The sequence below is a fragment of the Sminthopsis crassicaudata genome, chromosome 4 (assembly GCF_048593235.1).
Source record: "Sminthopsis crassicaudata isolate SCR6 chromosome 4, ASM4859323v1, whole genome shotgun sequence".
In the NCBI taxonomy this organism is placed as follows: domain Eukaryota; kingdom Metazoa; phylum Chordata; class Mammalia; order Dasyuromorphia; family Dasyuridae; genus Sminthopsis; species Sminthopsis crassicaudata.
Window position 1 is genome coordinate 97,107,163 of NC_133620.1, and position 135,097 is coordinate 97,242,259.

Below are 135,097 nucleotides of genomic sequence, written 5' to 3' on the forward strand. Positions count from 1 at the left end.
CTCAGGACAAAGAGAATTAAAAGGATCTTATTATAAGTTCATCAAAGCAGCAACAGATTGGCTGATCGCTGAAGATCAACAATACCTCCAAGGTGGGGCTGGCTTTTATAGGTATTTTAGATCCACTCAGCAAAAGAGGTAGAGCTCTTGAATCTCCGTCTCTCCTCTAGGCTGTAAGAAAGTCATAATTTGAAAGCAAGGATACATGATAAAGAGCAGGCAAAACAAAAAGCTGTCGACACTGCTTCTCCTGCTACATGGGAGCTTTCCTCCCCTCCTCCCCCCTAGTTGATAAGCAAGGCTGGAATCAGGGGATGCTGAGTCAACATAACTTTCAACAGGCGTTTCATGGAATTGTGGGTTAGGGGTAATAGAGTATACTGAAAAGATCACTGAACTTGGAATCAAAAAACCTGGCTTCCATCCCTGCTCCACTGGATGATCATCACTTCTCTGTCAACTCAGCTGTCTCATCTTTGTTGTTGTTCAGTCATTTTCAGTCATGTCTAACTTTTCATGATCCCATTCGGGGTTTTCTTGGCAAAAATATTGGAGTGGTTTTCCATTTCCTTCTCCAGCTCATTTTACAAATAAGAAAACTGAGACAAACAAGAATAAGTAACGTGTCCAGAATCACACAGCTAGTAAATGTCTGAACCTGGATTTGAACTCATAAAGATGATTCTTTCTGACTCTAATCCCCTACACCCTATCCACTGTGCCACCTAGCTGTCCTATCTTTAATATATCAATAATATGGGCACTATCTACCTCTTGGTCTCCAGTTAAATCCAAGCAAAAAATTATTAAACAATTACTCTGCATAAGCACTGTGCTGGATTCTGGAAATTAAAAATGACAAAGAGATTCCCTGCCTTCATGTAGCTTACCATCTAATAGAAAGTAGAAGATACAGTCGTCAGTGTATGTTAACTAAGTATTTTCTATGTTCCAAACACTGTGATAAGTTCAAGAGTTACAAAAAAAAAGGCAAAAACATGGCATCTGTCCTCAATGAACTCACATTCATTCTAACCTGGGAGACAACATACAAACAATAGTGAAAGATAATCTCAGAGGGATGGGCATTAGCCAACTGAGGAGGAAAGATGGTTGAAAAGGCTCCCTCTCCCCTCATCTCTAACAGAATTTGGGGTTGAGTTTTCAAGGAAGCCAAAAGTCAGAGATGAAGGAGAGAATTCTGGGCATAAAAATCATAAACAAGTGTGTGATTCATAGCAGGATCACAGGTCTATAACAAGAAAGCACCTTAGAGACCATCTAACCCAGTCCCAGCCACAAGAAATCAGAGGTCTAGAGGCTTTCACCAAGTGACAAATCATAGCCCCAGCCCAAGCTTTCTTGGCTCATTGTTTAGGTTATCTGTTATCTGTTCAGGCATTCAAAAGTCTTCCCCTCCCAGACTGATATCGTTGTGCTAGTAAATTGGGTCATCAGTTTTCTCAATTCTTACCTAGTTTTTAGGCAATGAATAGAGTGACCTCAGATAAACTGAGACCAGAGAAAGACCAGAATTTGGAAAGGCCAAGGTCATCCACTCCACATTGGGTATCTATCGACAATCTTTTTTATTATTATTTTTGATTAATTTTAAATTTAAATACGAAACCAGAAAAAAAGGACATTTCCCTGCATACAGCAGAACAGAAGAGAGAATTCAATATAAAACCAGGAGTTTCCATTTCACACTATTTACTTCTTTTGAAAAACTTGTGTAACAAATACTTCATTGCTTTCAAAACTATCCAGCTTTTCTGTGCTTCCAAGTTTTCTTTTATTCTTTGCTATGCACTTTGTTTATTCTCTCCCTCCTTACCCTGCCTTAGGTTACAATTAAACATGTGTGTATGTATAAGTACATACAAATATATGCAAATATACACATATATGTGCATATATATGATGCTATATAGTTTTGATTTCTATTTGTTCATATTCTTTGACCATTCATCAATTGGGGAATGAATGGGATAAACTGAGTGAAGACCTCTCATAAGAATGCGACCTCAACCTGTGACTTGAGACTGCAATAACAAGTTGAGTTATAGCTACAAGCTGCAGGTGTTCTATTACTTTAAACTTACATTTCTTTTCTGTCGTTCCTCCTCTCTACATAGCTTTTCATTAGTATTAAATTCCTAACATGGTAAAAAGTTTGTCATTAGATAGTATTTTTTGTATCTGGAATAGAGTTTTAATCTCTGGATAGATTTCTGAATTAGGACTAAGTCTGGACTCTCCCCATCAAGGAGAGAAAAAGTCAGAAGGGTATGGGGCTTCCAGGTTAGGATCTATATAATCTTATGTTTGCAAGCTTGTGCTTTGCATTCCTCTGCTGATAACATCTTGTCTTCTGGGAGTTGCCTTCTCTCAAAGATTATAATAATTTTTACATTGAGATTCTCTGATTTTAATTTGGGTAAGACACTCTATCCCATACAGGAATGACTCATGTTCCTATAAATTTGACAAAGTTTAATTTTTGTATTTGAGAAATGACATCTTTATCTGAGAAACTGTCAATGAAATTTTTCTCCTAATTTTCTGCTTTCCTTTTAATCTTGGCTACATTGGTTTGTTTTGTTTTGTTTTTTTTGCATCTGAACTTTTTAATATAATCAAAATAATCCATTTTATACTTCAGAATGCTCTCTATCTCTTGTTTATTGCAATAGGTACTATATTTCATAATTTTCTGATTTTCCTGTAATATCTTCCTTTATATCTAGGTCATTAAGTCATATATCCATTTTGACCTTATTTTAGTATAAGGTTTACAATATTGTTCTATACCAATTTCTACCAGTTGTCTTTCAGCTTTCCCAATAATTTTTGACAAATAATGAATTCTTACAAAACTTTGTCAAACACAAGATTACTATAATATACTTTATTTTAGCTGGTGTGTATTATCTATCTACTGTTCTATCTTTCCATTTCTTAGCCAGTACCAGATAGTTTTGATATTTACTGCCTTTTAATATAGGTTAGATCTGGTACTACTGAACCTTCTTCCCTCTTTTTTTTTTTTTTTTTTTTTTCATTAAACTTCTTGACCCCTTGTTTTTCCAAATACATTTTTCCCCCCCTGAGGCTGGGGTTAAGTGACTTGCCCAGGGTCACACAGCTAGGAAGAGTTAAGTGTCTGATACCAGATTTGAACTCGGGTCCTCCTGAATTCAAGGCTGGTGCTCTATCCACTGTGCCACCTAGCTGCCCCCCCAAATGCATTTTTTAATGTGGTAAATAATTTTTCAATAATTTAACTGGGATGGCATTGAATAAGTAAATTAGTTAAGTTAAATCATCATTATATTGACATTGCTTACCTATGAACAATTAATATTTCTCCAATTATTTAAACCTGACTTATATAAAGCATTTTTCCGAAGCAATCTCAATAGACATGGGATAGAAAATGCCATCTGCATCCAGAAAAAGAACGATGGATATTGAATGTAAATCAACACATGCTATGTTCATTTCTTTTTTTGTTTGTTTTTTTCTCCTATGGTTTTTCCCTTCTGTTCTGATTCTTCTTTCCCAACATGATTCATAAAGCAATGTGCATTTAAAATAAATTATTTTTTAAAGAATGTTTTATAATTATGTTTATATAGTTCGTGGATCTGTTTGGAAGATGTATTCTCAGATATTTTATACCATCTACTATTATTTTAAATGGGGTATCTCTTCCTATCTCTTCTTGCAGGGTTTTGTTGGTGGTATACAAAAATGTGCATGACTTATGTGGTTTATTTTACATCCTACTGTTTTGCTAAAATTATCATTTCAGCTAATTGTAGCTGAATCTTTAGGATTTTCCAAATAACATCATATCATCTGTTAAAAAAGATAGTTTGCTATCTCATTTTTCATTTTAATTCCTGCAATTTCTCTTTCTTCTCAGTGCTACTGTTTAGCCTATATTGAATTACTTGCTGTCTAGGGGAGAGGGAAGGGAGAGAAGGATGGAGAAAAATTTGGAACACAAGGTTTTGCAAAGGTATCTTTTCATGTAATTTGAAAAATAAAAAGCTATTCTTATTTAAAAAAAAAAAAAAGCAAGACATCCATCATTCTCAGGATGTCACTGGTCCTAGTGCAGGACAAAGGAGGAACAACTTGCCAGAGGTGACACAGGCAGTTGTTTGTCCTTCATTCTCAAAGAGCACCATGACATCAAAGAGATGATGCCATGACATGCAAGTGAATTATATTTAAGGAAAGGAGGGAGGTGCAGTCACCAGCCTTGCTCTCTCCTCCCCAAGCCATCTGGGTTCTGTGGCAAGATACAGATCAGAATGACTGGAAATAGCCCTGGGTCTAGTGGGACATCTTGGCCCTATTAAGCTAAGGTCTTTAATAGGTCTCAGTTTGTTGCAAGGTCCAATCAGTGATTAAGGCTGGGTAAGCACATGGGATCAGAACCTGACTCCAACTCCAGTCCTTTTACTAAGCTAGCTCTGGTATACGTTTAGTACAGAGGAATTTGAAGCTGTGACAAACTAGGAGTGAAGGGAGATCACTTTCAATTGTCGGAGTCAGGTACGCTCAGGAGCGGGTGTCTCAACTTTAATAATGAAGCCCACAACAAGGATGCTGATACTGTTACTGATCCAGCACTTTTAAGATTTGCAAAGTATTTTAACGTACATTACCTCAGTTGATAGTCACGAAAACCTGATGGGATGAATGCTTGAGAACATTCAAGTACTACATAAACAAAAGCGGTGATTAAAATGACTATTATTAGATCCCCAAAGACATATTTTAAAGAAATGATTTTTCGCTTAAAAGTGCCACTGTTCCCATTGTCCAAGGCATGACCAACTCTAAGGCAAGCCCCAGCACTGTAGCAACTCGATGGGCACGCGGGTGGGGGTAGGGCCCTGCCTTAGCAGGCCAACACAGCTGGCAGAGGCACAGGGCCCGGTGAGGGCAGGGTGACACAATGCAGCTCTGAGCAGCCTCTCAATGGGAGTCTGTGTTCTCAGGCTCTGAGGAGGGGGACCATCCCCCAGCCCCTTCTTTCCCCTCTAGGCTCCTCCCCATGATGGACACTCGGTAACCAGGGCAGCCTCAGCTACGCGCTACTCTCGTGAAGGCTGGCACCGCGGCCCGAGTACTCCCGGCTGGCCCCGGACCCGGGGTTCTGGCTCTTGCCTTGATTCCGGTGGCCAGGTGAGGAAGGACTGGGGGCGGGCATCGCGGGAAGCTCCTGGGTGAAGGGCAGAGACGGCAGAGGGAGCGGGGACAGGGTCGCCCAACTGAACTCAGGAGTGGTCCATATTACGTAAGGGATGCGCGGTGCCAGGCCGCGGGTGGGAACGGCAGATCGGGGCCCCAGTGGGGGAGACCTTGCAGGGGCCAGTAGCACCAAGCCGGCAGGGGCAGGGTTACCCAGGCTAGACAGCCTCCTTAGTCCCTCCCCTCGAGGGGGCGGGCGCAGGATTCGGAGTTGCGGTCCGCCCGCCCGCCCGCCGTGGTCCCAACCCTACAGCAGCTCCGGCGGCTCCGGCTCCCGCTGGGCTGTCTTCCTCTTCCCCGGTTCTTTCCTTCTGCCTCCTCCCCGTGGCAGCCCCGGCGCTGCCCTTGCCCCTGTCCTTGCCCCTAGTTATGTCGCCTCCGGGGCTGACCTGGGCCCCAGCGCAGCAGCTAGCTGGAATATTGTTCCTCATCCTGTTGGCTCCTCTGGGTAAGGGGGTGGGAGGTTGGACCGGGGCAGGTTTAGGGTGGGGAAGGAAGGGAGTGATGCGGTGGGGGAAGGGGGACATAGGACCCAGAGGGAGCTCCCGGAGGAGGGAAAGACAAAGGGCTAGGGGCCCTGGGAGGGGAGGTGGGGGGTGACTGGGTGACCCGGAGGAGGGAAAGGGTGTTGAGGCAGGAGCTCGGGCAGTCGGACCCCATATTTGATGTCTGGAAAGTGGGCATGGGGTCAGATGCCAAGGAGTGAGATCTCATTGGCAGAAGCTGCAAGGGGGAGGGGAGGGAGGGAGTTTCGTGTCTGCCAGGAGTCCATCCAGGACTGGTATCCACAAGCAGTTGGAGGGAGTAGGCTGCAAGAGGGTCAAGCACGATGCCCACCGGGTGCCCACTGTGTTCGTAGTGTTGGCAGATGAGGACTGCCTGTGGTATCTGGATGGAAACGGCTCCTGGCACCCCGGGTTTGACTGTGAATTGGCCTCCTTCTGCTGTGGGACCTGCTACCACCGATTCTGCTGCAGAGACCTGTCCAAGCTCATCACTGAACGGCAGCAGAAGCACTGTCTGGCCTTTAGGTGTGAGCTCCCAGCCTCCTCCTCCATCTAGCCTTTCTTCTCTGGCCCTTCCTCCCTCCTCTCCCATCTCTTTTCTCACAGTGGCCCTGTCCCTACTGACTCTTCTTCCTTCCGCCATCCTTTTGTTTCTTCCTTTTTCCTTCACACATTTTGGTCTGAAACCCAGGAGGCTAGCTTAGTAATCACAGCTAAATGATTAGTGTCTGGGAGTGAAATTATGGACTCCTGGGTTCCATGTAGGAAGTCAGTGCTGCATACTGCAGGACCTGGGACTTGCCCTGATATGGGCCCCCTTATCTCCTCTCCCAGAGCCCTATTGTGTTTGTTGTGTTTTGTTTGGGGCTTTTCCCTGTCCAGCAAAATTCCTGAGAGCTAAGTTAGCAGTAGAACTCAGACTGTGCTTTATCGACTCAAGCTAGGGCTGGTATGAAGACAATGCAGTAAATCAATGAACAGGTTGGGGGTGCACTAAGCACATTCTCTTCCTCTGGTCTCTTATCAGCTCCCTAGGGCCTTCCCTGGTACACCCAGGAGAGTATGGTCGGAGGAACTAGGCTCCTCTCTGTAGGGAAGAGCCACAGAACCAGGCCCCTTCTTTTCTGACTAGCTATTGCTGCCCCCTCCCCCCTCCCCCTGGACTCTGAAGTCCTGGCTAGAGCCAAGCACATTATGTGGGAATGTTCAGTCGTTATGCTACAATGGCAAACCAGGATAGCATCCATCTAGTTGGAGTCCCAGGTGTCCTGGCTCCTTTCTACATGGACAGGCTGTTGACAGACCCTTACTGTGCCCATAGCCCCAAGACTATCGCGGGGATTGCCTCAGCTGTGATCCTGTTCATTGCCGTGGTGGTCACCACCATCTGCTGCTTCCTCTGCTCCTGTTGTTACCTGTACCGCCGACGTCAGCAGCTTCGAAGTCCCTTAGAAGGTATGGACTGGAGGGGGGGTGCCCGAAGCCTATGTGGGCCTGGGGGATCCAGGGTGGGCTCAACTGGGCATCAATAAATGTGCACCAATATATGTGCACTGGTAGCTTTATTGTGGGCTGTGTAGTAAGGTGGATCTCTTAGTGAGTATTTGAAAGTTATCTATATAATAGAGCACAAGTATGGAGTATATAGTAAGGTAGATAGGTTATTATATAGTAGAAAGTTTTGTATACAATAGAGCTTGTAAATATTAGGTGATGGGTAAAACAGCTGTCATACTGTTAGAAATTGTAGAAAAAACAGAGGAGCAGATGTCATGGGATCTTAGAACTCGGAGTCCCACCTTCTTATTTTACAAATGAGGAAACTCTGCTCTGGAGAGATTGTGACTTATCCAAAGTCACTTGACTGACTAATTAAGTACCTGAGGCAAGATTTGAACTGGAGACTTCTGGATTCCAAGATGTTATCTATATGATATCTTGTCAACTGTACCATGCTGCCAGTCTCACCCTGGCGGGTGGAATATGTAACTCCATGGGGATGGGGGGGGCGGGTACTGTGAGTGGCAGAGCCTGGGGGATTTACCCCTTGGACAGCTGTACAGGAGTTCTGAACTTTTGGTCTCTCTATCCCAGCTGGGTATTCCCCAGGTGGCCTGTTCTCAAGGACTGAGGTCTCTGAAATCTGAGCCCCCTCCAGGAATTGTGCCTTCCCTGACTAGGGGTGGGGGAAGGGAGGAGTGTCCGCTCTGTAACCAGATCTGTAGCAGCCAGTGTCTGGGCCTACCCACCACTCCCCACCCCTCTAGAACACTGGGGGCGGAGGGGTTAGGAAGGGAGAAGAGTAAGGGAGGGGGAGTATGAATCCTGGAGTCAGCCCAGCCAAGATGGGCCAGGAATATCACTAAAGTGCTGTCCTTGGTCTACTTGAAATAAAGAGGGATCCAGATTCCACCTTAGGCAAAGCCCTCTTGTTCTCACCTGTAAACCAATAGGATCAGACTGGATTATCTTTAAAACTCCTTTCCCTTCCTACAGTTTTACTCATTCAGTCAACAAGCTGTGTTCACTGTGTCAAGAGTATTAATGTCTGTCCTTTGCCATCCTAGTTCAAGAGATCCCGATGGCAGGCATCCCCATCCAGCCGATGTACCCGTATCCTCAGGACCCCAAGGCTGGCCCTGCGCCCCCACAGCCAGGCTTTGTGTACCCCCCCAGTGGCCCTGCCCCCCAGTATCCCATGTACCCCGCTGGTCCCCCGGTCTATAATCCTGCAGGTAAGAAACCCTAAATCACTCTGTTGTCTTCCCTTGAGTGCTCCCACCCTGCTTGGACATCTTCCATCCTCACGCCTTCAGCCCAAAGTTCCGTTTCCCAGTTACCGGTTCTCTTCCCACATACCTCCAAGCTCACTCTCTCTCCCTTCCCTCAATCTGCCAAGGGCTGTTGTTCATGTCACTAATTCAATCCCTTTTTCTTTCCAGCTCCTCCTCCCTACATGCCAGCACAGCCTACTTACCCTGGGGCCTGAGGAGCCAGTCCTGTATTTTTGCAGCCTTCCCTTTAGGCATCCACTTGTTCTGAGGCACACCCTAAATTCTCCGCCTTGTTCCACTGGTGGGAGAGGATCATGCAGAAGGATCCATGGACACTGAGCATCAGACCAAGCAGGACAGATACTTTGATTTGGGATAGACTTCCTGAAGACACGGAACAGTCATGGGATACCTTACTGGGAAAGCCTTGGGATACTTTGGGATAGGGAGGATGATGGGCTTCTTTTTAATGAAGGTGGAAAGATATGAAGTATTGGGAAGGAAAGCACAGTGGGTGAGGGTACGCCCTCCACCCCCTGGTAAGTAATGTCTTCCCTCAGGCCACCTTCAGCAGTCCTGGTGCTTACCTGTGTCTGCTGCTGTTCCCACTGTAACAACTACCCCCATCTGGGTGGAGGTGGAGGTGATAGAGGGCCATATCTACTTCTCACCAATCATCCTTTTATTCCTCATTCTTTGCCCTTCTTTCCCACTACTCCCTTGCAAACCAGGGCTATCCCCACAGATTAAACCTGTAAATGTGTAACACGTCTAAATCCTAACTTCAGTGTCTTCGAGCATGTCCTTGACTAGCAAGGACATAACCCAAGTCTATCCCTAACTATATACCCTTTGTGGATTTCTAGAAGTTATGTCCTCTTCTTCTGAGTTTCCTGACTTGGCTGGGCATAGATTAGCCTCATAGATGAGTCTCCTGTCCAGGGAGGGGGCAGGGACGCAGTAGTGCTCTGCTGCCCAAGTTGGTATAAAACTCAGTTGAGCATCCTGGCACCAGACCTAAATGTGGTTTACAACAGGTACAACTAAGGTCTTGCTGTGCCAGGGATGGGGATAAAACCACTGTCTGGTCGTTCCCTAGATTATGGGGATGAGTCTGATACTGCCGCTCTTGGGTGGGTAGGAAGGTTTCCATGTGGTTTGGGGGATGACTCACTTAGAGGTAGGAGGAACAGAAAGGAGAGACTCCCAAACTCTTCTCACTCAGGTTTGCTTATAATTTTCATGGAATGAAATGAAGGTAGGTGCTGTGAGAACCTAAAAGGGCAAAGGAAGCTCAGAATCCAGAAGCAGAAACTGGAGTATCAGAGAAGCTAAGAACAGAATCTTTTCTTGCTGCCCCAGGTCTTAAGAATATCCCATTCCTTTCACCAAGGTGAATTGGCTCTTTTTTGCCTGTCCCTAAGACTATTCTTTGCTATTGCCGTGCCCTTCTTTCCCTATACTTGCCAACTGACCCACAGACACATCTTTTTCTAGGCAGAGACAGGGTGACTCAGCCTTTGGGTGCCCATGCTAAAGAGATGTGCTAGAAATCTGATAAGTGGTTATCTCTCATCCTGGACAGTTGCCTAACTTCATTCTCCAGTATTCAATGTGTTCCAGATGGAGGGGAAACCCCAATTCTTGGCTCTAACTTGCTATGTGACTTTAACTCAGGCATTTTCACATCCTCTGGTCTGAAACTTCCTTCTCTGCAAAATGAGTTCAGGATATACCTCTTAGGATCCCTCTCCAGCCTTGAGATTCAGTGGAATAGCCAAGAGGACCCAGAGTCTTCAGAAACTTCTAGAAATGTTAAACCAGACCCCTCTCCCCAAAAGGGCCACTGTCACACCTGCTAGGGGAGGGGGTTTTCCTGGGATTCTTTTTATTCAAGTAGGAAAAAAAATTTATCACCAGCCTGCTCTCTCCCAACCCTCCTACAATCTCATCTGTTCTCTATATACTTCCAAGAGCTTTTCCTAAACTGGCAAACCAATGTTACTCAGCAACTGGTTCCTTTTCTGGCCTACCATGCTCATAGCCTCATCTCTTAAGCTCTAGGCTCCAGCCCTAAATTTTGTGTCACTGTGTGCTAAATCTTCCCTCTTCCTTTCATACCCTCTGTCTCAGGTCCCACTACTGTCTCAGTCTTATAGTAAGGTCTAGGTGAGATGGGAGGCTGGCTTTGTTGGAAGTAGAGGTCCCAGATCTGTGCTGTAATATTGGCCACAACACCCAGGGCTTCTAGCACCGAAACAGTCTCCCATTGACTATATACTCCTTACAGAGGGCTCTCAGTTCTTCAGACTGGGCTTGTGCCAGTCACTCCTCAGCAAGGCAAGGTGGGGACAAGGCTCTGCCCATTGTGGAGATGATGTCCCCTTTGTTGCTTCCCCTGCCTCAGAAACCCCTCTCAAGAAATCCTCAGACCTTCCAAACTATATTCCGTAAGCTGCCTGGAACTGAGAGGTTCCCACCCATCAGTGGTGACTGCAGGGATACATTCCCTGCACAGTTCCATGGCTTTCTCAGAGTGGGTAAGGTAATGTGACTTGGGTAGTGGAGGGGACAGATTTGACCTTAAATGGTTTAACCTTCATACCTGTAGCCACAGAAGTCATTCAGGCAGAGTCAGGGGCACTGGCCTTAAACTCTGCATCCTTTTTTTCTAGATCAATAAAACAGGAAGCTTAGGTGGGAAAATGGGGGCTAGGAGGAAATGTCTTCTGTTTTGGCAGGTATACAAACATTTTCAGTAGCCTTACTTTAAAAAAAAAAAAAAAAAAGATAACTCCAGGAATATATCTTGGGTTATTGTTCCATACGGCAAGGGAGAAGGGTTCTAGTGAACGCTATTCATTTTTATGGAAATGTTTCCCAGCATGGTCTAATAATAAAACTGTTGAATTTGGAGGCAGAGAAGCAGGGTTCAATCAATCGGACAGGGACATTTATTAGTCCTAGTTATTGGCCACTGCTAGATAAGTACTGGGAAAGTGAAAACAAAAATGAAACCTATTCCTGCCCTCAAAAGAGCTTACATTCTGTGGGCAGAAACAACCTGCACACATCTATGTGAATACAATGTGATTTGAGTAGTCTGGTGGACCTGTGTGTAACCTGTAATGCTGTAACCTGTGACCCTAGGCAAATCACTTTGCTTGGGTTTCAGCTTCATCTTTAGTAAAACGAGGGGTGGGATTGAACTAGATGGTCTCTTAAGGTGTAAACTTAGGATGCTATGACAAAAGTACTGTTTTTACAGCCTGCGACTATTGCCTAGGACAAACCTTTAGTAATCTGATGTCATCATCTCCTGTACTCTTAAGAATGACACATAGCCATATCATCCCTGAATCTCTCCCTAAACATCCTTTTCCCAAAGAGGAACCTCCAAGGAACAGATTGTAGCAGAGTTCAGCTTCCTCTATTATTCCATCTGGGATTTTATAGTCACTTATGTTGCTAAAAAACTGAATAGATGAAACCTTCAGCCAAAGGCAGAAGGGAGATCTCAGCACTATGGATCCCTCACCCACAATTCTCACATCCCTAGATGCCTTCTCTCATAGTCTGTCATTATACAGGGATCAGTAGGCACTGGGCAGATCCAGCGGTCGGAGCCCTATTTAGGGTCTAATATATTAAGTAATCTAATCCTCCTCAAAAATGGCACAGGGTATTTACAGAATAGACTGCATGGGCTGGGGCAAGGAAGGATGGGGGGGGGGAGGAGAAGCAGATATTTATTGCTGGCCCTTATGCAGTGATCTCAGCAGGGTTTTGATTGTGACCAAAGTAGGAGCTTCAGCAATGGTAAAGCATCGTGGAGGAGAAAGGGATAAAGGTCAGAAGGAAAAGAAGAGCACAGGATGAATCATAATTTAAAGTTGGAACTCTTAAATGAGGCTTCTGGGTGGCTCAGTGAATAGTGTGCTCAGACCTGAGTTTAAACAAGGTAATTTTGTAGCTGTATGAGCCCTGTTTATCCCTGTTTGTCTCAGTTTCCTCATCTATAAAATGAGCTGGGAAAGGACATGGCAAACTACTCCAATACCTTTGCCAAGAAAATCCCAAATGCAGTCACAAAGAGTGGACGCTGCTGAGAAAAATGACTGAATAAGACCAACAGATGAGGAAACCGAGTCACAGGACTTGTTCCACATCATACAAGTATTATCACAGCCAAGTCTTGAACCAGAACCTTCTGATTCCACAGACAATGAATTAGGAAAAGAGAAATGGGCAAGAAAAGGAACTGGGGTAAAGAAAGGAATGGGCGTGAAAAACAAGGATATAAAGAAAGGGAGAATTAAGAAAGAACGTCATGCGGCCTTTCATTCAAACGCAAGGCTCCTGACTACAAATTCACCATCTTTTCCACTACACCTGTAAAAGGAAAGCAAAGGTTAAAGAGAAATCTTAATAAAGAATTAAAATGGAAAAGAAAGGAAGAACGTCATGAAAAGGAAATAATCGTGGTGCTTAGGGCTGGGAAAGATGGGACACAAGAGAAACAGGGAAAATTGGGACACGCGCTAGCGGGGGAATCAGGACGTTTCCGTATTAGTGGTTTAAGTCATTTCACGCCGCTTTGAGCCTCCTTTTTTCAAATGTGGCTGATGCTGCTTTCCAGAACAGAGCTTCCAAACTGAACTTTTAAGTGTGACTGAAACGTGTCCAGCGGTTAGGCTGCAGGAGGGAGCGCGAGCCCGAGGCAGAGATGTACGCGCCCGGCCCTGATGGGCGGCGCCCCGGAGAGTGAATCCTGGAGTGTACTCCCTTCTCCAGAGGCGGCGGCCCGAAGGCAGCACGCCCTAGCAGCCCGAGCCGTGGGGATCCCGAGGTCGCGGGCTGGGACGGGGGTCCCCCGCGCTCCTGACAGTGCCGCGCGGTCCGGTCCGGGGCTCACCGTCCTCCACGTAGCCTGATCCGCGCCGATTAGGCCGGGCCGCGTTGGCGGGCCTCCACCAGATCTGCTTTTGCTGTGCGGCCACTTCGATGGCGGAGCGGGTACTCGAGCATCTTGCTCCCGAGGTCCTGCACGCACCGAGAAGTTGGGCCAGCGCTTCAGCAGCTCCCGGCAGCTCACCATCCCGGCCCCACAGGTCACAGCCCGGGAGCGCCCTCTGGGCTCCGCTTTGTCCACACGGGCTACTGGGAGCTGGACGGGCTGGAAAAGCTGCCCGCCGAGGCTCCAAATCACGAGTCAAGAGAGCTAGGACCGGAACCCGGGTTGGGGCCGCGGTAGAACGAGAGGCAGATGCCCCGGGGAGAGGTGGGGATCCACCAGGTACTACCCTGGGAGAAGTGAAAGAGCGGAGGAAATTGGGGGCGGGAAGGCTAAGCGGGATAGGGGAGGGGCGGGGGAGTGACGGGACCAGTAATGAATGAGAGGGGGCGGAAATGAGGAGGAGAGATGAACCTGGAGAAGCAAGTTTAGTCACCGATGGACGGAAGAACTAACCAGTGTGGGGTCCCGTCGGCGTCGGCTAGGGAAAAACCGAGCTCCTCGTGGAGGAGGGTGATGGCAGAAAAAACTGACATTTTGGAACATCTGCCACTAGCTAGCTGAGGGCTCGCCAGCAAGTGCCTCGTACTCTCAGTGAGAGAAGTCTGAATGCCGCCAATTCTAAATTTAACATTCAGTCGGTCAGCCAACAAGCATTTATTAGGCACTTTCTATATACCGCTTGCTGTGCTAAGCTCGGGGAAGGCAAAAACGGTCCTTGCTCTCAAGGAACTCACACTCTAACAGGAAAGTCTTAAGAGAGTGTAACAGTCAGATATGTTCAAGATGTATCTATCTAACAGGGGTTCTCAAAAGATCTGCTGAGGATGTTTATGAGGCCCGCTGGTTATGGCTAATGGGCTGAGGGGCGGAGACAGAGTGTGAGCTTTTGTTTTTACTATAGTCGGGACTCCCACAGTCTGAGGGACAGTGAGCTGGCCCCTATTTAAAAAGTTTGAGGACCACTGACCTATATCTATATATACATACATATATATGGAGGGAGAGAGAGAGAAAGATGAAAGTAACTCTCAGAGAGGGAGGTGCCAGCAACTGGGGGGCGGGGGGGTGGGGGGGGGAGAGGGGAGAAGAAGACGGGACACCAGAAAAAGCTTCCTAAAGAAGGGGAGTTTGAGCTGAGTCTTGAAAGAAACCAGAGAAACAGAGATGGACATGAGGAGGGAGAAAATTCTAGGTATGGAGCCTGGCCACTGCAAAGTCATGGAGATAAATAAGGGAGATGTGGCGACCTGTGAAAGAAACAGTAAGTCTGACTCTGCAGCTGAACTCTACAGTATGGGGAGGGAGAAAAGTGTAAAACGCCTGAACAAGCAACACCTTTGGTGATCAGGCTCCATCAACATTTCTCTGTTTGATATTAATGATTGAAGAACCACTCATTGTCCCTGTAGTTTCTTTCATCAAGAAATTTGGATAATATGCGTGGGATGGATATACCTTGTTGAGAATAAACTTTGAAGTTTTTGCTTAGGTTTAAGTGGGGTTAAGTGACTTGCCCAGGGTCACACAGGCAGGAAGTATTAAGTGTCTGAGACCAAATTTGAACCCAGCTCCTCTTGACTTCAGGGCTAGTGCTCTATCCATCGCAATACCTAGCTGTCCCGAAGTTTTATTTTTATTTCTAGTGAGTTAAACATTTCTTGGGTGATTAATAAGTAAATAATAAAGATTTTTTAAAAGGTTGGACTAGCAGGAAAAGCCCAAATCTTGAAGAACTTTAAATGCCAAAAGGAGGACTTTATATTTGATTCTGGAGGTAATAGGATATCACTGAAGTTTAATGGGGAAGTGGTGACAAGGTCTTGACTTCAGGAATATCATTTTTCCATCTTTGTGGAGGATAGACTGGAGTGGCAGAAACTTGAATCCAGAAGATCAGTTATAAGATTATTTCAATTTTGTTGTTCAGTCTTGAACAGGTCTGACTCTTGGTGCCTTCCTGGACCACAATAGATCAGGCCACATCTTTCTATCCTCCATTATCTCTCTAAGTCTGTCCAAATTTATGTTTATTGTTTCCATGAAACTATCGATCCATGTCATCATCCACTGTTTTCTTTTCCTGTTATGTTCAATATTTCTTCAAGTCTCATCTTTACATAGCTAAAGTTTTTAAGCTTCAGCTTTAAGTATTTGACCTTCCAGTAAAAAAAAAACCTGAATTAAATTTTTTATTAGTATTGACTAATTTGGTCTTCTTGCTATCCGATGGAATCTCAAAAGTTTTCTCCATCACTAAGTGCTGAGGATCTGAATTAGGATGGTGGCCATGTGAATGGAGACACATAGGAAAGAGAGATAAGAAAAGATAGGACAATGGACTGGATATATAGAATGAATAAAAATGAAAAAAAAAAAAAACAGGATGACATTAAAGTTGTAGATGGGCCCTAAACAGCAGTAGGAAAATTCAGAAGAGGGGTTTGATAGATAAGATGAGGTCAGTAAGATAATTTTGTTGAATTTAATGTTGAAATGATCTATCTCCAGGATGTCTGGGTTGAGATATCCAAAAGATAATTACAAGCTGGAAAATTCTGAGGAAGAATATTGGATGATGAGAGATCATCAGAGGATTGGCAGGGGCAGAGGTGGGGCTGCAGTCCTCTTGAGTGAATGACAGATGGACAGATAATGAAGGCATAAAGTCAGAAGATCTGGTTGTAAGACTAGCTTTGAACACTAATTGTCTGAGCAGATTATGTGGTTTCTTTGGGCTTCCATTTTCTCACCTATAAGATGAGAATAATATTTGCCTTATCCACCTCAAAGGGCTCTGATGAGAAGAAAAAAATACTTGGTAAACCTAAATGCACCAAAGAAATGTGAACTAGTAATTATGGGAGTGATGATATGCTGAGCCTCCAGAAGAACGGACCTTTTCGTCTCTTCCTTGCATCTCCTTGATGATTTGTGCTTCAGAAATGTCGGCAATAACCTGGCCCCAAGAAGGGTCCCATGAGGAGAGGGGAATATCTGTAAACATCCTTCATGGACCGTTCATATGAGCTGAGCAACAAATAGTTGAGCATCCCTAGTCAGCCCATGGTGGGGCATGCATACATCTGACCTCTAGGGGGAGCTGGAATTCTGTAAATGGTTACTTGTCCCCTACATTGAGGAAAGTTGGGAAAGAAAGATTGAAAACACTGGCAGAGAGATGGATGAGTTCAGGGGCCTCTCTCTTTCTATGTACCTAGCCATTCTCATGTTGTCTCCTCTGTTTGAATGTAAGCTCCTTGAGAGTAGGGATTGTTTTCTTTTTATCTTTATATTTCTTGTGCTTAGAAAATAAATGTTTGTTGACTGACTGGTCCCTGGGAGTAGAAACATCCTCAGGGTTAGGAGAGGGAGTGTGAGTCAAAGTATATCACACACTCCTTCCCTCTATCACTTATTATATACTTTACCACAGAAAAATTTTTGTTCAGGTGAAATCAGGTTGGAATGAACATGGAACACTGAATGAAAAGGTCAGAAGAAGACATCTGTCACCTGAGTTGGGGGAGCAAAGAGTGGGCCCTAGCCCAGCAGCTCTCCATGTCTCTATTCTGCTGAGGTTGACTGAATTTATGGGACAAGTATATACATAAGACTCATCTCATTTTCCTTTATTAGATGGCTAGGAGCTGCCTCTTTCTGTCCTGTCTCCTGCCTCTTTCAGCCACTGCCCAACCTCCTAGTTTTAGAAGAGATCTTCTTTAGGGGATCTTTAGACTCAACTGGGTAGAATAGTCAGACCTGATGAACGGACACCACTGGTGGACATCCACGGCAGAAAGCAAGGATTGCCCCTTGTCACTGCAGAAGAGCGCCCTAGAAGAGCTTCGTGACAGATAACAGCAAGGATATCTTTTGCCTCTTTTTGTACCCCCGCATGTGGCACAGTGCCTGACATGTCGTTGTTCAATCATTTCAGCTGCGTCAGACTTCTGTGACCCCATTTTGGAGTTTTCTTGGCACAGATATTGGAGTGGTTTGCCATTTTCTTCAGCTCATTTTTACAGATGAGAAAGCTGAGGCAAATACATTAAGTGACTTGCCCAGGGTCACAAGGCTAGTGTCTAGGCTGGGTTTGAATTTGTAAAAACGAGTCCTTTTAATCCCAAGCTCAATGCTCTTTCCATTTCTCTCCTAGCTTCCCTATCTGGAACATAGAAGGCACTTAATGTTTTTTTGATTGGCTTATAGATGGTCCTTTCATGAGGGTTAGTGGGTGTATTCAATGAGTCTATAAAACTATCTATACTAGAGAATCTAAATATCTGTGGAGACCAGAGGGAAAAATTACTAAACCCCTATCAGAGAAGGGCTGGGTGGGCTGATCAGAAGAGCAGGTACTGACATTGGGTAGGAAAGAAGAAAATGTGGGGAGGACAAAGGCTGTTCTTCCCTATAGACCTGTATCTCCTCAGTGTCCACTCTAGCTCCTTTGCGTGCCCAGAGGTCATTTCCCTTGCTGCTTTGTGGCCTCTGTAGAGAATTGGCCCGTAGCCCATGGTTAGGCAGAGAAATGGAATGAGTCTCTTTCTCTCTCTGAAAATGCCTAATATAGGCATCTTAGGAAGTTTGTTCTGTCAGCCTCTTCTAATTGCCTAAGAACTAACTCCTATCAATGTCTTCCACCCCTATCCCTTTGGATACCTTATACTTTATGCCTCTCAATAGTGAGCATACTAGAAGCTGTGAGGTTTCTGGGTGTTAAGTACACAAGTCAGTAGGGACCTTTTGGTCCATTGAAAGGTTCCTCACTTACTCTTCCTGCTGGCATTCTCCCTTTTCCCTTCCTACCCCATTTAATGGCTCCAACCACTGATCGCCTGATAGACTGGCAAAGATATAATAGGTACTTCCCAAGAGGGTTAGAGACTAGACCTGTGGTTTTATTGGGCTGAAGAAGGAGCTCCATCGAACAGTTCAGGTTGGCCCTTTCTCTGTAATGTTCCAAGTACGCTGAGAGGTCAGAAGTCTTGTCCAGGATCATATAACCTGGATGAGTCCAAAGTAAGATAAACTCACGTCTTTATCCACTACCTCTAACAGTCTCTCAAGAAATTAATAAATGTTGTTTTAAAATGAAGTGCATTTACAAAGGGCCTCCATTTCATAGTAGAACATGTTGGATTCTACCTACCCTGGCCCAGGAAACTTCCAGATGCCTTTCCAGGTTCTCTCCCAGCTTCCTCTCCCTCTCCCCTGTCCTCCCCTCCCCCCCCAGTCTTATGAGATAGGTTCAAATCTTAGCTGTTAGGGTTAGCTTAAGTGCACAGTTAAGGGCCTTCTTTCCAGGGTCCCCAGAGGAAAGAGGAGGTGAATGGGCAAGGTGTGTTCAGTTGCCTCTAAGTGCAAAGACTGGCACCCCTGCAGCAAATACAATCTTAGGCAGCTAAAGGTTTGTATATATTATCAAAATCTTATGGAAAAAAAAAAGATACACAGCTATCCTATACAGTAGCTAGTAGATATGAGGGACATGTCTGTTGGTATCTGGTATGACCAACTGTCATTCTGAGTTTGCCCCTCTCATTCTTGCCCAGCAGCCGGCCCCTTCCCCTTCCCCTCCATTTCAACCCCTGAAAAGTTAATCCAGAACACTGCTGTTCCCACCACTTCCTTTCCAATCAATCCAGACACATTCCAGGAGCACTGCTGCCCCCTTCTTGGATCCAAAGATTTGGGGGTGGCTCCCTATCACTTTCATCTTTTTCTGAAAACTCCCAAATCCTTCCCAATTATGTGCAGCCTAAACAAATATGATTCCTTTTTGCCTCCTGTTCACCTCCACCCTTCTATACCAAATCATCTCCTTCTCCTGGCAGTGCCACATTCAGAGACCCACCAACCCCTCAACTGTGTCTCCTGGGCTCCTCGAAGGGCCGAATCCCAGCCACAGGAGCAGCAGGCTTTGGGAGGAAAGGGAGAAGAGTGTCATGTGGTCCTTGCAGGGCATCTCTCTAGCCATAGGTCTTCCATGGCTAACTGGGAACATGGTGCCCAGGAATAGTACCACCTTCTGAGTGGCACACGAGGTTGACTCGTAGTCCAGAACCCTCTATTCCAGGGAAAAGAAATCCTTGGAGCATCTCAAAGATAAGAAAAGAAAGGTGAGCTTAAAGGAGGTGTCTTTCCTTGAATATGGCCTGGACTTCAGGGTCCGTGGCCTTTCTCCTGGGACTCCCTTCACAGAGTAGGTCCCTCCACAGCAGGAAGCTGAGGTTGGGGGAGGTCTGCATCATTCTGGGAGGCTTGGTCTGAGCACAGTTATGGGATGGGCAGACGCTGTCCCCAGGCCTGTGGTCCTACTGAAGCAGTTTGGGCACTTCCACCTACATGGGGGGAAAGCAAAAACATAGTATTACTGTAGGACTCTCAAGCTGGAGCTCCCTACGGTCATCTCATGTGTTTTCCACTTCCAACCATCATGAAACCATAGATAGAACTCTGACTCTGATTCCTAAGGGAAAGGAGAGAAAGGAAACACCTATTTCCACATTTGGCAGTCTTAGCTAGCTGGAAAACTCACTTGGTGTCTAAACTGAATCCTCCATGCATACTTTCGATGGTTCCCTCAGGAAAGAACTAAGAACATGTCTGGGTTTAAATTTAGACTCTGTCATTTATTAGTCATGCGGCAAATTGCCTTACCTTTGAGCTTCTGTTTCTACAGCTATAAAGTGCAATGATAATATTTGTACTACCTGTGTCACAAGGCTGTGGTTAGGCACCTGGGGGATGCAGAACACCAGACAGTATGATCATAACATCTAGCCTAAGGGGGCTCAGAGATCACTAAGTCCAGTTCCTTCATTTTTAGACATTTGGCAATTGGAGCCCTGGGGAGATAAGGATCACTCAAGTAGTCATCAGATGTGGGATTTGAACTCAGGTTCTCTAGATGCAAATCTTACTGTATCAGTATGGTCCATTCTATTCTAGGTGGTGGGAAAAATACAAAGTTTAGAAAGGATGCCATCTTTTCTGGAGTTTTGGGGCATATATTCATTCCCTTTTTGTCTGCCTCATAGAATCCTCCGCTCCCTTCAAGGCTTGGTGCCACTGCCTGCTCTTGTGAGAAAGGTTTTTCCTCATCCTTCTGCTCCTCCTGCTACTCTCCTAAAGTTATTTTGTATCTTGGTATTTACTCAGATATTACTAACACATGGTATTTCTCCAGTAGAAAGTAAAATCTGAGGACAGGGACCATTGCTTTTCTTTGTATCACAAAACATCTGGCATAAAACTTTGCAGATAGGAGAGGCTTTACAAATGCTTATTGAATTTGCACAGGGGTTCTTAACCTAAAATTGGTGATCTTTATATGCATACACACACATACATATGTGTATAGATATATACATACCTTTATATAGATAGATAACTGTCACAATATGATTGACTTCCTTTGTAGTCCTGTGTATTTTGTTTCATTCATTTAAAAACATTATTCTGGGGCAGCTAGGTGGGGCAGTGCATAGAGCACCAGCCTTAAAATCAGGAGGATCTGAGTTCAAATTTGAATCTCAGACATTTAAACTTCCCAGCTGAGTGATCCTGGGCAAGTCTCTTAACCCCAATTGCATCAGAAAACAAACAAACAAACAAACAAAACATTATTCTGAGAATAGACTTCCCCAGATTATGAAAGGGATTCTTAAAACAAAAAATGTTATAGTTCCCTTGATAAGGAGGACTTCTAGGACATATAATAATAGTAATATATAAGTGTATGAAGAGAGGGATAAATTTCAAGATGAGGTCCTTGGAGTATGTAATTAATGAAGGCTTCATGGAGAAGATGGCATTCGAACTGGACCTTCAAGGAAAGGCAGAGTGCCGAGGATGCCATGACTTTCCTCCAAGACAACCAGCTCATTCTCATGATAGCCAGCTACATGACATTGTTAACATTCAATAAGTGCTAAAACAAGGGGAACCTTTTTTCACCTAAAACATGGTAAAGGTCGGCACCATGCCCTAGGGTTACTGGCAGTAGCCAAACTCATTTCAGAGTCCCATGAGATCTTGAGCACCACTGGCAGGGATCAGACCACTACTGGCATCTACCAGGTCAGGCCCATGAATCCTGACTCTTGCCTAGACGAGACTCCCAGGGAGAATAGGCTTCTGCTGATAGATTATACAACCTCATAAGGAGACAGAATAAACAAGCAAAGCTTACTCTTGGGAGTCATTTCCTTTAAGTGCTTTCTCTCTGTATATGTGTGTGTGTGTGTGTGTGTGTGTGTGTGCGCGCACGCGCACGCGTGCACATATGCATGTGTGTCTGTAAAATTCTTTGTTCTGTCTCTCCCTCTGTCTCTCTCTCTCTCTCACTCTGTCTCTGTCTATCTGTCTCTCTGTCTCTATCTGTCTGTCTGTCTGTCTGTCTGTCTCTCTCTCTCTCTCACACACACACACAGCCCCCAAAGAGAAGATCAAAAGATTGAAACTAGTTCTAATATTTTTGTTAAATAGCCTATCATTTCTACACACAACACTTGATGCCCAAAGTCTGTAATGACCTTTCTCCTAACTTCATACAGCCCTTTTAGCAACACCTCTCAAATGTCCTTGTTCTTATATACTATGGTACATCATATGCAGATGCATTAAGATCACTCATGCTACTAGATTATATGACCCCCTTTTTATGAAAGAGAGGCACCTTTTTATGGAAGAGAGGTTTCTTATCTAAACCACATGTGACATCCAGTATCTAGAACAATTCAGCACACAGCAAGGTGTTGTGGGTAGAACCTGGCCTCCATGTAAGGAAGACCAGGAGGATCTTAACTCCTCTAGAATGGCTCTGTGATTATTAATTGAACAACAGTGCCACATCTGGGCTGGTAAAGATTATTTCCTATTGGAGAGTTTCCTAAGGCAATGAAACTTACAGAGCCAGACTTCTTCTGCTTAAATCGTTCAGAGCACACTGTTTTTGCATACAGTAAGTGCTTAATAACATTTGTGCCCATGGACTTCACTCCAGTTCAACCCACTACTGATTGTCTGGGAAACTCCAGATGATCCATTTCCAGCTTGAGCTGGTTCACTCCTCCTCAGGTAGCCTGGTGCCCCATACCCCTCCCCAGACATTCTGTGAGCTTACATCAGACACCTGATTGACTTAGCTCCTTGCAGATCAGAATTTCTGAATTTAATCGCTCTACCAACCTCAACTTCTGGAGCACGAATTATAGGCCTGGGCCGTTATGGTAACAACTTCTTCACTGTGGAAAGTGAACTCATACCTCGTTCCCCTCAATTTAGCAACTGGTTCCAATTTTAAGTGGATAAGTGAAAAGACAGAATCTGCCCTGAATCCTTTCCTAAAGCTAGTGGTCCACAATAATTACAGCCTATTCCCCAGACTTTAGCACTTAAATAAAGGATCTGAGTGTTTGCCAGTCTGTACCAGCCTGCTGTCTTTAGCTAGTTTGAATAGTTCATGAGGTTACACATGTCATATCTTATATTTCTCTTTTATCCTCCACAGTACCCAACATAGCACTATAGTTCACACACAGCAATGGCTTGCTTTTATTGATAATATCTGCTCTTGGTGCTAAAAATGTCAGGAGGCTTGGCTAATACTATAAATCTTTCAAGGAACTGAAATTATTTATCATGGGGAAGAGAAGGTTGAGGAGACATTTAGTGACATTTTTCAAGTCAATAAAGGGAAAGGCTCCCTGGGAGTCTATGTGTATGTGTTTATCTATATATCTCTATCTCTGTCTTTCTCTCTTCCTTTCCTTTCTTCTCCTTATTTTCCCTCTCTTCATTCTTCTCTCCCTCTTCCTTTCTCCTTCTCTCCCTCTTTTCCTCCCTCCCCTTCTTCCTTCCCTCTCCTTCTCTCCTCCCATCTTCTCCTATCCCCCTTTCACCGTCACCTTTCTCTTCCCTACTCCCTTCTCACTATCTCTCTCTCCTCTCTCTCTCTTTCTTTCTCTAAGAATAGAACCAGAGATGCTGTGGCAAAAAGAATCAGATTTGAAACCAAGGTATGTGAGTTTAGACCTTGCCATGTATTCTTACCACGTATGTAACCTCTCTTGTAAAATTAACTCTAGGATACCCCCCCCCCCATTCAGCTACTGATTAGTTTAACTTGAAGGTAAAAAAATTAGACATTAGTGAGATGGAAGGTTGGAGTGGCATGTGGGAAATTTCTCATCCTTATGACCTTTAAAGACAAGATATAGTCATCCTCACCCTTGATCCTATTCTCCAACCATTTCTATCCCACTGGAAACTTTGACTTTACCCCAGGTTCTGATGAGTGAACTTTCTGCTGTATCTGCTCATGGCCATGCCTGAATGTCAACTCCCTTAATTTCTTTATCAAATCGGGTGAGATATCCTTTCCCCTCCTACCCTCCCTTTTTAGGACCTCTTTACTTATCTTTTTCTTCCATTAGAATGGAAGTTTCTTGTGGACAGAGAATATCCTAATTGCTTGTATTTTTATTTCTAGTGATTAGCATCATGCTTGGCATAATAAATATATTCACTCTCTCCTTTCTTTCTTCTCTTTGCAAGGAAATCAGGATTAAGTGACTTGTCCAGATAGTAAGTATCAAATGAATTAGGTCACTTTTGAACTCAAGATCCTCCTGACTTCTGGGCTAGTGCTTCAACCACTGTACCACTTCACTTTATCTCCCTCTTCTTTTTTCGCTTTTCCTCCCCCCATCTTCCCCTCCCTTTCCTTACTCCTTTCTCTCTCCTTCAATCTCTCCACATCCCTCTTTTACCCTTTCTCCTCTCTCCTCTTTCCCCTTCCCCTCCCTCTCTCCCTTTCCCACTCCTTTTCCCTTTCTCTGTTTCTCTCCCTCTCCCTCCCCTTCCCTTCTCCTTCCCCCTGTTCCTCTTTCTCGTTCCCTCTCCCTCTTCCTCCCCTCCCTCTTCTTTCTCCACTCTCCCTTTCTCTGTTTTTGGCTATCTTTATATCTATCATTTGTTGCATATGGCTTAAGTGGCTATAAGTAAGGGGATGAACTAGATGACCTTTCAAAGTCCCTTTTAAACCCTAGAATCTATTTATTCAATAGTTCCTGAAGGAGTCTGAATCATCTCCTTCAGAAGTCCTCAGAATCAAAGATAATCTGATACTTTCTCTGCCTCTCCCCCAACCCCAATAAACCATGGGCTCTGCTGCCCATCCCCATCTCCTATCCCACCCCAAACTACATGCCTTCTTGAGCTGCTTGAGATTGCTGGAACGGATGGCAGCTAGCAGTTGGTCCCGAGAGTTCTTCTCTTGTGCTGGGAGGACCTTATCCCCCATCTTCCTTTGGGTGGCTGGAGAAAGGGAATTCCTCAGGTTCTCTGGCAAGAGGGGAGGAGCCAGGGGAGGTGGGGGTGGGGGTGGGGCGGCAGGAGTGCCACCCTTTTGGGGGGAATTCTTCGGGGAGGGCTTTGGGGAAGGCTGTGGAGATGGCTTAGGGGAGCCTTTGGGCAGAGCCCCAATCTTGGGCACTGTCAGCTGGTCCTTCTTTTCCCCACTGGCCCCCTGTGCCTGCTTCTGCTCCTGCAGCCTCTTTTGCCTCTGTTTGTCCATGTTGCGGCTGAGCAGATTGGTGACGGTCATCCGAGGACCTGCCAGTTCAAAGTGATAGCCCAGTTTGAGGAGGGTGGTGTTCTCCTTGAGGAGCTTGGCAATTTCCATCTCTGTCTTGCCCCCGCAGATGTGCCTTTGATTATGGAAGCGAAGCTCTGTCAGCGTGTTGTTCTGGAGCAGAGCCCGGAAGATGGCCAGGATGCCTTTGCCAGTGATGTGGTTTGAGTCCAGGTTGACACTGGTTATGGTCTTGTTGGCCTTGAGCATGATGGCGATGGCAAAAGCCACATGGTCATCTGCCCGAGTGTTGGCTAAGGCAAACACCTTGACCACAGTGTTGAATTCCAGGGCCTCGGTGAATTTAACCAGAATCTCATTTGTGATGCAATCTGAGTTGTTGACATTTACCTCTGTCATCTCTGGATCATTGTTCTTCACCTTTTCCAGAGGTTCATCGAATATGCTGGGGGCTGCTTCCTCTTCGGCCTTGGCTGGAGTCTCTGGGGCCTTGGCAGGGCTATTGGAGACTGGCTTCTCAGATTCTAGAGCCTTAATATTCTTGGGCTTGCCATCATCCTTGGGCTCCTTTGGGGTGGTGGGCTCCTCCTTCTTAACTTTCCCATCCTCCTTTTTGACCTCCTCTTTACTACTCCCTATTTTTACTTTCTCTTCCTCCTTTTTTTTATCTCCTTCATTCTTGTCTTCTCCCTTCTTCTCCTTGTCGTTGCTCACACTTCTGCTCCTTTCAATCCCTTTCTTCTCATCCATTTTCTTTGCTGCCACTGTTTTTTCTTCTCCTTTCCCATCCTTCCCCGTCTCTTTCTTGTCCACAGCAGCCTTGACCCTGCCTTTGTCTATGCTCCTCAGGACTTTGTCATCCTTGAGTTTCTCTTTGCGTTTGCCATCTGCTTCATCTTTCTCTTTTTGTTGGCTTATCTTTGGACTGTCCTTCTTCTGCTCTTTTCCCAGATCAGAGTCCCGTTTGGAAATAAGGGCTTTTTTACCAGCATCCCTACCCTTCTCATCTCCATTCTTGGCATCTGTCTTGGTCTCCACTTGCCTGCTTTCCTAAGGAGAATTCAGAAAGAAAGAAAAAAATAAAGATGAAGTAAGAGTTAGATCAAGAGAATATTGAGTGTCAGGGCATGGAATGGGCATCCTAAGCATGGCCTTAGAATCTTTAAATAGTTTTTATAGAGAGTGATTAACCATTTTTCATTATTCATTGAGGGTTCTACAGTTTCAACAGAAGGGAATTTATTTTGTATTCTGCAACTCTTCTGCAGTTGTGAATTGCTTCTAGTAGTTTTTTAGTTGATTCTCCAGGGTTCTCTAAGTATACCATCATATCATCTGCAAAGAGTGATCATTTGGTTTCATCATTATCTTCTCTAATTCCTTTAATCTCTTTTCCTTCTCTTATTGCCAAAGGTAACATTTCTAATACAATGTTGGATAATAATGGTGGTAGACGGAAACTTTGTTTTGCCTCTGATTTTATTGGGAATGGTTCTAGTTTTGTTTCAACAGAAGGGAAAGATATAAGGAAGAATTTCCTGAGTTAGTAAGAATGGCTCACATTCCTATGATATGGGAGGATAAAAGCCTGGAATAGTAGATCTAAAGATCTGGCCTTAGAGCCCAGAAGTCTTGGGTACATACTGATTTTTTTCATTCTGGGCAAGTCACTTAACCTCTCACTACTGGTACAGTGGATAAACTCATCTTCCTGAGTACAAATTAGGCTTCAAATATTTAAAAGTGCTCTTTCCACTGAGACACCTAAATACCTTTTCATTTTATATATAAGGAAATTAGGATTTAAAAAATAACTTTTTATTTTACACATAATGAAATTAGGATTCAAAGAATTTAAAAGACTTGTACATGGTCACCAAATAGTAAGTGATTGAGCTGCGATTTGATTTCAGGCCTCTAATCTCAAGAACCAGTGCTCTTGTAAAATGAATAAATAAAGCTCCTCTTCTAAAGAAGATGATCTTGTCTCTCTTGAATAATTCTGAAGCAGTCTTACTAAGGGAGGAAGGGAAATGGATGAAAATAGAATTAGGAGGAACTTGGAAGCTTTTGGGGTTCCAGGGTTCTGCGAATCCCATCTTGGTTATTGGCTATTACCTAAAATTGGGACGACACCCAAACAAATACTTATCCACCAGGCTCAAGGATTTGTGCTAAGCAATAGCTATAGAGTCATAACAATCACAGAATCAGAGAATTTTAGTGTTAGAAGAGACTTATCCAAACAAGAATTTATTCTATAACATATGCAGCAAATGGTTACCCATGAAAATTTCCAATTAGGGATAACCTACTTCCAAGGTGCCTGGTTCTATTTTTAGTCAGCTCTAATTATTTGGAAGTATTTTCTTGCACCAAGTTTACAGAAGGGATGGGGCATGTGGGGGGAGGAGCCTGGCCAATAGGGGCCCCATGCTGCAAGCAGAGCTGGAAGGCCCAGAAGCATGGTGTCTGATGATCCATGCAGGTTGGTGATAGACACAGAAGATTGTTCATACTCAAAAGACTGGGCCTCTATTGGCCAGTTTTCCATTTTACCTACATTTTTCTCTTTGCAATTTCTACTGCTTGGTACAGGTTTGACTTCTGGAGTTAAAGAGATGTCTAATATATAAAGAGATGTCTTCTATATGGTGTCATGTCCCTAGATAGATTTTCCCCTTTATGGGCAAAAAATCCCTGGTATCGCCAACCAGTCCCATAAGAAATGAACAGGGGACCTTGAGCATAGACTGGAGACAAACACCAAGAGAAACAGGGGAGCTAAGTTTGGTCTCTGGCTATTATCCCAGGATGGCCTGTTGGTCACTTCTCCCTCCATAATGGAGCCAAAGTAACATTGTAGACATTGGTTTTCTTTTTCTGAGGGGTAATTAGGGTTAAGATTTGCCCAGGATTACCCAGCTAGTAAGTGTCTGAGGCTAGATTTGAACTGGGATCTTTCTGACTCTAGGACCAATGCTTTATCCACTGCACCATCTAGCTGTCCCTGGCATTGATTTTCTATCTCCATAAAGAACAGAGCAGGTCTTGCTTGCTAGAGGCTGCAGGAATTATATGCTGATCAGCTCTTCCTAACTAAAAGACAGATGCTGCAATGTCTGAGACTTTAGGGGAGAACCTCACAGAAAGGCCAATAGCATGCCCTTTGGCTCCATGAGGATACACATGAGAATATTGGCTTCTTGCTGTGGGATTAGTGCTTCAATTTGTTGAAATGACACAGCAACTCCTGATTGGTCCCTATGTGTTCCTGTGACTGGGTTTTGTGTCAGAGAAGATTAGTCACTGAGCATCTAGGGGAATGGATTCTTGCAGAGAAGATTCTTATAGGCTATGAATGCTGGAAAAAGGCACTTCTGCTCTCTCTCTTTTGGGCCACTAATTCTTGGGATAAATCCAGCACCAGTTCTCCCTTGAACTTTTTTTTTTTTTTTTAAGTTTTGATAGTTACACATGAAATTTATTACATATATTTATAAATATATACATACATGTGTATGTATATATTATGTATATATTCTGTTTCTATTTTTTAACGGTATTCTGTTTTTCCAATTCTATATAAAGATAGTCTTTAACATTCCTTTTTGTAAGATTTTTGAGTTCCAAAGCTTTTTTCTCTCTCTCCCTTATCCCACCATCCAAGGTAGCAAACAATCTGATATCAGTTATATATGTACAATCATTTAAAAATATATCCATATTTGTCTTGTTGTAAAAGAGAAATCAGAACAAACCATGAGGGAAAAAAGCAAAAACAAAAAAAAGGTGAAAATAGTATGTTTCTACCTGCATTCAGTCCCTATAATTTTCCCTCTGAATGAAGATGACTTTTTCCATCTCAAATCCATTGGAATTGTCTTTAATCAGTGCATTTGCTGAATTGATCATCATATGATCTTGCTGTTGCTATATACAATGTATTCCTGGCTCTGCTCACCTCACTCAGCATCAGTTTATGTAAGTCTGTACAAATTTTTCTGAAATCAGCCTGTTCATCATTTCTTATAGGACAATAATATTCCATTTTAGTTTAGTAAGTCATTACCCACTGATAGGTATCCACTCAATTTCCAATTCCTTGCCACTACACAAAGAGCTGCTACAAACATTTTTGCACATATGGATTCTTTTCTCACTTTTATGATCTCTTTGGGATATAGATTTAGTAGTGACATTGCTGGATCAAAGATCATGCAAAGTTTCACACTCCTTGGGCATAGGTCCAAATTGATGGTTGGAATGGTTGGATCATTTCACAACTCCACCAACAATACATCAGTGTCCCAGTTTTTCCACATCCTTTCCAATAGTTATCATTATTTTTCCCCTCTCATTTTAGCCAATCTGAGAGGTATGAAGTGGTACCTCAGAATTGTCTTAATTTGCATTTATCTAATCAATAATGATTTAGAGAAATTTTTCATATGATTCTAAATGATTTAAATTTCTTCATCTGAAAAATTGCCTGTTTTTATCATGGGACCATTTATCAATTGAGAACTCACTTGAATTATTATAAATTTGAGTCAGTTCTCTATATATTTTAGAAATGAGGCTTTTTATCAGAAACAATATCTGTAGAAAAAATAATGATGAATGTTGGAGGGGATGTGGGAAAACTGGGACACTGATGCATTGTTGGTGGAGTTGTGAAAGAATCCAACCATTCTGGAGAGCAATCTTGAACTATGCCCAAAAAGTTATCAAACTGTGCATACCCTTTGATCTAGCAGTGCTACTACTGGGCTTATATCCCAAAGAAATACTAAAGAAGGGAAAGGGACCTGTATATGCCAAAATGTTTGTGGCAGCCCTTTTTGTAGTGACTAGAAACTAGAAAATGAATGGATGCCCATCAATTGGAGAATGGTTGGGTAAATTATGGCATATTAATGTTATGGAATATTATTGTTCTGTAAGAAATGACCAACAGGAGGAATACAGAGAGGCTTAGAGAGACATCAACTGATGCTGAGTGAAATGAGCAGAATCAGGAGATCACTGTACACTTCAACAACAATACTGTATGAGGATGTATTCTGATGGAAGTGGATATCTTCAACATAGAGAAGATCTAATTCAGTTCCAGTTGATCAATGATGGACAGAATCAGCTACACCCAGAGAAGGAACACTGGGAATTGAATGTAAACTGTTTGCACTATTGTCTTTCTATCCAGGTTACTTTTACCTTCTGAATCCAATTCTTACCGTGCAAAGAGAAATTTGGTTTTACACACATATATTGTATCTAGGATATATTGTAACACATTTAATATGTATGGGATTGCCTGTCATCTAGGGAAGAGGGGAGAGGGAGGGAGAGGAAAATTCGGAAAAGTGAATACAAGGAATAATGTTGTAAAAAAATTACCCATGCATATGTACTGTCAAAAAATTATAATTATAAAATTTTAAAAAAACCAATACCTGTAAAATTGTTTCCCAATTTCTTTCTAATTGTAGTTGCATTGGTTCTGCAAAATCTTTTTAATTCAATGTAATAATTTTTTTTTTTTTTTTTTGCATTTCATAAAGGTCTGTAGTTCTTCTTTGACCACAAATCCCTCCCCGTCTCCACAGATCAAACAGGTCAACAGATTCCCTTGCTCTCCTAATTTGTTTATAGCATCACTCTTTATGTTTAAATTATGAAGTTTAAATCATCTTTTTTTTATAATAGCTTTTGATTTTTTGAAATACATACAAAGATAGTTTTCAACATTTACCCTTACAAAACCTTGTGTTCCATATTTTTCTACCTCCCTTCTTACCCCAGATAGCAAGTAATCCAATATAGGTTAAACATATGTAATTCTCATGAAGCCATTTTGACCTTATATTGGTATAGGATGTGAGATGCTGGTTAATATCTAGTTTCTGCCATACTATTTTTAAATTTTCTCAGCAATTCTTATCAAATAGTGAGTTCTTATCCCAGAAGTTGTGGTCTTTGGGTTTATCAAATAGTACATTACTATAGCCATAGACTATTGTATTTTGTGTAACTAATCTATTTCATTGATCCACTACTCTATTTCTTAGTCAATACCAAATGGTTTTAATGATCAGAGCTTTATAATATAATTTTAAATCTGATATGGTAAGGTCACCTTCCTTTGCATCTTTTCATTAATTCTTTTGATATTCTTTACCTTTTGTTCTCCCAGATAAATTTGGAACAGGCATAAACACCTACTATATGCAAGGTATTGCACAAATATCTCATTTGATTCTCAAAACAATCTTGCCCTTATTATCCTTGTTATACAGTAGAGGAAACCGAAACAGATTGAGGTTAAGTGACTCATTCAGTCAGCCTCCAGTCTCCAAAGATGTATTCCTCATCATTAGAGGATCTCATCCTTCTAAAATTGGAAGGGACCTTACAATCCAACTCCCCCATTATAGATGAAAAATTAGGTTGAAAGTGGTCTGATTTATAACATGGGTAGTAAGTGCTGAAGCAGAGCGGGGTGGGAAAGGTGGTCATGAAGAACTCAGTTCAAATGTGACCTCAGACACAGTCAAGTAACCTATAGACTTGTATTTCCATATAGGGACAAGGACTTAGAGAAGGGTCTTGTTAGCTGACGAAGTTAGTTGTACAAAACAAGATATTGAGCCACTGAACTGACAAAGTGATAAAAATCATCCCAAAAGCATGAAGTGGGTTAAAGGTAACTCCAAGCACTGACTGTGCATGCTTAATGAGTTAACTAATATTAACTTTTCTCCAGAGGAGTTTTCCACCAATTTTTAACATGTATTGCATGATGAGGGAGGGGGAAAATGTCAAGAAGGAACATGCAATGAGAGGATCAAGAAATCTATTAATTTCATCATCCCTAACCAATTGGGAAAGATGAGGGAGGGACCTTTCACTTCAGGATAGGAAATAAAAAGCTCATTTCTGTAGCTCTAACCACAGATCATCCCAAGTTATTGTGTAGATTATCTTTTTCTTGGAAGAATTGTAACTAAATCAATTTCATACACATCTGAGTACTTTTTATCTTTAAAGCATATTTATAAGACACACTTACTAGACAGCCATGTGACCTTAGGCAAATCACTTAACCTAGTTTGCCTTAGTTTTCTCATCTATAAAATAGAGATAAAAATAGCACTAGGATCCCAGGGTTAGTGTGAGGATCACATGAAATCCTATTTATAAAGTTTCTTAAATCTGTGAGAGCTTAATAAATACTTCTTTCCTTAATTCTTTCTGGTAAGTTTTCATTCATCATACCCTGTGGCCTCTCTGTTAAGAGAACTTCCTCTGCCTTACATGTATGTTTTTCAAATCTGTCCTTTTCAAGCTCTTGCACTTGGAATCAGAAAGAGCTTGCCTCTGAAACTTACTAGCTATATGGCCTTTGTCAAGTCATTTAACTACACGATCAATCCCCAGTTTATATATAAAATGGGAATAATAATTACTTGCAGCCACAATTTCAGAGAATTGTGAGGAAAGTAGTTTAAAAAAGATGAAAGTTTTACAGAAGCATGTTATTAATAAATGAATTAAAAGATCCTCTGCTTCTGAGCTTATGCTTCTTTTCCCCTCTGCCACACATGTTCTCATGTACATTTAGTTGTCCTGGGAAATAAGTTGAAGTAGGTCTTGCTGTGTATGGCTGAGGCTCAGTAGCCTCAAGGGGAGGGAGAAGGAAGAGCCATTCCAAGGCCATGTCTCACCAAATTCTGCTCTTGGACTATGAGTCAAGCCAGAGAGCCAAGAACTTTCTTTGCTAAATAAACTTCGTTCAAGTCCCCGATGACATGTTTGTGGTGTAGGTACAAAATGTTTCTACAGAACTAACCCAGAATCTCCATGGAGGGCTTTGGGCTGGATGATCTGCATGGAATCTGAGGCAAGATTCTGTGGCTCATTTATCCATCTGCTTCCCTTCTTCTACCATCTGATCTTGACCAGACACAGCAAGATCTACTTTGGGGGAGAGTCCTGGCAGGGAAAGGCTTCTAGAGCCATGGAGGCTCCTATCCCTTGTCATCCACTGACACTTGACATCCACTGACTGTAGATTATGGGTGTCCCTGAATGGGATTCTTCAGCTCATTCCCCAGGACAACTAAATGTAGCTGAGATTATTTAAGGCATTAGGACCATATATGTTCTATTCTTCCTATGGATCTTTGGGGAAGGAGCTGTCACCCGCATCCCAAGGTGCTTCTCCCCACAAGGGGCTCTGACTTCAGATTCATACAAAGCCCAGATTCATCCTTTATGGGGCAGAGAGATTCCTTTATCATGTGGGTTAGACGCTTTATAACTCCATGGGAGCTGAAACTGTCCCCACAGCAGATTCATGAAGTACTGCTTCCTAGTCATCAATAGCTCAGCCTTCCAAGGGACTTAGAAGCCTCATTCTCAGGTTCTGCAAGCATTGGGGTCATCTATGCTGGCAGCCGGTCCTGGTATTTCTGGCACTTATGAGCACTTGTATATCCTCTTACATTTCTGTCTCTACAATGCTGATGGGTCATGCATTCTCTCAGGTGCTTCATGGGTATGCTAACTTTCAGAAAGCAAATGAAGTACATGTCTAGGAGCCATGGGAAGCCTCCTAGGAGCCCAGGCTTTGGGGACCGCCTATGGAAAGGTGCCAGTTAAATTACTGGTCATAGGACAATTCCTGAGGGACAGAGGGTAGGAAGGTTGCTGCCTTAAGCTCACAGATCTTATATTTTGGGAAAATTCATGATCTACATATTAGCTATGATTTGTCCTAAGCCCAAAAACCAAAACTGGGTATCCAGATGAGGCTCTGGGGTCTAGTTGGTTACCATTGAGCTACTTATTAAAGGAGCAGTTAGGTGGTACAGTAGATAGAAGGCTGGGAGTAGAGGAAGAAAGAGCTGAGTTCAAAAACAACCTCAGGAACTTACTAGTTATATGATCTTAAGCAAGTCACTTTATCCTGTTTGCCTCAGTTTCCTCATCTGTAAAATGAGCTAGAGAAGGAAATGGCAAACCACTCCAGTACCTTTGCCAAGAAAACCCCAAATGGGGTGATGAAGTGTCAGACACAATTGAACAGCAACTTAATAACCACAGAATTTGAGAGTTGAAAAGGAAGCTCAGCATCCATATCATGATGAACCCATATGATAAAGAATTCCCTCTTGCTGAGAATTGAGAGACAGTCTCAGCATCCAGAAGAGCTGTGTTTAACAGTGCTGACAGTACTGTCTGTGTAGTCTAGGCAAATCAGGAAATCTCTCCAGTGCTTTTGTAACTATTAACAATAACAGTTAATATTTACATAGTGTTTTAAAGTTTCCAATGTATCCTATGCTGTTATCTCATTTGATTCTTGCAACAACCATAGATGGTGGTTGGGAAGAGCTGGGGGAGGGAAGCACTATATATATATATATTTTTTTTACAAAACATATACATGGGTAATTTTTCAACATTGATGCTTGCAAAACCTTCAGTGCACTAATTTTTTTAAAGTTTATTTATTTTTAATGCACATTGTTTTATGAATTATGTTGGGAGAGAAAAATCAGAGCAAAAAGGGAAAACCATGGGAGAGATTAAAAAAAAAAAAAAACATAAAAAAGAAGTGAACATAGCATGTGCTGATTTACATTCAATCTCCATAGTTCTTTTTCTTGGTATATATGGCATTTTCTGTCCAAAATCTATTAGGATTGCTGTGGATCACTGAACCACTGAGAAGAACCAAGTCTTTCACAGTTTTTGATCATTGCACATTCTTGCTAGCACAGTTTTTAATATCCATTTTATAGATGAGGAATCTGAGGCAGGCAGAGGCTAATTAACTTGTCCAGGGTCACACTATCTGAGATAGGATTCGAATTCAGGTCTTCCTCATGGCCAGTGCTCTATCTTTTCCCCAGGGGCTTCTTAAACTTTTTCTACTTGCAACCCCTTTTCATTCAAGACCTTTTTATGTGACCTTGGATATATAGGTATATGAAATAGATGTACAAGTCAAACATTTACAGATAATAAATAATAATTTTGCAACCCCCACATTCAGTTACAAGATCCCATGTGGACAGTTTAAGAAACTGGGTTTTACACTACCCAGTTATTCTCTAAGACTATAATATAACTCAGGATGGGCCAATATGCATTAATAGAGGGAATTTCCTCACCTGGCAGTTCCCCATATCTGTAAAATCATACACCCAGGCCCTACCTCCTATTTGATGTTTTATGTAGTACTTCAAGGTTTACAAAGTACCTTATTTATATTATTTGTATGTGGATTTTCTGAACTTTCAGTTTCAAAGCAAAGGTGCCTTACCAGATGCCAGCTCTGAACCCTCATCAGGATTAAACTAAGCAGGAGAGACAGAGAGGAGAGAGATGGCCTGGACCCCCTCACTTTTTCCTCATCTCTCCCTGAGTAGAATGCGCTTGGTCCCTTTTTCCTGGGCCTCCCCCATTTACATATAGAGGATTTGACTCGAGGGGTAAATGGTGGCAACTCTTGGCAGCTTCCCTGCCCTGTCCTTCCTATGACCACTGTTGTCTTCCATGTTGCCCTACACTCCTGGATTTCCCCCTCACAATTAGGTTAAACATGGCCTTTTTAGGCAATGGGGTCATGTTTTAATATCCTTCTCCCTTGCTTTTCATCCCAATCACCACTCCCAACAAGAACTTCTCTTCCCTCTTACCCATCACCTTCTTCAAACATCATACTTTGATCTGACTCAAAGAATCAAGAGTTAAAAAGGGCTTTGCAGGTGATCTAACCCAATCTGTACCTAAAGAATAAATCTTCTTCCCTATTCCCTCCTCAAGGCCCTCCTCCTCACCGAATATCTACCAACCCCCTTGTTAGGAACCTCAGATGATACTAAGAATTCTACTTCGAGGGTCCGAGCTGTAAGGGCTCTTCCATGTGTCCATTACAGTGAAATCCTACTAGACCTTTAAAAAATACTAATGAAAAACAGGTTAGTGGTAGGGAGGGCTGGGAAAGGGGGGAGGTGGCCAATTAATCTGCTGTTTCCTCCAAATAGTTAGGAATGAGTGGGGCTGAAGCTTGTTGTAGCTTGCAGTCCTCAGAATCTCTCAGACATTTCCTTAAAAGGAGAAGGAGACCAAATCCCTCCCTGGGCTGGGATCTCAGTGTTCAGAGCTGCTGAGCTCTTTTGGGCACAAACCAGAGCTGTCTTCCATATGCCTCTCTACACAGGAACACCAAGCCCTCAGTTTGACCCCCCCTCTTCTGAGACTGGTGGCTGACTATTCCCCAGATACCTCACTTCTCCGATCTCTAAAGCAGGCTCCATTCAACCTCATCTCTTTTAGGAAGAATGATTTAGGTTAGATGTCAGGCAGAACTACTCAAGAGTGATAAGCTCAGAAATGCATGACGAAACAGGGAGAAATGCATGATAAGTAGAGAGCAGGATCTCTTTCCTTGGGGAGAACGCTTTAGGAATGGAAGCCATCTCAGTGAGCCCCTTAAAAGTCCTTTGTGGAAGCAGGTGGATGGAAAAGTGTTCTGGGAAGCAATGAGAATAGTTTAAGGACTAAAGGAAGAAGGCCACAAAGAAGGGCTAAATATCCCTGCTCATAGTGCCTGGAATACTGTAGACTCTTAATACATTTCTGTAAATTAGATTATCGTCATCCTAGATGACACAATGGAGTAAAGAAGAACTAAATTCAATTCCAGACTCAGACATTTTTTAGCTTTGTGTTCCTGAGCCTTGATTACCTCATCTGTGAAAATAAGACCAACTACACTTCCTAGCTTTGTGATCTTAGGCAAGATTTTTTTTTTTTTTTTTTTTTTGCTGAGGCAATTGGGGTTAAGTGACTTGCCCAGGGTCACACACTAGGAAGTGTTAAGGCTCTGAGGCCACATTTGAACTCAAGTCCTCCTGACTTCAGGGCTGGTGCTCTATTCACTGAGCCACCTAGCTGCCCCTAAGCAAGATATTTTAACCTCTGTTTGTCTCAGTAACAATGATATTTCCTAGCTTTGTGAGCTTAAGCAAGATATTTTAAACTCTGTTTGCCTTGATTTCCCCACCTATGAAATGGGGATGATAATAAGAGCACGTACATTTTCTAGTTCTGTGACCTTGAGCAAGATATTTCAACCACTATATGCCTCAGTTTCCTCATCTGGGAAATGAGCACAATAATAATAACTATGCTTCCTAGTTTTGTGAGCTTATCCAAGATATTTTAACCTCTGTATGCCTCAGTTTCCTCATCTGGGAAATGGGGATGATAATAATAGCACCTACATTTTCTAGCTTTGTGACCTTAGGCAAGATATTTAAACCTCTGTTTGCCTCAGTTTCCTCATCTGGGAAATGGGGATGATAATAATAGCACCTACATTTTCTAGCTTTGTGACCTTAGGCAAGATATTTTAACCTCTGTTTGCCTCAGTTTCCTTATTTGTGAAATAGGGATAATAATAATAGCCGCTACCTCCCAGGGTTGTGTGAGGATCAAATGAAATAATATTTATGGGGCTATGCTGGCCTATCGTAGCTACTATATAAGTTTTATTGTCCTATGAACAGAACTGAATTGAATTGAATCTCTCCCACTGTTCCTCCTGGACACATTAAGCAATTGAAGGGTGTCTATCTCCTGGATTTATTTATATCTGGTTAGTTCCTTCTATGGGCCCAAAGGGACACAGCACCATGTCTTTTCTTTTCTTTCTTTTTTTTTTCTTTTTTTTTTTTTTTTTTCCTATGAGCCCTTAATGTGTTAACTCCTCTGGGAAGTATTCCCTGATTACAGGGTAAAGGGAGAAATCTCACCATCATCATAGCACACTCTTTGGTCTTAAAAAGAGGGAAAAGAAAAAAAATTGCAATTTTATGAATCTGTACACTCAAAACTTCCTGGAGCTCCACAGTGATGTCTCTCTCTATGGAAGCCAATCCCTTCCTCAAGCAAAATGGCTTATTAAAAGAAGTTAGACTAGGATCCCATGCAAACTTCTTTACCTTCCTAAGCCTGTTTTCTTGTATATAAAAATCAAGCAGCTGAACTAAATGATCTCTAAAGTCCCTTAAGTTCCCACCAGTCTTTGAGTCTCTCTACCACTTTCCTTTCTAAAGACCCTTAATAATTAAAGAGGAAGAGATACGTCTCCTAGCATAACTCAGACTCCGGATGATTTAGGTGCCAGAGGACTGGGCAGGGTCTCAACAAAGAGTGGGCTTAAGTTGCAGCACACAACATATAGATTAGATGTTAGAAAGAATTTCTTCACAGTGTGGATTGCAAAATTCAGGAATCCCTCTCTTTTGAAGAATTTTCAGAATAAGAGAGGACTCCTCCCCATGTCACATGTGCTTGGGATGTGAGGGTGCCTGGAGGGGAATAGATGAATGATAATCTTCACTATTGCCAGAATCCAGAAGAGAGAAATTCCTCTTCCCATCCCCCACCCCCAAACCAAGATGAGTTAGCTGTCAAGTGGATTCTAACATCAGTAGTTAAAGCCAGATGGCTGGTTACTGGAACCCAACATATAACTGGATCATGATTTATGGCTTCATTGTGATATCCCCTAAACCACTGTCCTGAGGGGACATCTATATCCCCAGGATGATCTCTAGGTTCATAGTGATAACTTCTGGGAGTCCTACCCTGTCTTTGGCTGAGTTTCTTTAAGTATCTATCAGTGTTTTCCTTGGTCTGGGGGCTCTAGGCTTCTTTCCCTAAGGAAAATGGGGGCTGCTGTGTGCCAAGAACTGGGAGTGCCTTAAAAGATCTTCTTATAATTGGTGCCCTGCCTTCTGTTACTCCTGGATCAGGATGCTTATTCACAAAGAAAGCACCATAGAAATTTGTGATATCTTCTTTCTAAATCCTCCCTGTTCTTCCCCCCAGCACACACACACACACACACACACACACACACACACACACACACACACACACACATCCCATACTGCACTACCTTGTCTCCTGAAAGTGATAAACAAAATCCAACCTCTAATCACTAAAGGGAGATCCATATCCCAGGTGTAAATAGCGTTCATTCTGCTCTCCCAGCTCAGCCTGTCCTTTAGGTCCCAGTCCCTGACCCTGCCTCTCACTCAGCCACCTGGTGGCCCCTTGACATTAGTTTATGCAGCTGTTCTCAAGTAAGCTGTCTTCAGGAGAGTCTTGGAGCTCAGCCTGGGGCTAGAGTCATCTGCTATCTTGAGGGAGCAGCTCCATTTTAGGGTTGACGAGAAGGGCAAGGTAAACTGGCAATGCATACCCACCACGCCTGGGGGCCCAGCAATGGCCAACTCAGACTTTGGGGGCCAGGACAGGAATGTAAGTGGCTAAATTTGTGAGCTGAGACAAGATATTTTAACCTCTGTTTGCCTCAGTTTCCTCATCTGTGAAAAGGGGAATGATAATAACAATTATACTTTCTAGTTTTGTGAGCTTAGGCAAGATATTTTAACCTCTGTTTGCCTCAGTTTCCTCATCTGTAAATTGAGCATGATAATAACTACACTTCCTAGCTTTGTGACTGAGTTCATGGTTCCCTAGAATAAATAGACTAAGAACTGGAAAGGAACATAAAAGTCAACTAAGCTAACCCTCTTATTTTGCACATGATGAAATTGAGCCCCAAGGTCTCAGTCTAATTTTTTTTGTGTGTGTCTAATCCAGAGTGGGTTTTCACCAAGTATATTCCATAGTATCCTTTGGAGACTTCCTCCTAGAGGGGAGATTCTTCACTGAACGTTGGTAGGGCATGAATAGAATGGTATCTAAAGGGTCTTTGATGCCTGAGGAGGGATAACAGCCCATGACCTCACATAGTATTGAGTACCATGAAACAAGGAACCAGGGGAAGAAGTGACCTGGGCAGAAGGACCAGAACTCATGGAAGAGCTTGTAGGGGAAAGACCTCTAATGAGAGCAACTATTCCAATAGACTTGTGATGGAAAGTTCCATCTATATCCAGAGAGAGAATGATGGAGACTAAATGTAGTTAGCATAGTATTTTCAACTTTTTCATTGTTGTTATTGTTTGTTTGCTTGTTTTTTTTTCTTTCTTATATTTTTTTCCCCTTTTGATCTGATTTTTCTTGAGCAGCAGGAAAAATTTGGAAATATGTTTAGAAGAATTGGACGTTTAACCTATACCAAATTCCTTGCTGTCTTGGGGAGGGAGAGAGAAATATGTGGAATACAAAATTTGGCAAAGATGAATGTTAAAAACTATCTTTGAATGTATTTGAAAAAAATTTTAAACTATTAAAAATTAAAATTTAATTTAATTTAAATTAAAAATTAAAAATTAAAAAATGAGAGCAACTGATAGCTTCACCAGAAAAGGTCAATCCCCAACCATTCCTCAGAACCAGGAGAGTGACCAATGTTCTCTAGAAGTGTTTTAATCCAGTCAATTCTCATTTCTCTCATTCTTGTTTCCTCCTTAGAGCATCGTTGGTAGTTTGTTTTGTTTTTATTTTCTCATGGAAGTCCTTGCCTCCAAACAAGATTACCCCTAATAAAGCACAAATAATGCGGTCATCTCTCAAACTCTCACATTCATGGTGTTCCTTTCTTGTGAGAAGCCTCCAATGATCATGAAAATTTTAAAATTGACTAAAACTGCCTTCTCTCATTACTTTTAAAGGGGCATATCTCTTTTGTGGCTTCACTTGTGAAATGTGAAGATTTGAATTTATAACAGTTTCAAATTGGGGATGTTAATTCTTTTTTTTTTTTTTTTTTGGCTGAGGCAATTGGGGTTAAATGACTTGCCTAAGGTCACACAATAAGGGGGATGTTGATTCTTTCTTTCTTTCTTTTTTTTTTTTTTACTTTCTTTTTATTTCTTTTATTTTTACAAAAATTTTGTGCATAGGTAATTTTCCAGTATTGACAACTGCAAAACCTTTTGTTTCAACTTTTCCCCTCCTTTCCCCCACCCCTTCTCCCAGATGGCAGTTTAGCCAATACATGTTAAATATGTGAAAGTATAAATTAAATACAATATATGTATACATGTCCAAACAGTTATTTTGCAAAAAGAATCAGACTTTGAAACAGTGTACAATTAGCCTGTGAAGGAAGTTAAAAATGTAGGCAGACAAAAATATAGGGATTGGGAATTCTATGTAGTGGTTCATAGTCAACAGGGATGTTAATTCTTAAATATTTCTAGAAAACATCCACCAGCACACCAAAGCTTACTCAGTGTAAATATCTTGTCGTCTGCCTTGCTATTGCTCCCCTTACCCACCAGGAATCAATCTGACACCTAAAGGCCATTCCAGGGAAATTAATCCACTCATTAGAATTGTCCACATTGCTGGGTATTGAACTCAATTCAGTCTCTTATACCTAGTCAGCCCTAAATCAAGCTATACTTCTTATGTAGTCATCTACCAAGATACCAGTGCCTGTCCTGAATGGGCATCTTATTATATGAAATGCTACCATGTTAAAACTCCACCCTCTCTCTTATACTTCTTACCTTGGAAACAATAAAGTAATAATATCATTGTTACCAGATAATCTACTTCCCTGTGGTTCTATTTTTTTTTAATATATATATTATATAATTTTATTTTATATATATATATATAAATTACATATATATATTATATAAATATATATGTATATATATTTTTTAATTTTATTTTATATATGTATATGTATAAATATACATATTATAAAAAGTTTTTATTTTTCAAAATACATGTAAAGCATAGTTTTCAGCACTCATCCATGCAAAACCTTGTGTTCCAAACTTTTCTCCCTATTCCCTTCCCCTCTCCCCTAGACAGCAAGTAATTCAATATAGATTAAACATGCAATTCTTCTAAATATATATCCACATTTATCAATCTACACACACACACACACACACACACAATACACACACACATAAAAGATCAAAAATGGGGGAAAGTAAGAAAGAAAAAAACAAGCAAGCAAACAACAGCAACAAAAGGTAAAAATACTATGTTGTGACCCACATTCAGTCACAATCCTCTTTCTGGATTCAGATGGCTCTGTTGGAATTGGTGTGGCTTAATTCCTAATCTTTTGATTGTCTAGACCAGAACTTCCCTCCCTAGTTACCACCACCCTCAAGTGAGTCTGCATCTCCCTATTAAAATGTGAACCTGGTGCACAGGGACTGTTTCTAAGTGACCACATACTTATTTTGGAGAGAATGCTAGACTCAGTCAGAAAAAAACTAAGTTTGGACTACTTGTATGGTCTTAGGCAGATCTTTCTAAATCTCAGTTTCCTCATCTGTAAAATGAAGGGGGTTGGACTCAATGACATCTAGCCTCCCTTTCTGTACTAAACCTACTGTCCCGTGTTTTTGTCCATATATCTCCATCATATAATATGGCACACTGCAGATCTTTAATAAATTCTTGTTAAATGAGTGACAGAAAGCATTGGAGGCAAGGTTTTATTGATATAATCTTCTATGAAAGGAGCAGCTGGACACAGTGGATAGGGCACTGCTCTTAGAGTCAGGAAGACCTGAGTTCAAATCCAGCCTCAAATACCTATCCATATGACTTTAGGCAAGCCATTTAACTTTGGTCTGCCTTAACTTCCATCTTTGAAATGGGGATCAGAATAATACCTAACTCCAAGGGTGATTGTAAATATCAAGTGAGATGATAATTGTAAACTGCTTTACAAACTTTAAAGCACTAAATTAATGCCAAATGTTATAATTAGCTATTGTCCCCGGAGCTTCAGAGTGACTATTCCCATATCCCAAAATGACTTTTCTAGCCAAGAGGATCTATTTGGTCCTGGCCCCAGTCTCAATGCCAGCCTCCCTAATAAGGTCATTTTTAAGCTGAGAGGCCCCTTTCCTGACCAATTCCTGGCCCAAGGTGCCATGACTCTCACTCTGGCAATGACCAAGTCCCAATGACACAGGCTTCAATCATCTGCCAACATTCCTCTTCCCGTCTCCCTCAGACCTCCAGATTTTCCCCAGTGATCTTTGAACCTCAAAGCACAATAAGTGTCTCCATTCCTACTTAAAGGAAAATTCAAATTACCCTGATGAGGATTATAGCTTCTATCCAAACATATGCCCCCTGTCTCATCTACTCACCTCCCTTGCCCCAAATGGATTAGACAGATAAGCACACTTGATGGCAAGGGTCCCACTGGGTTGCAAAGAATTTATGGTCATGAAGATGAGGAAGCATTTCCTCAGATGATAGTAATCTGTCATCCTGAACTTCTGTGTCTGGAAATACATTATATGCAGACTTGCCTCTCTAGCATGGTTTCTATAGGGTTGGTGATATCATATCCCAGTGTGAACAACAGTACTTTCTGTTATGTGCACCGCTACAAAAATACACATACTCAGGCTGTTAACTTTAATTTGCCCTCTTAAATTCTGCTTTAGTGAAACTAATAATGAAGTGAATTTGATTTCTTGAGCCCACACTTTTCAATCTGTTGATAGAGGACTCTGCTTAGCAATTTAGATAAGGCAGAATGATGAGTAAATAATGATATTTGTTGTTGATAATGAATTATGTTAAGTTGGCAAAGGGAAGTCAGTTTTGTATTAAACACTGTCCTGTGATAATTTATACACTACAGTGGAGCTTATCTCCTCTCTTCACAACATATATTTGTGCATATGCATATATATATATAAAACACATATATATGGGGTGAAGGTGATTTAGAATATCAAACCCAGGAAGACCTAGGTAGGAGCTTTTAGTTTGAGGCTTTTCCACATTGGATAGAATTCAAAGAATCAGGTTTAGAGCAGAAAGGGACTTTAGACATCATCAAATCCAAGCTCTTCATTTTATAAATAAAGAAACTGAGCCCCAGAGGGGTTAAGGAAACTCACCTGCTAAGTGTCTATGGCAGTATTTGAACCATAGTCTTCTTAACAAATCTAATGCTCTATCCAATAGTTCATGCTGCCTCTCAGGGCTGATGGCTAACACAACCCATTTTGGGAGCTGTATATTTCAGTAGATCTATGATTTCATTAATCTTCCTCCACTGATGCAAAAATCACAGAATCTTTTTTTTTTTCCCTGAGGCAATTGGGGTTAAATGACATGCCCAGTGTCACACAGTTAGGAAGTGTTAAGTGTCTGAGACCAGATTTGAATTCAAAACTGGTGCTCTATCCCAAAAAATCACAGAATCTTAAAGTTGGAAGAGGTTTTAGAGACTTATGAATGCAACTAGATCTAAAAAAACCCAAACCCTCCTCTAAATACATAGTAGTTATCCAGTTCCAAAAACAAAACAAAACCTCCAGTTCCAAGGGGAACTCCTTATGAATTGAGGAATCCCTTTCTACTTTTTGGGGGACTAGCTCTAAACCTTCTGAAGTTTTTCCCTCAAACCTAAATATGTCTCTTTGCCACTTCCACTTACTATTTTTAGTTTTTCCTTTTGGGACTAAACAGAATAAGCTTCATACCTCTTCCATCTAAGGCCCTTTAAATACTTTAGACTGTTATCCATAAATCTTCTCTAGACTATCCCTTTTTCCTTCAGTCAATCACTATATGACAAGATCTCAAGGCTCTTCACTATCATAGCTTCCCTCCTTCTGGCCAATTTGTCAACATCTTGTCTAAATTATGGGACCTGAAATATAAATAAGAAACTTTAATTGTGATTTGACTGGTGGAACTACCATGTCTCTAGTCTTGGGCAATTTCTTCTCTAAATGAACCCTAACATCACATTAACCTTTTTTTTTTTTTTTTTTTTTTTTTTTGTATCACATCACACTGTTGAATTTGTTGAGATTCTGTGCATTAAATCTAGATTTTTCTAAGACAAACTACTACTTAGCCTCTTTCATTTTATAGAATTGATATTTTGAACCTTTAAGGGAAGACCTTACATTTATATTTATTATATTTCATCTTATATATCCCTGAAATCTTTCAGGATTAACCATAGATTAACCATATTTCTTCCATTTTGTACTTATAAAACTAATTTTAAAAAAACCCAAGTATAAGACTATTGAAACTTCATCTTATTCAATTTGGCCTGATATTAAAGTCTGTCAGGATCTTTTAGAATCTGACTCTTTCATCCAGTGTATTAACTATCCCTCTTAGTTTGTATTAATAAGTGTGTCATTTGTTCCTTTATCCAAGTCACTTATACAAATATTAAATAATATAGAGCCAATCACAGATGGTTGGAGCACTTCCCTAAAGAGATGCTTCTAATGTGATGTCAAATCAATAATGACAGCTTTGGACTTTAGCCGTTCACATCAATTTGGAATCAATTTAGGAGTACTACTGGTTAAACCACATTGTTTTTCCATAAGAATACCATGAAAGACATTGTCAAATGCTTCATTAAAATCTAGACAAACCACATCATCAGCATTTGTCCATCCTACCAATTAAGTAACCCCATCAACAGAAGGGAAAAATTATCTGGCATAGCCTGTTGCCAATGAATCCATGTGTGCTCTTTATAATTTTTCTATATGGTCAATTAACTTTGTAATTTTGTCAAAGATTGACATCAATTTAATTAATCCATAGTTTTTAGCCTCCGTTCTTTTCCCTTTTTTTCAAAACATTTGCTTGTAATCCTTGTGTGCTCAAGAATCTGTCCATCAGATGGTGCTGTAATCAAACCAATAGCCTAAGGATCTTATCAAGGCCTCTCTGACATATGTGCATGAGATCCTTTCTGGTGTGAAAGCACTATCCTCCTACTACTCATCTCTCACTCCCCAACTTAACTTAGTAATGGCCCAATCATATCTACCAGTTCCCTCAGTACTCCCATTTTATCAGAATGTGGTGACTTAAACTCATCTCGGTGTGCTCTTAGCTTTTCCCTTATCTTGGTCATCAACTCCCCAATAGCTTTTTGTTTTGTCCCCAGCCTAAAGGTCATTTTCCTGCAAGGAGAGAAAACAGAAGCAAAATAAAAAATTTATGGAACTAGAAATGAAAAGGGCCTTAGAGGCTAGCATCTAATTCAACCTCCTCATTTTACAGATGAGGAAACTGAGTCCCTGGTAGGATAATCGACTATACCAAAGTCACCTAGGTAGTTAGCATGAAAGGGAGGATTTAAACCCATATTCTCTGATCCCAAAATTAATATTTTTTCCCACTTTATCATGGTGCTATTAGCAGCCAAATGATGCAATGAATAGAGAGCTTAGAATTAGTGATATATCAATTCAAATTCTGTTTTTGACACTTAAGTCATAATTAAGTGGATGGCTTTAAGAAATTCTCTCAACTCTTCCCAGCTTGTTACCTCATCTATAAAGTGGGAAGGGGCACAGGCGAGGCAGGCAGTAAAAACAGCACCTTATTACAGGAGTATTCATAAAGCACTTCATAAGTCTTAAAGAGGTATTTAAATGCTAGCCATTATTATGATTTTGCTATCTCAAAATATCCTTCTCTGTCACTGATTGTTACTATTCTATTCACTTTGAGCAACAACCTGTATATTCCTTCCTTAGTCCTTTTCATTTTCCCAATATATTGTTGTAGATATGATTATAATGGCTTTCATACTTAATAGAAGAGGGGGGTACAGGGAGAGGGTTCTCCAAATTCCTTTCAGAAGAAAATAGATTGGGATCAGAAAGCACTGATTGAGACCAATGGGTGGAGATTAGAAAGACTCTAGAGGCAGTTAGGTAGGGTTGTGAATAAATCACTGGACTTGAAAGCAAGAAGAGTTCAAATCCTGCCTCAAGCATGAGCTAGCTTGTGATTCTGAGCAAGAGATTAGAATTAGTCTCTCTTAGCCTCAGTTTCTTCATCTGTTAAATGGAGGTTAAAATAACACCTACTTCCTAAGGTTGTTGTGAGGATCTTGAAAATCTTAAAGTTAGCTATTATTGGAGCAAGGTAGAAACCATGACAGGACAAGCCCTGAGAGAAGATGATTTGGGATCATCAAATGCAGTCTAGATCATGATGGTGAGGAGACTGGTTTACCTTCTGTACTTTGTTTTTATATCTTCACACTCCAGATCCCAGTATGGGGTCTCAGATTTACAACACCCATCCCTTTATATTTCCCATGATCCATAGTGGGTTAAGTATCTCAGAATTGTCCCACTGAAAAAAAAGGTTAAATGGGGGGCAGGTTTCTAAGAGACTTTTAGGTTGGAGAGTTCCTATATAAGGAATAAACCATCATTTTGCTTGCATGTTTGCTCTCTCTAACAAACTATGTTGTCTCTATGAGTTGAGTCCTTTCACCTTATGAGTATGTGGGAATCACTGATTGAGTATGGGAAGTCTAGATTTTAGGAAAAGGTAATGTCAAAGACTTTCTTTTAATTTTTCAATAACTGAGAACCATATTTCATTACCTGTTGGTGTAGATTAAGAATCTAGCTGGACTTTACAGGGCCATTTAAAGCCATGCAGTTTGTCAGTGTAGAAAGACAATTCATATATTCAAAGACCTCATTTATTTGTTTATTTATGGTGAGGCTATTGGGATTAAGTGATTTGCCTAGGACTCATACAGCTAGTAAATGTTAAGTGTCTGAGGCTGAATTTTAACTCAGATTCCTCCTGACTTCAGGCTGGTGCTCTATCCATTGTACCATCTAGCTGCTCCTCTCAAGGATTTCTTGTACATATGTCAGAGACACTTTGTTATACTTTGTCTTCCCTTGGCCCTGATCTTCTGTGGACTTTAAGAAAGGCAACATATAAGCCTGTGTGGGTTGATTGGTCTACAGCAAAGCCACAACAGATGCCTACTAAGCACATACGCAGCCTACCCCAGTACCACAATAGCTTAAAAATATATTTTGTTCCCTTTTTTTTACTTTTTCTTCTATTTTTCTCTCTCTCATGGTTTTTCCCTTTGTTCTGATTTTTCTCCCCCAACATGATTCGTAAAGAAATTTGTGTCTTCAAAATTCTATGTACAGCATAGATGGAACTCAACAGCGACAAGATTCAAATCCAGGTCCAGATAGCAGCAAATACTGCTGTCTGCCATTTATCCATGAGAAATTTGAAGCTTCATGGCTCAGTACTGTCGGTGACGGGAACTATAGTCATGGAATATTACCAGACCATAAACTGCATCTAGCATTAGATGGCGACCAGGTGGCTAGAGAAGCGAACGACCCCCACACTTGTAAACACATAGCCATGGTATTGTATTAACCACAGAGATGTCTCAGGGCTTAACGACCCTAGACTCAGATAAGAATTGTAACCACAGGATGCTCTTCCCCTCCTCCTCCTGGAATGTCTGCTCCTTCCTGCAGTCCCCCCCATACCCTTTCTTGCAGGTAGCACATACCTTTACTCTCCCCTGCCCCCTTTTCCCCTCCCAACTTTGTCCTCATGTATTGCACCTAGCTCTACCCTATATAACTTGAGCTGTTTCCATCAATAAATGAGACCTTGACAAGATCTGCTTGGTCTCCCTCTTCTTTCTCGCCCATTCTCCTCCAGGCTGGATCCTCCTCGATTCCCCACGAATGACTGAGTCTCGCGGGACGGGACACAGTACCTTGTCCAAAATCAAACTACTAAAGTATCTGACCTAAGATGCAGATTCAGTTTTCTTAACTCCAATCCTATCCTCCAGGATCCCATGAAAACCTTTAAGTGTATTCCTTTAGCATTCACATCCTTTGATCCTCCAGCAGTTGTTCACATCATGAATTTGAAAAAGGATGTGAGTTTCCAGATTCATCCTTGTGATACTTTAGTGGGTACTGTGTCCAAGTAACACGGACTTGAACATAAGGCATGGAAAATGAGATATAATAGGAGCTGTAAGCTTTAAAAAGGAGGTAAACCCTATATGATGCAATAATAAGGTAGAAGAGATAGCCTTATATTTATGGAATGCTAGAAGATACAGAGGAAGGCTCCCAGCAGATTTTGGGTAGATCTTCCATGAAGTAATCATAGGAAACATAGATAACTATTGCCTAGTCTAAGATGGGGTAGAACCCAATTCTCACCAGTAGGGAAGAATTAATTTGCTCAGAGTAGAAATAATGGGAACCTTGGGGATGCAGTGAAGCTTCAAATTTCTCATGGATAAATGGCAGACAGCAGTATTTGCTGCTATCTGGACCTGGATTTGAATCTTGTCTCTGTTGAGTTCCATTTATGATGTACATAGAAAGGAAGGAAAAAATGAAGCAAGGAAGAAAGGAAGGAGGAGAGAAAGGAAAGAAGGAAGAAAAAGAACATTTTCAAGTGCCTATTATGTACTTTTATGTACTATTATGTACTTTATTAATTATAAATATCATTTTATTTGATCCTCACAACCAACCTAAGAAGTAAGTTCTATCCCCTGTTTTCAGTTGAAGGAAACTGAGGCAAATAGAGGTTAAATGGCTTGTCTAAGGTTATACTTCTAGTATGTATCTGAGGTCAGATTTGAACACTGATCTTTCTGATGCTATACATTGAACTATCTGGCTTCCTATAGAGCAAATCCTATGCTCCTCTTTCTTTTCTTGATCTTTATATTATATCACACAGAATGGATAAAAGGATGAGAACTTGACTAGCACTGGCTGAATGGGCTTCTATTTCAGGGTCTCCAGTTTCCCATTATCTCCCCACCTTGCTTCCTACTTCTATACAAGATGGAATTATGGGAGAAAATACCTCCTGAAAAATCATGAAGATGGTTTTGGTCCAAGAGTTCTTAATCTTTTTAATGTCATGTACCCCTTTGAAAAGCTAGTGAATCTTATGAAGCCTTTTTCAAAAAAAATTTTTGAGATGCACAAAATTAAAGTTTTTAAAGGGACTAATTATATTAATTATATTAAAATATACTTATTAAAACTTTTTTAAAATAAGTTCACAAGTGAGTAGAACCACAAAAATTCTGTATACAGCTATAAGAAGATGATGTGATGATTAACTGTGATGGACTTGGCTCTTTTAAACTATGAGGTAATTCAGGACAATTCCAATAGACTTGTGATGGAGAGGGCCATCTGCATCAGAGAGAGGACTACAGGGACTTGAATGTGGATCACAACATAGTAGTTTCACTTTTTTGTTGTTGTTGCTGTTTGCTCTTTTGTTTTTTTCTCATTTTCCCCCTTTTGATATGATGTTTCTTATGCAGGATGATAAATGTGGAAATACTTTTAGAAGAATTACACATGTTCAATCTATATTGGATTGCTTGCTGTCTAGGGGAGGGAGGAGAGAGAGAAAATTTAAAAACACAAGGTTTTGCAAGAGTGAATGTTAAAAATTATCTTTGCATGTATTTTGAAAAATAAAAAGCTACTATTATTAAAATAAAAAAACAAACAAACACGTTCATAGATTCTTTCTCTAGAACCACATACTCTGACTGATCTTATAAATCATCCATCCTCAGGCCCACTGGACATGCTCCAAATCACTGAGAAAGAAACAAGGGAATGGCTGGGCAAGGGCCCAGACCCTAGGACTTGGGAATTTGCCTTCTGGAGAATTTCAATACAAGCCAGTTACTTCTTCCTAATTAAGCCTTAAAAATGGACAGATCCATCTCCATAGTCAAAGTACTTCATTCCTTAAATTACCCCACTCCAATCTAAATCTCAAACTAAAGGGTCCTCTCATCCCAGCTTTAACCCCTACCTCTTTCTCATTTCCAGAATCCAAAGAATTCTATTTCTAAAACTCCACTGTCTCAACTTGACAACTTGAAAACTCCTTTAACCTCCAGCTCCTTCTTTCACCTAAACAGCCCACACTGAAGAATATGGGATTTCAAGTGGATTTCTAGCTCATATAATCCTTCTTTCCTTCCCAGACCTAAATAATGGAGTAATACCCTAAGTCACCTAAGGGATAAGCAGCAGATGAAGAATGCTCAAGACATCTAGTTCAGATGCAATGTTTGTTTTTTTTTTCTACTACTACTTGCTGGTATCTATTCCACCATGCTACTTCCAGAGAGCTCCTTTTGTCCCAGCATCCTGAGAGCAGAGAAGAAAACTCTTAGAGACAGAGAGAAATGGAGGAGTCCTCAACATTCCAAAAATTTGCAAGAATTTACTTGTTACCCTCTGCCCCTACTCAAGTAGAGCAGAAAAGATGCACCTTCCCATCCCACTAGGATATACTTTGAGTTATAATGATGTTTTCTTGGAAATATTTTCAAGTGCCCAGTGCTGTGTTTTTTAAGGGAAGGTGATAGGCTGAGGATAATCTAGAGAGTGGCAACGGAAGGTAATGCTTGGGTGGGGCTTCTATATGACATCAGACTAGACATAGAATTTTAAGGTTTTGGAATGTTAGCACTGATTAAAAACCTTAGATGCCAGGATTTAGTGGATTGGACACTGGACTTGGAATAAGAATGACTTGGATTTAAATCCCATTTCAGACACTTACTAGATCTTAGACAAACCCACTTAACTGCTCTCTGTTTTCCCATCTGTAAAATGAGGGGGTCAAGCCTGAACATCTCTAAGGTACCTTCTAGTTCTAAATCTATGATCCTATGATCTAGTCCATCTGTCTCATTTTTACAGATGGGAAATTGAGATTCCGAGAGTGACTTGTCCAAGTTCACACAACTTACTAATAAAAGAATCAGTTAACTATAAGGCTAATAACGAATCTGGAATCAAGAAGCCCTAAGTTCGAGACCTCCGTTTTTTCATTTATAAAATGAGGATTCTAATAGCACCTACCTCCCAGGTTGTTATAACAAACAAATAAGAGAATAATTATAAAGTGCTTACCAAGATAACAGCAAAAGATAATGATAAACGTTGAACAGGTTGTGAGAAAACTGACACACTAATGCATTGTTGGTGAAATTGTAAAATAATTCAACCATGCTGGAAAGCAGTTTGGAATTAGGCCCAAAGAACTATAAAGCTGTGCATACTCTTTGACCCAGCAGTACCATTACTGGGTTTGCATCCCCAAAAGGCATAAAAAAAGGAAAAGGACCATATCCAAATATGTTTGCAGCAGCTTTTTATATGGTGGCAAAGAATTGGAAAATGAGTGGATGCCTATCAATTAGAGAATGGCTGAATAAGTTATGGTATATGAAAGTAATGGAAGTTATTATTCTATTAAAAATGATGAACAGGCTGATTTCAGAAAAGGTGAAGTGAACAGAACATTAAACACAGAAGCAACATGATTATGTGATGATCAACTGTGATGGACTTGGCTTTTTTTTTTTCCATAATCAGGTGATTCAATTCCAATAGACTTGTGATGGAGAGAGCCATCTGCACCGGAAGAGAGAACTAAGGAGAGGGAATGTGGATCAAAGCATAGTATTTCCATCTTTTGTTGTTATTGTTTGTTTGCTTGTTTTTGTTTTTGTTTTTCCTTCTCATGCTTTTTTCTCCCTTTTTATCTGATATTTCTTGTGCATTATGATGAATATAGAAATATGTTTAGGAGAATTGCATATGTTCAATCTATATCAGATTGTTTACTGCCTTGGGGAGGGAGAAGAGAGGGAGGAAAATTTGGAACACAAAGTTTTGCAAAGGTGAATGTTGAGAACTATCTTCATATATATTTGAAAAAATAAAATGAAAGGAAGGAAAGAGAGAGGGAGAGAGAGAGGAAAGGAGAGAGAAAGAGAAGGAGGGAGGGAGTGTGGGAGGGAAGAAAAGAAAGGAAAATGAACAATCTGACTAGAAAAGCCTGGAACGATTTACACAAACTGATGCTGAATGAAGCAAGCAGAAATCAGGAAAACATTATATATAGTTTGTTTGTTTTTTATAAAGTTTTTTTATTTTCAAAACATGGACAATTTGACATTGACTCTTGCATAGCTTTGTGTTTCAGATTTTTTCCTCTTTTTCCCAACCCCTCCCCTAGATGGCAAGCAATCCAACTTATGTTTTACATGTTAAAATATATGTTAAATTCAATAAAACATTATTCATAATAACAGTAAAATTGTGTGGTGATCAATTATGATAGACTCAGCTCTTAGCAGTTCAGTGATCAAAGCAATTCCAATAAACTTTGGATAGAAAATGCCATCTACATCCAGAAAAAGAACTATAGAGACTGAATGCAGATTGAAGCATACTATTTTTACCTTTTTTTTTTTTCCTTCTCATGTTTTTTTCTTTTTCTTCTGATTTTTTCTCTCCCAATATGACTCATATGGAAATATGTATATGGAATTAATGTGTATGCATATGTGTGTGTATAAAAACCTAAAAACATTTAATTTTTTTTAATTAAAAAAGTGCTTAGCACAGTGCCTGACATATAGGAAACACTATATAAATATTAGCTATTCTTCTTGTTATTATTAAATGTAATCTTAGATATCTACTAGTTGTGTGATTCTAAGAAAGTTATCTCTTTGATTTTCTTATCGGCAAAATGGAGATAACAATAGCACTTATTTTCCAGTGTAAGGATAAAATGATGTAAAATATAGAAAGTACTTTGCTAACTTTAAAGCATGTAAGTAAGAAATATTAGAGAGGAAGAGAGAAGAAAAATAGAGAGAGGAATAAAACTGAGGCCTCCTGAATTGTAGGTCAATGCTCTTTCCACAACACTCCACCAATTAAAAATAAATAAAAGTGACTTTTTAGTTTTGAAAGATGAAAGCAGAGAATGGATGTGTCCAAGGTTTACAAAATTGTATAGAAGTTGGATGATGTGAACGGGGATTTTTCATGAAATCCTGGAATAAGAGACCTAGGGAACTGTCACTGAAGCCTACAAAGGATCATTTTAGGAAAAAGAAAATAAAAGGAAATTCTACTTCAAACAGGTTAGGTTTTGTTTTTTTGGTCTGAACCTAGGATTTCCTAGCTATAAGGAAATGCAAATAGGGAGACTCCACTTATCTTTACCAGTATAAGCAACTTGACTTTCCCCAAGTCACTTAGCCAGGGGGGATGTCAGATAGGACTTGAAATGAGAAGCTAGGTTTTCCTGATTTGAAGCTGGTTCTAAGAAAATTTTTATTAAGAGCCTCCTATGTGCAGGTCCCTCTACTAAATGTTTTGGGTATATAAAACAAAAAAGTGTTTCATTCCTATGCTGAAAGTATCATTTATGCTCTGGAAGGGAAAAAGGATCAAGAATAACTATAATCAGAAGTAGTCTGTCATATATACCAGTGGAAATGGAGGGAGAGATGGATGAATACAAGAAAAATTTCTTAAAAATTAATCCATGAGAGTTGTTGGGTGATTGAATGCAAGAGGTCAGGGAAAATTTCAAAGATGATTTATGTTTCCTATCCAAGTGTCTGGGAAACTGATGGTACTGCTGACAGAAATGGGGAAGTGGGAAGGTTTGAGAAGCCATAGACAGGAGAGACATTTTGGAAGATGAACAGCAGGACTTTACAACCGATTGAATGTGTCTTGGGGTTGAGAGGAGGGAAATGTTGGATATGGGAGCTTCCAATAAAATGATGATTATTTTAAGTTAGGTATCTGGGAGAATGGAAATTGCATTAGTAGAATCAAGAGAAAGGAGGAGAAACTGATTGGAGGAAGAGGGCAATTCTAGAATTTCAGAATTTCAGCTTTGGAAGGGACTTAGAAGCCATCTATCCTTGAAAAGGGATCCTTCCTAAGATACATCCAATAAATTGACAATCCCTTGAGGTAGCCTATTCTGCAACAGAAAAATCTCTCTAATCATTAGAAATCTTTTCCAGATATCAAGCTTAAGTCCATTTCTTTGCAACTTCTGTTGATCCACTGCTCTTTCTTTCTACCCTCTGGGACCAAGCAGAACAAGTTTTTACACTTGTGCCTTCATTTCATTCTTACTTCTACCATCTTAGTTAAGAGAACAAAGGGGCTCAAGCAAGTGGGCAGCTGCAAAAATGGACCTAGGTTTTATAGAGAGACCAAGACTAGAAGCAGAGGCTCAGGAGTTGTCTATACAGATGACAACTAAAATTGGTGGGTGAAGTAGATGAGATCACCAAGAGAGATGTTGGTGAGAGGAGAGATTAGAGGACAGAACTTTCATGAACTCTACAATTTAAAGGTACAGAAGACCAAAGGAGTCAGTGAAGGAAACAAAAATGGCCATAAGGAGAACCAAACCAAGGCTTGGTCATGGACAAAAAATAAGAAAACATGGCTATACAGGGTGTTATTAAAAGAGTTAAATGCTGCAATTAGCCAATCAGCAAACACTTATTAAGAGTCTACTTTGTGTAATATTACTATGCCATAAGAAATAACAGTGAGAGTAGATGCCCATCAGTTGGAGAATGACTGAATAAGCTATAGTATATGAATGTTATGGAATATTATTGTTCTGTAAGAAATGACCAGCAGGATGATTTCACAGAGGCCTGGAGAGACCTACATCAACTGATGCTGAATGAAATGAGCAGAACCAGGAGATCATTGTACATGGCAACAAGAAGAATATATGACGATCAGTTCTGATGGATGTGGCTCTTTCCAACAATGAGATGATTCAGACCAGTTCCAATGATCTTGTGATGAAGAGAACCACCTGCACCCAGAGAGAGAACTGTGGGAACTGCGTGTGGACTACAATATAGCATTTTCATTTCTTTTGTGCTTGTTTGCTTACATTTTATTTTCTTTCTCATTTTATTTTCTTTTTGATCTGATTCTTCTTGTGCAGCACGATAATTGCATAAACACATATGCCTATATTGGATTTACATATATTTTTTCCATGTTTAACCTATATTGAATTATTTGCCATCTAGGAGTGGGAGTTGGGGGAAGGAAAGGGGAAATTAGAACACAAGGTTTTGAAATTATCCTTACATATGTTTTGGGGAAAAAAAAGAAAAGAAAAGAAATATCAGAGTGAGAATACAGAGAAGCATGGAAAGATTTACACAATCTGAAGTAAACAGAAAGAAGAAAACAATATAAGAATGACTACAATAGTGTAAATTGGAGGGGTGAAGGGGGGAATGACCACAAAAGTTGTCATATTGCAAAGTATAAACAATGGCTCCAAAGAAATTGGAGAAGATACACTGCCCCATGACTTTTCCAGGGAGCTGGTTAGAAGAAGCTCTGTGGCATAGTGGTTAGCAATCCAGCCCTGAATACAAAAAGATTTGAGTTCAAATCCAGATACTTACTAACTATATGACCCATAGCTGACATTTATGTAGTACTTTAAATTTTATTTTCTTCTTTATAATACTTCTGTGAGAAAAACAGAATGGAAGAAAAATCATTTAATCCTGTTTGTCTCACTTTCTCATATGTAAAGTGAATGGGAGGGGAAATGACAAATCACTCTTTACTAAGAAAACCTCAAATAAAATCATGAAAAGTGGGGCATGTGAACAGTATGGGTGCATATAACTAAATACAAATATAGCTAAATATAAAATACCAATATATAAATTGCTAGTGATTTGTTAATTTTAAAAAACACAATAACTGATTATAAAAGGAATTAGTTGAGAGAATGATTGGATCAATATAAATCTATTCCCACTGCTAGAAAAAACAATTCATACTGTACAATATTCTTTATTCTCATCTTTGTATGTAGGTGACAGTGTATTACTAGTAGCATTACTAGTATATGCCAGTAACAGTAATCCTAGTAATACTCTCCCTTCGGGAAGAGCCTGTGGCAAAATCTGTTTCCTACTCTTTCTTTAGGGTCCTACATATCCCAGGAGAGCTTTCCCTCTCTGTTAGTGGTTTTCCAGGCTCTAGACCATCATTGGTGGGCTCAGACCAGCTAACCATCAGGACACCAGAGGAATTGAGCACCTCTCCAATCTGATTGGAAATCGGTCCTTCACTGCCAGGAAGGGATCCTGAGAAACACCAAAGGCAGAGGCACTATGGCCAGTGACCTTGAGGCTGTTCAGAGTCGGGGGTGGGGAGAGAGAGTCAGGGAAAGAAGTCGGAAGCCAGGAGGGCCAGCTTCACAGGGCCTGCCCCCCCAATGACGATGACGTTCCCTAAAGGAATGTGGTAAACAAGGAGAGGCAGAGCCCAGCTGGGCCAAGCCATTGCTAAGTTGGGAGGGGAGGGTGGGCACTGGAGTGTGGAGAGAGCCATTTTCTCCTTGAGCTTCCCCATATTCATGAATAGTCTAGAGAATCCTTGGGTCCTCTCAATTAAAGCCAAGTTGCCCATTGAAATCAGGCAGAAAACTGTCTTGATTTTCCCAAGTTGAAAAGGCTTTGCCCTGGGAAATAATGAAACATGAAAAAAGGGATCCTTTTTTCAGAGTGGGAGGCTATGTCAGCTCCCATGACCCTCTGTGCTCTTCTGCAGCCATGCTAACACTTACCACTGGGGCTGACTCAGACTGGGCAGAGAGCCCTCAAACACTCATTCAGCAGGGTCAGGGCAAGGGGTCAGGCTAATACAACAGTGACCATGGGCACTGATCCAGAGGGAGCCTTGCTTCAGCCACCAAGCTGGTGCCCTCTTGCCCAGAGCCTGACCTTCGAGGACCTTTGATTTTTCATCAGTGTGGGTTATTCCTCTGACTGACTAGGTATTCTCTATGCCTAAGAGACTCCAGGAATTGTTCTGGCTAAGCCACATTATCACCAGGGGTCAAACCTCTATCCTCTGCACCCAGGTCTGGAGTCAGGAAGATCTGAATTCTGAGACATTTACTAGCTGTATGACCCTGGCCAAGTCACTTAATCCTGTTTGCTTTCTCATCTGTAAAATGAGCGGGAGAACTACTCCTGCATTTTTGCCAAAAAAATCCCCAGTGGAGTCACAAAGAATCAGATATGGCTGAAATGACTGAAAAACAACAGTTATATAGCTATATTTCCATTACCATACCCAGAGTTAGTCAAATAACATTTATTAAGCACCTATTATTTTCCAGGCATTTTGCTAAGTGGTAGGGGTACAAAGAAAGGCAAACAACAGAATTTGTGCTCAAGGAGCTGAGTCTAAATGAAGAAACAACAATAAAACAGCTATGAACAAACAAGCTACTTATGGGTGCTTAATAAATCAATAAAGGGATGCTACTATTTTCTAGCCTAGTAGATCAGCCAGCACTTGCATCCTTCTGGCATAGCCATCAAAAACCTACTCTCTCTCTCTCTCTCTCTCTCTCTCTCTCTCTCTCTCTCTCTCTCTCTCTCTCTCTCTCTCTCTTTTTTTTTTTTTTTTTCTGAGGCTGGGGTTAAGTGACTTGCCCAGGGTCACACAGCTAGGAAGTGTTAAGTGTCTGAGACCAGATTTGAACTCGTATCCTCCTGAATTCAAGGCTGGTGCTCTCTCCACTGCACCACCTAGCTGCCCCCATCAAAAACCTACTCTTGCCATATAAGCCATCAAAACAGGACCTGATTGTTAAAAGAGATTAAATGTCCTCCTCTAGAGCAAGGCAGGTAGAAAGGAAGAAGCATTAATTAAGCATTTATCATGTGTCAAACACTACATTAAGCACCAGAATTTTAATCAGTTCATCTGCCTCCATTGCCAGGAGTGATATAGAACTTTAAATTAAAGCCATCCTCTTCTCATTGTCACATACAAAGGTAGACCAAACTCCTGGGACTGTCTTGTTAGAATATCTAAAAGCACACTATACTCTTCCTGTCCCATGGTGTAGCAGCTCACATAAATATAATAAGTGTGTTCTTGACTAGGACTCCTCTTTAACTGCACAGGTCTCACCCTTATTTCTCCCCTCTTCCCTCTGAACCTTAAATAGATATTTCACCCATAATGTGTAGCTAAATCTTTTTTATTTTGCCCATTGGTTTTTTCATATCAATTAATGCCTTGTGACTATAATAAACATCTATTGTAAATTTTTCACATTTGAACTGCTCTCCTGGTACTTTTTCACTAAATGCTTTACAAATACTATCTCATTTGATCCTGGGAGATAGGTGCTATTATGATCCCCATTTTACAGTTGAGGAAATTGAGGCAGAAAGTGCCTTATCCAGGGCCACACAGCTGGTAAATATCTGAGCCTGGGTTTAAACTTAGGTTTTCCTTTGCTCTAACTGCTTTACCTTCTACTTGCCTCTAGGTGGTGAGTGAGACAAACAACTTTCTTCCCAAACCCATCTCCAAACCTGAAACTCCCTCCTGCTTAGTAGTATCTAAATCTATCAGGACCACAGATATAGAGCTAGAGCTTCTTTTTTTCTGGTCATCTAGTCCAACACCTTTCATTTTACAGTTGAGGAAACTAGATTTTTTTTTTGTTTGGGGGAGAGGCAATCTAAGTTAAGTGACTTGCCTAGGATCATACAACTATTAAGGGAAACCACATTTGAACTAAGGTTCTCCTGACTACAGGGTAAAGTGTTCTATCCACTGCACCACCTACTTACCCTGAAACTAAATTAAAGGGAATGTTAAATTGCCCAAGGTCACATAAATAATGTCAGAAGTGGGATTTATGACCCAGATCTCTGAATCCAGAGCTGATCCCTTTTTCACAGTATCTCAGGCTACAGAGGAGAATGGACTAAATTTTTGCCTGATATGGACTTTTTTGTTTCTTTTTTTAAATAACTGGGGAATGCTTATATATGTTTGTGACAGAAAGAACCACCAAGTTGGCATCCCCTTCCTGACCCTCCACTTCAACCAGGAGGTGGAGTTCAAATTCAATGTTTTCTGAATGCATAAATGTTTTTTTAATTGAGGTGATGACTCATTCTGAGTTTTCAGAAAATCCCATTCAAGGGAAGGTTAGAAAAGTTCCTTCCAAGAATAAACAAGTTGGTTTAGCGTCTAGCCCCTTAGAAATGTCTAATGGGGGCTCATAGCAAGCTAGCTTTCTCCCTCAACAAAGATGTAGCAGAGAAAGTTTGGGAAATATTATAAAGAGCAATGAATAAATTATCTTTCCTCAGGGAATTGCTTAAATGTAAGCTATTCAACCCATAACAGTCAAGCTCTGCTTTGAATCCCACAGAGACTACCCAAAGGACAGCTCGTCCTCAAGCTGTTTGGGGCTGTGATTGTGAGTTAGGACTTGCAGGCTTCTGCCTGCTACTTGGCAGATTTCAATCCCACAAACCTACAGTGACAGTGATGGGGATATCAAAGGCAAACACAAAATAGTCTCTGCCTTCATTGAATTTACATTCTATGAGAGAAAGGGCTGTGGCCATTTCACTGACCCCATGGAGACAAAAGCACTGCTTTTCTGCTCCCAAAACTGTCTTGCTCAATAGCTGGATGGAGGGAATGAAAAGGGAAAGGAAGATCTAAAGAAATTTTTGTCTAGGATTAATTCTAGAGTGGGGCAATGGATAGAATTTGGGATCTTAGTTCAAAGCCAGCTTAGACACTTAGTCACTGTATGACTCCAGGCAAGTCACTTAATCCTGTTTACCTCAGTTTCCTCATTTGTCAAATGAGCTGGAGAAGAAAATGGCAAACTACTTTAGTATCTTGACCAAGAAAACTCCAAATGGGGTCATGAAGAATCAACCCCAACTGAACAAAATTCTAGGGTACTTATGCCTGGCTCTAACACTACCTCTCTCATTGATCATCAGCTCTTAGGGTATTTCTACAGACCCATAGCACCACAGAATCATAGCATCACAGATAAAAGGAAGCTTGGAGGTTATTTCAACCCAACTTTTTCTGTTTCTGTAGATGAAGAAATTGAGTCTCCTGGAGAAGTGAAATAACTCACCAACAAGACCACACACCAAGAAACAGAACTAGGACACAAATTCAGTTCTATAGACTCAAGATCCAAAATTCTTTTTGCTATACTATAAATTGAGCCAGCTTTTCCCCAGGCTTCACATGTTTCCCATTTGGGTACGGCATTATTAAAAGATATAGTTCTGCTTTCCAAGTCCCTAGGAGTGCCTGCAGCTCCTTTTGATACTTCTTGAAGGAAATAGTGAGGGCTCCTGGTTCTTTGACAGATCTGAAGGGTGTGGTTTGCTGCCTCTATCCTGCTGAGAGAACAGGTTGGAGATCATTTGGGTTAGGCCATGGTGATATGACTGATCAAGAGTCTAGAGTCAAGAACATAAGGTCCAAAGGCAAGACAAGAAAAGAATTCAGCATAAGCTCACTGTGTAGGGCTGGGAGACATTATAGATCTGGTACCATAAGGCAGTGGTGCAAGGGAAGCAATGTCAGGGACGAGAGCAGAGACAAAGTTGTAATAGAAACTGAAGAGGAGAAGGAGCTCTATGGAAGATAGAGGTTGAGGGAGGAACAAAGTGAGCTAGGGTACCGTACCCTACTCCACTTAGCAGCCATGAAGAGGGTACTTGTGACCCATACCTACTGATGCCTTCTTTTCTCACCTGCATTCAGAACTCAGACTGATCCCTGTTGGACTGCTTGCTCAGGCTTGGGCGTTTAGAATAAGTTATCATTTTAACAACTAATCCTCCAGGCCCACGTAGAAAATTTTGGTGACCAACATATTTGTCTTTGTCCAGTACAAAGAGAGCATGTCGGGTGATTTGGTACCAGTGGGGAAGGCAATCAGGGTTAAGTGACACAGGCTAGTCATGTCTGAGGTCAGTCTTCCTGATTCTGGACCTGGCCTTGTATGCACTGAGCCACCAAGCTATGCTCCCCCTTCCCCCCACATATAGTAAAAGCTTAATAAATCTTCATCCTTTGACTAATTGATAGATGTCTAAGGTTTCTTCATGGAGAGCTCAGCTCTTTTAACCACAAGTCTAAAGCCTTTATCTAGTAGCCTCTGGAAGATCTCAAGTCTCTCTTTACAATGTTTTTACCTCTTGCAAATCTCAGACTCTCTGGATGCTACTTATTTGGAGTTTAAAAATTACTTTTCATGTCTATCATATCCCTGGGTCATTAATTTATCATCTGGGATATTGCACTTAGTAAAACTGCAAAGAAACCGGCTGGGTTTTAGGTTCCTTGCAACTTCCTGATGGTTCTACAAACCAACTTATAAAAGACTGAAAACCTAGTGGAGCCAAGTGAAAATTGGCAGCTTCTGCCTAGTTACTTTGTTTTACATTCTTGTCTTTGTTATTAATTCCTGCCTACAAACACGTCCCCAGTCTTCCAAGATAACAGTCCATAATTCTATCTGGTTAGCTTCCAATCCAAACTAGGATTAATGAGCTGATCATGGAAATCCTCAGAAGAAAAGACTCTGGGGAAAGGTGCTTTTTAAGGAGATAACATTTTACAATGCAAAGGAAAACATCATTCATTTCTGTAGTGTCTGTGAGACTTAGGTACACCTTGGAGAGAATGTTCCTTCTGTTCCATGCCTCTTTAGGGATAGGAATGGAACAGGGGGGGAGGATTTGAGTTGAGTAATATCTATTTCCAACAATTCTTCCAACTCTGCCAATTTCCCAGGGTGCAAAAAAAAAAAAAATGTCCAGAAAGCTGACAACAAAGGAAGTCATCAGCTCTAAATTATCACATCTCTGTTGGGCTCACATTTGATGTTTAATAAATTGCTAAATTTATGTATGTATCATAGAAGTATGATTCAAGAGGAGTTTTCAGTTTTAGTTAGATATACAATTTGTGTCTTCTATGCTATGGAGAAAAGAAAGCATTTGTTCAACGGTTTGATAGGTAATTTATTATATTTGTGTTTTTCCATGAGGGAAGGAAACAATAGTAACCCAAATTTCTTTCCGTCCAGATTGATTTAGAGAAAAAGTGAGATATGTCTATGGATACTGGGAATGATGGGGTAAATGGACCCTATCCAGGTCTAAGCAGGAACGTTCCTGTGAAGTAGTCCAGTGCAGAAAGAGTCTGTGACAAAAAAAAAAAAAAAAAAAAAAAAAAAAAAAAGTCTCCAATTCAGTACTGAGGGGCCTAAACAATGAGTAGGGTATAAGAGCACATGCAGACTGTCAGCTTTGTTGCAAATCACAGACCTAGGGCTGTAGGGATGTACCAAGGAGCAGTGTTCCATGATAGGAGCAGTCACAGGCTTGGGTTGTATACTAATTAAAGAACAAGTTCAAGTTCAAGTAAGCAATAGAGGTGAGGCTCAGAGAGCAGAATGAGGTCTCAGTTCTAGTTTCCAATCCAGTATATAAAGCTCTCCCAAACTCTTTCTAATTGCCAGACTCTCTCAGTTTAGTCTGCCTGCTATGGCATCAATAAATTCTTTTGTGACTATAAGAAAATCTCTTTGAATTCTTTCAAACCATGAACTATGACTTTCACCATTTCAGTAGAGGACATTCCCTCCAGATGCATGTAGAGACTAGCTCTTACATAAAGTCTGAAGTCAGGAAAGAGATTGCAAGAATGAGCAAACAAAAAAAGAAATGTCACCATTAAAAGATATTATGGTGAAAAAGGACATTCAAGATACAAATGCAGAAGAGAATGACTCCAAAACATCTAAAGCAAAACCTCAAAGAAAAACACTGCTTGAGGACTAGTTTAACTAGAATTTCTGGAAAAAGTGAAATGAATTTTAAAATGTTTTAGAGTTTAAGAAAATGTTTTTATAAATGAAATGAGAGCACTAGAAGAAATAATTTGGGAAGAAATGAGAGTCATAGAAGAAAAAACTGGAAAGAAAATGAGTAGTTTGGCATAAGAATTACAAAATACTGCCCAAGCAACAAACTCCCTGAAACCTAAAATGGGCTAAATAGAAGCAAATGATACAATGATACAAAACAATGATATAAAATTCAATGATACAAAAAGAAATATTAAAATAAAGTTTAAAAATTGAAAACAGAAAACAGAAAGGCAATATTAAGTATCTCATAGCAAAACAGATTAAGAAGATATCACTTAAGAATCATTAGATTACTTAAAAACCATGACCAAAAAGAGCCTAAATATCATATTTCAAAAAATTTTAAAAGAAAACTGCCCTGAGGACAAAGTAAAAATAAAAAGATTCCACTGGTTATCTCTTGGAGAAAAAAATATCATTGGAAAGCTATAGCCACTATCCAGAGTTTCCAAGTCAAGGAAAAAATATAAATGGTCAAAAAGGAAGAATTCAAATGCCAATGAGCCACAACCAGGATTACATATAATTTAGTAGCCATCAGGAGAATTTGGAATAAGATATTTTAGAAGGCAAAATATTTAGGCTAATCAGCAAAAATGATTAACCTAGAATACCTAAGAATAATTCTTTTAGGAGCTGGGGGAAGGGGGTGGGAATATACTTTAGGAAACAGTAGATTTCCAAGCATTCGTGATAAAAACACTAGAACTGCATAGAAACATTGTAACAGAATCAAGAAACAGAAATTAGGGAAACATGAGCAACCATAAAGGATTAAAACAAGAATATACTGTTTCAGTTCTAAAATGGGGTGATGAAAATGGGATAAAAGCTAAATGGGTCCTCTTAGTACCCTATCATCAAAGTCACAGGGAGAGCCTAATTGAAAGAGGATTTGGCAATGGTTCTATTACATCTTGATGTTATTAAAAGCAGAACAGAAAGGAGAACGGGGAGAACGCTAAAGTAGGGGGAAGGAAAGGAAGAGTGGGAAAAATTATCTCACATAATCAAGATGAGCAATTTGAAGCTTATAGAACTGAGGCTGCTGATTGTTCAATGGTTAGAGTACTGATCCTAGAGTCAAGAAAACCCAAGTTCAAATTTGGTCTCAGACATGTACAGCTTTGTAAGTCATTTAGCCTAGGTAAATCACTTAGCCTCTGTCTGTCTCAAGCTTTCTCATCTGTAAAATGGAGATAATGGGGTTATTATGAGGAATAAATGAGATGATATTTGTAAAAAGCACTTAGCAGAGTGCCTGGTATGTAGTAAGTATTATATCATTGTTTTGCTTCCTTTCTCCCTACAGACAGGGAAGGAGTGGAGGAAGGAGGTGTCACTTTTCATTTGAACTGTTCAAAGGAGAGAAGAAACACACATGTAATTAGAGACAGAAATGAATTTCACTCAGGGGGATTACAGCAGGAAAAGAGGAGAAGGGTGAGAGGGAAATAACAGGGAGGGTAGATTAAGGGACAGATTAGTCTAAGAAAAATAAAATAAGAATATATAAAAATATTTATAATAACTGTTTTTGTGGTAGAAAAGAATTGAAAACAATAGGGATGTCCAGAAACTGAGGAATAACTAAACAAGTCATATTAATGTGATGTTATATTTTAAGAAATAATGGTTCACTTAACCCCAGCCTCAGGAAAAACAAACAAACAAAAAAAAAAGAAATAATGGAGATGGTTTTTCAGAGAATCTGGGAAGATTCTATCAACTGATGCAGAATTAAGTAAGCAGAACTAAGAGAGCAATTTATATAATTACAACAATCTTTTTTTAAAAATGGGGCAGCTAGGTAGTGCAGTGCCTAGAACTTAGAGTTGTATCTCCAGTATTTAGCATAGTATAGATGATTAGTAACTACTTAATAAATGCTTTCTCATTTTCACTTATGACCTAAGAATGTTTAATGATTCTTAGGGCAGCCATACCATTTTGCTAAGATTGAACAAAATTTTTGCTAATACTAAAAGTTTTCTCTGATTTCTTCTTTTCCATTCACGTATTTCAACTCTCCTCTTCCCTTCCTTGTTAAACATTTTGAAAAAAGTTGTCTACACCTGATACTTTACTTTGTCAATACTGTCCCATGTCCTGCAAATCAGGCTTTTACCTCCATCACTCTAAAGGAGCTGCTCTCACAAAGTTCACCAAAGACCTCATATTGACCAGATCCAATTTCATTTTATAATTTTTATCCTCTTTGATTAATCTATAATATTTAACACTATTTACAATGTCTGGAACATAATAGCTACTTAATAGATTTATATTTATTAATTTATTGATTTATAGAGAAATATTTACTGCCACCTCTACTGAATATGCTTTCCTTGAATTTATCAAAGACACCAGACATATAGTTGTAGTGGACAGACTTTGGCCTTGGAATCAGGAAGACTTGAGATAAAATTCAGTCTCAAACGTTTATGAACTATGTAATTCAGGGCAAGTCACTCAACTTCCCTCCGCTTCAGTTTCCTTGACTGTAAAATGCATCTCCCTCACAGAGTTATTATAAGGATCAAATGAGATAATAATATAAAGTGCTTATCACAGTGCCTGGAATATAGTTTTAATAGCTTATTCTTTTCTCTTCCATGTCCCTTCCTTAAGTCTTTGAAACCTCTTCATCTTTAGAACCTCAACTTATATCTTACGGGGACAATGGTGGTGATTTACTATGATCTCTCTCTTCTCCCATTCTCTACATCTCATAACCCCTTGACAGCAAGTCTTTTAGTCGTGTCTGATAAAGGGATGGTACGTGTCTTCAACAAGGACAGTCATTTAAATGATTCTCTTTCTATATGTAATTTTTTTTTTTTTTTTTTTTTTTTTTGAGGCTGGGGTTAAGTGACTTGCCCAGGGTCACACAGCTAGTTAGTGTTAAGTGTCTGAGACCAGATTTGAACTCGGGTCCTCCTGAATTCAAGGCTGGTGCTCTATCCACTGCGCCACCTAGCTGCCCCTATATGTAATTTTCAATGTCTCCCTTATTTACTACCTTCTTCCTTGCTGCCTACAAATACTTCCAAGTCTCCTCCATCTTGGAAAAAAACAAAAACAAAACCCTCACTATATCCTACTATCCCCTCAAGCTAATGTCCTATATCCTTTCTCCATCAAATGCCTAAACAAAAGAAGTCTATCTACTTCCCTTTCTTCTCAAATGCTTCTCATGCTTTGAAATTTGGTTTCCAAATTCCTTTTTCCAAAGTTGCCAATAATCTTTTAATTGCATTTGAGGACTATTCTATTGAGGACTATTTTTCATATTTCTTGATCTCTCTGCAGCAGCATTTTCTACTGCTGGTCCACTCTGTCCTTCTATAGACTAAGTTTTCGTGACAATATTCTCTCATAGTTCTCCTATTTTTCTCATAGCTTCTTCTTAGTTTCTTTTTATGGTTCATCATCCATGTCAAGTTACCTAATTGGAGATCCATTCCAAGACTCTGCCTTGGGCCTTCTTTCTATATTCTCTCACTTAACCTCCTTGCCTCCCTTGGGTTCAGTGATCATCTTTATAGATGACTCACCCCTTTACATATTCAGCCCCAGTTACACTCCTGAGGTCCAGTCTGTTTATTTAACTTTATTTATTTATTTATTTTTTAGCAATTAGCATTAAGTGACTTATCTATGGTCACATAGCTAATGAGAGTCTGAGGTCAGATTTGAACTCTGGCCCTCCTGACTCTAGAATCAGTGTTCTATCTGCTATGCCATCTACCTACCCCCAATACTCTAATCTTGCATCACTAACTAACTACGGGACATTTTAAATTGGATGGCCCATTTTAAAACAGATGTTTTCCAAACTTTGAGGTCACCATCACCTTTCTGATCACTCAGGTTCACAACCTCAGCATTATTCTGAACCCCTCAGTCTCTCTCACAGTACATTTCCAATTAGTTGCCAAATCTTGTCTCCCCACCTTTACAACATCTTCTGTATCTGACCCCTTTTCACTATTCATGTGACCACCATGATAATTGAAGTTCTTTCAACTGTTCTATTACAATAGCCTTCAAATTAGCCTCCTTACCACAAGTCTATCTCCTTTGCAATTCATCTTCCCCACAGCTATCCATCTATCTATAGATAGATAGATATAAACAATTAAAATTCAGGTCTGACTACATGCTCCTCTACTCACTAAACACAACTGTTTCTTACTGTCACGAGGCACATAAAGTCCTTTTCACCTTGGCCCCCATCTGCTTCTCTAGCTTTATTATAAAACATTCCCTTTCTTCACTCTAGAACCCAAAGAACTCACCTTCTTGCACACCCTCTATCCTCTATTTTCATGTCTTTCCATTGGCTATCCCAATGTCTGGAACATACTGTTCCTCCTTAGAATTGCTTGTTTTCTTCAAGACTTTTCAAAGAAAGGTCTAAAATAGCAATATTTATTTTTGTGACTGTTCTCTGATTAGTACTGATTTTATATCCATACTTTTTTTGTTTTTATTGAGACCATTATCATCTTTTTTAGTTTATTAGGTTCACAATCTCAGCACTGTTCTTCATGCTACATTTCTTTCTTTTTCTTTTTTTTTGAGGCTGGGGTTAAGTGACTTGCCCAGGGTCACACAGCTAGGAAGTGTTAAGTGTCTGAGACCAGATTTGAACTCGGATCCTCCTGAATTCAAGGCTGGTGCTCTATCCACTGCGCCACCTAGCTGCCCCCTTCATGCTACATTTCAAATCAGTTTCCGGATTTTATCAAATTAATACCTGTCCCATAACTGATTTATGTGGAATACTGTGTACCTTATTATTTGCAACTTTAGGAAGACCTAAACTGAAGCCAGAGCCTTTAATATGGCCTCAGGGCTCTGGGTTGGGAGTTTATCAAGCAGAAGGGTATGATAAAAGAATGCCCAGTCCTCCCTTCCTTCTCATTGGAGGCCAGGCTCCACCAGAATTGTACTCAGACTAAACTGTCTATATGGATACAGTTCAAAGGGACCTCTCAGGGAGAGGGAAGGAGTGTAGTGCTCAAGACCACAGGTACCCATTTAGAATGTAAATTTTTGAAGAGACTGTAAGATTTTTGTATTTATATTCCATGCATAGCCCATAATAAGTAGTTAAAAGATACTTGCCATGTGCTTGACTGTTGGGTAGCCCCCAAGACAAACCAAGATTAAATCCAAATATAAAGATCAGAGATGATGTTTCCTCTATTAGATGGACAGCTCAAAGCCAATGTCCCAATTTGTTATAGTTCCAGTGACTCCATCCTTTAAGAATGACTGCCCAGCTGTATATCTCATTTCACCCTTGATTACTGAGTACCCAGCTTGTGAACACACCACCAGGGTTTAGTTTCCAGTTAGGCCTTTTTTCCCCTCCATTTGGATTTTCATTTCACTTTTTTGGCCATAAGTCTTAACTGGCAGACAGCATGCTGATGGTCTAATTAATCATTCTGTTTGGCTGACTCCTCCTTCCTGGGCTCACTCCTTGGCCACCTCTCTAGGGAAGGGCTCCAAAGGTCAAGGGAAGGAGCCAATTCTCAGGCTTAGAATTGGCTCCATTGAAGGCCCTGGATAGTACATTTATGAACAACAGCTCCAAAGCCCAGGGGTCTCCTCTATAGCCTTTAAGTTTCATCTTCCATTTGCTCTAATTATATGGATTCTGGAGCCTGGGAAATTATGTTGAATGAATCCCCTGACACAAGCACTGAGCTGATGTGGGGCAGTGTGCTGAAGAAATTGACTGAAATTAATTCAGTCCTGGGTGGGTTTTCTACAGGGGAAAATTAGGCATTTGCCAGGTGGTTCAAAGGATTAACTAAAGAAAAGGGAAAATTAACAACTAAGTTACTTCCTAAATGGCCAAAATGAAATAGGATTCTCTTCCAGCTCTTATGTATATATCTTGCATAGTCTTGATTGTTTATGTGTTATATTCCTCCTTCTACCCCATTAGACTAAAACTTCTTTGGGAAAGGACTATTTTTGCCTTTCTTTATATCTTTAGTGCCTGACACAGTGTCTAGTATACATTAAGCACTTAATAAATGCCTGTTGACTGAATAATGGCTGGGCAATATCAAATTATGGGTCTAACTATCTATCTCCAAGAATACACTAATATTTTAGTGTAGCCAGATGCAGAAATTAAATGAACTGAATTTTTACCAAGACTCCTTGCTTTTCCTTTACCTACATTATTACCTATTATTTGTTTGACCTACAAAAGGTGTGAATAAATGCACAACTTCATGTAGGTTTAGGCCAGAGACAAGAGATAAGTGCTTATAAATGGCAGGAGAATTCTAGGTAATCATTCCTGGGACAAAACTGAAAATTCCTGGATGGCAGGGTCTATGGAGAGAGACCTAGGTCCTAAATGAAATACTCAAACTGCTTTTAGTACAGGGATTCCCAAACAGCCAACAGAATGTGTCCAGAGGACAGTTCCTGGGCTGACAGGCAGGTTATTGTCATAATCACTAGCACTGATATAATGCTCTGAGTTCTGACAAGCTCTGTATCGATGTCATCTCAATTGCTCCTCACAGTAAATTTGGGAGGTAGATGATGTTATTATACCCATTTTATAGATGATGTAATTGAGGCTGAGAGAGGCTAAGAATATAGGGGAGGCTGAGGGTGACTTGTGCAGTATTCCATCTCTAGAAAGTATGTGAAGCAGAGTTTGGTCTAAGGTCTTCCCAACTACTCAGTACAGCACTTTGTATATTGTGTCACCCCACTCCCACCCCCCATCCCCATCCCCCGCCTTTTATTATGCTCTTACCTACTTAGGCTATTTATCTATTTTAGATAACCTAATTATAGGCTATTTATCTATTAAATAAAATATTCATTCCTTTTCCAGTTACATATCATTGGTGAATCTGGATTTTCTTGATATTTACAACCACAACAACATATCCTAAAAGATTAAATGCAAAAGCAATTAGGAGATTTTTGCTTTTTTTTTTCCTGTTTTTTTTTTTTCTTTCTTGTGCTTTTTCCCTTTTGTTCTGATTTTTCTTTCACAACATGATTAATATTGAAATGTTTAAAATGATTGTACATATATATAACCTTTATCAGACTGCTTACTGTCTTGAGAAGGAGGGAGGCAATGTAGGGAGGGAGAAAAAAATTTGAAACTCAAAAATCTAACAAAATTGAATGTCAAAAACTATCTTTAACATATTATTAGAAAAGTAAAATAACATTGAGAGGAAAAAAAGAAGCAGATAGGAGAATCAACTATTTTCTATAATCCTGACATTAGAGAAATTTTTCAAAAGAATGCAAAAGAATGCTACTATTCTCACTTTTTTTTGTTGTTTTGGAAATATTTAATTAAAATGTGTTATGTTAATATGTAATGGTATTATTATTTATACATAAATTAATGAATATTTTAAATTATCCATTTTAATTTCTAAATTAAGTAAATATCAATAGATATAACTCAAACATAAGCTCTTTGGTGGATTCTCCATAATTATTTAAGAATATAAAGGAATCCATATCTTATCTTTATTTATCTTTTCCTGTACAGGTTCTTTTCTCCACTCACACAGAAGTCACAAAAGGGAAGGAATTATATTTTGCACATCTTTTAGAGAGTGAGGCAGTGCAGGGGAGTCCTGCAGTCAGGAGACCGCCTTCAGTTCTATTAGCTAAATGTCTTTGGACAAGTTGTTTTATTTATTCAGATTTATCTCTCCATCCCCCACCCCCCCTTTTTTTTTTTGCCTTATTTTCTTTATTTGTCAAGTGAAAGTGCTAATAATACTTACTCTCCCTGCCTCAGAAAGCTACCTGGAGGAAAGCACTTTACAAATCTCAGAACACTTTTTAAACACTAGTTGTTGATCACAGAACCTAGTACCACATCCTGTACATAATAGATCCTTAATAAATGTTTTTGATGATGAATACAAGGCAGCTTGCATTTTTCAGGAGAGTTGAGGGGGAAAGGAATGCTGGATGGATTCTATCCCAGTCTTCTTTTCTAATCAGGACCTTGTTGACACTGCAGAGCACTTGCATCTTGTATCTTGGGAAAGGCTGAAAAAAGCTTCATTTTCTAAGAGGCTGCTGCCCTAATGGTTGTGACTGCCCATGTCATTGCCACAATCACTGGACTGCAGATTTAGAAGTGAAAGAGATCTCACTTAGTCTGCTCCTCTCATTTTGCAAATGGAGAAGCTGAAGGCTAGGGAACTTAAGCAATTAGATGATATACTTGCCTTAGAGTCAGGAAGACCTAAGTGTCTGCCTTGGATACTCAATAGCTGTGTGATTCTAGGAAAGTCAACATACCACACTTAGTTTCAGTTTTCTCATTTGTAAAATAGGGCTAATAGTTACACATATCACAGAGTTGTTTTAAGGACAATATGAATAACATATTTCAAGTACTAAATACATTCTACTATTATTGTTAAGTAGACAGCTAGGTGGTACAGTGGATAGAATACTAGCTCTAGAGTCAGGAGGACCTGGGTTCAAATCTAGCCTCAGATACTTCTAGCTGTGTGATCCTAAACAAGTTGCTTAACCCTATTTGCCTCAATTTCCTCATCTGTAAATGAGTTGGAGAAGGAAATGTCAAATCACTCCAATGTCTTTGTCAAGAAAATCCAAATGGAGTCAGATATGACTGAAACAACAAAAATTTGTCCAAGATACAAAGTATCAGACATGGATCCAAATTCTTTTACCCCTAAGCTCATACTCATGTCACATGGGTATGAATAGGTATTGGTGCATGGATGCAAAAAATAATATCAAATCATGTTTATATAATGCTTTTCTCCCAATGTTTTTGTTTTTTTGTTTTTTGCTTTTTTGCTGAGGCAATTGGGGTTAAGTGACTTGCCCAGGGTCACACTGCTAGGAAGTTTTAAGTGTCTGAAGCCAAATTTGAATTAAGGTCCTTCTGACTGCAGGGTGGGTGTTCTATTCACTGCATTACAGTGATTGGTCTTTTGAAGAAGGATTCAATCACCAAGTGTTTTATTAAGCATCTATTTTGTGTCAGGCACTATGCTAGGTAATGAGAATATTCTCATCCTCTTTTTCTTTTTAAAATTTTTTTTCTTTTCATCCTCATTTTCTAAATGAAGAAAACTTGGGATTCAGAGATCAAGTGACTTAACTAGGGGTCACTCAGATAGTAAGTGGCTGAGATAGATCCAAAACCTAGGTCCCAAGCAACATTTATGGTTGTGGTTCAATTGTTCAGTCATGTCCAATTCTCTGTCCCATTTGGGACTTCCTTGGCAAAAATACTGGACTGGTTTTCCATTTCTTTCTCAAATTCATTTTATAGATGAGGAAATTAAGGCAAACAGGATGAAGTGACTTTCCTAGATCACACAGCTAGTAAATATCTGAAACTGGATTTGAAATCACCAATTTGGATCTTCTTGACTCCAGGCCAGCACTCCTATATCCTGAGCCATCTAGCTGCCCCTGAATCAGCATTTATCAAGCACTTGTTGTGTATATTACCTACTCTGGGAATTGCTATTGATAGCTGATGTTCACATAGCATTACTTTGTAAAGTAGGTGGAACAGGAATTACTCTTCTCTTAGGAGAGATTCAGACAGCTTAAGCTTCCTCGTCCATAGCCAGTCTGCTTATAAGAAGAGGTGGAGCCGAGTATCAAATCTGGATCTCTGACTCCCAAGATTTCAGGAATGGGCAATCCCAGACACCAGGAGGTCTTTGGGAAGTGGGGAGTTGGGTATTCAGGACAAATCTCTGAGGGAATGTAAAGAGGGATCTGCAGTTGGGGGGGGCAGGGAAGGGAAGGGGAGAAGCCTTAAAGTGTAGATGCCTCCAGAGGCTCCTTTTCTTGTACTATTTCTGCTTCGAATGATATCATGGTAAATGTCACCAATTTCTAATTGCTTTGTCCTTGGAAGTCCTGCACTCCAGAAAGCTCAACATGGGGACTTAGAATCCTAAGCATTTGCTCTGCTGTCTACATAGGGTTGCCCCCAATCCGTAGGTTTACATTAGAATACAAAAAGTAATGATGTTAGAATCTAAAGCAGTATATAAAACTCCTCCAGGAGGGAGCATTTCTGAAAGGCCTTTCTATTCCGAGATGTTTATAAACAGCTTTCCTAGTAACCCAGGTTGATCTTTCTGTCGCACACCCTAGGGACATTTGAAGTCAAACTCCAAACCAGACTTTCTGCTGGATTATGCTGAGGAAGGAGAGTATGTTAGTTCTGAAACTTTGCCCCTTTTGTTACATAGTGCTAACCAACTGCACAAATCAATCAGTTCTTATGTCTGGAACTTTAAAGAAATTAGGCAGAGACTAAAAAAGAAATCAGGGGCAGACAAAAAAAAATTTTTTTTAAATCATTACCTTTAAAAATCTTTCTCAGAAGCAGGAAAACAATAGGCATAATGTCATAGTCAATCAAAATAATGACAGAAAGATAATTATAATATACTAGTTGGGTCTCCTTGTCCCACTGCTAAGTTACTATCTGGGCCTCTATTTTATGGAGGGGTCCAGGCATCTATCTTGGAAACTCCCCCAGCTCCTGGAGCCCCCAACTACCTATTCAGCCTACTTACCTGAAAATATTCTAGCTTTTTGTAGCATGCAAATAAAGCCTGGGACCAGAGTAAAAGCTAGATATAGAAAAAAAGGCAATCTCACATTCATGGTCTCTTACTCTTGGCCTTATTATTATATATCTGCCAATAGCAAAACTCCCCACTTTTTGTGGCTTTCCTAGTTCCCCTACACTAACATTTATTTGGCATTGGAATAGAATGTACAAGCTAGAAAGATCTAGATAAATAGATAGGTAGATAAGATAAGCCACTTTCATATCTAGCTATAAGCGATTAGTCTAATTTTCATTTTACAGATAAGGAAACTAAGGAAGGGTCAATGTTATCTATGGCAAAGCTGATAGATACTTAATCCCATGTTCTTTTCACCTCGTGACTTGGGTTGTCCAGTTTTGAATCCATTTCTGTCTTCTTTATCTCTTAGACTTTAAATATATGGGGGATAGCCAGAGAAAATGACTATAGTCAAGAGATGTGGTATCTTGTTCATTGAACAACCCAGAGGCCAACTTCAATGAATCAAAGAATACATATCAGAGAATGAGGTATAAGAAGAATAGAAAAGTAGGAGGGATCTAGGTTGTGAAGAGTTTTGAATGCCAAATAAAGCATTTTGTATTTGCTCCTAGAAGTAATAGGGAGCCACTGGAGTTTTTTGAGTAGGGAGGATGACATGATCAGTCCTGCGCTTTAGGAAAATGACTTTGATGGCTTAATGGAAGTTGGACTGAAGCAAGTTATTATACTAGTCCAGGGATGAGGTGGCAGAGTGGAAAGGGGCTTAATTTGAGAGATGCTACAAAAGTCTAGGCTACAGCTTGGATAGGGAGTGGGGAACAAAAAATGATTCCTAAATTGTGAGGGTCTGGGGAAGATGGTGGTACTCTCTATAGTAATAGGGAATGGAAGATGAAGGGAAAGGAACATTTAAGGGGAAAGGCAATGAGTTCTCTATGGGATATCCAGTTTGAGATATCTGAAAGATAATTGAAAAAGTGAGATTGTAAAATAGCAGAGGGATTAGGGTAGGGAAGATAGAATTAAGAATAATTGGCATAAAGAGAGTAATTAAATCCATAGGACCTAAATCACCAAGTGAAATAATTTGCCTCACAACTCACAACTAATAAATATCTGAGGTTACATTTGAATTCATGTCTTCCCAACTCCAGACCTCAACTTGTTCCAATAATACCATCTAGTTACCTCTAAAAACAACCTAAATGTGGGAAAAAAAAGTTGTCTGCTTTCATCCCATCAAGGTCAAATATCACAGTTAATCTAGTGTCAAAAGAAGCATATACACAGGAGCACTGTCATCACAAAATAAAATCTTATGAAAACTCTTGCTTATTCCCAAGTAATTTATACATTACCATATGAAAAAGATATATGTTATGGGTATAAGTTTCAGCAAGGGTGGATCTGGGGAAGGAGCCCATGAAAATGGTCCATAAGGATTCTGATATAAGAGAATCTGAGGAGCAATAAAATATTTATGATTATACCAAGATTACTCTTGTCCATGGCACGGATAATTGAATGAGATCTGGTCTTGATAGATGTAAGAGTGCTTTCTAAAGAATGAAACCTTAACATTGCTAAACAAAACTATTCCTAGAAATTTAGAATAAAAATCTCAGTTAGGTCAAAAGGATAGGAGCCAGTTCATTGACACCAGCTCAGGAAAGCTAATTGTTAAATTTTCAGGGTGAGCATTTTTTAGTTGTTGCTTTAGTTGTATTCAATATTGTCTGATTTAGGTTTGCCATATCATTCTCCAGCTCATTTTATAGATGAGGAAAGTAAGGGTTAGGTGACTTGCCTAGTAATATACTGCTAGTAAATGTGTGAGTTCAAATTTGAACAGACCTGGCACTCTGTGCACTATGGCATCACTTAGCTGCAGAAAATATCTAATGCTACTAATTAGGACTTGATTTATTAGTTTGTTGATTATCTATGCTTAAGAAAGTGATGAAGAAAATGTTAATAATTCAGATTAAATTTTAAAACGTGCCAAACATTTTTTTTTTTCTTTTGGAGAGGTAGTTGTTAAATTAACACACTACTGGTTAGAATGGCCCTAAGTATAAACTTTAGTTATATAACCCTTTCAAGTTCTTGAGATATCAAACAATCAATAAGCACCGATAAAAACTAGATATCAAGTATTGAGTATTAAATACAATAGCAAGATCACATCTGTCTTCTCAAGAACTTTATTTCTCCAAGATGAAATAAAGTATATATAAATAAGAAAATATAAGATATAAAAAATTAAGAGGGGGCACTAATAATTAGAGGAATCAGAGAAGGCCTCTAGAAGGAGTTATAAATTTGGGTTAAGTGGTTCTCTTGTTAAGAAGTTTATGTTGACATTCAGGCCCATTGATGGAGAACTCCTACCTCTAAATATATTCTCCAAGGAAATTAAAGAAAGAAAAAAGGACTCCATATACACCTAAATTTTCAGAGCAACACTTTTGTTTGTAAGGAAATGGAAATAAAGTAAAAGGCCATTGACTCTAGAATAGCTAAACAAACTGTATTACATGAACACAAATGGAGAGTATTCCTTTGCTATAAGAAATAATGAATCCAAAGAGTTCATAGAACTGATTCAGAGAGAAGTAAGGAAAACCAGGAAAATACTATACACAAGGACTACAGCAAAATAAATGAAAAGAACAATACTAATACATAGTATTACATTTGATTATGTAATTATAATAACCAAGCTTGACCTCAAAAAATATTTATGCCTCTCTCCTTTTGTTGAAAAGGTGCCAAATGGTGGATATGGAATATTTAATATACCACCTGCCTCATTTGTTGGTTTAGTTAATTTTGCTGAACTGTTTCTCCCCCATCTTTTTTATATTGTTATAAGAGATTGCTCTCTGGGGAGGGGAGAAGGGAGAGATATATTTGGAAATGAAGGTGATATAAAAACAAATGACTTCAATAACAGTTTTTAAAAAGAAATTTATTTTGAGCCAAAATTCTCTCAGAAAGAAAAATGATGGGAATGAACCAGGACTAAAAAGGAGGGAAGATGTTGAGCCAGAACACTTTTTTTAAGCTCTACCCATAAAGTACAAGAAACAAACAAAGATCTTGGTCTGGATGGGCTGGGAGTCCTGACTCATTGACTCATTATGTTCCTTTCTGGCAGCTACACTGACTCTACCTTCTCCCTCCTAGAGAATTGCTGTGCTGCTCCATAACCATTACTTTCTTTTTTTGATATGATTTTTTTCTTGTGCAGCAAGAGAATGTATAATTATGTTTATACATATTGGATTTAACATATTGTAATATGTTTAACATATATTGGATTGCTTGTCATCTAGGGGAGGGGATAGGGTGAAGGAGAAGAAAATCTGAAACACAAGGATATGCAAGGGTCAAGATTGAAAAATTATCCGAGCATATGTTTTAAAAAAAAAAAAGCTTTAAAAATTAAAAAAAGAAGAAGCAGATATGTGTTTTTCCCTTCACTAAGGGACCTGTCTCTCTGATGGCTTCTGGTGGCATGGAGGTGACTCAAATGCATTAGACCAAATTCTAAGGACTTGATTCAATTTGACTCAATTCAATAAACATTTGTTTATTGTTCAGTTGTGTCTGATTCTGCATAACTTAATTTGTGATATTCTTGGCAAAGAGATCACAAGGGTTTGCCATTTCCTTTTCTAGCTCATTTTACAGATGAGGAAACTGAGGTAAACAGGATTTGAATGACTTGTCCAGTAAGTCTTAAGGCCACATTTGAATTTATGAGGTTGAGGCTTTCTGATCAGGTCTAGTGTTCTTTTTACTGTACCACCATAATTTTTCTACAAAGATGGAAAAGCTTTGGGACAGTGGCAGGTTGATTGCTCATCTTCCAAAGACCAGCCTCATTAGCCAGTTGAGAGAAACTTACTCATTAAAACATTTTGGAAACTAATGGAAGAAATCTTTTCCAACAAGTATTCACAAATATCCTCTGCTTGACTACACTGGGGCTGTGATCATCAATGGAAATCATACATGGACAAAATCACCAATCTTATGAACTGTTTCAAAAGTGAGTCTTATCTCCCTAATTATTTAGCAAACTCTCAAGGATGTGGACTAAATGGATACCATATATTTTGTATGTCTCCCAATGAGGCTCTACACATACTAGGCATATTGTTGGCCATTTGGTTAATAGAAAAAAAAAAAGTTAAGAGACTGAGGGATAGAAGAAAAAACAAGAAGTGAAAAGACGTTCACATCCACTCAGATCAACACATATTTATGAGGGGTCTCCCTTAATCAAGACATTTTGCTATGGAGCAGACAAAAAACAAAGAGCCTCAGTCTTAAGGACTTTTCACTCTATTGTAGGAATTCAGCACATAATCTGATAAGTTAATACATCACAAATACTTTGAGAGAACGAGGAACTAACAACTGGAGGGATCCAGAAGAATTTTCATTAGAGGGAATGAAGTATACTAAACTTTGAAGGGAACACAGAATCTCAGAATTTCAAAGTTGAAAGAGACCTGGGTGGCCTTCAAGTACAACTAATATATGAAGAGGAATCCTCACTCAAACAAGTGGACATCCAAACTTTTCCTGAAGATCTCCAGTGAGAAGGACGAGATTCCAAGAGACAGAAACAAGAAAAGAAAACATTCCAAGCATGGAAGATTGTTTGTATAAAAAGAAGGGAGATGGAATGTCAAATCTAAGAAACAGGGAAGAGGCCGGTTTGTCTGACACACAGAATGCATGAAGGGAAATAAGAAGTCTAGAGAAGAAGGTGGGAACCAGATTGAAGAGAGCCTCAAAAACAAGGCTGAGGAGTTTGTTTTTCATTCTAAAGGCAATAGAGCTTCAGAATCCCAGAAATTCATCAAGGATGGTAGCAGTTGGAAATTGGGTCTAACTTAGGAGAGAACCAAAAAGAAGTTCCCTAGCTGCCTCTGCCCTCCATCCAGCTTTGCTGTCCCTGCTCCTGGCCAAAGGCAGGTGCTAATCCCTGTGCCCTGCTAATGCCAAGGCAAAGGAAAGGAGTGGCAGGATTTTCTTCACTGCCCAGGGAAGAAAGAGAAGGCACAAATCAACTAGGTGGGATCTGATTCCTGCAATCTGACCCAAGGACACTGGCATAACAGAGCCATCTTTCAAAAGGCCAAGGGACTTGATCTGGGATCAAAAGAGAGGAACTGAAAAGTCTATACTGGGTCTAGGGTCAGGCTACCAGGACAAACATTTCCCTGATAGTTGGTAGGGGTGGTCCATTGCCTTTGAGAGGTGGAAAAAGGCAGCTGCCCGATTCCACCTCCACTCTCCATCTCCTTGATCTCTGCCAACTTCATGCAAAGAGGAACCAATCTGTAACCAGTCTTCTAAAAGGCTACATCCACATCAATAATAATTTAACAAATCCAATTCAGTGGAGATAGCCTAAGAGGCAGGTAGGTGTCTAGTGAATAGAGCAGCCAGGAAAAACTGGGTTCAAATCTTACCTCAGCGCCTGTGTTACCTGGGGCAAGTTATTAAAAAATCTTTCTGGGGCAGTTAGGTGATGCAGTGGATACAGTACCAGCCCTAAAGTCAGGAGGATCTGAGTTCAAATCTGACCTCAGACACTTAACACTTCCTAGCTGTGTGATCTTGGGTAAGTCACTTAATTCCAAATGCCCCAGTCAAAAAAAAAAAAAAACAAAAAAAAACCCTTTCTGTGCCTCAGTTTCCTCATTTGCAAAATGAGAAAATTGAACTCACTGATTTCCAAGAACTCTTCCTGTTCTCAATCTTTTATTATACTATGTGCATAACACTGTGCTATACATGGTGGATATAAAGATGATAGTTATAATCTAAATTTTGCCTTCAAGGAGTTTACAGTTTAATGGGAAAGATAAGGTATATCTACATATCTCAAAAAGTATCCTGTCTAGCTGAGAAAAGATAATCCAATTCCAGTGTTAGCCAGCAATCCCAAGGACCCAGATATAGTAATAATTTTTGTCTATAGTAGTAGCAAAGGCAATATGATATAAAGGCTAGAGTTCTAGATTAAGAGCTAGGTTCAAATTCCCCCATCTGACTCTTGTTGCTTTGCCTGTTGGCAAGTCACTTATTATCTCTGAATCAAAATTTCATCATCTGTAAAATGGGGATCATATCCTTAACTGAAAAGAAATCTCTACTGTGATGTTCATGAAGTGATTGCAAGACTAAAAGGAGATGATATATGCAATTTTGTTGTTGTTCAATCTTGTCCAAATTTTTGTGATACTATTTGGAGTTTTCTTGGTAGAGAGACTAGAATAGCTTTCCATTTCCTCCAGCTCATTTTAAGATGAGGAAACTGAGATAAAAGGGTAAAGTAACTAGCTCAAGGTCACACAGCTAATCAGTGTCTCAGTTCATATTTGAATTCAGGTCTTCTGTCTCCAAGCCTGAGTGCTCTATCTTCTGTACCTCCTAGCTGCCCCATTATATGTAAAGCACTGTACAAATGTCAGATACGATAAGGGATCCAAATTCCAGGAACTTTTTCTATCAGAATTCCAAGATTCATTCTGTCTCACATTTGTTTCCGCAGAATATACGACTTCCCTTCAGAGATATGCTGGGATTTTCTTTACTAATGAACAATCAGACTAGACTGAGTTAGATCCTTCTTGACAAGAAATTTTTTTTTTTAAATTAAAGCTTTTTATTTACAAAACATATGCATGGGTAATTTTTCAACATTGGCCCTTGCAAAACCTTCTATTCCAAATTTTTTCCTCCTTCCCCCCACCCTCTCCCCTAGATGGCAGGTAGTCTAATACATGTTAAATATGTTAAAATATGTTAAATCCAACATATGTATACATATTCATACAGTTATCTTGCTACACAAGAAAAATCGGATCAAGAAGGGGAAAAAAAAACCTGAAAATGAAAACAAAATGCAACCAAACAACAGAAAGAGTGGAAATGCTATGTTGTGATTTGACCAGAAATTCTTAATTTTCGTCTAGTGAAGCCTTAAAACTTAGAATAAGGTTTTCAAATACATTAAAAAAAAAATAGAACTACAAAGGAATTTATACTGACATTGAAAAGTTATCAATATATATATATATATATATATATATATATATATATATATATATATATATATATATATTTTTTTTTTTTTTTTTTTTTTAAATGTTATGGCGCCCTTAGCACAGTGCTTGTCACATAGTGAATGCTTAATAAAAGCTATTTGACTAGGGGCAACTAGGTGGCTCAGTGATATAGCACCAGCCCTGAAGTTAGGAAGACCTGAGTTCAAATCTGTCCTCAGATGCTTACTACTTCCTAGCTGTGTGACCTTAGGCAAGTCACTTAACCTCAATTGCCTGGGGGAGTGGGGAAGTTAGTTGACTCATCTAGGTAAAGAATACAAAACCATGTATCTTCTGGGCTCCTTTAATGGCATAAAAATACTTAGTTACCAATCAAGAGTTTAGCATCTATGTAGCAAAAACAATCTGTTAAAATAAACTGAATTTCTGTGTTGTTATGATGACCCAACCTGGCTCAATGACAGAGAAGAGATGAGAAAATCTACCTTTCTCCTTTCCTCTTAGAGATGGATGACAATGAATGTGACATATTGCATTCGCTGTCAAACACAATCAATGTGTTAATTGATTTTGCTGAACTTTTTTTTTTTAAGTTTTTAAGCCTTACTGGGTCAGAGGAGGAGGAAGAGAGGGGATAGAGTGAAAATAAAGAGCTTCAATGAAACTTAAAAAAAAAAAAGAAAGAAAAAATTGGTTTAAATAGGAAACAGCCAGATTCTCTACATTGTTAATAATGCATTCTTACAAACCACTATCATCAACTTGGATGAATTTGTCTTAGTTACTTATCAATAAATTAACATTTTAAAATGCCTCCTATGTGCTAGATTATTTCTTACATTATATTCACATCATGAATTACAAACCTGATTTATGGGCATATTTTTTAAAAGTTCTATTTTTTTATCTATTTATTTTTAGCATTTATTTAAAAAAATGTTTTTTGAGGTCCAAATTCTCTCTGTGCACATATTTGCTACCTGCCATGATGCTAAAATTGCTAATTACTTTTCTGGATCTTTTTCCCATTAACCAAAGTTCATACCAGGAATTAAGAAGATAATAAAATAAATTCTAGAAGATTCTTTTATTTTGCAGTTTCCCATTGTAGTCTTCATGTGCCTCTAGAACCTTTTATGGCTATGGCAACTAGAAATCATTCAATCAACAAAGATTTATTGAGTGTCTTCTGTGGTTATCTATGGGTATCAAGGACCATAAGAAAACCCCTTACTTTCCTATTCTCTGCATCTCTTGCTACACTGATGCTGTCATGGATACAATTTCCCCCCCCATGCCAGCATGCTTCCTTGTAACTGTTCTCAAGGGTATTGATTTGTCTGCCCCTCTAGATTATCCCCTTCTAAGAGGAAATAGTTTCATCTTCAGAGCTCCAAGTGTATTTACTTTAGCCCCTCATGTGAAAGAGATGAACAGTAATGATTTGCTGAATAAGTGACAATCGTTTACAATGGTAGTGAAGTACTCTTGAGGCTAGGCATGGTGTGTGGAAAGTGGGTTTGAAGGGAGGAAGAGGGATTATCACCAACCTAAGCTATATAAGCAAGATGGTGGGGAAGACACTGGCCACCAGTCTCATTTGTGGCTAGCCATGCTTGCCTAGTGGTGAATATGGCCACTGCCTTCATTAGACAAGCATAGCCTCTAAGAAAGCTACGTGGAGGGAGCAGGGTTAGGTGGCAAGATAAAGCCGTATATTTCCTCCCTCCTCCCTTTCTTACTCTACAAATATCTTCACTGTTAAATTCATTTGACTGGATTTCAACATGGTACAAATGGAGCCAATACTGGAAATATCACGCTCTGTATAGTCAGCCTTGCGCAAGGAAGGGTTCTGTCTCCTGGCCACAGAATACTAGCGTCAAATAAAGTTGTGTCCTGGGTTGATTCATAGATGTCACAATCCAAGCCTTCTCCTAGCAAAACAATTCAGAATGTATTTTTTAATAAGAGGCCATATAACATATTATGTTTCCCAGCATGCTGTAGATGGTTGGTGGGGCTAGAAAATAGGAGAATGAAAGAAAAGAAAAGTCTGAAAGGCAAGTGTACAAAATTTCCAAAAGGAGAGAATTTTGTGAAGGAACTTTAAGGAAGCCTGAAGTCTTGTATTTCATCTACATAGTGCCATCAAAGCCAAACACTTTTGACTAAAACTTCAGTAGCATCTGTGGAATCTTTTCTTTATGATCATCAAATGACAGAAATGGTGAGGAACAGCCATATTGAGTAAGAAATGAGCAAGGCCAGTCCCTAGAGTGCTGGGGTGGGGGGTGGGGGGTGGGGAGAAGTTGAAGTTAGAATGAAAGATGGGGAATAGGACATAGAAAAGCATCAATATCTTCGGGTCTGTTTCATTTAATTCTTCATGTTTCCTGACAACTGTCTTTGCATTATCAGGCACCAGAAATTCTCTGCTGAGCAGAGTTGGGATAAGACATGATAGATGCTCACAGAATCAGCAATATAAGACCTCTCTGAGCTCACCTCTATCTCAAGATTATTCCTGGAATAGACATAAATGTGGAGATTAGGGAAGCCAAGACAGAGGCACCTTGATTCCATCCCTGTACCCCTTCTTTTCTGTTCTTTCCTCCTTCTGATTCACAATCACCAGTCTTTTTCATCATACATTTGGACTACTGAATGTTATTCTTCTCAAACAAAGTTATATCTAATGAATTATCTTGAGTTGGGTACTTGTTGTATAACAGATAGGACAATTTTCCCACCTAAAAATATCTACTCATGCTGTTTGGCACAGGCAGGGGGAATCAACACAAGTCACATTCTCATGGATGATATAACGTGCCTTAAAACCCAGGGGGACCCACATGTGTACTGTAGTACAAAGCTTCTTAAACTGTGGCTCATGACATAAGGGGGTCACATATCTGAATGTGGGGGTCATGAAACTGTGATTTATTACCAGCAAATATTCGATTCACATGCCTATTTAATACTTATACACCCAGGGTCATGTAAAATTTTTTAAGGCAAAAAGGGGTCTCCAGTGGTAAAAGTTTACAAAGCTCTGCTGTGGTATATAGAAATCAGAAATCTCTTGTACTAGAGCCCCAGAAACAATTCATGTGCTCCCAGCCAGAGTGTAGATCCTATGTAGGCAAACGCCAGATGTAGGCAAATGTTTTGGAGACATTGTTCTTCTGTCTCCCTTTCTCCAATGTACTACATAGAGCAAAGTAGTGCTGAAAAGTGTCGCCTGTAAGGCTGGGGGTCACATCTTACATTAAGAAGGAATGGAAATTTGGGTGGAGCCACAGAGAGAGAAGGGATGTTCCAAAAGAGCTCCTTCCTCCATAGAAGAGGCTAGAAAAACATCCTCCCAAGAGAGTGAATTTAAAGCCAGTCAGGCCAATCAGTGGGTCTTCATCTTCCACTGCCCCCCACTTCTTCCATTGCTTTTGGAGTCTGTGCCTGCTGGAATTCCTGAAGTGATTTGAGCGTTAAGATGAGACCCAAGCACCACATTAACCAAAGCCTCTAGTATTTGAGAAATGAGATCATACGTGCATGTCTACCTACAAGCTTTAATTGGGGGAGGCTGGAAGATGCCATCTCTATTCTCATCTCTGCCCCAAACTGGTGCTCCAGACACACTTTTAGTGGATACTGAAATTGTGGGACGAATGACGACACTCCCCAGATCTAACAAATTCTTGGGAATAATAATCTAAGGTTAAGTGGCTCACAAGAGCGAGCTAGCTCAGTGGTCACTCTGAGGTTATAAGAGATGAAATCCTTTGCTAACTTTCCTTTTCAGTGACCTTGATTCCCCCAGGAAGAAATTCACCAGCTCTGTGCTTAAGCTCCAGTGATTAGTTCCCAGAGCACTTTCAGCCTACCCCCTGCTCCCCCAGAGCTTTTACTTACATCTACTGACATTTCCCTCTGGATAAGTTTCTTGGTCTCCTTTTCACAGAAATTGAGCATGGCTTCACGATTGTACATGCCTGTGGACTGCTTGTCTGTCTGGTTCCTCTGCCGGAGCCCCACGGGAATACTCCCATCTGGGTCCACCACATCCAGCTCCTTCTCCAGCTCCTCCATCTCTTCCGGAGACAGTGTAGACAGCAAGCTGTCAATATCAGGATCTTCGCTCACCTGTCTGCGGTACTTGGCTACCTTGGACATCTTGAAGAGATGGAGCTCAGCTCAAAGCGGTGTGTGCGTGTATTCGGAGAGGGGAGGGGGGCCCTGGACTTCTGGGTGAGCAGGTGAAGGGGCTCAGTTTGGAGATTTGGAGGAGAGAGAATGGGCTTGGAAGCAAATCAGCAAACTGGAAAAGCGGGTGGCTACTTTCCCTTCTCTTGATGCAGGTGCTGAAGTGTTAAATCGAAGCAGCCTCCCTTCTGCCCCGGGGGATAATGGTTATAAAGAGAAGACCCCGCTGGTATAACAGTTGACCAATAAGAGCCAAGAGCTTCACAGCCCCCATCCGAGGAGCCAATGAGCGGAGCCCTCAGGCGGGTCTGCCTCCCTGTCAGAGCTGTTTGAAACTTGAGGACATTCCAGGGAATCTTGGAGCCGCAGCATGACCAAATTTAGTACGGAGCGTTTAGCCTTTTAAAGACAAGGGGGGCTGCGCAATGAGAAAAGATACAAAAATGCACGAGCTGGCAGTCCTCGGAGAAGGGGCAAGAGGAGGCAGTGGCGAGCTCCCGGCGAGACCAAGCAGCCGGGGGCGTCCAGCCAGTTCCCTTGCCCATCATCAGCCGCTCGTGTCACCCCGGGGCAGGGCTCACTCCATTGATTCCTTTCTACTCTATTTGGTCATGGGTTGGGTGATCCCATAATGTTTACAGCCAGACAAAAATGGGAGTGGGGACATGGCACGTTTGCTTTCTTTTCCCAAAATGTCACCATCTCCTGGCCAAAGGGAACCTGGCTCCGTCCGGGGCCCCTGGGCTACCTTGTCCTGATCAAAAAGAATCAGCAGTCTTCTCTGGGTGTTTGAAAGGAGCAGATCCCTCTGGGTGATTGCAACGGGGGAGTTTCCTGAGATATCCAGCAAATGCCCAAAAAGTTGCCTATGAGGTGCCCAAGTGCCTAGGAAAACTTCTGTTCTCACCTACGTCTTCCTTCCTGGATGCAGGGGCTTCCAGACAGTTTTTACTTGGAAGTAGGAAACCTTGATGCATCTTCAGGGAAATGCAATTCTGAGCTGTTAGGAATTGGTATGTTCCATACAAGAGTTTTCCACTGTTCATCAATCATGTTGCCTTAGGCCAGTCACAGAGACATTCAATCTCCCATCTCCCTTCTCAGACTCACTTCTCAAAGCCGAGTGTCACCCATCAAGAGAAACTTGGATTTTTTTCCTGGCTTCTTTCCTTCTTAAGTGAGAGGGAGACTATCACACTTAGTCAGCATTTGCCAAGTCCACAGAGGGGTCAGCACTAAAAATCTCCCCTGGGATTTAAGAGACAGTCTCATTATTAGGGAAATATAGCAGAGAGAGTAGTCAATTAGTGAGTAAACATGCATTTATTACACATTTCCAATGTACCAAGCATTGTGGATATATATTAAAAAAAAAAAAAAAGTGAAAAAACCAGACCCTCCCTTCAAGGACTTTTGAAAATGAAAAAGAAAACATGTAACTAACTAGGTACATACATACAAGAGATATCAAGAACAGATAGAGGGTAATCTGAGAGGGGAAGGCACTAGCAACTGGAGGAACCTGAAAAGACCTGCCCAGAAGATGGGATTTAAGCTAAGTCTTGAAGGAAGCCAGAGTAACTAAAAGGCAGAGTTGAAAGGGCATGGAGCTCAGCCAATGCAAAGGCATGATGGTAGGAGAGAGTAAGAGGTGTTGTATTTGAGAAACTGTAAGTCAGTCAGTGCATCTAGAGCATAGAATGTGTAGCAAGGAATAAGGTATAAAAAAAGTCTGACAAGATAGGATGAAGTTCAATCATGGGAAACTTTAAATGTCAGGCAGAGACATTCATATTTAAGCTTGGGGATAATAGAGAGCCATTGAAGCTCACTGAGCAGGGAGTGACATGGTCAGACGTATACTTCAGAAAAATAACCTTGGTGGTTGACTGTGGAGTAGATTGGACTGAGAAGACTGAATTAGGATAGAAATTTACTGATTAGAAAGCTATTGGACTAGTTCAGACAAGAAGTGATGAGTGGCTGAACTCAAAGAGAGGCTATATGAGTGAAGAAAAGCAACTACATATGAGAAGCATTGTGAAGATAGAAACAAGATTTGGCCAGATTGGATGGATGGTGGCAGGTAAACAAGGGGGAGATGTTGAGGATGACGCCAAAGTTATGTGGCTGGGTAATTGGAAAGATGATGGTGGCCTCTATGGTAACAGGAAAGTTTGGAAGAGGGGCAAGTTTGGGGGAAAAGATGAAGCTAGTGTGGACTTCCTGCATTTCTGGTTCTTCAGACCTTTTCACAATCTCACAGCCTGATCTAGCTACAGGACTAACTAACCTTAGATTTTTGAACAGAGAGTAGAAGTGAAAGGGATAGATGAATTACAGGACATTTTAATGATTTGGGTTCCAGAAAGCTGAACTTTTCTCCATGCTTTTATTTATTTCTCACTCCCATTAGCTTGTCCCCAACCCATGTGTTCACTTCTACCCCATAATTATCTTTCTCTTTTTTTTCCTCTCACCCTTACCATAAAGTCAGCCACTGCTTTTTCACTTGTCTGTCTCTCAAACCCCTGTTACACATAGTTCCAGCATTTCATAATCCCAGTTGGAAAGAGTCAAGGGAATACTAGCATAGCAAGATTTAACTCTGGACTTAACTCTTCTAATCTGCAGGAACACTAGGTGATCAGGATCTCAGAATATCATAGATTGTATCCTCCCTTAACGTTAAAGGGGGTGCCCTTGAAGGAAAGTAAGGTTCTGCTGATGTTATCAATTTGTCTCCATTCTGGTTCATTCTCCTTCCTCCCCCCCCCCCCATATCATTTTTACTGTTGGAGTTCTCCTTTGTATGGATTAACCAATTAATTTCAGTTAGCTTTTTAAAAGCTGGAGAATGAAATGGCAAACCACTCCAGCATCTTAGCCAAAAAACCCATAAATAGGGTCACAAAGAATCAGACACAACTGAAATGACTCCATAACAAACATTACTGAAAACATATAGCAAGAACCAAAGTATAAAAATATCCTCCTAGAATGGACATAAGCTTCTCTCTCCATACTAGTCCCCAGGGAGAGTAGGCTGAAACTTTCAGTGGAATCCATGAACATTCTTCCTACTAGCAAGGTCACTTCCAGAGGCAGCACATAGCATCTTAGCTGCCATGTTGACTCACTACTGAGCTGGATGCCACTGGGTATTTGGAGCTGTGTTGCTCACTGAGCTGGCTCCTGGCAAACTCTGCTGTGGATTCCAGTTTCTGCACTTCTGGTCTTCAGACCTTTTCACAAGTTCACAAGGATACAGCTTGATCTATTCCATCTCTAACATCCATTCACCGAAGAAAGAGCAAACACACAAAAAAAGGCAAAACACAGAGATATCACATGGTACATTCCAGACCTAGGCTGGGAAGAGAAGGATCAGAGGCCCCTCTAACTACCAGGAGGTTTACAGTATGTCTTATCTCAGTTGCCACAAGAAAGAAAGAGATCTTTTTGCCAATTAAGAACTCTATATGAACATTCGATTCCAGCTTAACAGCCAATCAAAAGACTTATAGCTATACTATTCAGTAGCTAGACCAGAAGCAGTCACAGAATACATAGGCAAGCTTTGAAATCAGAGAGCAAGTCACTGCATTATATAGAATTCATGCATTTTCATAAGTAGATTAACTCAGGGCTTCTTAAACTTTTTCCACCAGAGACTCCTTTTTAGTCCAAGAAAATTTCATGTGATCCCAGGTATATAAGTATACAAAACAGATATAGGAATCAAACATTTACTGATAATAAACTATAATTTCATGACCCCCACATTCGCTTACATGATCCCATGTATGGTCCTGACCCACAATTTAAGAAGCTTTGGATTAATCAACCCCTAACCTCTCTCCCCATTTTGGGAGTTAATTACATTATTCATTAATTACATTAATGAGCATTCTGCCCATGATCGAATATGTCTAACTTATATCAATTTGGTATCTTCTCAATGAGGGGGTGGGAGGAAGGGAGAAAATTTAGAACTCAATATTTTTAAAAGTATTTTTAAAATTATTTTTATACATGTAATTGAAGAAAAAATCAAATATTAAAAATTTTTTTAAATGTGTATTCTGCCAAGACTGAGCCTTCATTGACCTGCACCCATTACCTTGGAATGGATATGTGTGTGTGTGTGTGTGTGTGTGTGTGTGTGTGTGTGTGTGTGTATCTGTGTAGTCAAATCTGGTCATTCTCTCTGATCTTTTTCCTTTTTCTTTCAATTAATCAATCGATCAACATTAATCAAGGGATCTCTATGTGCTGAATCCTGAAAACACAAAGATAAAAGTGAAAGTCCCTATTCTCAAAGATTTATTAGACTAGCTGTGGGAGAAAACAGGTTTTGGCATAAACTAAATAGCCACAAAATATATACATGGTAATTTAGAGGAAGGGGCATTAGCAACTGACTAAGAAAGCTTTTGTGTAAAATATAGCTTTTGAGGTGTGCTTTGAAGAAAACTAGGGATTCTAAGAGGTAAAGGTGAGGAATTGAGGGTATTCCTGGCTTGGAGGACAGTATGAAGGCACTATGTGAAGGAAGAGTGCTGTGAATGGGGAGTATTTAATAGGGTTTGATTGGCTGGACTTTAATTCCACAGGAAAGGGAGAAAGAATGGGAAAGTAAGCTATAGCCAGGTTGTAAAGGGCTTTAATTAAATATCAAAGGAGAATTTCTGTTTGATAACAGGGAGCCAATGCAACTTATTGAGTAGAAGACTGACATTATCAGATCTGCATTTTAAGATAATCACTGTAGTTCTGCAGAAGATAGAATGGAGTAGGGAGAGATTTGAGACAGACAGGCCAACAAGAGGTTATTATAATAATCTAGATGAAAGTTATGAGGACCTAAATTAATGCGACCTTTTGAGAAGAGAGAAGGGCATAGATATAGGAAATGTTTTTTGTTGTCACAAGAGAAACTTCCATACAAAATCAGGCAATGAAAAGACTAACAAAAACAAAAGGCATCAATAGGGTTTTTTTTTTGTTTGTTTTTTGGTTTTTTTAAAACAACAAATAAAATCCCTAGGTCCCCACCTCTGCTAAACTGCTGTATAACAAGGCTTCTACTATTTCATGTTTGTCAAGATGACTTATTGAATCCCAATATAAGATTAAAAGTAGTAAAAAGAATGCTGGATTTCAAACCAAAGGCACTTCTTTCAAACCCTAACTACTACTTAACTATTCATATAACACTGGAAAAATTACTCAAATCCTAACTCTATAAAATGAGGGGATTGGATTAAGTAACTTCTAAGGTTCTTCTAGTTCTAAATTTATGATCCTATGACTTTATAATTATATTAAACTTCTACTTATTAAATTTAGCACCATATTTTAAACTGTCTTTTTGGATCCTCACTCTCATTCAGCATATTAACTATCTTTCCTAACTCTAAGTAACCTGAAATTTTGATAGGGATGCCATTTTTACCTTTCCCCTTTTTTGGGGGGTACTTTACTAGATATCTCCTTCCAGATGAAGGATGAAGGATGACTTGTAATCATTTTTGACTAATTTTTTTAATCCAGGCATCCAATCATTCCAATATCTATCGAATTATTTATCCTGGCTATCCGATATCCATTATTGTCTAGCTTATATCTATATTTTTCACAAGAATAGTATAAGACATTTTATCAAACACTTTTCTAAAAATCTAAGTAAGCTTCACCAAACTTGGCACCAAAGAATGCATATGAAAATGTACTTCCTTTGGTGGGGAACCATAGAGGTCCGTTACAAATCTTTGGCTTTTTGTTTCTTCTTTTCTAAAAATTGTTACAAGAGATTGCTCTTGTGGCTGGGGTGGGAGGGAAGAGAAAGAGAATTATGTGTCAGCCAAAGTACTTGCAAACAGAAATTTTTTTTTTCATTTTCTATATCCTAAATAGGGGGAATTTATTAGAAACAGCTCTTCATTTTTTATTCAAGAAAAATCAAGGAGAGTTTTATATGTGGAACCAATTCTTAAAATCTAGTAAATATTTCCCCATCCTCTTTTTTCTTCTTTCTTTCTTACATCTTCTTCCCTTCTCTCTCCTTCCTTCACCCTATGCCCCTCATCCCTCTTCTCTTCCTTTTCCTTCTCTACCTTCTTCTTCATCATCATCTTCTTCCATAGACTTGACATTTACTTATGCATTTCTTTCTTTTTTATTAAGAACCGTTTAAGTTTAAAGGAAGAAGAATATGATGGGGAATTACTGTCATACAATGTTATCTGAATTTTTAAAAATCTGTATTATCTACAGCATTGCCTTGTTCAGATACTCTGTTAATGAACAAACAAAAATGGAAATTGCTTAGCCTATTTCCCAAAGACCATCAGTTTCTCAAAGCTCTGTGACAGCTCTGGTCCTAACATCTCTTCGGTTCATCCTTGTCATCCAAAATACCAGCTATCTATTTTTGACTCTTCTCTACCTTTAGTCACCCAGACCCACAAAGGCAGATCAGTCTTTAACTTTTCACTCTAAATTCAAATGGCTGCCCAGTCTTGTCCATTCTACTTCAACATCTCTGCCTTTCTAGTTTAGCTCACTCATTGGTCCCTCAATTGGTCTCATCCACTCTAGTTTCTCTTCTCTCCTATCTATCCTTTACATAGCTGTCAAATCTAACTATTCTGTTCCATTACTTAAAATATTTTGGTGGCTCAAGTATAGAACTATTGTTCAGGGCTGTCTGACTCTTCATGACTCCACTGGAGTTTTTCTTGGCAGAAATAATGGAGTGGTTTGCCACTTCCATCTCATTCATTTTACAAGTGAGGAACTGAGGCAGAGTTAAGTGACCTGCCCAGGACCTTGGAGCTGGTAAGTGTCTGAGGTCAGATCTACAGTCAAGGTAGATGACTTTCCCACTCTATCCACTGTGCCACCTAGCTGCCCTGCAGTCTGACATTTAAAACCTTCCTCAACTGAGCTCCAAATTACCCTGTCCAGTCTTATTTCTCCTACATTCTGGATACACAGCACTACACATCTCTTCCTGCACTTTCCCACCTCCTTGCAATAAAGCAGGCCATCTTTTATGCTTGGAATGTACTCCTCATGTACAGATCTACTATACTTTGGGAAGAGATTTAATTGGGACAATCAGGAAAGGCTACTTAGAAAATTAAAGGTAGTCTCTCCCTTCTCAAATATTTGTCTGTTTTGTTTCTTGGATCTCTTCTTCTCACCCCCACTGGCACTAATCGGTGCACATACCACATACCTCCCTGCTACCCTCAATAGTATGTAAGATCTAATGTAAGATTTAGATATAAGGTTTTTTAAAATCTGCAATGCTTTGCATAATGCCTCTCACCCCACCAATACAATCTGTTGCCCTACATGGACATTTTTACCTTTACAACATTCCTCCTATATATCTTCTCTGTACCCATGTAGCCACCAGTCCAGTTCAAGCCCTCATCACAAAGCCTGGATCATTACAATAGACTGCTGGTGTGTCTCCTTACCTCAAGTCTCTTCCCAAAGTATCTGTATATATACAAAAATATTTATAGCAGCTCTTTTTATGGTGGCAAAAAATTGGAAATTGAGGGGATGCCAATCAATTGGGGAATGATATATGAATGTAATAAAATACACTGTACACAGCTTAACAACACTGTGTGACGCTCAACTATGATAAACTTAGCTCTTCTCAGCAATTTGATGATCCAAGAAAATTCCAAGACTCATGATGCAAAATACTGTCCACATCCAGAGAAAAAACTGATGAAGTCTGAATACAGTTGAAATATGCTGTTTTTACTTTATTTTTTTTCATAGTTTTTTTCCTTTTGTTCTCCATTTACAAGATGACTAATATGGAAATATGTTTATCAAATTGTTCATTGTCTTAGGGAGGATGAAGAGAAATGGAGAAAATGTATATTTCAAAATTTTATTAACAAAGCGTTAAAAATGTCTTTATATGTAACTGGAAAAATACTATTAGAAATTTAAAATAGGGAAAAAATTAAGTATAAGTCTAAACATGTTATTCCTTCCCTTCCCCATTTAATAAGTTCCAGTGGTTCCCTATTATCTCCAGGAACTCTTGACTCCATGTTGGTGCTCAGCTTTTTGACTGGATATAGTAAGGTAGGACCTTAGTAGACTTGGGGGGGAGGGTAGGACTATAAGGCTGAGCTGAACTCATCAGTGTCCTTCCCCGCTTGCCTCAGGGAATATTACAATTTTATCTTCAGGCTTTCTCTGTTACCCCCACTAGCTACACAGGATCTCATCAAGGAGAACATGGCATACTCTAATAGCAACATTGTACGTTGATGAACTATTTAGCTCTTTTTAGCCATAAGGTGATCCAAAACTAATCCAAAAAGACTCATGAAGGAAAATGCCATCCACATCCAGAGAAAGAACTAAGAAATCTGAATGCAGATTGATGCATATTATTTTCACTTTGGGGTGTTTTGGGTTTTTTTGTTTGTTTGTTTTCTTCCTCCTGCCTTGGATGAGGTCCTGAATCGTGGGTATAGAGGGAAGAAAGAAATTGAAGCTTTGATAAAATTGTTCCCTGGGGGAGGGAGGAAAGTATAATTAAATGGTCCTATCTTCTGTGGAGGTAATGCAGTCAGAAATCCAAGTGCCATCAAGTCCCTGAGGGTAAATTTTCCCTATCAATCTGCCTATAACCCATGCCATGATTTGCTGTACTCCTTTGGGTCAGTCTGCCATTCCTTATGCTATCTTTCCCCTTATCTTTCCCCCATGCCACATGGTGTCTCTCTGAACCCTCACCATGCTTTATATGTCTCTCATCTCCTCACGCCACTTCCCCTCCTTATAAGTAACTCTTTTAGGGTGTTAAGTCCCTTTTAGGATTTAGTCTTCCAGCTAAGGGCATGCCCCAACCTCATGGGGTGTTTTCTTTCTCCTAATAAATGGTACATTCCACTAGGGAATTTGTCCTTTCCATCATTAATTATTAAAACCCCTTTCTATGCTCTCCCAGCTCATATTTACCATTCCTGGTGTCTATTGTATCTCTTCCTTTTGTCTGTAATCTCTTCTAAATAAACCTACTTTTTGTCAGAGAATGGTCACTGTGAATTCTTCACATGACTTAATTCCAACATTTGGTGCATCATCATTTGCTACATCAGGCACATCATCTTTTTGTTCTAATTTTTCTTTCCCAACATGAATAATATAGAAATATATTTTAAATGATTGCCCAAGTATAACCTGTTGTGGTGAGGGAAGAAGGAAGTGTTAGAAACAATATTCTGAATGCCAAAAAGGATGCAGTGAACAAACAGATTCAACATAAGTCAAACAGTTTAAACCTTCCTGTAGGAAATGGGCATGGGAATAATCATCCTCCTTTATAATAATAACTAATTACTATTGGAGAGATTAAGTATTTCTTTTTCTTTTTCATTTTTTTGCTAAGGCAATTGGGGTTAAGTGACTTGTCCAGGGTCACACAGCTAGGAAGTGTTAAGTGTCTGAGGTCAAATTTGAACTCGGGTTCTCCTGATTTCAGGACTGGTGTGCTATTCATTGTACCACCTAACTGCCCCTAGTATTTCTTTTCCTTTCTATTTCCTCATTCTCTACTAGGTCATGGTTGTAATCCTTTATTCTCAAAGAGGACCAAAATGACATCACTATGTTAAAGTCAAGTTATAGTGTGTCCAACTGTGGCTGAGCAAATCGACATAACCTCAGAATGCTGTACCATAGGTTCTAACTTGGTACATCTTGAGCTTTTTCTGAACTAATCCAATTTTGCTCAAAGAGGACAGAATCTTCTCTGATAAGGACACATCATGTGATTCTAAGCCAGTGTCTCCCATATCCTAGAATCAATTCTAAAGTTTTTTTTTAATTTTATTTTTTTCCCAGTTCCATTTAAAATCATTTTTATATTTGTTTTTAAAACCTTTGAGTTCCAGATTTTTTCTCTTATTCTTACTCCAGCCCCTATTAAGAAATTACATGTGAAATTATGCAAAATATTTCCATAAAAGTCATGTTGTGAAAGAAAACATAGATCTTCCACTCTGTTTATTTATTTAATTGTTTGTTTATTTATTTATTTTTATGGGGCAATTGGGGTCAAGTGACTTGCTCAGGGTCACACAGCTAGGAAGTATTAACTGTGTAAGGTCAAATTTGAAATCAGATCCTTCTGACTTCAGGGTTGGTGCTCTATCCACTATGCCACCTAGCTGCCCCTAGATCTCCCATTTAAAAACAAAACAAAAAAAAAAACAAAAAAAAAACAAGCTTTCAAGGAGAGTGAGTATATCCTTCGATCTGTATTCAGACACAATTAATTTTTGGGTACAGATAGGACTTTTCATCATAAGTTTCCCAAAATAATCACGGATCACTGTACTTCTGAAAATAGCAAAATTATTTACAAAATTATTTATCCCAGAACATTGCAACTACTTTATATACAGTATATTTCACTTTGCTTAAGTTCATGGAGGACTTTTCAGGTTTTTTCTGAGAACATCCTGCTCATCATTTCCCACAGAACAATAATATTCTATCAAAACACATATCACAATTTATTCAGCCACTCCTCAACTGATAGGCATCCCCTCAATTTCCAATTTTTGCCCTGTAAAAAAAGCTGCTACAATTTTTTTTTAACATATAGTCCTTTTCTTTTAAATCTCTTTTGGGATTCATGCCTAGTAATGGTATTATTAGGTCAAAGAATATGCATGAAACTGATGCTGAGTAAAGTTAGTGGAACTGGAAGGGCATTGTGCATAGCAACAAGAAGATTATATAATGATCAATTTTGATGGACATGGTTCTTTGATGGCTAGTTCCAGTGGTCTTGTGATGATCAAAGCCATCTGCACCTAGGATCAGGACTAGGAGGACTAGGTGTGGATCACAACATAGTATTTTCACTTATTTTTTGTTGTTGTTTGCTTACATTTTGTTTTCTTTCATTTTTTTTTTTCCTTTTTGATCTGGTTTTTTTTTTTTTTTTTGTTTAGCATGGTGATTATGGGGGTATGTGTGGAGGAATTGCATGTTTGGGATGTTTTCAAAAGTGATTTCTTGCTGTCTAGGAGTAGTCGAGGGGAAAATAAATAAATGCTTGCTTGCTAAGTGGGAAAACCAACAACAAAAAAATATATAAATGAATTTATAGCTCTTTGGGCATAAATTATACCTTTTGATCATTTATCAATTGGGAAATGGTTATTTTTTACAAATTTGACTCACTTCCCTCTGGTTGAGAAATGAGGCCTCATCAGAGAAGCTTGCTTCAAAATTTCTTTTCACAATCATTATTGCTACTGTATTTCTCCCCATTTATTCTATTCTCTCTCTCCTTTCACCTTGCCTGTCCTCAAAAGTGTTTTGCTACTGATAATTCCCATCTTCAATATGCCCCTTCTTTTATCAATCTCCTTTTTCTGTATTCCCATTTTCCTCCTATTTTCCTACTGGGTAAGGTAGATTTCTATATTTATTTTGTGTATGTTATTTCCTCTTTGAGCCAATTCTGATGAGAGTAAGGTTTACTCGCTTCCCCTCTATTTCTTCTCTTCCCCTTCACCATAAAAGCTTTTTCTTGCTTCTTTTTTTTATGGCAGATAATTTATAGCATTCCTCTTCTCCCTTTCCCTTTTTCATAATACAGTCCTCTCTCACCCCTGAATTTCATCATTTTTAAAAATATTATCTCTTCATATTCAAGTCATACCTGGGCCCTCCCTCTCTCTTTCTCTCTCTCTCGCTGTATGTATATATACATATATACATATATATATATATTTATTCAAACTTCCATAATAATGAGAAAGTTCTAATGAGATACAAGTATAATCTTCCTAATGTAAACAGATAGCCCTTATTAACTCCCTTATGATATCACTTTCCTTATTACCTCCTTGTGCTTCTCTTGAGTCCTGCATTTGAAAATCAAAATGTCCACTCACAAGTGCTTGAATTCTATTTCACTGAATGCCCATCTTTTCTCCTGAAAGATTATGCTTGGTTTTGCTGGGTAGATGATTCTTGGTTGTAATTCTAGCTCCACTGCTTTCTGGAATATCATGTTCCAAACCCTCTTGTCTTTTAATGTAGGTGCTGCTTAATCTTGTGTTTTCCTGACTGTTGCTCCACTATACTTAAATTATTTCTTTCTGGATATTTGCAATATTTTCTCCTTGACCTGGGAGTTCCAGAATTTGGCTAAAATGTTCCTGAGAGTTTTCATTTTGGGATCTCTTTCAGGAGATGATTGGTGGATTCTTTCAATTTCTATTTTATCCTCTAGTTCTAGAATATCGAATATCAAGATAGTTTTCCTTGATTATTTCTTGAAAAGTGATATCCAGGCTCTTTTATTTTTTTATCATGACTTTAATTAGACCAATAATTTTTAAATTCTCTCTCCTGAATCTATCTTCCAGGTTAGTTGTTTTTCCAATGAGATACTTCACATTTTCTTTTTCTTTTTTTGGTTTTGCTTTATTGTATCTTGATTTTTCGTAAAGTCATTAGCTTCTGTTTGCTCAATCCTAATTATTAAGGAATTATTTTCCTCAGTGAGCTTTGGTAACCTCCTTTTCCCATTTGGCCAATTTTGTATTAGCCTTTTGTATTTCTTTTTGTATCACTCTCACTTCTCTTCCTATTTTTCCTCTATTTCTCTTACCTGATTTTCAAAATCCCTTTTGAGCTCTTTTGAGCTCTTTCATAGAGCTCAAAAGCTTTCTTATTTTTCTCAGAAGCTTTGGAAGCAGGAGCTTTGACTTTGTTATCTTCTGAATGTGTCTTCTGATCTTCTTTGAAACCATAGTAATTTTCTATGGTCAGAAGCCTTTTCTGTTGTCTGTTCATTTTTCCTAGCCTATTACTCAACTTTTAAAGCTTTGTTAAAGTAGGGCTCTGTTTTCAGGGTTGAGGATACAGTGTTCCAAGCTTGACTGGTTTTCTGCAACTGTTTTCAGAGATCCTTCTAAGGATCTGGCCACAAGCACACTTTTCTGTCCTAGAATTGTTAAGAGTGTTTCTGCCTTACAGTAAGGCTCTAGTGTGCTAAAGCAACAGAGTCCTGTTTTGCTGAAGCTGGGAGTCAGGGTTATAGCTATAATTGAGGACAGATTGACTGTTCAAACTGATTTGATAGTAGGGAGATGCTAATTGATTAGCTGATATCCGTAGATAAGACATCAAATAGGGGCTTGAGAGCAAAAACATTAGAGAAAGTGCACATCACCGCTCCAGGCTGCAGAACTGCATCACTATTCCTAGAAGCTATCTCTCTCTTATTGCAGCTCAAGATTACATTGGATTTTATGGATGTTATTATATCTATGACTGATTATGAGTGGTTGGTGATTGGCAACTCTATAATTTGAACTTCTCTTGAATGGAAAATATAATTGGAGCTGCTAGAAAGAGACATCCCAACATTATGGCAAGCCATTTTGTCTTAGAAAGACAGTAGGATAGCTTTTTTTTTTTTTTTTTTTTTTTTTTTTTTTTTTTTTTTTTTTTTTTTTTTTTTTTTTTTAGAGATCACTGGATTTGGAAACAGGGAGACCCAATTTTTAATCCTGTCAGTGCTCTGTGATCCTAGGCAAATCATTTAACAACTCTGTGCCTCAATTTCATTAGGAGAATTGAACTTTATGCTGCTAAGATCCATTACAGCCTTATATCTAATGTACTATGGTCCTATGATCTCACAATGACTAGGCAGATATCTGAATGCCCTATGATATTATTCTGCATGCTTAGACTGACCTGGAAAGGAAATCCACTTGGGAGTTTCTACATAGCAAATTGCCTGCTCTTCTGACTTGCACTATCCAAAAAATTCACAATAAATAGCAAAAGATAAAATACAAATTTCTTGTTCTTCCATATCTGGGTATAGTCCCTTGGGGTTGCATCTTCCAACAAAGAAAGCTCTATTTGCAATACTCTTCTCCAAAAGGCAAGCTGGTCAAAAAATTCCCTTCTCTCAACAGAAAATGAGCTTCCCTAATTATCAATTTTGAAGTTACTAAAAAGGAAATTTCCCATGGCTGGCACGCCCCTGCACAAAAATAAATAAAAAAAATAAAGATTTGTGCTTCTACTAGAGTACTAGATTCTAGGCTGATTGTCTAGGAAATTCCCTCCCCCTCTTTTCTGGCTGGAAGCCTAAACTTTAGGATTCTGGAAATTGGGAGGATGAAGAGGGAAATTTCAAGGGCTCTTCTTTCTTGGTCATCTGGTTCATCTCTTCATTGTTGAGACATGATTAGAATGCTACCCTCACTCCCTTTCTAAGACAAGATCCTGGAACTAAAAACTTATTCAATATTGAGTTTACCATTACCCCAAACCCAGATCTTTTTCAGTGAATTCCTAGCTAGTCATTTCTCCATCATGCACTTGTGTGAAGATTTTTTAAACACAAGTATAAGACTCTCAAGACATGCAGGTGAGCACACGTCTGCCTCTGCCAAATGTTTTTTCCCAGAAATCCTGGCACTCTATCATAACCTCGGCTGCTGCTGTCTCTCAGACTGCAGGAGACTGTAAGCTCTGGAGCTGAAGTAGCAACGATAACTGGTACCTCGGGATTCAGGGACTTTCATGTCAGGTCATATGAATGCAGCTTGTCTTATGTTTCTTCCCCAAGCCAACTATTCGTGGTGTCCAGGATGGGGAGAGTGACACTCCCCATAAAAAGAGCATTTAAGATGCTCTCAAGGATCTCTCCTTAAGAAATGCAGAAGGAAAAATTATCAAAAGTCTCTAGAGGAGCCTTTTAATAAATGAGAGTCCATCTCACCAAAAGTAAAAGTCAACCAGTTTATCTTGAAGATAGCTTCCATCAGTAAACCCTGTTCTCCAGAAGGAGCCAAGGGTTCTACCCTCCAAAGAAAGATACAATCAATACTAATAAGGTCATCACATAGATCAGAGAACTATTTTGATCCATCCCGATGATGATGATGGTTTACCATGAAAGTCCTTTTCATGCCTCATCATCTTGACTCCTAGTTATTTACTGACTTTTTTTGTTTTTATATCACCTACATTTCCCCTCATCATTATCAGCAGTGCACAATCTGTGGCAGGCTACTTACAAAGCTGGAAGCATGGGTCAAGTGATGGACTGTGCACGTCTGTCGTCCAAGAACCAGCCTAGTTAATTTGGGAGAGGCTTATCACTAGGTTGGTAATGGAGTGATGAATTTTTGGCCAGAGTTCAAATACCATCTACTAAGTGGTAGAAGGGCTTCAATCTGTGTCGGAAAAGGGAGGATACAAACCAAAGAAATCCCTGATCCTTGAAGTATGAAGTAGTAATAAAGAGAATACTTACATAGATGTATGTGTACATATATGTGTATATAAAAGTATATATTATGACTTGGGTATGTGTGTATAGTGTATACATATCATGTAGTATGTACATGTGCATATATTACACTCAGGAATATGCAGGTATATGCGTGCATATACATGTACATATATATATATATCCATTTATCATTCCCCTCTAGGTTAAGACCTATGATATTCTGACTTAGGGTACTCTTCTGGCATAACTGAAGTCATGAGCTTAGAAAAGGCGCCCTGGCACTCTGGTCTGCCCTGAGTCATTTGGCAGTATAAATCTAAAGGACTCGATCTATTACAGTTTTGCTGACATCATGTCCAACACACTAACCACTGACCCACTCTGCCTCTGTTCCAATCTAAACCCCATTGAACAAAAAGATATATAGGAGAAAGAAAGTGATAATAATAATTATAACAACAGAAGGACAAACGACTAACATACTATAAAATCTTAGCACTACTGTCTATCTACCCAGGTTACTTATACCATCGGAATCTAATACTTAATGTGCAACAAGAAAATTGGATTTACAGACATATATTGTATCTAGGTTATATTGTAACACATGTAAAATGTATGGGATTGCCCGTCATCAAGGGGAGGGAGTAGAGGGAGGGAGGGGAGAATTTGGAAAAATGAATATAAGGGATAATGCTATAAAAAAAATTACTCATGCATATATACTGTCAAAAAATTTATAATTATAAATTAATATAATTACAAATAAATATAAATATAATAAATAAAATAATTATATTGTAATTATTATATAAGGGATAATGCTATAAATTATATTGTAATTATTATATAAGGGATAATGCTATAAAAAATTACTCATGCATATATACTGTCAAAAAAATTTATAATTATAAATTAATATAATTATAAATAAATATAAATAAAATAAATAAAATAATTATATTGTAATTATTATATAAGGGATAATGCTATAAAAAATTACTCATGCATATATATTGTCAAAAAATTTATAATTATAAATTAATATAATTTCAAATAAATATAAATATAATAAATAAAATAATTATATTGTAATTGTTTTATTATTTTATTTTTTATATTTATAATTACATTATAATTATAAAATTAAAAAAACCAAAAAAACATACTATAAAATCTGCTAGTGCACTGTTTTTCTGCAGATATTACTGTACTGTATTTTTAAGAGCCAAACGGAATGTTATGGAAAAAACAGTTGGGACCGTCAGTTTAGGATGACAGTTTAAACAGTCTCCCACTGAGGTGCTTCTCCTTATATAACTGGGGAGTATGAGCGTGTGTTTTTAATCTTTAATCCATGAATACGTTGGAGATAAACCATGTAAAAGATAGAGAGAAAAAAAAGGTAAGGAAAATTTTTCTTGCGAAAAGTATTTTCTGTTTTTAATAAGAAACGTAAGAAAATGATGAGTAGTGTGTGAGGAGCTACAAGTTTGCCATGTGTTCTTGGGAAGACGGTTTCCAGAGGAGAAAACAAAGGAGAAACCCCTGAAGGTCTGAAAGGAATATAATATGAAGAGGATTCTTCAGAAATTTTAATCAGGACCGGAGCGGAATGAATGATGAAAGTGTATTTCAAAAAGTGAAGAAGAGTCATGCGGTTTATATTAAGGGTGGGAAGGGCCATTCTCATAACCAAAGTACTGAAAATATCAGTTTTCACGATTTCATGTTAATAAATTATGTATTTAGTGAGTTTAACATTTACGGAGTTATAAAGGATTAAGGGATTCAATATAGAGAGAAATTATTGTCGGGAAAAGTTTTTCAAATAACAAGTAGCGTAGGAGTTCAAATGTAGTGATAATTAAAAAGCGGTTGTAACTTGTGCATAGTCTTTCCTAGAGCTTGGCCTGAGAGTCAATGTAATGAGTGAGGGGCACTTTTTTTTTTTTTTTAAGGGAAGGTTGTTAAACTTTTGCACGTCTTGCTGACATGTGTCCCTTCATGGATGTTTGAGGACTTTTATTACAGAGATACGCCGCACAATGGTTGATTTCGGAAGCGTTGGGATGCGGGTTCCTGCTGCCTAGACTTACTGTGAGCATTTTTAGGACCCCTCCAGGAGCCGGCAGGATGCATGGTGGGCATGGTAAGCACTACCCTTACATAGATTTCGGGAACTTCTGGATGAGGAAACTCCTTTCACCAGTGCAGATCTCCTCCCCTAGATCACTCTCCGGCCCCAGTTCTGAGCACGCCCTCCCCTCCTCCACACTAGCCCCGCCCCCCATTTAGGCGCCTTTCGGCGGGGACTCTCCTCAGTCTGCCCCCCAGGGACCTGTGGAAGGAGGGATTTTTTGCATTTCGTACACCGCCTGATACAAGTTAGCGTTTGCTGACTGACTGCAAACTAAAGGCTTCACCACCGCCACTGTTATCACTAGGGCAGCGGAGAAAACTCGGTAACGGGACTTGCCACGTCTCTTACCTGGATTTGAACTGGGGGGAGGGGTGTCAGAGTTAGAACTGGAACCCAAGTTTTTCTTGGTCTGGATAATCTCCAGTTAACATTAGTTCATAAGGGTAATTCAAAATTTCAAAACAGACTCTCTTTAGGGTTTAGGAAACTTCCCAAGTGAAAATGGAATCTGCAGACGCAGCTGCGGCAAAGTGAGGATTCGAACCCATGACGCCAGCCTCGCCGGGGATGAAATAGTTTCTCTAGCTAATCCTCGGGAAGCCGCGCCCCACCACGCCTCCCAGGGCTGCTTCTCCCATTGGTTCTCTGGAAAGAGAGGAGAACCAATCCTCTCCCGTCTTAGCCACCCGGCCCTCCCCCGGGGCTCTCCAGGGGACAGAGGTCACTTGCACGCCGAGCGCTGGAGCTCCGCCCTGTTTGCCCGGCATTCCCCTCACCGCCGGATCCAAGATGGAGGAGTACGCTCGTGAGCCTTGGTGAGCTGCCCCAATCGCTCCCTGCCCTTTCCGCCCCGCGTTCCCTGACCTTCGCCCCTTCGCTCGGGGCCCGCGAGGCGGCTTCCGCCTCGATCTCCTCCTCTTCTCCCCCCGGCCGATCCCCCTGGCCTCCCTAGCCTGGCTTGGCCATGACCTTGCGTGCGGTCCCGACGCCCCCGGGCCTGGTGGCTGCGCGTTGGAACTTGGGGGAGGAGTAGGGTCCCGCCGCCCCTCGCTCCTGAAGGGAAAGCCCTTCGCCCACCTTACTAGCGTCCCCCGGTACTCGGTCTGTGCTCAGGCTTCCGGGGCCTGCCTCCGCGAACGCAGCGTGGGGGAGGGCAGGGGTCCCCGAGTCCAGTGCCTCTGTGGCCGGGAGCGGGGCATTTCCGAAATAACCTGGCCTTCTCTGGCAGTTCTTGCACAAAGGCTCCGCTTCATCTTCCAGACAGCGGCAGCTGCCTCCCCTGGGGGGGGGGGGGTCAGTCCAGTCCTGGGAACGTTTGTGAAGCGCCTACTGTGTGCAGGAGTACTTGAAGGGGTCCAGGCAGCCCCTCCCCCCGAGCGGCTTCCCGGCGGGCGTCTCGTTTTTAATGTCAATTAAGAAATAGGTTGGTGGTAGAGTCAGAGGTCGGGAAGCGGCGGTGCCTCCGCAGTTATCAAGTCTTGACGAAAAGGCCTCTTGTCCTTAGCCATCTTTGATAACCGGCGTTGTCGGAGCCCAGAAGTCTCGGGTCTCCAGGAAGTAGTCAGTGGTTACATTGGGCTCAGCCCCTGAGAGCCGGCTCGCAGTCAGAGGGAAGTGATGGCGGACGTACTCGAGCCCCTCTTCCCCCAAGCGCTCCGAGGCGGCCAGAAGTGGGCAGAAGGAGAACTTGGCCTGCAGGCGCTGACTAGCTAGGTGACGGGCGCTGCTCAGCCGAGGTTTCAGCCTGCCCGTCTGTAAAATGGGCGGTTGTGGAGGTTAATGAGAGAATATTCCCTTCCCGCCTCAGTTCTGGGGAGAAAGCCTACCACCCCCTGTGCTTCGGCTCCCCTTGCTATTCAGCACCACGGTCTTTAAAGAATCCATTTTGTCTTAATCCTTTTCAAACTGTCTTTGAATTTAACTTTAAGTATTAAGTACTGGAGGTGGAGAGGTGGAAAAGAGCCCAGTCTCCCAAGACCTTATCTGAGCTTATGGAACATGTAAACATAAGTCTGATGTCTGGGAAAATGGGACACTAGTGAAAGGAGGAGATGCTGCATAAATTTCTCCTAGAATTTAGAAAGGGGAGAAAACACTTGGGTGGGTGTACTCTGAAAAACTTTATGGAGATGTTAACTAGAGGAAAAAATCAGTGGGTCGAGATGGGAAAGGGGAGCACTTTCCCAAGTTACCTCGGTAGGGGTCACTTGCAGAGTAATTGGAATATAGTTAGAACTGAGAATGCATGAAGGCAGTTAAAGAAAAATAAGAGGGAAAATGTAGGTTGTTGCCATATTGCGGAGGATCACGTATTTCACCCCATAGACAAATTTTCGAGAAGGGAAAATGTGCACAGTGAATCTAGTCAAATATTTTAAAAAGATTATTGAGTGAAGAGGATGAGTTGGAGAGGAGAAAGGGAAAACATACAGGAAGCTTTTAGAATAGCCCAGAAAGATCTAAACCAAATTGGCAACAGTATATAAGTGATGAAAAGATTTGTACAAAATAGGAAGAGAACAGATTTCTCTCAACGGATTTCCCATTGACCTAATCATTTTCATTTTTTTTTTCCTACCCTTTTTTATTCTTCTGAAGCTGCTACCTTCCTTAACTTATATAATATGAATTATCTTAGTGGTTCTATGAATCTTAACTTCTTATCCCCCTTCTTCTTAACTTGCCCGTCTATGTGTGCCAGACACTCTGCTAAGGACACGGTCAAAAATAAACTCTATACTAGGGAGAAATCACAAAGTAATTTCTGAGGGCAGGGTATGGTGATCGTGAGGGAAAGCATTAAGTGAAGGAATTAGGGATGGCCTTGTAGAAGAGGTAGCTTGTTTGAATTTTTGAAATTTAAAAAAGAGGCAGGAATTGGGGTTTCTAAGCAGTGGAAATGGGTAAGGAAATGATGGAGATAGAATGGAGTTGCCAATATGAGCAACATCTTGTTTCACCAAAATATAGAATGCATAATGTACCAATCTGGAAAGATAAGCTGGGGGCCCAATTGTGAAAGGCTTCAAATGCCCAAATCAAAAATTGAATTTTGTTCTAGAGATAATGGAGTTTCTTGAGCAGAGAAGTGATGTGTGCTTAACAATAGTACTTTGGGGGCAGCTAGATAGCCCAGTGAATATGAAGAGGGAACCCCAAAACTCTGAAAGATCCTTAAAGGAGACAATCTTCAACTCTCTTCAGGGAGGAGACTCCACCCCAGCACAGTTTCATCTTTGTTATCTGGTTGGGGATGGCTCAGTCCCAAAACCCATTGAATTCAATTCAAATTCTAACCCTGGCTGAAACCCAGCCTGGTGCCAACCCTGGGACTCCACCCACAAAGTCCCCTTCAGCTTGTAGTCAAAGACCTCTATTCTAAGAGAGCCAAACTGAAGCCATCTCTTTGCAGAGGTTCCAAACATGGCAGCCTTACACCTGACAAGGATCTCTGCCTACTGGAACACTATTTCCAGTGCCCTTTATCTCTACCTTCAACTTTACTAACTAGACTTTTAACTTTACTTCCAAACCCCATAATAAACTTCTTTCATCAATCTAGGTAGGTTTTCGGGTCTGCAAATTCCTTTACAGGGGCTCTTGAATCACCTCTAGACCTCATTTAACTCCATATCCTTGTGCCAAATCCAAAGGGTTTGCAGGGGAGCTCTGTTTGACTCCCTGTACCCCAAATCTGCCACTAGACCTTTAGGTACCCCAATTCTAGACCTCATCAGAGTGCCAACTCTCAAGTCAGGAAGACCTAAGTTCAAATCTGGCCTCAAGACACTTAATACTTCCTAGCTATGTGACCCTGGGCAAGTCACTTTACCCCAATTGCCTCAGCAAAAAAAAAAAAAATCACTAGCAACTGTGGGCAAGATGGATTAGAAAAACTAGTTGGAGGGATGAATTACAGTAATATTGTCATTGATCAGGCAGGTGATGAAGTCACAAGAGTGGTTGGTAATACTAATATGAATATTTCCACCATCAAAAAAATAAGGCTCTGTACTTAGATGTATTTTGATGTCATCTATTCCATTGGCTTTTAGCTACCAACTTTTTATATATGATTTCATAGATTTCCTTCTTGTAGCTCCCTCCTGTCTCTTAAGCTATAATTGAAGAGAGCTGAACTTTCCAATTGATCAATAATGGACAGAATCGGCTACACCCAGAGAGGGAACACTGGGAAATGAGGAAATGAGTGTAAACTGTTTGCATTTTTTTCTTCCCAGGTTATTTTTACCTTCTGAATCCCAACTTTTCCTGTGCAACAAGAGAATTGTTTGGTTCTGCACACATATGTTGTATCTAGGATATACTATTAACATATTTAACATAAATAAGACTGCCTGCCATCTTAGGGGTAGGGAGTGGAGGGAAGGAAGGGGAAAAATCAGAAGTGAGTGCAAGGAATAATGTAAAAAATTACCCATGCAATGTACTGTCAAAAAAAATTTATAAAAAAAAGCTTAAAAAACCTGTTAAAAACATGATTTCCTTACTCTCAGTAAAAATACATTTTATCATGAAAAAAAAGCTGAACTTAAGATTAACTTCTCATTGCCCAATTACTCCTAATATCCTTTCAAATCAGGCCATAGAAACAGCAATCATTCTCCTTTGAGGGAAACTTAAATATATTTGAGTCTTGTCCTTTCCATACTCTAGTACTTTGGTCTCAGTGATTGCATCAGCTTTTCATTCCAGTGAGCTGTAGGGATTGGTCAGATCCTCCTAACTGCTCTTGCCAATCTATAGGATGAACTAGAGGCCTGGCAGAAAAGTCTGGTGCACACATTCCCATGTCTTATGGGTGGAGAAATTAAGGTTCAGAGCAACTCAAATTAGTTCAGAATCACATATAAGAACTTGAGTTTCACCTAGATTTTCTGACTCCACAAGTCTAGCCCTAACTCACCTTAACTTCTCTGCAGTCTTAGATAGATACCATTGATTACCCTTTCCTCCTTGCCTTCTCTTAGAAGATTTCAGGAAGCCTCTCTCCTCTTTCTCGTACTTATCTGACAGCTTTCCCTCAGGATTCTGATCTCTTCTTCCTAAATATTTTACTTGGGGATCTCATGGTTTTTTTCCCTGAGGCAGTTGGGGTTGTGACTTACCAAAGGTCATATGCTAGGAAATGTTAAGTATCTTGAGACCAGATTGATCTCATGAATTTTCATGGATTTAATTACCATCTCTATGCTGATGATTATCCTTTCTACCTATCTAATCACCAGTTGAGTTAGGAAAAGGTAGACTGAGGGTAATACTCTTGTGGAGTGTAGAGTTAAGAGATTTTGGGGAGGAAAAATTTTTCTTTGTACTGTTAACCTATTTCTCCTTTCTAATTGTATATTATTCCTTGAATATGAGCTCTATCATTTTTTTAAATTGTGAACTTAAACCAAAAGATTACAAAAAACTGAACTGCTAGACTGTTTTTAAAAAGAAATGTACTACAGCAGAATAATGATAAATGTATCCCCTTCTGTAGTCTTGCTTTCTAATGTGCATAAAATTTTTTTCCCTCATGTTTTTCATTTACTCACTAATGGCAGTTCTTTCCCTCCAGATAAAATCCTGTAACAGTTATAGTTAAACACATTAGTCATGTCTGAGAATGTCTTGTTTGAACTTCTAATCCATTACACCTCTGCTGAATGTAATTCTATTTCATCAGTCTAGAAATTGTTTAATTACTACATTGGTCTTTTCAGTTTTTCCTTCCATATTATTGTAATTGTGTAAAATGTTCTGATTATTCGCATTTCATTGTCTTTTCAATTTTTATAAATATCTTTTCAGATTTCTCTGTCACTTTCTTGATAACTTAATAGCACAATATAGCCATACCTCAGTTCCCCCAGTGATGTGCAGCTATGTTTTTTCTAGTTATTGACAGCAACAAAAAAGTGTTGGTATAAATCTTATAAGGGTCTTTGTACAACTCTGTCCTTGACCTCTTTGGGGCATATGCCTAACATTTACTTCCAAATTGTTCTCCATAGTGATTGAACTAATTCACAGCTTCAACCACTCCTACAAGAACTCCAAAATTGCTATTTTCCTCTCGTTTTGCATTGGCAAATAAGAGGTATACTCCACACAATATACATTGAACTTGGTATGAATATTGAGAACTCACTAGGAATATTGAGCTTGATGAAATACATCTTTGAACACTTGCCATAACACCTATTATTATTATTATTTTTTTTAATACTGTATTGGTCATTACTCTGCAAAATATTTTAAATGGTTCCCCATTGCTTTTACATTAATATCTAAACTTTGGCTTAGCATCTAATGCCTGCCTCTCAACCTAACTATTCGATTTTATTTCCTCCTATTAAAAGAATATCTATGATGTACTTTCAGCCAAGTTAGTTCACAATCTGCTTGATGTGCTTTTCAAATTCCTGTCTTTTTTGCTTTAGGTTTGAAATGTCTGCATTTTTATACACTCTACTCATCCTTTAAAGCAGGAGTGGGGAACCTGTTCCCCCACTCATTTGTGAGCCATACAGAATTATCAACTTGCATAACATAAGCAGTGGGAGGTTGTTTGTACCTAGCTTTGAGCTCATTACCTGCAGTTGGCCTTAGTAAATGTTTGGGGATCTTATTTGGCCTGTGGCCAGATGTTCCCCGCTTTAGAACTGAATGAACTCAAGCCTTTTTTTTTTTTTTTTTTTTTTTTAATTAATGGAAAAAGGGCTTTAGAGAAAGTTAAGATTTAGTTTTGATTCCCCCTCCAAATGAACTTACCTGTTAATAAAGCTCTCTTCTCTATAAAAATAGTACCTGAATTTCCTACCTCACTAGATTGTCAAGGGACTTAGAGGAAGTAATGTTTGCAATTGTGAACATTAAAGTCTAATATCATCATCTGTAACTTTCTAGTTAATTATAAGCTCTGATGTAGCCTTTCCCCCCTCCCCCCTCGATATTCAGAACCTTTGTTTAGGATTATAAAATAAACTAGCCTACTTGCTTTCTCTCCTAGAAGCTATTGTTATTCACTGATGTGTGAGTGAAAATGTATGTTTTTGAATACATGAGTATGTGGCATGGATAATTCTAGATATGAGATGGTAGAAGTAGTATTATATGAAATTCTCTTCCTAACTGGGGCAATATTTATTCTACTCTTCCCAGGAAAGCTTTCTGGCTGACCTGGTCACTGCCATAAAGGAGTGCAGTATGAGTGATCTTGATTCTATTAAAAGACCATGCATAGACATTTACTTGTTTTTATTATTGTGTATGTAACTTTTTATTTCATCACTAATCATATGTGTGTGACCACAGGATAGATCTTGCTTTATAGGTTTTGGGGTGTATTGATTTTCATTTAATTTTTAAAAACCAGTTTATTGTATGTGGAACATTAAAACATGGACTAGGCTAATTCACTGGAGATTTCAATATCTAGTTGTCGCCAGCAAATCTCTTTGAATCGCGAGTAGGCCTTTTCTAGTGCTTTATATCAAGTGAGTTTTAACTAATACTAGTTGATGATTGGTGCCAACAGACACAGAATAAATGGATTCTCTTGTCACCTGCTCCTTACCATCTCACATGATGATATGGGGAGGGAATATGACCTTAGTCACACAGTATTTTCTTCTAAGATTTTCCAAAACTAAAACCATCTTTCTTTGGTCATACTAAGCCATTGCTGCTTTCTCTCAAAAAAAGCCTTCACACTCTTCCAGAACTATCCTACTCTTTTCCTCATAGTAGCTCATTATTGTATAATTTACCCAGATCATCCACTCAACCTACCATTTTTGTCTATTTATGAGACAAGAAAGCTCAGCTTCCTAACTTTTGTTTTAACTTCTGTAATTTTGGAATCAGAAATTTGTATTGTCTTCCTCTCCCTCCTTTTTCTTTTTTTAAAAAACTACTTATAGTTGATACTTGTCATATTTACTATGTAATTATAGAGAAGGGATGTATAAACTGCATTCTTAGAATTTGTAGATTCAGTTTGAATTTTAGACTAAATAGAACCAGGAATCCCAGTTGGAATGGATTATAGCCATCCATACTTGACCAAAGCACTACCTCTAAAGCATTCTCCATGCAGTCTCTTAGCTGCCTCTCCAAAGGGAGTAGCTGCTCTGTCTTGTTTTTACAGCATCTCTTTAAGCATCTGTTCCCTCTTGGATACACCTAAAGTTACCCCAGCACCTTCATTTAGTATTAAATGACGTCTCATTTGTATGATAGTACATTCTTCCCTCAGCTGCCAGAGTGATATTTCTTTCCAAAGTCAAGTATTAGTATTTGTTAGTTTTTCCATCACCTTCATTTTCATTTAGAGGCAATCTTGTCACTGGTTAGAGAGCTGGCCTCAAAGTAGAAAGATCTGGATTTCCATTCTGCCTCAGATGGATGAGACTCTTGAGATAAATTGCAGGAAAGATGACCTGCATTAGTAGACGGAGTTTCATTATCTTCTATTTCAGTATTCTTAGTTCTGTTCATTTCCAAATGTATTTCTCCTTTCTCTTAGAGAACCTCTTAGAGCAAAGAATGAAAAAGGAGAAAGCAGTTCTCCAGAACTAATAACCTACACGTGAATCTAGTATGACAGTATGTACTGTCTTCCATGCGATATCTCCTTCTGCAAAGAATGTCAGCTCCAACACCCATCTTCTATGAGGTCCATATATTTTTATATTTATTAACTTTATGATATATTTTACACCTACTTGTCTTCTCCATTAGAAAGTAGTAGGTACCTTGTGAATAAAAATGATTTGGTTCTTTGTATTAGGGTCCAGCATCTAGCATAGTGCTTGGTGGTGATAGATATTGATCATCAACCAAAGTTATTTTCACATGAACTGAGTGCTGTGGAAAGTGGGAACATATTCATAGTCCCTTGTATAGCTTATTAACTTAAATTGACTGCCATATAGCTCTGTGTATATTTTGAGAAGCACAATTTCATTAATTTGGCTGGGTCTGTGTTTGAGATTTGCCATTCATTTAAACAGGGAAGGTTTTGTGGAGAAAGCAAACTTTGAGATATGTGACTTCATTAAAGGGTTTTATTTTTTCTTTTTCCTCTTAGCCCCTGGCGAATTGTGGATGACTGTGGTGGGGCTTTCACTATGGGTACCATAGGAGGTGGTATCTTCCAAGCAATCAAAGGTTTTCGCAATTCTCCTGTGGTAAGTGAATGGAAAACTAGCCTTCTACATGGAACCCAGATTTGAACATTTTAAAAAATATATAATAAAACAGATTCTGCCAGTGAGTTGGAAACCAGTTGTGCTTCTGATATTTTCTGGCTATTTGATTTTGTTTCCATAGGGAGTAAGCCACAGGCTTCGAGGCAGTATGACAGCCATCAAAACCAGAGCACCACAATTGGGAGGTAAAGGATTATTTCATATTCAGATTTTTTTTTTTTAATTACTGACAATGAACTTTCACACTTTTGCCAATTATTGATCTCAGTTTGGCTATAATTGCTTATTCCTAGAAAATAATTTCATTATCTGATAACCCTTATGGCCTGCTTCAAAAAGTAGACTTTTATATTACACCTTATGAAAGTAAACCCTTCTTCATTGCCTTAAAATACAAATTTTGGATAAAAGGAGGGAAATGTTTAAAGTTGCAGGTTTTGAGACTTCTGGGGAAACTGAAGTACAGTGTTAAAACTGTACAGTGTCTTATGAGAGAACTTGAAAAGTAGAGCTATTTTGGGGGACACAAAGGTAAATAAATGCTAAAAAAAATTAGGAGACAATTATAGTTACTGAGCTCTGCACAATCAGTAGCAGTATATCTGAAGTACCTGGTGAAGAGAAATACAAAATAACCTTCCTTGGGCTTTTTGATGAGTTCTTAGCCATTCATTAAAACCTAGTTCGAATGGCACTATTCCAGTAAAACACCTCCCCTGATCTCTCTCATCATTAAAAGACCTTTTCTCCTTTAAACCTTACATTACACCTTGTTTATACCTCTCAAATACAACTGGTGTATATGTAATAGCCCCCTGTTTATTTGTAAACTCTGAAAGGACCTGGCTTAATTTGAACTTTGATTCCCCAGAACCTATGAACCCTCCCATGCTTTCATATAAAGCTTAGTAGTATAGATAGATGAAGAAAAGTAAATTGAGTTCATTCCTGTGAGACTTACTAATTAGCAAACATTTATTAAACACTTACTGTGTGCTTACATGTGTAAACTATGGAGATACAAAGAAAAGCTTAAGATCCTTTTTGTCCTCAAGGATCTCAGTCATATGTGAGAGACAGCAGATGAAAAGCAGAATGAAGGGGAATGTGATCAAGTCCAGGGAAGGAAATTATCTGAGGAGATAAGATTTCAATTTTTTTTTCTCTCATAGATTTTTTTCATTAATTTTTACAATTATAACATTTTCTTTGACAGTACATATGCATAGATAATTTTTTTTTTTACAACATTATCCCTTGTACTCCCTTCTGTTCCGAGTTTTTCCCCTCCTTCCCTCCACCCCCTCCCCTAGATGGCAGGCATTCCCATACATATTAAATATCTTATAGTATATCCTAGGTACAATACATATGTACAGAACCGCATTTTTTGTTGTTGTTGTTGTTGCAAAGGAAGGATTGTATTCGCAAGGTAAAAATAATCTGGGAAAAGAAACAAAACAAAAAAAAATCCAATGCTCTCAGTTTACACTCATTTCCCAGTGTTCCTTTTCTGGGTGTAGCTGATTCTGTCCATCATTGCTCAATTGGAATTGGATTAGCTCTTCTCTATGTTGAAGATATCCACTTCCATCAGAATACATCCTCATACAGTATCATTGTTGAAGTGTATAATGATCCCCTAGTTCTACTCGTTTCACTCGGCATCAGTTGATATAAGTCTCTCCAAGCCTCTCTGTATTCCTCTTGTTGGTCATTTCTTACAGAACAATAATATTCCATAACATTCATATACCATAATTGACCCAACCATTCTCCAATTGATGGACATCCATTCATTTTCCAGTTTCTAGCCACTATGTAAAGGGCTGCCACAAACATTTTGGCACGTACAGGTCCCTTTCCCTTCTTTAGTATTTCTTTGGCATACAGACCCCAATAGAGACATTGCTGAATTAAAGGGTATGTACAGTTTGATAGCCTTTTGGTATAGTTCTAAATTGCTCTCCAGAATGGTTGGATTCTTTCACAACTCCACCAACAATGCATCAGTGTCCCAGTTTTCCCACAGCCCCTCCAACATTCATCATTATTAGTTCCTGTCATCTTAGCCAATCTGACAGATGTGTAATGATCTCAGAGTTGTCTTAATTTGCATTTCTCTGATCAATAGTGATTTGGAACACTCTTTCATATTAGTGGAAATAGTTTTAATTTCATCTGAAAATTGTCTGTTCATATCCTTTGACCATTTATCAATTAGAGAATGGCTTGATTGGAGATAAGATTCAAATTTGATTTCATCTTGTAGATGATAGGTTCTGAAAATCATGAAGTCTGGTAGAGCAGCCAAGAGTGGAAAAGGATGAGGTATATGCACATGTATAAGATTGCCCTTGAGTTAAGAATTGAGGGAAGCTAAGGATTCTAAGAAGCAAAGATTAGTTAAAATGAGTATTCCAGATACAGATGAGAGGTGGACTCCTGATTGAGGGAATAGCCTGCTGAACCTACTCTGGCAGGAATGGCTGGGGAAAATCTGACTTTTAGGATATTTGGTGAGCCAGTTCACTAGCAATGAAGGCACCCAGTAGTGAGTATGTTGAACATAAATGTATGTTACCAAAAACCTCACAACCTCAATAGAGAGTCACTGCAAAGTGATAACATTGGAAATGGTATCCCCTGTTGATCCTGTGCATCACCAAACTGGCTTATATTCCTGCTTGATCCTGGCTTAAGATCCTTCTACTCTTTGCCTGCACAATCCCATTCTCCCAGAAGCTGCTCCTCCATATTTTTCTTTCCTCATGCTGCCTTCTCTTCCAGGCATTCCTTCTTGAACCATCAGTGCACAACATTCTCATGCTTTAACCATGTCTGCTAGAAAAGTAATATGCAGCCAAATGTAAAACTTGCTAAGCTTTTAGTGAACAATAGATCCATCAGTATTTGTAGTAATTTTTTTAAATTATACCAATCACTTTGTCTTCAATCACTTTATAGAGTAGTAAGGAAATTAGTAATTCATTTTTGCTTAAATGCTTGTGTGACAAACCAAAAATACTGCAAAATAACAGCATAACAACTTAGTATTTAAAAATACATTAGACCAATGATGTATTCTCTATGCTATTCACTTACAGCAGTAACTGAATCCAACCTAAACCATGTCTTGTGCCACAACAGATAGTCATGTAGTCTCTACTTGAAGATCACTGGTGCTCAGGGCAGCCCATTCTGCAGTTGACAGTAAGCCCAAATCTGCCCCTCTGCAGTTTCCATCCATGGGTATCTGTTTTGCCCTTGTTGGCTGAACTAAGGGAGTTTTTTGGGGGAAGGTGCAGGGAGGTTTTTTGTAAACAGCTATTATGTGCCACTCCTAGAATCTTTTTTTCAAGCTGATCATTTCCCTCAAATGATCTTTGTATGACAGTTTCCATTCAGTTCACTGTGTTAAATGTATTCTCCCTTGCTTATATTCCTGAATAAGTAAACAAAGGATTCCAGAGTTACCTGTTTCATCACCTCTCCCATTCTAGGAAAGTGACACTTTTTTATTAATGACAGCTTAAGATCACATCTCTTTTGATTGCTATGTCAACAGTGTTGATACATATAATCTTTTTCACATGAACTGTTATCTAGCTATACTTGTGGAATTTTTTTTGTTTTTTTTTTTTTAAACCCAAATGTAAGACTTTAAAGTTATGCCTTTTATACTTATTAGATTTAGCCCCTTGGTCTAAGACTATCAGGATATTTTTTCATCTTTTTTTTTTTTTTTTCTTCAGCTTGATAACTGATCTTTCTAGCTTCATGTCAGTCAGATTTATTTAATAATAAGCATACCATCTGAGCCTTGGCTTAAAGAAATTTTAAAAACCTGAATATAATTGAGCAAAAGCAAATCTTGGGGCACTTTCTTCCAAAGTGACAGATCCATTAATCACCATTCTTTAGGTCAAGTCACTCAACTAATTCTGAATCTTAATAAGAATACTCAGCCTTTATCTGTTTACCTTGTCTAGAAGAATATCATAGGCTGTTAAATGCCTTCCTTAGAATATCTAATATTTCCCTGTCATTACCCATTTCCTGACCTTTCAGCAAAAAAAAAAAAAAAAAAAAAAAAATTTATTCTGGCATGACTTATGGATGAACCCATGTTGACTCTTATAATTCCATTTTTATATGAACTCTTATAAAACCAATTGTTTTTTTTTTCTTGATGCATCAGATTATGACCTGATTGTATAGTTTCTAGTCATTAATAAGGGAAAGGAATAAGAATTGTCCCTTCATCAGCTGGCATGGTTAGATGCTGAATGAATGAATGAATGAAGAAATTAAAAAATTACTGAAATCAGAAAAAAAAATGGTTAAGAAAGCTCAAATATATGACAGCGGGACAAGGCATACTTGTGCAGCCTGATTTCTTTTAGCCCTGGTTTATCAAGCTAGTGACCTTTCTAATTTTTCATCTATAATGACTCAAGCTTTCTATTAAACTAACTATTCTGACTTTATTCAATTCTCATGCAGATTTGTGGTGTGTGTTCAAATTGTGCAGTTAATTCATAAAGAGTAGAATTCGGTTTTTGTTTTCCTACTAGACCATTTTGTTATAGCAGGAAAATAATTTTTGTATTTTAATAAGATTTTTTTGTTTTAAACCAAACAGGTAGCTTTGCAGTTTGGGGAGGTCTCTTTTCCATGATTGATTGCAGTATGGTAAAAGTCAGAGGAAAAGAAGATCCATGGAATTCTATCACAAGTGGTGCCTTAACTGGAGCCATATTGGCAGCAAGAAGTAAGAAACACATGGCTATAATAAAAGATTGGAAGACCTTAATAAACATCACATCTTTAAGTTATTTAGCATGTGAGAAATGATAGCTGTAGGAGAAAAGCTAAGTTTTATTTGATAACAGAAGTATATATAATAGCAATCCAGAGAGAAAAAACAGTACCTATTATCTTGATATTTTTAAACATGACAAGGTATAGCAGTTCTTGACATTTTATCAAAAAAATAGACCTGCTTCCTTAAATATTTCTTCATCAGAACTATCTCATAAAAGGACACTCAGTATTTGGGATACCTAATATCTAGTAGATGACAAGTTGAATGTCCATGTACTTCCAAAGGTTATTCCATATCTGGTTTGACTTCTAGGATGTGGATTTGGTCCAAAAAAAGAAAAGAAGGCCTTCTTGGTCCCCCAATGTCTTATAAATTCAAACTCTTCAAACCTGGGGAAAAGAAAAGGGATCCTAAGGAAATGAGGACAATTCTGAGGATGGTGCAGAAGATGTCAGGTTTATTCTAGGGCAAGTTTGAGTGAGTCTGAAAGCATCAAATTAAACTGAAATCCTGGTGATCAGGGGGAGATCTTAAAACAAATTTTTTTCTTCCCTTTGGGAAAAAGATGAACAGTCACAGCTACTTCTTGGCCTTTTGAATCCTTGGGATAAAAAGTTGACCAGACTTAATTTAGATTAGTGATTAACCCTTTTTATGTCATGGTGGTCTGATAAAGCCTGTGGATCCTTTAGAATGTTTTTAAGAGCATAAAAGTATATTGAGTTATAAGTGAAAGTAATAAAAAAAAAAAGCGAAACTAATTATATTGAAATATAACTTCAAATATTTTCTAATAAGCAAAGCCAGGGAACTTACATTAAATCTTATATATTTACTGGACTCCTACTGTAACTAATGCATAAAGTCAGAATTGGAAATTAATTTCTCTTGTCATTGATACCTTCAGATGGACCAGTGGCCATGGTTGGTTCAGCTGCAATGGGTGGCATTCTTCTTGCTTTAATAGAAGGAGCTGGTATCCTGTTAACAAGATTTGCATCTTCACAATTTCCAAATGGTAAGTTTTCCTCTTCTAGAATCTAGTAGTAGTCTCAATATATAAATAATATTCTCAAAAGCCAAAAATCTTGGTTTTGGAATTGTTCCACTGATCTTTAAAATCTACACTGTCGCTTAAATTTATTTGGGCTAATGGTTTAACATTTGGGGAGGGGAGGAGGTAACTGCCTTTGAACTGAACTATATTCACATTTTGTTGTGGGAACCCTAAGGATCTTGGTCATAGGTAATAGTGCCCTTTGAAGAATAGAATGTAGCTTTCAACAACTTTTAAAGAAAAATAACTGTAGCTATATATATATATATATATATTTTATATGAATCTTTTCCACAAATTAATTTGCTTTTTTTCTAAGCATTTGGGTTAACTGGGAGAAAGGGACCATGAAACTTCATTGGTTAAGATACACGTTTTGCTTGTTCGCTATTATCCATTCTTTATCTACAGCATTTAGGATGAAAAGTTTAGGAGCTAATTATCACATTGAATTTAGTTTGGACATTGTAACCATAGAAACTTGATCTAAATTTGGAACAGTTTTTCCCTAGAGCACAGAGAAGAAGGGTATCAGGGACTGCTGTTGGAACTAGCAAAGGGGGATCACTTTCTGTCTGAGACAGTAATAGCAAAACATTGACTTGCCTGTTCCTTAAAAAGACGTAATAGAGGAATGAAACAAGTTGGGAATTTTTTGCTCAAGCACTTGGATAAGAATCAGTATAAAGTATGCAGAATAGATTATCTCTCTCAATCTGATTTCATTTCCCTATGCACTGAGCAAAGATCCCTTGTTCTTGTGGCACAGCTTTGAAATAGTGCTCTGCTGATTAGATACCATTGGGCTCTTTCTGTCTGATCTGTGTACTTTTTAATCACTATATTTAGCACCCAATTGAGAGAGCCACATTGTGCCATACTTAGAATACTTTAAGAATCAGAATGAAAAATGAAAATGGTAATATTAACATCTTCACAAAAAGTAAAAACATGTTAAAATTTTCCATATGTCCTAACTCTCTAAAGGAAATGTAGGCATTTTTGATTATGCTTTACTTGCTTTGGCAAATTTTCTTGAAGAGTTCAGTCACCAAAGCAAATCTTTTATCTAGAAATAACAAAGTATATCTTTAAAGACATTTTTTTATTCGACTTTTGCCTGATTTTTTTTTTTTTTTAAGTCTCAGAAATATGATTTTTTTTTTTTTTAATGAGTCTCAGAAATACCTGTTTTTTGCAATAGATCAACATTTCTGGGAAAATATTTTTAAAATCTCTTGGAAAGTAAATCATGTACAAAATGAAATAACATTTTCATCAAAGAAATCAATGAAAAACTTAGCAAGGAGGCAGATGATTATAATTCTCTGAAATGCATTAAATTTTACTGCCATTGAGTTAATGAAGCACTTTGTGAGGGGAAAACTTAGTGTACCTATAATTCTAATTTTAAAAAAATTTATAAAATACTCATTTTCATACACAAAATCACACACCTTTCAAGCATCAAAAGGCAATGCAAAGATTGCAAAACATTGCTACACTTGAAGGTAAGATCATGAGCAAACCTCTCGAAGTTTTAGTTTCCTTATTTGTAAAATGAAATGACACTTGAGTATTTCCTATAAAACAGGGTTGTAAAGAAAGTAGACCTTAAAGTTTTATGCCATTGTTTATCACTCCATTCTCTGCAAACGTAGTTCCACAGGAGTCCATCCCTAGCACTAGTCATGAGCATCGTTTTCCTCTTCAGAGTTTCCATTGCCTACTTAATTGATTTTATAGGGTCAGGTTCACTAGGGTATCTTAAAACACAGCATACCTAATTCTATAAATGCTTGACAGAATGATTTCTTCCATTTGCTATGAAATTGAGAAAAAATGCTTTTTAAGTAATAGCCACCCGAAGTTGGGTGGCTATAGCAGCTTCTTAATGTAATTACTTTGACTCTGCTTGTTGCTGAAATTAATCCACATTGCATTTCTGGTTCAGCAGTTGAGAGATCTTTACTCTTATAAGCACAAGGGAAGCCAGACTGTCATCTATCCTCCTCAGTTTGAAGCGCCTCCAATTCTGTCATGCTAGTACAGGAATTAGGCAACCCTAAAAATAGTCCCTTAGTTTAATGCAATGTATTTTCCATGAGTTTGGACTCAGTGTAGACTTATTTATTCAACCTTATTAATTGCTCTTAGTTGTAACTTCTTGATATTTAAGAATGAAACTTAAATTTATGTCAATTGCAGGACCCCAGTTTGTTGACGATCCTTCCCAGTTGCCTCCAGCTCAGTTGCCACCCTCACCATTTGGAGACTATCGGCAGTATCAATAATGAAACTGTTGCCCTGAGGTTTCTTATTAGTATACAATCTTTAGTTATAAAAAGATTCTGGAAGATCAAGTTACAGTCTGATTTGGACAAGAAAGGCTGACTATACTCTGAAGAAACACTTAGCACTTTTTCTATTTAAAAAGAACCTGGGACAGAAAGTCTAAAAAGTTCAAATTTTATTTATTAATACTTGGATTGCATTTGTAATAAAATTAAATGTCTAGTATCATTAAAAAGAAATACTTTTAAATGCTTAGAAGATGAAGGACCAAAGTTGGGAGAATATTGAAATTGATTTCCTTATGGACTTCTCTGCCTGGTTTGTTGTTATGTGGTTCAAACAATAATAATCCCTGGAATTTGTTCTTTCTTTCAAGATCAGTAATAGTGTTCCACTTTTCATCAAATACTTCATCTTCTCAACAATATAGATTTTTAAACTTGCATGTGATGGGAGTTAGAATCTATTCTTATTCCTGAAATGGATTGTGTATGAAAGTTGATGCCAACTCACACAGGTTTTTAGTAAAATTACTTTTAAGCATCAAATAGATACAGTAAAGTGCTGATTTTTCACATGACATCGCCTTATACGGAAATGAAATGTTTGCCCTTTTGAGACTGTGAACTACAAGACTTCTCTGAGGCTACTGTGCCTTGGTTTCTGACCATTAGAAATTTCACCAGAAGTGACTGGTATCCAAAATGCTTGGTCCTGTAAAAGGAGAGCTCAGAGTTGGAATAGTTTTCATTATTGGAAAAGTTTGTTGTTTATTTGTGGGATTGAAAATAAAATATGGAAATTTTTTGTGATTCTTTTGTGGTCTCAATGGTTTTTACATATATTGGGGGGAGGGTCTTTTTAGGCCTTGTAGACCTAGATAAGTAAGCAGAGTTGCTGATATTTCTTGACTAAATCATGATCTGCCAGAAGGTATAACCAGATACTTTGACTTGCAACAGCATTCACTTTACAGAGTGCTAATTATGTACTTGATATTATAAGGAACACAAAGATGAATTAAACCCTGTCTCCAAGGAATCTGATTGACTGTACTTAAAACTGCTAGGGTGTGAAATGGAAAACAAATTCATCATAAGCATTGTTAATCCCTGTGTACCAAATTAGGTAATTGATGATTTTTTTTTTAATGCGATTTTTGTTTTTAAAGCTCTTATTGGTTGCACAAGGCGGCTAAAAAATCAAGCTGAGGATTTTGAATTGCAGAGAAAATTCAATGTTGCTTTACTGGAATGTTGAGAAAGCTTGTCTTTACCTTAAGAATAATGTGAATTTTTTTCCACAAATGGAGTGCCATGACTGAGTGGGAAACTGTTAAACCCTTAAGTCTTTTTGGGTTTTTTTGTTTTTGTTAAACCCTTAATCCTCAGGGCAGCTAAGTGGCACTGTGCATAAAGCACCCACCCTGAAGTCAGGAGGACCCGAGTTCAAACTTGAACACATCCTAGCTATGTGACCTTGGGCAAATCATTTAACCCTAATTGATGGGGAAAGGGGAGGAGACTTTGATCTTAAAGGAACACTGAAGAAATTTTATAATCAAGCTTTTAGCTCACTGAATTTTTTTTTCTGGTTATATATGTACATTCTTGTGTTTAGTCTCTATAGCTCTCCCTCTCTCTCTGGCTGCAGATGTTTTCTACCTAAAGTTTTAGAGATTACCTTGGATTACTGAAATTTTTTAAGTCTGTTTCAGCTTGGTTTGCTTCAGCAAAGGCCTTTAGAATAATGTTCCTTTACCTAAATATACCACAACTCGTTCAGGTATTCCCCAATTGTTGAGCATCTACTCATTTCCAAATTCTTTGCCACCACAAAAAGCTACTACAAATACTTTTGCCCACATGGGTCCTTTTTTCCCTTTTGTGTTTCCTTGGAATACAGACCCAGTTCACTGATACATTTTTGTCACATAACTTAGTTTCATTGGATTTAATTGGGATTTTTTTTTTTTTTTTTTTTTTTTTAGGATTTTATTTGCTTTGAGCAGATAGAAACCACTTAATGCTTATCCCTACACTGCTTTACAATTCCCCATTGTCATCTTTCCCCTCCCGAAAATAGACAATTTTGGGAGGGAAAATTAAACAAAATAAAATTTTGAGTCCAGAGAATAAAGACTGGGCTATCCTGGGCACTTAACTTAAAATGGAAGTTCTGTGAGACATTGGCCAGAAGGAGGCCTAGAAGGTGAAAAAGCTTTGTTATTGTCCTATAGTTCAGGAATGGAGCCCCAGCCCAAATTTTTTGACCCCTGGCTCTTTCTATGGTAGGGGTTCTTAAACTATAGGTACATAGATCCACAAAGGGTCTGTGGAGAGATTTTCAGGGATGTGTGAATTTGAATAGGAAAAGAATTGAATTATTTCAACTAGTGGATTTTTAAAAACCTTTTTGAGGGAAGTGCACGGGTTAAAAACAAAAATAACAAAAGCTTAAGAACTCTTTGCTCTAGGGCCAAGCAAGAACTAGTCTTGGTCTTTCCTACATAAGTTTTTTTCTGCTTAATACATGTACATAAAATTTTTAATACACATTTATGAATCGTGGTGGGAGAGAAATCTGAAAAGGGAAAAACCACACAAAAGTGAACATATGTACTGATTTACATTGTCTCCATAGTTCTTTCTGGATGTAGTTTATTCCAAGTTTATTGGAATTGCCTTGGATCATTGAACTGCTGAAAAGAACCAAGTCTTTGATAGTTGATCATTGTACAGTCTCAGGGTGCTATATATTCCTAGTTCTACTTGCTCTACTCTGCATCAGTTCATGTAAATTTTTCCAAGCTTTTCTATAACCAGCTTGTTCATTTTTTATAGAACAATAATCCATTACTTTGATATACCACAACTTATTCCCCAATTGATGGGCATTTACTTTTTTCCAATGATGAGCTAACCCAAAAAGAGCTGCTACAAATATTTTTGCCGCCTCTATGATGCCCTTTAGATATAGACCCACTAATGGCACTGCCAGATTAAAGAGTATGCCATTTTATAGCCTTGTGTGTGCATAATTGCAAATTGCTCTCCAGAATGGTTGGATCATTTCACAACTCTTTAATTCATTAGTGTATATGAGTTTTAACAAAATTTGAGGACTTATCAGTAGCTTTCCTAAGTCTTGCCTTTCCCAAACTAAAACATCACTTGTCCTGGCATGCTTTGAAATAGTTTACCATCCTGATTGTGTCTTAATCATTATTCTAATTAAAATGTGCCTGGGATTGTACATAATGTGGCATGATCACCATTATGTTTCTCTTAATTCAGTCTAAAATCAGGGTAGTTTATTTGCCACATTACACTAAAATACATATTTTCAAAAGAACTATCCATCCTTGTCTGCTTTGTACTTGTGAAGTTGACTCCAGTTTGCCATGCTTTTTTAAAAAACTAGGAAATAGGTTATACATGTACATTTTTAACATTTTCATGTGAATTATGTTGGGAGAGAAAAATCAGAACAAAAGAAAAATAAAAACACAAGAAAAAGTGAAAATAGTATGCTTTGATCCACATTCAGTCTCCATAGTTTTGAGAGTAGCTACATCTAGTTCTATGCACTTCATTCAGCATCAGTTCATGTCTTTCTAGACTTTTCTGAAATCAGCCTGTCCATTTTTTAAATATAATGTTCCATTACTCCCTCTTCCCCCCTTTTCATTTTTTAAAAGATACATTTATCAATCATGTTGGGAAAGAAAAATCAGAACAGGGAAAAACCACAAGAAGAAAAAAGTGACCATAGCATTCCCCAGTTGATGGGCATTGATTCATTTTCCAATTCACCACAAAAAGAGCTGCTACAAATATTTTTGTACATGTAGGTCCTTTTCCCTCATGATCTTTTTGAGTTGCCATGCTTTTTTGAGAGCTGCTTACTTTTAAGAAGAGGGAAGTGAGTCCTCATTGTTGAGAATCAGTTCAGATGTGGGTCACATCTGGACTTGGCAATAAGAAAATTATTTTAGCAAAAGGTACATAGTAAAAATAGCAAATAGCATTACATTTATGGGCCTTGAGTCCAAGTCACAACCTCTCAAAGTTTATTTCCCCATCTGTAAAATACTACCTCAGATGTTGTGAGAATCAAATGAAATGTGTGAAAGTGATATGTAGTTATAACTTGCTATTTTACATAAAGCTCCATGAACATCATCTCTGATGCCATACTCGGGGGTATGGAAGTGACCTGACTCTAGAATCCCAGTGGAGTCCCAAGTTCTGGTCGGATCTGCCACAATGGAAAGACTTCATGTTGGGGTTCCAACCATACACTGCTCTGAAAGGATCTACCTAGTTAAATAAGGAAAGGCTTACCACAAGAAGATTGGCTACTAGTTTATGAATTTTTCAGTCTTGGCAACCCAAGAATCAGAAAGACAAAACAGCTCTTAATTCCATGTGGATGTTTTCCACCTCCATAATGACATTGTGTGGAATTGTGGATAAAAGGGCATTTCTTAGACTCTGCAAGTATTAAGCTGTTGCTATCCAATGTGCAATTTTTGGCCAGTGAGTATTGAAGAAATCAAATAGTATCCTCATTAACAGTCTCTAAATAAAACCAGACAAAAACTGAATGGAAGAATACTTCATGGGTTCTCAGCTAGGTAAATAAACTGGAAGGTTTCATTTTTGTACTGCCCAACAAACATACTTAGCAAACACTGCCATGAAGATAATTGCAGTTTATGCACCAATGCTTATTGCAAAAATTGATGAATTAGTAAATTCATGAAGAATTTCACTTATAAGACCTTCCAGACCAAGCATGTTTGTTTACACACACAACAGTTTGTTTGTTTGTTTGTTTGTTTTTTAAATAATAGTTTTTATTTACCAGATATTTGCATGGGTAATTTTACAACGTTGACAATTGCCAAAACTTTTGTTCCAATTTTTCCCCTCCTCCCCTCCCCCCCATGACAGGTTGACCAATGCATGTTAAATGTTAGAGTATAAATTAAATACAATATATGTATACATAACCATACAGTTATTTTGCTGAACAAAAAGAATTGGACTTTGAAATAGTGTACATTTACCCTGTGAAGGAAATCCAAAATGCAGGTGGACAAAATTAAGAGGGATTGGAAATTCTATGTAGTGGTTCATAGTCATCTCCCAGAGTTCTTTTGCTGGGTGTAGCTGGTTCAGTTCATTACCGCTCTATTGGAACTTATTTGGTTCCTCTCTTTGTTGGAGAGGGCCACGTCCATCAGAATTGCTCATCATATAGTACTGTTGTTGAAGTATATAATGATCACCTGGTCCTGCTCATTTTATTCAGCATCAGTTCATGTAAGTCTCTCCAGGCCTTTCTGAAATTATCCTGTTGGTCATTTCTTACAGAACAATAATATTCATATACCACAATTTATTCAGCCAATCTCCAATTGATGGGTATCCACATAGTTTCCAATTTCTGGCCACCACAAAGAGGGCTGCCACAAACATTCTTGCACATACAGGTCCCTTTCCCTTCTTTAAGATCTCTTTGGGATACAAACCCAGTAGCATCATTGCTGGGTCAAAGGGTATGCACAGTTTGATAACTTTTTGAGCATAGTTCCAAATTGCCCTGCAGAATGGCTGGATGTATTCACAGTTCCACCAACAATGTATCAATGTCCCTGTTTTCCCACATCCCCTCCAACATTCTGCATTACCTTTCCCTGTCATTCTAGCCAATCTGACAGGTGTGTAGTGGTACAAGCATGTTTCTTGAACCCCAGAAACTTCAAAGCATAGCTCAAGATGAGCTCTTGCTCTAGCTAATAATATTCTCCTCTTATGATGAGTGTAGATACTTAGGAATTTACTTGTGTACATGTTGTATCCTCCATTGGATAGTAAGCTCTTTTAAGGGAGGTATTTGTGTTTTGTCTTTAGCCCCAGTGTCTAGAATAGATTTTGAACATAGGTAATATCTAAGTGCCTAATAAATGCTTATTGACTTAATGGAGAATATGACAAAGAATATATTTTTTAAAATATGGCTCAGCAATTTGGAACTATGCCCAAAAAGTTATCAAACTGTGCATACCCTTTGACCCAGCCGTACTACTACTGGACTTATATCCCAAAGAAATACTAAAGAAGGGAAAGGGACCTGTGTGTGCCAAAATGTTCGTGGCAGCTCTTTTTGTTGTAGCTAGAAACTGGAAGTTGAATGGATGCCCATCAATTGGAGAATGGTTGGGTAAATTATGGTATATGAAGGTTATGGAATACTATTGTTCTGTAAGAAATGACCAGCAGGAGGAATACAGAGAGGCTTGGAGAGACTTGCATCAACTGATGCTGAGTGAGATGAATAGAACCGGAGGATCTCTGTACACTTCAATGCTGTGTGAGGATGGAGTTGGATGTCTTCAACATGGAGAGGATCCGACTCACTTCCAGTTGATCAATGATGGACAGAAATAACTGCACCCAGAGATGGAACACTGGGAGGTGAATGTAAATTGTTAGCACTACTGTCTATCTACCCAGGTTACTTATACCTTCGGAATCTAATACTTAATGTGCAACAAGAAAATGGTATTTACAGACATATATTGTATCTAGGTTTTATTGTAACACATGTAAAATGTATGGGATTGCCTGTCATCAGGGGGGGAGGGAGTGAAGGGAGGGGGGGATAATTTGGAAAAATGAATACAAGGGATAATATAAAAAAAAAATTACTCATGCATATATACTGTGAAAAAAAATTCTAAATAAAATTTTAAAAAAAGAAAAGAAAATATGGCTCAGAACCACTTGGAAGCCTCACACCTGTATATTGTAAATACTTTCTTAAACAGAAAGGTCCTTGAGTGTCCTAAGTGTTAACAAGTAAGGAACCACTGCTCCGGAATCAGGTTGTGGGTTCAAATTTTGTCTCTGCCCCTTTCTGTCCACATGACCTCAGGCAGCTCACTTACTTAGCTGGAATCTTATCATCTGTAATATGGGCTTGGATCTATTGGTCCTTATAATCTTATGACATAAAATGATTTTCTTTTAACAGACAAAATTCCTGATTGTCTACATAGAAGTCAAATTAATTGTCTTTGTCCACAACTAGTTAGTAAAAGTCAAACTCACATTAGAAAAAAAGTGTTGAATAGTTGACAGATATTTCCTTCTAAAATCTCAGAATCTTTACCTTGCTTCAATGCTCAATATGTCATTTCTTCAGTAAATCCTTCTCTTATTCCTCCAATTCTCTCCTTCCTCAATTTTTCTTTATATTGTAGTTACCTATGTGCATCCTATATCTTCTATCCCTAAGCTTCCTGAGGTCAAGGATCGTTTTATGTTTGTAACCCCAGTACCTTATATATGGTAAACACCTAGTAAATGTTGGAACTGGATTGAATCCATTCTTGCAAATTTTTCTATTTTTAAAAATAAACAACCTTGATTCTTTGATTCATCCTTTATTCATTCCCTGCATCAAAATAGTAGTCAAATTCTATTTATTCTACCTCTGCAGCCCTTCATTTACATGACCAATATCCTAATTTAGACCAACATTACTTCTTATCTGGGATACTATAATTGGACTTCCAGTTTCCAGTCTCTTCACTCTCTGATCTGTACTTCACTTAAAATAATCTTTCCTATTTCCCCTTGTTGAAGGTAAACTTATATCGCTGACACCTAGTAGGTTCTTGTTGATTAATTGACTGATTGATTGATTCCTAAAGCAGAGAGTCATGTGTGTAGTAGAAGTAGAGAATCAGGTTTCTTATCAAGAAAAAAATGAAATTAAATCTTGCTACTGACACATACTAGCTCTATGACTTTGGGGAAATTATCTAACCACTCAGTGTCAGGTAACACTTTTTAAGTGTCATAGCTATCCATGGAAGGACCCTACACATTAGGACACAGATGAAATCAGAAGACCTTTCCTTCTCCACTCCCACAAAAACATTTCATTTCCATTGTCATACACCATAAATGGCTCTCTCATTCCACTAAAATAAAATACAAATTGTATGGTTCTCCATAACTGTGGTTCAACCTTTATTTCCAGTCTTATTACCATCTTTCACATTGTATTTTAGACTAGTAGCTTTCCTCAAACTCAAATCTGCATATTTTGTGAAAATGGGCAACATTTTTAGTGAGTGATCTCAAAGCATTCATTTCAACAAAAGCTCATCCTTTTAATACCAATATTCCACACTGCTGTTATGTGATTCATGATCATAGGGCTATCTTAGGGGAATCAAAATTGCAGCTGATGTAAAAGCCATTAGAATGAATTGGTGTTTTGCCCAGTATTGCATCATTAATTTTTTGTGAACCTCCAAATGATCTTTTTATTTGGCTAATAAGGGGTAGCTAGGTGGATAGAGCACCAGCCCTGAATTCAGGAGGACCCAAGTTCAAATCTGGTCTCAGACACTTAACATTTCCTAGCTGTATGACCCTGGGCAAGTCACTTAATCCCAGCCTCAGTGGGGAAAAATATTTGGCTAATATATTCATTTCATATAAATTATTTCAATTTCTTAAATAGAAATGTAAACCATCAATTGGCATCCATGGTAAGCCCTAGTGATACAAAGACAAAAGGAAAATAGTTCTTCTCCTGAAGAGATTTACATGCTACTGGAAGAATTAGAAAATTCATATAAAGTAATTCCTTATCTCCAGAAAGGTGAGAGTCTCCAGATTGCAAATATATTTGGCAAGAAAAGAAGCCATTTTAGTCATTTGGAAAGAGTGAGAATCTGACTGCTGCATTATCCATAAAAATGTTAAAGAAAACAAAAAATAGGAAGGCCATTGTTGGGTGGATCCTCCTTGTAGGCTATAACTTATAAGGAAAAGGAAAAGAATAGATACCACTTAGATATGAGGTAGCTAACTCTCAGTGGATAGATCAATAGTCCTGGAATCAGGAAGACCTGAGTTCAAATCTAGCTTCAGACATTTATTTGCTGTGTGATCCTGGGCAAGTTATTTAATCTCTCTTTACCTTAGTTCACTGGAGTAGAAAATAGCAAACCACCAGTGTCTGTCAAGAAAACCCCATAGATAATGTGATCCACAACATCATGAAGAGGACACAACAGAAAAGCACTTTATTACAGTTTGCAGAGTATGAATATGTGCTATCTCATTTGATCTAAACCATAATATTTTGAGGTTAATATCATTACTATTTTACAGACAAAGAAACCTGAGATTGAGAGGTTAAGTGACTTAAATGTCTGAGATAGAATTTAAACCCAAGTCTTGTTGACTCCAGGTGTTGCTACCTAGCTGCCTATGAAAAATGTGAACTAAAGTTCAGTAAAGCCTTCCTTTGATTCCTCCTTATTACACAAAAAGGACTTTGGATTCTTGGAGGTTTTACCATTATAGCACAGACTCTAGCAGGACCTACCAACCTAGAATGGCTTCAAGTTTGAGTCAGTTGGTGAACTGCATGTCTGTCACCTGGAGATCACCAGGTTGGCCACTGGATGGTAAATTTTCCCACTCATGGCAGCTCTTGAAGACCATTTCCTAAGCTACTCATGCATTGGAATCTGTATTAATAGAAGGAATACCTACATGGATCAAATTACAATCTTTGAAGTATTGCATTGCATGCAATAGACCACAAAAAGAAGCAGAATTTCCCTTTGCCTTAAATAGAACTGATCAATAGGTCTTTTACAATATTAATAAATGTCCTCTCCTTCACACTTTATGTTCAGTTAACCATGAAAGTTTGTTATCCGGAATGAGTTCACAGCTATGCAACTTTGCTGTTTACCAAATCAAGGAAGAAACTCATTATTTAGAATCAGTCATCAAGAGATTGAATGAGAAACCCCAGGCCGAAATGCCCAAGAAGTAAATTGTTTACAAGTTTTTAAACCAAACATGGTACCTTTGGGCTAAAAGGAACAAAAACAAGATTCAACTCAACAAACTGTTTTGACTCCCATACTAAATAATTAGGTGAAACAAGCAAACAGTAAGGAAGCTGTCTATGGCTCATATCTGCCTGGGTGATTAGGCTTCTTAGTTTGAGAGATTATGCTTCCATAAGAAAAAAAACCACCTATACTTAGAGAACCCCAAAGACTCTGCTAAAAAGCTATTAGAAATAATTCAGAATTTTTGCAAAGTTGCAAAGTTACAAAATAAATCCACATAAATCCTCAGCATTTTTATATATCACCAACAAAATGCAACAGCAAGAGATACAAAGAGAAATTCCAATCCAAACAAATGTTGAGAGTATAAAGTATTTGGGAATCCATCTATCAAAGAATAATCAGGAATTATATGAGAAAAATTACGAAACACTTGCCACAAAAATAAAGTCAGATTTAAATAATTGGAAAGACATTCAGTGCTCTTGGATAGGCCAAGCGAATATAATAAAGATGACAACACACCCCAAACTAATCTATTTATTTAGTGCTATACCAATCAGACTCCCAAGAAACTATTTTAATGACCTAGAAAAAGTAACAACAAAATTCATATGGAAGAATAAAAGGTCGAGAATTGCAAGGGAACTAATGAAAAAAAACTCAGAGGAAGGTGGTCTAAGTGTACCTGATCTAAAGCTATATTATATAGCAGCAGTCACCAAAACTATTTGGTATTGGCTAAGAAATAGACCAGTCGATCAGTGGAACAGATTAGATACAAAGGACAAAAAAGGGTACATCTATAGCAATCTAATTGTCTTTGACAAATCCAAAGATACCAACATTGGGGATAAAAATTCATTATTTGGAAAAAACTGTTGGGAAAACTGGAAATTAGTATGGCAGAAATTAGATATGGAGCCACACTTAACACCATATACCAAGATAAGATCAAAATGGATCCATGATTTAGGCATAAAGAGGGAGATAATAAATAGATTAGAGGAACAGAGGATAATCTACCTCCCAGACCTGTGGAGGAGGAAGGAATTTATGACCAGAGGAGAACTAGAGACCATTATTGATCACAAAATAGAAGATTTTGATTACATCAAACTAAAAAGTTTCTGTACAAATAATACTAATGCAAACAAGATTAGAAGGGAAGTAACAAATTGGGAAAATATTTTTAAAGTTAAAGGTTCTGACAAAGGCCTCATCTCCAAAATATACAGAGAATTGACTTTAATTTATAAGAAATCAAACCATTCTCCAATTGATAAATGGTCAAAGGATATGAACAGACAATTCTCAGATGATGAAATTGAAACTATTTCCACTCATATGAAAGTGTGTTCCAAATCACTACTGATCAGAGAAATGCAAATTAAGACAACTCTGAGATACCACTACACACCTGTCAGATTGGCTAAGATGACAGGAACAAATAATGATGAATGTTGGAGGGGATGTGGGAAAACTGGACACTGATGCATTGTTGGTGGAGTTGTGAAAGAATCCAGCCATTCTGGAGAGCAATCTGGAATTATGCCCAAAAAGTTATCAAACTCTGCATACCCTTTGACCCAGCATTGCTGCTATTGGGCTTATATCCCAAAGAAATACTAAAGAGGGGAAAGGGACCTGTATGTGCCAAAATGTTTGTGGCAGCTCTTTTTGTTGTAGCTAGAAACTGGAAGATGAATGGATGTCCATCAATTGGAGAATGGTTGGGTAAATTGTGGTATATGAAGGTTATGGAATATTATTGCTCTGTAAGAAATGACCAGCAGGAGGAATACAGAGAGGCTTGGAGAGATTTACATCAACTGTTGCTGAGTGAAATGAATAGAACGAGAAGATCGCTATACACTTCAATACTGTATGAAGATGTATTCTGATGGAGTTGGATGTCTTTAACATGGAGAGGATCCGACTCACTTCCAGTTGATCAATGATGGACAGAAATAACTACACCCAGAGAAGGAACACTGGGAAGTGAATGTAAATTGTTAGCACTACTGTCTATCTACCCAGGTTACTTATACCTTCGGAATCTAATACTTAATGTGCAACAAGAAAATTGAATTTACACCCATATATTGTATCTAGATTATACTGTAACACATGTAAAATGTATGAGATTGCCTGTCATCAAGGGAGGGGAGTGGAGGGAGGGAGGGGATAATTTGGAAAAATGAATACAAGGGATAATGTTAAAAAAATTACTCATGCATATATACTGTAAAAAAATTATAAATAAATAAAATTTTAAAAATTAATAAAAATTTTTTTTTAAAAATAAATGTTTAAAAAAATCAAAAAAAAAAAAAAAAAAAGAAAAGAAAAGAAAGAAAGAAAAAAGACCACCCACCTATTTTAGCCATCCTTATCTCAAAATCCGGCCCTTTGTGGAAGGATTCGGATGTACCATAACTAGGGAAAAGGCAGCATTTTGAAAATGCAAATTACTTGCAAATTGGGAGAGTACCTGGAAGGCTGCTGGATCTGGAATTTATTCTTCCCTTGCATGACAGCACCTCCTGGTGGCACGATGTTTTCAGATAAAATTAAAGGTTCCACTCTGAATAACTAACCATGATTCCAGAATATTGAAGAATATCGGAAATCAATGCTAGGAGTGTTCCAACAATCCGGACTCTTGCATCCCCCTGACTTCATTCCCTGAACTCATAAAGGAGAAGCAAAAACAAAAAGATCCAGCCTAGTTTCTTAGGATCATGTGGCTGGAAGTAGGGAGCCAATGAGGGAAGGAGGTAGCCCTTGGGCCTTCCCTCCATATTGCAGTGTTATCTGCTAAGAACAAAGGAGTCCTTCACTTCTGATGCAAATATGAAGAGGGAAAAAATCTGAGCTGCTGAATCAGGCCATTTTAAAAACACCAGCTTTTATGACAATGTCATCAGTAGAAGGGGCACCTCCCAACCACATGGTTGTCAGTGTAGAATGGCCATGCATGTGGCATTCCAGTAGTCTCCGAGATACAGATTCCCTGCAACCCCTATGTAGCTGATGACATTATAGCTCTATTATCTATATGAATGTACAGTGAAGTTATGTAAGATCTTAGATGGATGGCCAAGACATATGCCAAAGTCCCATTTTCCATATGTGTAACAAGAGTTTTTTTTTTCTTTTTCTTTTTTCCCCAGTGAAGGCAGGAGAAATAAAAAGGAGATAAAATAGATATTTGTCCATTTTAAAAATTTAAGCAAAATAAAAACTGATAATTTCATCCTGATTAACATAGTGACCAACCACAATTCCAAAGGACTTATGATGAAGCATGCCTGGACTAGCTATTATTCCCTGATTTACTGCACCTAAACAATTCAGACCAGGGGAAAGGCATGGGAAAGAGGTATATGGAGTGGGATTCCCTCTGAGCATTCTGGGTCTTGTAGAAATCTTAGGAGGAAGCTCAGTGGTGCAGGGGGTGGGGTGCTGACCTCAGAGTCTGGGCAAATCCCTTCCCTCAGTCTCAATGTCCTCATTTGTAAATTGGGGGCGATTATAGCACCTACCTCCCAGGGTTGTTTTGAGGAGATTTGGTAAACACTCCCTATTATTAGCATAACTGTGGTGGGAGAAGCTCAAATCAGGTTCCTATCCCACCTCTATTCCCTGTTCCCTGTTTGGCCTTGGCCAAATTACTTTGCTTCTGTGTTGGTTTCTTCTTGGTAAAATAAGAAGTTGCGAGAGGAGTGGGACTTCATGATGCCTCCTGACTGTGGTGTTGAGAATGCCTTCTGACAATACTTGGTTTTCTGCCTCAGCCCAAAAGGAAATGGGGAATGGGAGGGATGGGGGCACTGACCCAGCTCCATAGCACTGTGGTTCTGATCCCGTGAAATGTAAAAGCAAGAGTTTGTTAGGGCGGAAAACCAACTCTCCCCATAGTTGAGGTAGTCCTTTGAGCTCGGAGGCCTTGCATTATCGTGCCTGTGAGACTGGAGTTCTGAGATTGGGTCTGGATATAGAGACCTGAAAGAATTGTGAAGAAATAATAGTAGAACATATGGGAGCTGATAAAATCAAGAGAGAAAGAGAAGGGAAGAGAGAGACAGAAACGCAGACAGACCCAAGACACAGAGAGGGCCTGGGACAGAGCCCAGAAATACGTGCTCACATGGGTCATGGATGATGGTGACGCAACAAAAGAGACTGACGAAGAGCAGCTTCTCCGTAGGGGAAGCAGAGGAGAGTGTCATAAGGGCCTAGGACAGGGATTCTTATTCCATGAGCTCATTTAAAAATTTTTGATAACTATTGTAATATATTTAGATTCATTGCTTTTCCTATGAATTTTACTTTGTGCATTTAAAAAATAAATGTTTAAAAAATCAAAAAAAAAAAAAAAAAAAGAAAGAAAGAAAGAAAAAAGACCACCCACCTATTTTAGCCATCCTTATCTCAAAATCCGGCCCTTTGTGGAAGGATTCGGATGTACCATAACTAGGGAAAAGGCAGCATTTTGAAAATGCAAATCCTGAAGTGTCCAAAGGCTTTCAGATAAAGCCAAAAGGGACCATGACAAAAAAGAATAGGAAACCCTAGTCTAGAAAGGAGGAATGGTCAGTTTAAGGTCAAGAGGGTTACCAACTGAGAAGAGGCCATTCCATCTGGCAACGAAGCCATCACTGATGTAACTTCAGACGGGTTCTTTGGGAGGCTGAAGTAGGCAGCTGCTGGAGAAGTGAGATCGGTGTGGGACAAGTTTT

General features: G+C 39.1%; 3 protein-coding genes across 15 annotated transcripts; 2 read left to right on the forward strand and 1 right to left on the reverse strand.

Annotated features, from left to right (window-relative positions):
• The first annotated feature begins 5,494 nt into the window (after window positions 1–5,494).
• Window positions 5,495–9,314, forward strand: SHISA4 (shisa family member 4). Its single transcript, XM_074308777.1, has 5 exons — window positions 5,495–5,719; window positions 6,131–6,302; window positions 7,099–7,232; window positions 8,345–8,512; window positions 8,720–9,314. Exons 1-5 carry the CDS (start codon window positions 5,641–5,643, stop codon window positions 8,764–8,766), a joined length of 600 nt encoding a protein of 199 aa, XP_074164878.1. The 5' UTR covers window positions 5,495–5,640; the 3' UTR covers window positions 8,767–9,314.
• Window positions 9,315–18,964: 9,650 nt separating this feature from the next.
• LMOD1 (leiomodin 1) lies at window positions 18,965–85,759 on the reverse strand. The gene is made up of 3 exons (XM_074308776.1): window positions 85,283–85,759; window positions 24,787–26,220; window positions 18,965–19,912 (listed from the first exon to the last, which is right to left on the reverse strand). The coding sequence occupies exons 1-3, from the start codon at window positions 85,541–85,543 to the stop codon at window positions 19,886–19,888; spliced, it is 1,722 nt and encodes a 573-aa protein (XP_074164877.1). The 5' UTR covers window positions 85,544–85,759; the 3' UTR covers window positions 18,965–19,885.
• A 16,358-nt stretch (window positions 85,760–102,117) lies between these two features.
• On the forward strand, window positions 102,118–121,263 carry TIMM17A (translocase of inner mitochondrial membrane 17A). Of its 13 annotated transcripts, none has more exons than XM_074308782.1 (9): window positions 102,161–102,312; window positions 102,942–103,059; window positions 103,527–103,865; window positions 111,587–111,736; window positions 112,151–112,250; window positions 112,393–112,456; window positions 116,917–117,045; window positions 118,007–118,117; window positions 120,365–121,263. In XM_074308782.1, exons 4-9 carry the CDS (start codon window positions 111,669–111,671, stop codon window positions 120,448–120,450), a joined length of 558 nt encoding a protein of 185 aa, XP_074164883.1. In that variant the 5' UTR covers window positions 102,161–102,312; window positions 102,942–103,059; window positions 103,527–103,865; window positions 111,587–111,668; the 3' UTR covers window positions 120,451–121,263. The 13 variants fall into 13 exon arrangements, with proteins under 13 accessions (XP_074164889.1, XP_074164883.1, XP_074164888.1 ...); XM_074308783.1 differs by having other exon boundaries at window positions 102,174–102,312; window positions 102,869–103,059; window positions 103,516–103,865; XM_074308794.1 differs by lacking the exon at window positions 111,587–111,736 and adding an exon at window positions 108,780–108,898 and having other exon boundaries at window positions 102,174–102,312; window positions 103,516–103,888; window positions 112,124–112,250.
• Window positions 121,264–135,097: the final 13,834 nt, after the last annotated feature.

Coding starts and splice junctions, on each gene's coding strand:
- LMOD1 (XM_074308776.1), bottom strand. CDS start 85,543: ATGTCCAAGGTAGCCAAGTACCGCAGACAGGTGAGCGAAGATCCTGAT. Junction 26,221..85,282: donor AGAGGGAAATGTCAGTAGAT/GTAAGTAAAAGC, acceptor AATTCTCCTTAG/GAAAGCAGGCAAGTGGAGAC. Junction 19,913..24,786: donor ATCTCAAGCAGCTCAAGAAG/GCATGTAGTTTG, acceptor CCCCCCATGTAG/GTGGAAGTGCCCAAACTGCT.
- SHISA4 (XM_074308777.1), top strand. CDS start 5,641: ATGTCGCCTCCGGGGCTGACCTGGGCCCCAGCGCAGCAGCTAGCTGGA. Junction 5,720..6,130: donor CATCCTGTTGGCTCCTCTGG/GTAAGGGGGTGG, acceptor CTGTGTTCGTAG/TGTTGGCAGATGAGGACTGC. Junction 7,233..8,344: donor GCTTCGAAGTCCCTTAGAAG/GTATGGACTGGA, acceptor TTGCCATCCTAG/TTCAAGAGATCCCGATGGCA.
- TIMM17A (XM_074308782.1), top strand. CDS start 111,669: ATGTACTGTCTTCCATGCGATATCTCCTTCTGCAAAGAATGTCAGCTC. Junction 112,251..112,392: donor GTTTTCGCAATTCTCCTGTG/GTAAGTGAATGG, acceptor TTGTTTCCATAG/GGAGTAAGCCACAGGCTTCG. Junction 117,046..118,006: donor AGCCATATTGGCAGCAAGAA/GTAAGAAACACA, acceptor TGATACCTTCAG/ATGGACCAGTGGCCATGGTT.